The sequence below is a fragment of the Cupressus sempervirens genome, chromosome 8 (assembly GCF_028749045.1).
Source record: "Cupressus sempervirens isolate cs-2001-9-10 chromosome 8, ASM2874904v1, whole genome shotgun sequence".
Lineage (NCBI taxonomy): Eukaryota > Viridiplantae > Streptophyta > Pinopsida > Cupressales > Cupressaceae > Cupressus > Cupressus sempervirens.
The window spans coordinates 516,091,898-516,236,076 of NC_143125.1; the positions used below are offsets into that span (position 1 = coordinate 516,091,898).

The following is a 144,179-nucleotide window of genomic DNA, read 5'->3' on the forward strand; positions in this document are numbered from 1 at the left end:
CTTTCATTGCTGTGAGATCTTCTTCTATTGCCTACACGGTTAGTGTTCCTAAACATTCTACTATTTGCATTATCATTTTCAAATTTAGGTTTTGTACAATCTACTATATGATGTCCATATCCATCACAATTATGACAATAAAAATTTGAAATAAGTTCAAAGGACTTACCTTTGCTCTCATCTCCAGTATGTTCAAGTTCATTACACCCGGCATGAGATTCCTTTCATCTATTATCCTCATCTTGATCAGATTCTTTAGATTTCTCAGAGTGAGTAACATTCTCCTTGTCTTTAGATGTATCATTTATTTTGCTTATGTTTAGATCCTTTTTGACTTTAGGAGTATCAGGTTCTTTTCTCTCAATAGATTTCTTGGCGGATTGTCCAAGGAAGAATCCAAGTCCAGTCTTGTCATAACTAGGTCTTTGTACAGATATTTTTTCTTCAATCTTTTCACTATTGGTATATAATTTCTCAAGTTGTTGTTTGGTTTGCACCAATTCACCTTTCACAATAGTGTTGTATTTCTCTAATTTTGCATGCTCCAACTTGATAAATTCTAATTCAAATGTTAATTTTCTTAACTAGGATCTTAGATATGCATTTTCAACCTTAATTTCAAAGTCATTCTTTCCTCCATTTTTCTTAAGACTTAGCTTGAGTTCAACTATTTTTAACTCATGTTTTAAGATCTCATTTTCTTTCTTTAGATCTTCAATATCATCATCACTGGTTTGCTCACTAGGTCCTTTTTGCTTCAGGTCATCTATCTTGTCCTTTAGTTCACCAATGTAAGCTTTTGCATCTTTATATCTCCCTTTTAGGCCATCTCTTTCATCAATAAGGAGATCAATTTGTTCAAGATCTTCTTCAATATTTTTCTTCAACTGTTCCATAGGGATCTTATTCAAGCTATTAAGCCTCTTCTGAATAAGTAAGCTCTGATACCAATTATTAGAAATAGATAATATTGAGAGGGGGGTGAATTAGCATTTTTAATCTTTTTGCCCACAACTAGATATTATTAATTACTTTAATACATATATAAGGAAGTAAACCAATAATGTTGAACAGTATAAACAACCATACATAAAGAGAGCTCATAACACCATATTTTGTTAGCTAGGGAAACCTGACCAAGGGAAAACCCTAGTGGGGATGAAACCCACAAGATGATTCACTATATATAAGAATCTGGTTAAGGATATTGACCATGTTAGGAGTGTATGCAGAATGTATAGTGTCTCAAGTCCCTGTTAGGAGAATAGGCCTTGTTAGAATCCTCAACCCTATTAGGAGTTGCTTCAACCCTGTTAGGAGTTGGTGGATAATATATAAATTTGTGCAAGAAGAGCCCACTGTCCTAACATGCAACTATACAATAAGTTCTTCAAGAGAATAGATATGCATACAATATTGGATCACTTGTTGTACTTCACAATTCTTTTGATTGTTAGTTCTTCATACAAGGAGTGACTGCGCATATATCATCTTGAATCATATCTCACATTATTTTGTCACATAACATTACTTCACATCAATTATCATAGCATCACATAGCATAATATCACATCCACATCTAACTTTGCAATTGATGTTCTTTACTTATATCAATCATATCAATAAATTCTTCCTTAGTTGGCTCACATATCATCCTTAGAGTTGGCTCATCAAGATTTAGTAATCAAAACAATTATGTAAGTCGTACAACTCAATTTGTTGACATGCTTTGTTATGCACTGTGAAGTAACTATATAGGTATTTCCTTCATAAGTTGACTTTGGTTGCTCATATGGACATGCGCACTGATATGCATCATTAGAGTGATGTCATGCATCTATGTTTAATTGCACAAGAGAATATTCCAAGGGAATATTCTACTATCAATAAATCTCATCATGCTACTGTAACATTGTCTAGTACTTACACAATTTTCCTTCACAAATAATCACAATTAAATTGCAAAACATATGTTGCCATAAATGACAACCACATATCTCACCTAATTTGATTGATTGGTCATATTGCCAACATATGTATTTGTAATGAAACAAACACCTATGTAAACCATTTTGGCTGACTTCTATATGATATTTATGCATTTTGTTAGAGGACATCAATCCCTAGGAAGGCAGAATAACTAGTTAGAGAATAGAAGGACTAAATGAATTCTGGATTGTTGATTTTGATCTAGAACCTTCCACTATTGTCTATTTAAGAATGGATCAAACCCTAAATTAGTGAGTGTGTGAAGGAAGTTCATGAATGCATGAAGAGTCTAAGGATAGAGTGAGGAAGGCTAAGTTTGTTATATTGATTGGATAGAGAAACCTAGGAATGAAGGGCAGAATATAGAAAACTAGATAAGGAGATCCGATTTAGATATTGAAGAGAGAAGACCTATGATGAGCTTTAGGAGAAAATTGAAGGATTAGTTACTGAGAAATATTAACCAATGTATCAAGGTGAATCTCTTAGCATAGTGGTTTTAATAGGCCTAGTCAAATATCATAATAGAGTGCTTACTTCATTATAAGTTTAAATCCTTTAATCAAGGTAGACTTAATAGTCTTGTAATGCTTCTAACCAAGCAGATAGGGTAGATCATTAGAAGTGATCAACATTGTAACCCTAATAGGAGAACTATTACTATAGTAGTGGATATTTGTGGGTGTCATACCCACCCCACTTTTACCTTCATCTTGGAGGGTTTCTGGGTAGCCAAAATCACTTTGTTATATGTTTACATTTTCATGTTGATAGATGTTATGCATAGTTAGATTTATTTCAATTTTATAATGCATGGTTATATGGTAGAGGATATGAGATGGATTAGGAATGAATCTAACTAATCATCTATTTTGTTCAAGTATTGAAAAGTTTTATAGACCCTAATTCACCCCCCCACCCCCCTCAATATCTTGTTTCCCAATAAGACTTCCAACTATTGGTATAAGAGAGAAGTTCTCTTTGAAGGTGTCTAACATCTTGAGAGTTTAGATCTTGGAGATGGAGGCTTACAAATTGGGAAAGATTATTGAGAGCCAGGTGATTGACATCCATATCATACTACTACAACTTGAAACAGCAAGAGAGGAGCTGAGAAAATCCTTAAAGAGAAGGAAAGAAATGGACATCTAGTAGAATGACACACTTTATCAAGAAGTTGACACTAAAGGATTATTTGACAATGGGAATTCCAATGAGAGTGATGCAGAAATAGCATACCTACTAGAGAAAAACAACATTTTGGATGAATAAGTCAAAGGATTAAAGAGAGGGCATGAAATCCAATCAATAAGGCTATGTGAAGTTATTGAACAAAAGAAGAAAGTTGAAGAAGAAAAAGTCATGATTTCAGAGGACAAAAGGAAAATTTTAGCATGATGAAAGGTCATCTGATGTGAAAAAACTTACAAACACTCAATGAGACATGATGAATCAGTTGTTACTAGCAAATGAGGAGCTAAAGAGAAAGGACATGGAGATTGCAAATCTAAGATCGGGAAGTGACCAATTGAGAAATGAGTTAAGATCTAAAAAATAACTATTGGAAAGAATTAATAAACCAAGTGAAGGTATAAGATACTTTGAAGAACTAATGAGATCACCAAGGTCATCTAGTGATACTTCTAGATTAGGACACATCAAGCACTTCTCATCTACTAAAGAAGGTGAATCATCCAAGAATGGAGAACAAGGAAATGCAAAGACTAAACGAAAACCTACATGTCATCATTGTGGTAAGGTGGGACACATAGAAAATATTTGTAGGAGCAAGATTGCTAAGCATAATCCAAACTTTACTCATAATTGTTTTAATTGCAACAAACAAGGACACCAAGCACATGAATATAGGAAAAAGACAAGTGAAGTACATATTGAACCTATATTTGAAGGACACTACTACATATGTTAGAAATGTGGACATAAAGCTCAAGAATGCAGATCCAACTAGACATCTAAGAAGCAAGAACATGCACCTAAGAAAAATAACTCTTATAATTGGGATTACATACATGGTATAATTGTCATTATTGTGGAGAGTATGGCCACATTCCATAAAATTGCATTAGGACACATTTTAGAGCCAATTATAAGAAATAGTTGGATAGAAGCTTAATTTGTTTCAGTTGTCACAAGGTTGGACATGTTAGTAAGAACTGCAAGACCTGAACACCAGCACTAAGCAATGAACACCACAAAAGAAAAAGAAAAATTTCCATAGAACAAACAAAAAAAGAGATGAATCAAACTTGGAAAAAAGAAAGAGGTAGTAGATCAAGCAAAGCTAAGATCACCCAATCCAATGGATCAGGTGATCACACATCATCCAACTAAGAAGAGAAGGTATGTGAGGAATTGTACATTTGAATGAAAAAATTATATATCAATTCCTAACAAGAAATGTGATTAAAAATCCACATTTTCATGAATCAAGATGCACCAAGATAGATCTAAGGGAAGATTTGAGAAAATAATTCATATGCATAATAGATGTCAAGTATCAGTATTATGGTCTATAGTGACTGAGTGTGGAGATATGAGTCGAGCTTTCATGCAATACATTGATAGAGTTAGTAGTAGCAACCAAGTATTTAAAGGAAAGAAGTGCAAACACAATGTTATGTGAAGGCCGAGATAGTTGTAATGCATCTACCATAGTACAAAACATTAATTACAAACCTAATTTGACAGATTGAAGGTATATATCAAATTCTAATGATCATTTTCATTTACCATGCAATTCAAAGGTGGTCAAGGTGATTCAACAATAGAACAAGCAAATCACAATGTGCCATCGACAAGAATTGAGGAGCTAAGCACATGAGGTTTATAGTGTCAAGTTTAGTTGTTTTCAAATTTTTTGAAGTGAAACTTCTTTAAGCCCTAGTTTCGATATGGCAGCCATTGCATTTGTATCTGGGAAAGAGATTTTGAAAGAGAGTAATGCATAATAGTGAGAAATGGCCAATGTCCTCCACCCAAATTCTTGGCGTACCCCAACATTGTGATGCCTGGAGATGCATCTAGTGCCTTGTCATCAATTCCACCATGAGTTTTAATGGTTCATGATGTTCAATCATGTTACATGTGTAAGATTGCAAAGATTGGAGACTATGAACTATGAACTACTTATGACAAGCTATGTGATAATGGAGTGTTGAATGACGAGAACAAGATTATTGTTGAGAAAGGGCCTACTCGTGCCCTAGCATTTCCTAAGGTTTTCAAGGTTAAATGGATAAAGATTGTACTGAGATGAGTACATGACTTGAAATTGTGGTTGGAAGGTACACTAGTAAAGATCAACAAAGCAATCATTCACCATGTTATCAGTTATTCCAAACTCGACAAATTAAAAATGATGAGATGTGCGGAAAAGAATATTGTTGAGGAACAGACAAAGGCCAAGTGGAACGGCCAAGGAATGTCTATAGATGGAATTGAAAATCTAATCATTGAGTTTTTAGTGTGTGTGATTGCACAAAACTATATCAGTCAAGCCAACTAAACAATGTTCCTTGCATTGCAGTTGACCTAGGCTACAAAATTGTAAAGAAAGACCATAGTTATGACCTGGCCGAGTTACAATTACAACAACTATCAAAAAATCTTGGAGCAATTTTTACGGCAAAGAACACTTCATCTAAGTTTGGATATTTACTAGTATGTATATTTTTCTCTATGTAGAATTCATTTCCCACTATAGGGATAGTTGTATAGGATAGGAATAGACCAATTACCAAGAAAATGAATGTTTACATTGAGAAATTAGGTGAAATTTTTGAAACAATAATGGATAACTATTTTTATGAGTTTAAGGGAAAAATGAAGAAACAAATGAGGGTCCCACAATCGGTGGTGGATCACTACTATGAAGACATTTGTTTCATGGTAGATACAGATTACAAGTATGCATAGGCAGTGCTACCCAAGGTTGCATGGTTAAGGATAATACAATATGAAGTTAGCATTGATGAGATCACTACAACAGTTACTATTTTGTTATCTGAAGAGATAGACAAGAATTTTTAGCCCTTTGACAATTATGAGTCAACCAAGATTAAAATGCAAATGCAAACAAAAGTGCCCAAGATGGACAAAAAATGAAAGAAGATGATTGAAGATCTTGAGGGAAAGCTTGGCCAAGGACCTTTGTAGATAATGAAAGGAAAAGGAGAAGATGAAGAATCTTATAATGATGAAGAAAAAGAAGATAAAGAATCAAAGGGTAAAGAGTCAGTGGTTGTTGAGCCCAAGGAAACAAAAGAAAAGAAAATCATTATTGTTGATCGCAAGGTCAAGAAGGACCTAAAGAAGAGTGTAAGGAAGGTAGTTACACCTCCTGAACTTGGGCCAAAGAGAAGGATAATTACAATGTCCAAGGTAGAAAAACCCTCGACTACTAAACCCAAGAAAAGTCTAGTCAAGAGGAATCAATCTAAAGGGACCGAGCAGAACCTACCAAACAAATCGAGAAGAAAATTGGTTATTACACTTGATGATGAGGATGAAGAGGAGAAAACTAAGTCTACTGATTTGAGAAAGTTTCAAATTATACGCAAACTACTTCCCATGTCTATTGATCAAGTGTGTGAGAATATTCGAAACTCAACTAGTATAACAAGTTTTAAGCAAATAAAATATGATTCTTTGAATAAAGAAGATCAAGAAAAGGTAGAGAAGCCTATGCTAGACATGAGGACAAAATTCAAACATACACCCATTGAATTAGGAAAGGGTATTCCTGAGGACTTTATAATAAATTAGATGCTAAGTGGAAGTGGGCATTATCCACTGAAAGGCAAAAAAGGGAGACCACATTGACTCAAACTATGCCTGACTTAGGGAAGACACATATGTCTATTGCCCAAGATATTTTGCAAAGAAATTTGTGCCAAAGGTAAGGGCATATAAAATTTTGAATAATAAAGCAGATGAAGTAGTGAAAGAAAGCATTTAGATGTGGAAGAGATCATTTGGATTGCTCCTTCCATTGACAAAAGAAGAAAAAGAAGAAGAGGGAAGACATGCTATAGAGTTAGAGAGTCAAGATGATGATGAACTTGAGAGATTAGAAGATGAAGTGAGAAAATTAGTGGAGGGAAGTGAACAATAGGATTTTGTCACTATAGAGGATGTTCCTAATTCATCACCACAAAATTAGAACACATTAACTAAGGAAGATCCGAAAGATGTTAAATCTAATACCTCAGACACCTCTCCCCTATGCACCAATAAAATTTTGTTACAGATACAAGATTATCCAAGGATTGATAGTGCAACGACTATTACTACTCGAGTTACATCAGTATCAGTTGTTCCTGAAATGAATATTGAGAGAGAGGGCAAGATATTATTGTGCTACCAAAGTCTACACAGGTCATTGATGGATAAGAAGAAAAAGAAAAATTTGAAAAAGAACAATATGTTCTAGATGCCACTGAAAGAGAAAAGAAGGTAGAACCATCTAAGCAGGAAGAGACCAAGAAATCCAAGGAGAAAGAGATCATTCAAGCTCTTATTCCTCTGTCAAGTGATATTCCCACTAAACAACAAACACCTAAATTGAGTGAAAAGGGGAAACAATTGCAAATATCACTACTTAGTGGCAGCACCCCTCAATCACAGACTATGGAACAAAATTTTGGTACACCAAAGACTCCAATAAGATTAGATGAGGTGATTACTTTACCCAAGTGTGATCTTTGACAACATTACATTGGAGAAAATACAAGAACTACAAACTTTTCTAAGTCACAAGACAAAGAAAGATAGATTAAGGAAGGAGTTCACAAAAAAAATAGGTACTCAGTGATATAACAGACATTTTTGTAGATGATTTTGATATATAGGATGTAAATTAGCAAAAACTAATTTTGGAACAATTAGTGTATATAGTTGAGAAAGTGAATAATCAAGATATAGAGACCAATAACAAGATGATGAGATGGTTTGAGAAAAATTTTGAGAACAAAGTTCTGGAGAAAGTCAAAACTAAACTTGCAATAAGGCAGGTTGAGCTTTCTAACCTTGCAACTAGCTTGGAAGTAATTTTATCAACTATTCATTCATTGTATATAAAGCTTTGTGATGTTGATTTCTTCACTATGGAGAATCAATGCTCACTTGACCAATTACAAGCAAATTTGAAGGCTTGTGCTAATTCTTTAAGAAAGAACACAAGTTCAAGCTCACATTCATTCAATAAATTGATATTTGGTCAAGGAAGGTTACCCAAACTCATGGCTAAAGACAGAAACATAAGGACAAAATTGATTAGTATACAAAATATGTTGCTACCTCATATGGAGGTCATTCAAAGGGAGCTATCCATTGCACAAGAACTAGTAAAGAGAGATCATCATCTCTCCACAACAGATAGTTTGGTTTATCTAGCTTCTCAACAAGACATCCATATTTAAGTCATGGAATCATCCCACTCTAGATGGAATCAAGGATTAGAGGTGATTTTGTCAAATCAAAAAACATTATAAGTTGTCCCCTGTAAACCCCAAACCATAGCATGTCAAAAATAGGGGGGAAATTATTCATGACATCAAAGGGGAAGGGAAATCAGATCAGCATTAGAGATCACAAGTATGCAGAGACATGTGTATATTATTGTATCTAACAGAGTAAAGTTTTGGAGAACAGTCTAAGGGGGACTACTTGTTTTACTATTTTGTCCATTTTGAATGTAGTGCTAAGTCATGACAAAGTATTTTTTCCACTAATGTCAAAGGGGGAGATTGTTCATCTCTAAGCCTTGTTTCCTATTAGTGTCCAACACTTAGTCATTTTCTAGGTAGTGTTGATCAGTCATTGCTATGACTGATCCATCCAATAAAGGCTGAGCTGTGAGGACTTGTTTTATTTTACTACATGTCGAACAAGTCAAAGTTTGTCAAGTCACAGCATATGCCAATTGAAACATATAGAGACCAAGGAATATAAAGTCAATTAATGTCGAGTGAGTCAGAACATGTCGAGTTCATATAAGCTGAGGGACAACATGAATATTAGTTATGACAAAGCGTCGGGATATTCAATTGTCAAGTAAACCAATTTTTGTATGTGTTTTTAATGGCACAAACACCTATGTAAACTATTTTAGCCAACTTCTATATGAAATTTATGGATTGTGGGGACATCTAAGGAGAAAATTACACATTTTGTTAGAGGACATCAATCTCTAAGAAGGCAGAATGACCAATCAAAGAACAAAAGGACTAAATGGAAAAAAGAATGAATTTTGGATTGTTGATTTTGATCTAGAACCTTCCACTGTTGTCTATTCAAGAAGGGATCAAACCCTAAATAAGTGAGTGTGTGAAAGAAGTTCGTGAATGTGCAAAGAGTCTAAGGACAAAGCAAGGAAGGCTAAGCTTGATATATTGATTAGACAGAACACCTTAGTAGTGAAGAGAAAAATAGAGCAAATCAAATGAAGGAGATGAGATTTAGATATTGAAGAGAGAAGATTTGTTATCAGCTTTAAGAGAAAACGAAAGGATCAGGTATTGAGACATTTTAACCAGTGTATCAGGGTGAATCTCTTAACAGAGTGGTTTTAACAAACCTAGTCAAATCTTCTAATAGAGTACTTACTTCATTATAAGTTTAAATCATTTAATCGAGGTAGAATTAATAGTCTTGTCATGCTTTTAACCTAGCAAACCCCTCATAGGGTAGATCACTAGAAGTGATCAACATTGTAGATCTAACAGGCAAACTATTACTACAATAGTGGATATTTGCTAGTGTCATCCCCACCCCAATTTTACCTTCATCTTGGAGGGTTTCTAGGTAACCAAAATCTTTGTGTTATTTGTTTACATTTTCATGTTGATGGATGTATGCATAGTTAGATTAATTTCAGTTTTATAATGCATGGTTGTATGGTAGAGGATATGAGATGGATTAGGAGTGAATCTAGCTAATTAGTTACCTTGTTCAAGTAGTGGAAAGTTTTATAGATCCTGATTCACCCCTACCCCTTGTCTCTTAGTATCTTGTTTCCCAATAAGACTTCCAACAAATTCAATGTGCTTCAGATTAGATGATTATGTCCAATTTTCTAACAAGTATGGAATAACTAGGTCTACCTCCTCTCCATACCACCCTTAGGGTAATGGACTAGCAAAATCCAATAATAAGAGCATCCTGAAGATCATCAAATAGATTTTGGAAGAAAACGAAAAGGATTGGAATTCTAAATTACCATTGGCACTATGGGCAAATAGAGTGACCATTAAGAAACCCATTGGATTAGCTCCTTTTGATTTATTTTATGGGATCCATGTAAGATTGCCCCACAAAAATTTGGTTGGAATGTACAAGTTTATCCAAAAATATGATGATGATATAGTTGATGATATATAAGAGAGGTTGGATGAACTCATTGGATTGGATGAGAATAGAAGTGAAGCATCAACCAGGAATGCTAAATTGAAAATGCAAACAAAGTGTCTTTTTTACAAGAAATCCACAAGCGAGAAGTTTTAGGTAGATGATCTAGTGTTGATGTGGAATGTCAAAATGGAAGATAAGGGAAAATGTGAAAAAATTGATCCTATCTAGTTAGGACCATATATGGTCAACAACAAATGCATGAAGATTCATATCTTATCAAAGAGCTCTCTAGAAATATTCTTGAACTGCCAGTTCATGGACACTTCTTGAAGAAGTACTTCTACTAAGAGGTATTGTTTCTCCATGAATAGTGGTTAGGATTTGTGGATTTCTAAATTTTGAATATAGTTGTTTGTTCCTTTGTAAATATATTTGCCCTACTATATAATTTTTCCTGGTGCTCTCTATTGTTATCAGGGTTGTGGTCTACTTCTCCCAGGGATTCTAAATTCTTGCATGGATGTAGGCTATCCATCATCCCTAGATAGAGCCATTGTTAGCCCTATTTTAGATAGGCTAGAAAAATTTTGATGTGCCTCAGAGTCAGTTTTCTTTTCTTGAATAAGGTTTTTATTTTATTTGAACTTTGTCATGTTTTACCCTAAGTTTAAAACCCTAAGTCTATCTTTTGTCACATATTCATCCATAAACATTTTATTTTTCTGACCCTTGCCTTAACATTATCTTTTCCATAGTCCACGACTTCGCAAGAGTTATAGGATTTTAAATTTTCTAGGTTGCGAGGTAGCAATGTCATATTGATCATAACATCTCCAATCTCCTTTTAAAGTTTGAAACTATTGTTGCGATCTAGTGATATGAAGGATTGCCTAAATTTGCAAGGTGTATTTGGTCTTATAAACTTCAAGTTGCAAAGTGGTAATTAGCAGTTATTCATAACATCTTTGCCTTCTTTTAGATAGTCACATTCAAGGTTGTGAAGCTGCAACTGAAAGAAATTAGACCGAGAGCGCCACATCACAACTATTTTCCTAACAGTGATCTCAAGGTAGCAATGTTGTGATGTATTGTGTTTTTATGATGTCATGACTCCATGGTTAAGTGTGAAATTTACAAGGCATCTGCAAATTGGAAACACGAATGGTAGCAATTAAGTGCAACATCTTCGCAGTCAACCCCACAGTGTGTATTTAAATTGCAAGGTTGTGATGGTCTATGAAATACAAGTGCTACATCTCTACGGTTTATTTAAGCAAAGGAAATTTAATATGGGAAGTGGTGACAAGATGCTATGTGTTACTTTTTAGGGTTAGTTATGAATGGACATATCACCATGGATGAATCAGATCAAGGGAAATGAAAGATTGACTATGGAAAATAATACTTATCGAATCATGTGGGTCATTCTTCTTGGAGACTACGTATGTTCACAATGTTATGTGCATGGTTAGAGTTTCAAGTTGTAAAGTTGTGATGAGTTGTGAAACGCATTGAGTGCAACATTTCTAGTCAAGCCTCATAGTTAAAGCTAAAGGTTGCAATGTCACGATAGATAATGTAAAATGGTAAGCATAACATATCTACTCTAAAATACCTTGGGCTCTTAATCATCACAATGTCATGATGAGGGAATTAAAAGTGTTGAGAACAACTTTGAAAGTATAAATTTTGACCATGAAATTGAGTTGTGATCTAGCGACATAAGGTTGAGTGTAAATTTGCAAGTTAAATTGCATAGTTAGGGCATGAGGTTTCGATGTTACACTATGAAGAGTAAATGTTAAGTGCACCTTCTTGGTTTCCTCACATGGATTGAAAACAATAGTGGCAAAGTGGAGATTAACTAAGCAGCATGACTTCATAGGGTTATGAAGGACAATAATATCCAAGGTTGTGAAGTTATGATTAAGTCAAAATTGGTACAGGAACTATCAAGTGCTGCATCGAAACAATTAAGGGTTATGGTTAAAATTTGGTTTCAAAGTGGAGGGGAACATAAAAGGAGCAGAACACAACTTTATAGAGATCAAAAGGAAGTTTGAGATAGACAATTGCGAGAATGTAACTAGGGTATAGGAAATATTGAGCATAACATTGCAACTCCTAGTTGAAAAGTCGTGCAGTGATTATAATGACAGGTAATCTAGGGTCCAAACAAATGAGCATGCAGAATTTTAATACCATTAATGTCATTTCTAACTCATAAAATTTATTAAATTGTTCAAAAAAAAAGCCATTGAAACATTTTTAGAGCCACAAAATTCACAGAGACTTGTAGAGGTGATTGCCAATTCAAAAAAGGAAGGACAAGAAGGTGCACTGATTACAAAAGTAGAGATTGAAGAAGTTCTAGTAAGTCCAACACAAACCTGAGTTAAAAATCCAAACCCTTTTGTTGAAGAATGGTTAGAACTTCTTCCTAGATCTTCTAATACACAGTATGCAAATATACATGAGATAAGGGACCTATATAGTTTTTGTAGAGATGCTAGAGTCTGTGATGCTAATGGAGGTAAACTCTTTTGGTTCTTCTATGATAACAGGTTGAAGAACCCTCTTGCTTATAACACATGGTACAAGAATTTGGGTAAGTTAATTGTACCAAAAGTATTTGTTGATGTAGATTTGGTAAAGGCCTTGATCAAGGCTTACAATCCTTCCACCCAATCATTTCACCAATCGGACAGGAGCATGTTATGTGCATTAGATAGAGAGTCATTTATCGAAGCATTTAGTCTTGAGGGACCAATGGGTATAGAAATTGATTAGGAGAAGTTTGAGAAAACTTTCCAAACATAGAAGAGTTTCTTCACTGGTAGGGTTATGAAGCATCATATTTCCATGACCAAGAAACAATTGGGAGAGATTCCAAAAAAAGGTTGATAAACTCATGTGACTTGAATACTTTTCTAGTTACTTCAAAAAGACTATCTTTGGCTTGAACAAGGTGTAAGGATTCGATGGGACTATGAATGTGACTAGTACTACATATATAATGGCTATAAATATTCAAGATATGTACACTAATGTGGGATATGATTATGTCAAGCACATAATCATAGTGTTGTACAATGAGATTACAGGTACACAATAAGGAGAAATGATAAATTTCAAATTTCATCATTATCCATTACTTTTGCACCTAATCTATACAAATATATTGGTCATATTAGTCTAGATTTTATTAAGACTGAAGAGATGGGAGAGGCACTTCCCATGCAATGATGGAATAAGGTATGGAAGAGGTTTTATCCTTATTCCAATTCCATTTCTTTTTATAATGATTTTGTATTTCCAATCATGAATATGCTAGGAAGTAATTTGGAGACAATTTTACAAGTAGTGAGAAAAATTCTTAGGCCCACTTTATGTTATGATAATGATGCTAAATTAGAATATAACTGGGGGGATATATTTTATTTGAAGATTGTACTATAATGAGGGTTTATGGATGCCTACAGCCACCCCATGTTCTGCCTAAGTTTGTACCTAAGAGATTAGGAATTATAGAATTATTTTGGCAGTTAATTTTGATGAATAGTGAACACCTAGGGACTACGAGGTGGAAGGGAACTTTTCTGTGTAGAAATTTTAAGGTTGGGGATTTCAACATTGGTAAGGATGCTATAGATGAAATTGATGCATTCCTTAGACATTACAAACTACCAGCTTCAATTACCAAGACATGATCCTGAAGATGTAGTTAGGACTATATTAAGACAAATGAGAGGATATAATTTACATCCGAATAAACCCTTGTGGGAAAGATGTGATCATAAATTATTTATTTGATAATATCTGTATTTACTGAACCCTAAAGTGGAAAGATATCATGAGGGGTGAGGAAGAGATGAAGAGAGATGACCTTATTTTCCCAAGATTTTATAGTGATGCAAATTATTTGGACAAATTTACCAAATGCGTTGAGAACTATCAGGAAATTGTGTTCCACATGCTTGATGAAGTTCAGGAGAAAGAAGAGGAAAGGGTAGACCCTACATCCCCTGAGGCTGATATATTTCTTGAAGTAGAAGAAGAGGAAGAACAAGTTGAAACATCATCATGGGCACAATGGGGGAGGAAGAAAGAAAAACTAATTGAGATTCCTTAGAAAGATAGGGATAAAGCCTTGCAGATCTTTCCCAGGAAAACTAAATACTTTCTTGCATTGAGGAATTTTTTTTTGATAAGTCAAGATAATGAAATTGAAAAGGCTCATGGTGAATTGGAGGTGGCTGCTAAGATGTTGGATGATAGAATCATCCTTGCACTAGAATTCTTACAAGATGATGACTTTGTGAAAAGTGAGGAGTTTAAGAGTTTCTTGTTCAAGTTGAAACATAATGAATTGACTTTAATATTGAAACTTGGCAATTTTGATGAAATATTAATTGGATTGGTGGAGAAATTGCAAGCCCATGACCCTAAAAGTGAAACTCTTACTATTGAATACGCTGGAAATCTAGTAAAGAGAAGTGGGATGTTATTGCTCCTTAGGTGGGATCTGATCTCCTCCTTCACATTGGACCAAATTAGGAAACATGATAGATCAATTTATTTTGAAGCTTTTGACCTACGAGGACTGCAAAGAGGATTCGGTTACAATGTAGATGCATAGACCATGGTTGTATGTAGTATAGATCCTAAATCAAACAAACCCAAGCTAATTGAGGTAAGTGACACACCTCAAGGGAGTGTGATATTTGGAATGTGAAATCTACATTTGGTGGAGAAGTCTCTGGTTTGTTGAGTGCAGTAACAACATTGAATAAGCATAAGATAGAGAAGATTGAAGATCAGTTGGCTCAAACATTCAAAATTTATGTTGCTATCAAAAAATAGTATGAGGAGGAAACATTCAAACATTGAGAAATTAGCCATGATTTATATTTTTGTAGACTAGAAGAAATAGAGGAATTTTATTCAACACTCTATTGGAGAAGAGATCTTGAAAGATATAATAAATATGATATTTCCTCAAAAGAGGTGGCATCTCTATAATGATTAGTCACTCTACTGAGGTAGATGTCTCAAAAAAGGATAATATGTCTTCTTGTTGAAAAGAGTATTTTTTATGTTTTCTAGGATGTATCAACCATCTGAAGAAAACCTTTTATTCCAAATGGCATCAAGCCATTGGATCTCCATATGTTTGATTGTAACCCTAACAGGTCGCTCCTAAAGCTTTCAAAGCTTGTACCCAAGTTTTATGTTGAATATGGTGAATCTACACTTGAGCACTTAGATGCTTTTTATACATTCATAGATGATTAAAAAATATGTGCAGAGAACCATGTAATGAAGTTGTTTGTTAGAACACTATGGGGTTGTGCAAGGGAAGAATATGAAGCATTATCCATAGGAAACATCTCATCATGGACACAATTTGAGAAATGGTTCCTTAATATATTTCATTATGCACGCAATGGAGAAGAAAATATGTGTTATGAACATAAAGAAGATCAAGAAGATAATATGGGAGAAATTCATATATGTCTCCTTTGGATGAGTTTATGAATGTAGAAACATATGAGGAAGAAGCTCCAATAAATTTGTTCATGAGGATGTTCAACACGTATCATGAATTACCTTCAGAGATCAAGCCTCCATTCCATGAAGTGAGAAATAAATTGTATGAGTTAGGGATCTATTACAACCCTCAGGTCTGTCAATTGATTAAGTGTATATATGATGAAGTTGCAGAGGATAATGAATGTGGGGTGAAATCCATAGAAGGAGCACAAAACCTTAATGAAATTCCAGATGAAGAAGGATGTTTGGATCACATTGAGAGGGAATCTACCCATGATATAATTTGTATGGAAATGGACTTCACAAAATCGAAAGATGAAGGATACGATTCTCTTAGTGTGGACAAGATTTCAAACCTACTAGATATTGAATATCATAAAAATATTAAGAGAAATAGCCCCAATTTTTCCTCAATCTTACACTCTAAACAAATCAATACATCAATACATGATTAGATAGTATTGTATGAAGAGAAAAGAAAAATTATGGACTACAATGTTCTATATTACACTAAGGTTTTTTTTACATCACTCGGATAATGATATCTCCCAAAACTATGAGCAAATGTCTTCTAAAGATGAATTATTTTTTCACAGCCAGGATTGTGAAGTCCATTTGGAATGTGAAATTGAAATTGAAAAGAACACCATGCAAAAGAAGTATTCAAAAAGTAGTGTTAATGAAGACAATTGCAGTTTTGATGTGATGGATAATGAGTTTCAACAAGACACATATTAGGAAGTAGGGTATTGTAGTATGTCGGATGGCCTAAAGAATAAGGACTTGTTAGGAGGTGTGTTGATAATTTTAGAAGGTATGATTAGGAATACTCATTCAGAAATAGTGACTAAAAAAAAGGACGTACCAATATGCAATCATGAAAATAATGAGATATTTTTACAGAGTCAAATATGTTTGAACTTGATAGATTTGGTACTAATGGGCACAGATGAATTGAATCATCCTATTTTGCATATTGGGGTTGTCGATGTTCCAAGAACGAACAACTATAAAAAGGTGTTGTGCTATCAGAAAATGGACTATATGGTGAAAGAGATGATCGTGTTCATGTTGTTAGGAATTTTGAAAAATATTGTGAGAATATTTCTCAAATGATGGAATCCAAATATAATGGTCCAAGCATGATTCGAATATTCAAGAGGAAATTAATGAACCAAGAGATGAGATATGGAAAAATAATTGGTGTTGATTTTTTCAAAAGGTTCACATTGTTGCAGGATTAGAACAAATTCTTTAACAGAGGAAAGAAATACTTTGCATTTTTGGGGGGCCTAGGGCCACACAATTACACCATCACATCAAATTGATGCAATTTGGTTTCCTTCTCCAGAGATAACTGAGATCTCGTTATGCTCACGGCGAGCATACATCCCCAGAAAGAGCCACTGATGGAACCCTAATTTTTTCCAAAATTACGACTCCCAAATCTATAACCAAAATTGGATTTCTTAGTACAATCATTTCTAGTATCAATGATCATACAGGTTCATCTATCTCCAACTCTGAGAAAGTTATTATAAGGCATGCATGAGGTGATCAATCTCCACATTCGTGTTGCTTGATTTTGAAAGGGAAAATGATCTATTCCATTCAAAAATTGAGTTCATACAAGTCTGATGGAAATGAAAATGAATGGTCCACATAATGTTTATCCATAGAATGAACTCACAAAGCTACTAGGACTAAGAAATATTATATAAAATATTATGTCTACTTGGAGAAACCATAACTTTCTACACCTAACTCGAAAATGTGAACTATTTACTTCGTTGGAAAGATCTCCAAGATTTCTAGGTCAACAAATGGAAGGCTTAAGTGGATCGATAAAGATTTCACGAGATGGATTTTCCTAGAAATGCCTTAGAGACCTCTGAAAATGCAAATTACTAAGACATAGAAAATACTAAAAAAGTTAATTTTAGCATTTTCTTCCAAAATTGTTTTTTTTAGAGATTCAAAGTGGTATGATTGTATTATTGGTCCAAATAAATGGTGCACTAAGGAGATTAGATCAAGTCAGCTTTCATAACAAGCCATTACAAGCTAATTTTTCTATTTTGCAAGGCACTAGAAAAGAAGGTTGTGAAATGGCAAAAAATTCAAAAACCTCGCAAGGAAGAAATCCACATGTTGTGAAATAGTATTTTTGCTATTTCACAAAGTGAATAAGGATAGTTGTGAAATAGTGCTTTTCCACCATTTCGTAGGTGACCAATATACATGGTTGTGAAATAGCGATTTTTTGCCATTTCGATGAACTTGTAAAGGAAGGTTGTGAAATCAACAAAAAAATTGAATGCCAAGGATTTTTTTGATTAAGGAAAACAGGTATTGAAGGGAGCCTGAAACCCTTTACAAATCATAAAATATTCAATGAAGCCCAAACCAAACAATACTACAGACCAAAGATGAAACAGGTAACCTAGCAAGACACAGTGACCAAGGTGGCATCGCAGATAATACAATACTCATCAGCCACACAAATAGGTTTTGAACAGACACCTGAAGCCCCATGGTTAAAAAGAGGAATAGACAATAAGTCCCTTACCATGTTAGACAACAAAGAAATAATAGACCAAAAGAGCCAGGAAAACCAATGAAAGGGCAAACACAACCCAAAATTTCCCTTTCAGTCCCAACTTTTGAGAATGTAAAGTCATATCAAAAGGAGTGGAGGGCTTGACCTTTTTTCCTTTAACTATGGTCCATCCATCCTCCACCAAACTAGCTACCTTCTGCCAAGCAAAGTCAACAACACCACAACCATCCCCTAAAACCCCTGCTGTTGGGGAACGGATCATAGCAGAAGAATGATCAATAACATCCAGAGATGGGGCAACAATATCTAGAGACGAAGCTATAGGTGGGACAACAATCGAATTGCCAGAGATAGAATCTAGATGAAGGGAAGATGTCACCACCGAAGGAAGAGTCGTGCCATCAGAAACATCAATCAAGTCTGCCACCAAAGTTTCCTGAGAAGAGTCACCATTCCCAATAGAGGAAACTTTATGAGCCGTCTAGTGATCATTTGAAAACCTCTTCCACCAAGAAGGAGACTTCTTTGGTCTAGATTTTTCAGAAGAGTAGCAGGTAGCAAGGTGGTCGATCTTGTGGCATATCCTGCATCAGAAAGGGATACCCTCATAATTGAGAAGCTGGTTCCAAGGGTCATGCGGAGATTTCAACTGAATGCCAAGGATGTTGATCACTTTCAAAACCCATGGTTGGAAAGGCATGTGAAATAGTGGAAAGGTGAATATTTATTGCAAAACCAGTAAAATAGAGATTTGATTTATGGTTGAATCATGCACAGACCGCATAATAGGTGGAAAGATACATGAAGCAACACAATTGGAGATTGGAAATTACGGAGAAGAAGATGCAGCTCATTCTGATAAATGTTTAATGATCTTTTAGAAATTTTAAGTTATTCTTGTTAGCTTTTTTCTATTACCTTTTGTTTTCAATTGAATTAGTTTGGGATAATTACAATTACAGAGAGATCTGAAGCTTTGTCGCATCCCTTCATTTTATAGAAGAAGGGATACCAAGATCTCATTTTAATAAGACATAAGTTATGATGATACAATTTTATCGTATATAATTTCTTTTATGCAATATTACAAGACAAGTTCAACTTTGATGATTGATGTAGTTTCAAGGTTTATGCGCTCAACATTATTTTACTATTGTTCCTTATTCTAGATAGCAATATAAAGATAATTTCCCTTAATTCTCAATTTGGATATTTGGATGTTCAATAACTCATTATCGGTATTGTCATTTTGAATTCATGTTATTGTTGATGGATTGAACTTTATATGCATCTTTGATTATCAAATATTGCATGCTATGTGATGTTTGTCTAGTTGGTCTTTGTCCCAGGGGTTAAATTTTGTTCAAAATAGGGTTCAAATTCCTCAAGTTCTTTGTCCAATAATTGATGGTGTGCATGTTGTCTTCAAAGTTTGATGATACTTTGATTATGTGGGTTAAACTTCGTTTACCCAATGGCAAAGGACTGGTATAGCTAAGACTAAGTTGATTAACTGTTATAATTGGTGTAATTCTTTACCTAATTACCTGCACCATATTAAATCATTGTCATTGTTTCCATTCATTCTTTACATTTTATCATCCTTCCAAAAGTTTGATTTCTCCTTGAGAATAACTTGCAATCTCAAGAGCATCAATTAAAGAAATCTGCATAAGTGAAATTAAACAATTTTTCATAAGGTATACCCACATAGGTTAGCAAAGCCTAAAGAGAAGAGGGTTTGATCATTAAGCATCAATCCTAGTCATTGGCCAAATTGTGTTGAATTACCCAACATTAAGTAAGCAAAGCTCATTGGTCTTTTAACCAACAATTTGAAGAACCAACAAGTCCAACAAGCTTTTGTCGAAAAATGTGTCACAATGTGTTAGAGTGTAAAGACTAAGATGCTTCAATTTCTTCAATCTCAATTTTTTACCACCTCTTCAAACGCAGTGTTTGTATATAGACACCTTCCACTGTGATTTTTCCACTTTCCAACCACCTTTAATCTTGTTTGAAACAACTTTATCCTTTAACATGTTCAAATGCCTTTTTTGGGTTAACAAAATCCTTCTCAATATAAAAAATTATCCATCCTCAAGATCCACTCCATTTTTGTGAAGTAGTACTTTAACTTTCTACTTTTGCAATATTCCTTTCCTTTCTCACTACTCTATTGTAATTAAGGGCATTTAAATTCCCTATGCCTAATTCCTCATTGAAAGCATGTGCCACCAAATCATATTCCTCTACCTCTTCCAAAAGATCCATGACCTTTGGAATAATTACCTCTACCTTGAAAGTAATCCCCTTTTCCCCTACTTTCTTAGGGACTTTCTTGATATTGTCGATTTGGATAGCCATAACCACTTCTAGATTGTTCTCTTCCATATGAGGATCTACCTCAAACTCAAAAATTACTTTGTCTTCCCTCAATCTTGTCCTTTGACTTAAAAGAAAGGTTATGATTTTCCTACATTGGCTATCATAAACATGATTAGTTCATCTTCAATTGAATAATGTGTGCACTAATGTATCTTGATACCTTGGCAAAATCATCTTCTACATGTCCAAAACAAATGTTTTGTTTATAAAAATACTCCATATGTTCTTACACATCATTTTCCTTTAGTTTCATTTATTGCTATTACTTGACCAAATTAATTTCATAGTCCACAGGTAAACATGCCACTATTCTCTCCCAAGATTTAATTTCATGTGTCCATTTTCATGTTAGAATCCAGGATTGTCATTGCACCAAAAATTTGACTTATCAATGCCCAATATAACCACTAGACTTATAGAAGCATAGGAGGTGGTTAAGCCATGTCTTAAACCCCACAAGGGATGTTGGCCCACTACTAACAATCCCCCTCCCAGCATCACTAGTTGTGGCCTCCGTAAATTTGAACATGTCACCAAGATTTGATACCACGTGTTACAAGTTGTGATTAAGCCTTGTCATGAACCACACGAGGGACATTGACCCACTACCAAAAAATTTCACTAACCTTCAATATTTAGATGATCCCACCATAGAGATGCATGTCCTTTCAATTTGGCACAAGCAAACCTCACCCATTTAAGATCCTCAATTGTTTCAAAACCAAAATACTTATCCATTTGAAATATCTAGGCAATGAGTTATTCTATGTTTAGGCTACCATTATAGCTTAGTGAATCAATCAAGTTTACTACTTATATATATAGCTTCCAAAATTCTTTTTGCTTCATCTCCACCTCCAGTTGCATCGTCTTCTCTAGCTTCCATTTATTCTTCATCCTTCTAAGATCTTCAACATGCACTATTCTTTGTGTTACCTTCATTGCACCTAACCTTATCATAATAATTATTAGCATTTCTACAATTGTCATCTCGTTAGTTCGTGGTGGTCCTCATATCATGTGTCCTCTATGAGCCACATCTTCTAAATCCTCTACAATCATAAGTATACATTCTCTTCTTTACCTTGTTGCCATGATTTCAGTTCCCTATTCTTAAACTTCTAAGGTTGATATCAAGTCAAGTGTCAATGTCTTGAGTATGAGTCTAGATTGCCCATAGGATGGCCTCTCTTCTCACCATTCCTTTGAGCTAACCTCATGTGGGAAATCATATGAGCAATGCACCAGTCTAATGGATAGGTGATTATGTTTTGGAGGGTTTGTTATTTCCCTGATGAGAAGAAAGTCTGAATATCTTAATGATCCATCTTTCTTTATTCTTAATCATGGTGGAGACAAAGATTCATGCTATGTTGCAGTTTTCATGAAAGACATTGTAGATGATCAAGATAGGATGCAGGAGAAGCAAATAAATCATCAAAAATGGTGAAAGAACCTGGTCAAAGGTCTCTATCTAAAGGAAGGATACATTTAAAAGAGACCACAGGCATATTCAAAGCAAATGGTATTGGAGAACATCAAAAACCGAGGCTAAAAGATGATATGCAGATTGTGAGAACAAGCCAAAAACAATATCAATTGAATTTGATGCAGAGTGAACACTAAAAGATGCAGAAATGGCAAAGAACTAGGTCAAGGGTAGTATGACTCTTGTTACAATCCAATTGACGGCTTATATTTAATCTACATGTTTATGTAGCTAGGTTGATAGGTCAAACGGCTCAGGGATGAAATCCAGATCGTTGGATGAAGACCAGATTGATAGATGATGTTTTAAAGATGGAATTATAAATATTCGATGATGAATCTCCTCAGCCGTCAGATCTTAAAAAATCCATGATTATCATTATATCACTATGGAGAGTAGCGACATAGTGACGAGTTGACATCTGTTTGTGAGACCCAACTGAGGGTAAGGTCGCTAGAAGAGTCATCACTGTAGATCAAACTTGAGATCAAGGGTTGTTGTTATGTCGCTATGGAAAGTGCTCGATTGTTAATCATAGCGACATAACGGCATAATGATGTGTGTTCCTGTGGGCCATTTCCTTTTGCAGCTAGTATGATGTCAGACAAGGTGACAAGTGATTTTGATTGGTTCTATATGAGACAAAGTCAAGGTTATAAAGAGATTATTCTCACCGTTGATCTTTGGATCAATCAATGTTTGTCACTACATCATTATAAGAATTTACTCGATCATTAATCATGGGGACATAGTGACAGAGCAACACGTCTCAATGGGCCCATCACTTTCTGTAGTTGTCAGATTCTCCAGACAATGAAATAGTGCCACCTGTTTGCCACAATGTACACAGCTGGAAGGTGGACCCGCACTATAAACCAAACAATAGATCTTTTTTGCAACTATTAGATTTTAAAATATCAATGCTTATCATTATGTCACTATAAAAAGATGCAAGGAAAATAATCTTAGCGACATAATGATGATTCGACACATGTACCTAGGTGGACTCGCAAAGAAAATCATAAAGGAAAATGGTTGAGTTTTAATTGTGATTGCTGGTTTAAGATTGACGGCCAAAATTCAAAATCATTGTGACCATTGAGATACAAATTATATGGATTTGGCGCCAACAACAGAATATGAAGGAAAAGAAGAGTTTAACAGGGTTTTCAGAAGCCACATGAAGATGAACGGTTTCCAGGTGTTCTTAGAGGTGCCATGGGATCATGACATCGATGGGAATGATGTCATGCGTCTATACCATGTTAAAGATTAGATATGTTTCATGTATTATTGATATGTTCTTTCTATTTTGTGACTGTTGCTCTACTAGAACTGAGGGATGACAGAAAACTATAAATGTAATTTATTTTGATAATATAGAGGTCAGCAAACTTGATTGTGAATTGGTCTATAGTTCTACAGTCATTCCATTGAGTGTGATAAGTTATTCAAATCCATCTTGCCTAAATTGTTTGTGCCTACAAACAATTTGGTTATCCTTTACTCCTCTCAGGCTAAGAGCTTATAATGTCAAAACTTTTGATCTCATAAAAACAGATTCATTGCATCTCGTTGCAAATCATAGGGAGTTGTACCTAATAATTTAGAGGACAATGATAGAATACATATACTGACCCATTTTTTGGTAAACATCCTTGTCTCTCCAAAACATTGGGTATCAAAGAGTCAGGTTATAAAATCTAATAGAGGACAAACTGTTAACCAACACACCCACAACAAAATATGAGCACCTCTCTTTGATGCAATCACATAACAACCACTAACTTTGATACTAGATAATGCATATCGTTCTAAGAGTTTTGAAACCCACAAATGCTTTACAAAATAAGATTTATTTATTTATTTATTTACAATAAATAGATAAGAACTAGCCTAATTAACTAGATAACATGAATTAGTTAGTTGATTAGTTGTGGAAATAAACAAGAAAATGGTACAAATATGTAATGTTGGATGTGACATTAGAAGATAGTGAAAAATAAGTGTTTGTGGTGGATATTCTTCATCAACAAAACATATGGTTTATATGTATCTTCTCTTGTGTGGTTTATTTTCTTTATACAATTACATTTCAGTTCTTGTTAGGTGTTGCCCAACATTCTAGTATTTTTGTCTATTCTATTGGGCTTGGTGTAGCTTTAACACTTCTCTAATGTTTTCAATAAAATGAGCCCTAAAATGACACCTCTAATAAATGCCTTGACACATTAAGTTCTAGCTCATATTTAAAATTCAAATCATCGCCCATAGTATAGAAATTTAATCTAGATTCTATAAATAATATATGGTATGCATTTCAATATTTATTGTAATGTATTAATACATACAAGCATAAATCTTAACACAAGTTGCTCTATGCATCCCATATAAACTTCTACAAAAAATTACAAAGAAAAGTTGTTTAGCATCAACTAAGTGATCCGACGACATCATATAAAGAAGATACCATAAGGAACCAAATGGGCATAGGCCTATTTTAACCAAAACTTGTCACTAAATTGGGCTTTCACATTGCAATGTTGCAAGTTGGGAGAGTGGAACGTGAATAGAAAATAATTCAAAAGACCAAGAAAATGTACAATGCTCAAACCTATTTAAGAGTTCTTAAAACCCAAATGTGGCTTATTTTATATTGTATTATTGGGATTATATTAAGCAACCTCGCACCTACTATAACTTAAGACCATGCATATCAAACAATAGTTTCATCACTTTGCAAACCCAACATACAAAAAGCCACCTAATGAAACCAAAACATAGACATCTAGAATAGGGAAAATCATAAAATGTAATTAAAAAATAAGAACTTCCATATTTAAAGGTTTACACTAAAAATAGTCACACATAAATAGCATGTGGCGATGAGAACCAAATCACCACAACTACCTAGAGGAGTCATCTTCCAGAGTTGAACATCATGCCCATAGACCCACCAATTGCCTAACACAAGAACCAACTTCAACAAATGCACAAAAGCTCTTATGGTTGGCATTGCATGGTGTACCTTTATACCACTAATCAGAAACATCCCACACGTCGGCCTTATCAACAAACCATTTGCTAACAAGTTCATGGTAAAGCCAATTGTCAATTCCTTTTTTTTAATGAAACAATATGACCATAGGCCTCATTACCACATGTAGGCCTTGATGTGATCCTTCTGATAGCCTATCATCCACCCTTAATCCATGAACTTCTTCCAATAGATACAAATGGATACTTCAAGCTCTATACCCATTGATTGATATCATTTTGTCCAAGACATACCTTGGCTCACTAGAAATAAGTTCCAACTAGAAGAGCTGTGATAGAAGGCCTACATCCACTAATGTTTTTGCCAACCACTTCTTGATCTCTGCCAAATATGTAACATGCTTGAGTGCGAAATTATAGATTTTATACATAACATGCTCCCCCACTAAAACCATTGTTTGAAATGATCTTGGAACATGGTTGGGCCCCTATTATTCCATGATGGAGGCAATAGTTGTCACCTATAGTTCAAACTTGGGTGTGTTAAATATACAAAATGAATTCATTCCTATAGAAGCATTGGGGGGATGGGGTCATTGCATAAAAACAAAAACACTTTGTCTATCAATCATTTCTTACCTAAGACATACTTTACTAATTGTTTATTGGCCCCATCATCACAATGAAAGAATCATTTTCAAGTGATGATCTAAAGCTAAACTCCACCTAAATTGTGCACCACCCCACTTCACCATACAACAAAAACTAACCAATCATTTTCACAACACAAGGCTAACACCTATCATACAAATCATAGAAAGCACCAACTACACAATCTAGAGAAGAGCCACCAAAAATGTCATATGGTCGTATGACACCTTCCACCATCAAAACCAAGTTGTTTACCCAACCTCTCCCTCTCCCTCATACCAAGGAGTAAGATCCTAACATTAATCTGCCTCAAGCATTATAACTTCTCAACTAATTATAAGTGCTACTAGTCATAATATCATCCTAATGTGCTCGATCATGGTCTATTAAGAATGCTAAATCGTTTGCATCCTTCCTCAAGAAAATCTTGAAGTAATGCCATTTGATTAGCTAAGAAGTCGGCCACTTGATTTTAAATTCTATAACAATGAGAGAGTTATAAATTTAAAACAAAACAAAACAAAAGAAGCAAGCTCCAAGCTCTAACTTGTTTGAAAACTAACTTGAAAACCTAATTCAGACAACACCCATTTAATTCTGCACTAGACAAGATTCGCATGTCCCTTTGCAACTTGCTGCATAGCATCGCCAGCAACGCAAGTATAGTGTTAGGACCCATGAAGTAAAGCTGTCAATTTCACGAAATCATCCATTTGCTTTCCTAAAATGGAGCCACCTAAGTAAACCTCGTATGCTATCTTGCAACACTTAACCAACACTTATTTGACTATATTCTTATTGGAGCCCCACTAAAATTCAACTTCTCCCCACTAGAACCCTTCTATTTTACTTCCTTTCTCTTGGCCAAATATGACTTGCTAGTCACTTAATTGTTGGTAAAAATATAAATTTAAGGTTCATACACATTAATAAATATGACTTGCTAGTTACTTAGTAGGAAATAGTCACTTAAGTAGGAGGTAGGGTTTAATTGTTGGTATGTTAGACGACGTAAGAATAGAAATTTAAGGTTCATATGCATTAGGAGGCATCTAGGTGGCATTGGTATTTATACACATTACCAAATATGACTTGCTAGTCACTTGAGTAGGAGGTAGTCACTAATTGTTGGTATGTTAGACGACGTAAGAATAGAAATTTAAGGTTCATATACATTAGGCGGCATATAGGTGCCATTGGTATTTATAGAGTTTAAAATAACAATTATATATAACTCAAGTGCCTCTTAAATATTAGTTCCTTGGTTGCAAGGAACCTGTAACAGCACTCTCTAAACCACTTCAGTCAAAAAAAAACAGCTTGAATGAGCCTCGTGAGTTCACTCGTCTTGTGTCATAATAATTATTATTTTTAGTCATGGATATGTGATATCGTTCACTCATCTTGTGTCATAATAAAAAATATTATTAGCAGGGTTGTAAAAAATAACTGAAATCAATTACTTAAAATAATATTTACTAAAGCATTAGCAGAGATGGGCATGACATATACTAGTTATATATGAATAATTCTCTGCCAAATTGTTTGTTTATAGAGCTTCCAGTGTTCTATGCTGGGATTGGTTGGATTCCCTATTTTCACCACCAAAACTCATCGAGTTTTTTTTTCCTTAGTGAGATGATAGTCCACACCAAAGTGTGACCCGTGCCTACATAAGTACACAATCATACTTTTGGTAAAAAGTTCAGTCAGCATTCCGCAGAAAACATATTAATGAGACTGGGCAGACTGCAAAAAATTATTGATATGTTACGAATTTGCCTCCTTCCAGGTTCTAATCCATCTTTTACTTTTGGCGAAAACTAAATACTGTGGGCCCATCGTCTACTTCTCACAAGGGACTACAATAACAATTCATCCTCCTTTTGCGACATTTATTAACTAGTGAATTTATGCTGAATCAAGATCTTGGCCTTCAATGATATCATGGAGATCCATTCCAGATGCGTAGTGATGATTACAAAAACATCTATTCACTTGGAAATGCAGTTTATCGGCCCTTGGTCCTAATGGGTTTCCATTCCAAATAAGAATATGCTTCTTTAGGCATCCTCAAGCCATTAATTCATCTTTATATTTCCCAAGCTCTTATTAGAACAATACTCTTATCTTATATTATCAAACGTTCTGTTCTTGATACTATTGGATGTGTATAGTATGCTTTGACTGAAATATTGAAAAACAATATTCTCAAGCAGAAAATCCAACATGAACAGGAAATTCATCTCAATAATGCATCCATGATGCTATGTTCTATTCAAACTCATCGTTCAACTCTATAGGATAGGTTAGTAATGAAAGTGTGACAGTACCGTGAACAAGAGACGCTACTTTTATATACTATTAATGTAGGCATCTTTGACAAACTGCTTGATTTTTGGAGGTACTTATTTGCTTACTGATTTGGTTATTGGTGTTTTACTCCATTTAATTATATCGCATCCATATATTCGACTGTTGCAGACATGAATAATGTAACTAATAGTCCCACTAATAATTTTAATTATTTATAGATGTGAATGCATTGTTCAGATTGCAGATTTTGATGGATGTTCACCATTGAAATTACAGGGCAAGCCATCAACATTACAATGTATCTATGGTCATGCACGTAGTTGTTATCTACATGGACCAGTTATCCATACAAAACGTCTCCAAGCTCCAAAAGAGTTATTTATTGTAGCATAACTTGGGCAACTATGGGCTTCCATAGGGTCTTTTTCTGTACATAGACAAGGCCTCCTAGATGTAACATCTCATATGCATGCATGTGTTTATGCCCCTTCAATAATTTTTTGATGTCCATTTCATCAAGGTAAACTACCTTCAATGTCGTTGATCACATGGAGTTCAATGCTCTATTCGTTAAGCTCCAACTAAACAATTGACAGAGACTACCTGCCACATTCTACATGGATGAATCACAGGCTTAACTCAGAAAACAAAGTGAAACTACTCTTTGCACGCATGCCCCATTTTATTCAGTGCAAATAATTTATATTAACACCTCTACCACGATTAGGTGAATAATATTTATCCTCCATCCAATCTTCAGCGTGTGAGGATGCTGACTGCCAAAAATCTATAAATACTCCAAACATGATGAACATAGTACGTCATGCATTATTCCTTCAACCTGGACTACCAATAACTGTGTATCAAGCATTATTCCTTCAACCTGGACTATCAATAACCAGCTGCATCATTTTAAAAATTATATGCAAGACCAAAGCTACTTTGCCAAGTATTTTATCTACTTTCATCTAAAGTAAATAATACATGAATGTTTCAAAAGATATAACATTTTTATACTATCTGAAACCTTTTACTTAAATAGAGTGTGTATTAAAAGGTACATTGATCACCTTTGGTGGTTTGCAGACTACTTTACTATTGATTTCCTGCAATTTTCTTATATTATTCTATTTAGATTTTTCTGTCTCATTATAGTAAGTTTACACATACAGTGTAGATACAAACATCAAAAATCTTTACACATACAGTGTAGATACAAACATCAAAAATCTTCATATCAGAAGGTGCATCGAGATATTCAATGAATCAAGTTTAAAAATTAGGACACCACTATGACAGCTTTTATTGCATATTTAAGTGTTGATGCAGGAAAAATAATGCATTCCATGTGTCCCTAAACCATGTCCAGACAAGATCCATCAATAAGCTGGCAGGTGAAATTTTATATTTCGTACATACATGTCAAACTAGTTATCCTAGGAATTTCTAGTTCTAATTTAGGTTGCTTGAAGCCTACAAATATTCATGCTCATAAAATTTACATACACGTTCACTTTGAGTTAGAAAATAGAGCACCTAAAGCAAATAAACAACTTTGTGTTGCTTTTGGTAAGGCCCAAGACTGCAGATTCAAAGCACGTCTACTTAAACTTATCCAAACTTCAAAATATAATCATACACTACAAATGTATACACTGTTGAGAGAATATCTTATGCTATCTTCTGGCTCCCGATGATTAATCAGCTCGAGGTAATGTTATCTTCAACCTACACAGAAAGAGAGCATCTTGTAGAATTAAAAATAAAGTTCATCTCTGAATATTATATACAATGCAAAATGGCAATTATCACGTGATCTATTTCTAGCATTGAGAAATTGAAGCCCCTCATAGAAGCAGACACTAAGTTTATGATTTACTAGATATCATCTAGTACTGGTCTAGTTTAGGCTCTCGTCAATTGGGATTGCAATCTTATCCTTTCATGTAAGAGTATTACGAAGGCTGTGAAAGTCTGAGAAACTTATCGAAGTAAAGCACACGGTGCTAAAATTAGCTATAGAAACAAATGCCAATTAATTTCCAACTGCAAATCTATGCCAAACTTTTTCTCTAACAATTGTCCTATCATGCATTCACCAATTTTGTCCATTTGTGGGCAACTTTATAATTTCTTCTTTCTCATAGCACAAAGCTACCCATTACATTATTACATGGCAATCACATTTCAGCCCATAGTTCTCAGACACATACCCAGATACAAGTACAACTTCAAACTAAACAATTTGAGCACTATGTGCATCAGCCAGCAGATGTGTAGGCATCTCCTGCAGTTTGCATCTCATCTTCAATAGAGAAGGAAATTATATCTAGACAGATACGACTTCTGGCAACAATTGTCCCAGCTAACAGATAAGACTTACAACCACAATTATACAGGTTCAGTTTTTTCAAACCATAATTAGTGATGCATAATTGTATGAAGAGTTTCTCAGCTGAGGAATTTTTGGTAGATGCATACTCAATATAAACAGATCCATTTCATTGAGCTAAAAGAAAAGACCAAAAGGCAATCCAGAACTAAAAGATGCCTGTTGCAACTATGGTTCTTCAGATGTCATCACAGAATGTTAGAAAAACACAGGCATACAAAGCATACTTATTTTTCTTTGGCATTCATTATAGGTAATCGCTAAACAGTGGTCGCAGACTATATCTGATTACCATATTTGCTTGTTTCCGTAATCCTTCCTCACTGATATATTTGCCCTGATGCTCCAGTGCTCCTTTCCCATGAATACCCATGCAACCTATGGTTGTGCTCTTTGATCTTTTGTTATATTTTATCAATGTTTAGCTTTAAAGTTTTGTGCATGGATATTTTGATTAATGTAGATAATAATATATTTTAATTTACATTACGTTAATATTCATCTCAGATGTATGTAAATAAAACAAATATTATTTTACTAGCATTTGCACCTAAAGCAGGTGCAACAGTCACACCGATAGAAGAATATATAAAGAACTAATTCTGTACATCCTCATCAACATTATTTAATACTTTTGAAGTATCATTTTTTAAAATAATTTTCATTTGATACTTGCTATTATATCTTTTATGTTATCACTTTGTTGTCCTCTTTGAAGTAAGCTTTCATTTTGATGGTGCTGTTGCTGCTTTTTTATTTTTTCTGAAAATAATTCTCATTTACTACTTGCTAATATATCTTTTGTGTCATCATTATGTTGTCCTTTTTGAAGTAAGCTTTCATTTTGATGGTGCTATTGTTGCTTCTTCGTTGTCAGCATTGTTTTAAAGTCTCATGTGTGAAAATAATTCCTATTTAATCATGTGATTATTAAGATTATATTGAAATAATCTTACCATAACTTATTTTATCTATCAATTTAATATTACCATTATCTATTGTTTTGAGTTTGAACCATTTAATATTTAGCATCATAGCTTTAAATTGAAGTTGATTAATACAATAACTAAAGCATATTTGAAAGTGGACTCAATTTTTAATAATGTTTATGTTCTTATATTCTAATAGTTCTGAAATGATGATTGATTTTATTTGTTAATTTCTTTTTATAATATTTATGATTTTATATCGTTATAAAAATTTAATTCATATTGAAGATTAATTTTTGGTTGTTAATTTTAAACTTATTTTTATTTTCAGATTTATCGTTGAAATTTTTTTATAACATTTATATTTTATTCTTAAATATGAAACAAAATTGTTAGATTATTTTGATGTCAAAGTTTTTTAATTTCACCGTTTTAAACATAGCGCGTCGGTTAATGTTCTCCATAGAATCTCAGTCTTCACCTCACAGGCGTCGGTTGTAGGGACCGAGTTACTGGTTTAATCCGGCAGAAGCATGTTGTAGAGACAACTTTTCAATTTGTCAAGAAATGTCAAATTTGTGAAGTGATTAAATGGAGAATATTCTTCGTCACTTATTCCTCCTCTAGTAGCAACCTCTTTTAATGCAATCAGAAGTTTCAAATGGAAAATAAAAAGTTTCAATTTTTCTAGGATCTTGGATGTTGCCTCAATTTGGCGGTGCTTGCAGGAATTATTCTCATTTTACTATAAATCTTCCAATGATCTGGATGTAACTTTGTGATTATCATTACGGCTGTGATTATTTTTCAGGGGGTTTAACAAAGCTTACCACAACCATCAGAAAACATATGAAACCTCAGGAAAGGCAAATAAAAAAAAACTTGGAAATATCCCTGAAAATATGAAAGTGATATCATTTTAGAAAAGCTTAAATCGTAAATCTAATGATTCTTCCAAATTTCTAGGCCTAGCCTGACATTAAAGTCAGGTTCCTCTGCACTGTCATCACACGTCAATCAATCTTTTGGACTTAAGAAAATTTCAAAACAGCAATAAAATCATACTTTTGGACTCAAAATGTAGCATACAAATTACCAAAATGATCTCAAAGATATGTCTCCCAGATTCCTGATAACAGGCTCTCTGGCATTTTCTTTCATTTTTTAATTGAAAAATATAACAAAAATAATAAATTTGGAAAGTACTGAACTCCGAGCAGATACTCCATATTTTGAGTCAGTTAAGCTCCTTGATTTACAAAAGCATAGACAGAACAATATCCGGAAAAATGAAAATTATTTTTCCTGTTGCTATTTCAGACACTTTTTAAGGATTGTGGGAGCGTTTGTAATAATTTACAAATTGAATAAAATGGGAGAATTGTAATCTTTTTTGAAACCTACTTCAGTATGCTTCTCATCAGCAATACTACAGAACGAAGCACTGCAGACTGAGAAATGTGTACACACTCCACCGATTAATTTGGGGCTCCGGTGTTTCTTTATAGCATCAGTGTGGCAGTTGGGTTAAGTTGATTACAAACTCACTGGGAGGACTGCCAGATCTGGTTAGGTTGGCACAGGGCGTAGCTCGCTCTATCCAAATATATATTACCACAACCGATCCAGTTTAGGATTTGTAAACTTCATTTACTCCCTATTTATTGCCAGCTTTATTTAATTCCTATGTTGAAATTGCATCATCTTTTTTTTGTATTAAAATTATTAAAAAATGAAATGCATGCAAGTATCGTGAAAAGCAGCCTTTGTTGAAAGCCTACCTCATCTGAATTCATTTATTCATTACTTGTCGGGCTCACCTAAAATATACTTGGGTAAAGGATTACCAACCATTCATCTTTCTCAAGGGCAACAATTACCGGAATGTTCTGCTTTTTAATAAATTTTAACTTTTTCCCCTGCTGGCAATATATTTTCTGTGTGAGACATCACACTTCCGGTTAAAGTTCAACATATATAGCCTATTGGCTAAATATATATAATGTATAATATATTATAATATATCAAATATAGAGGTATTTATATTATAACTATATATTATTTATTTGTTTAATTTAAATTTTCATATTATTATTTTTTTTATAAGGTAATAATTTTTATTCATATTCTGAAAGATCACATTGATTTCCAACAGTCCTAAAAGCCTTCACTTTCAAGCATCCCCTTACTTTGCAGCCAGAACAATAGGCCTTCTTGCCATGATTTCCCCTCCCATTATAGACCAGAAAAAACTTGATGACAACACCCAATGCCCATCTAAAAAGTTATAAACACCCCTCCCATACACTATCACATAGACACCACAAGGATATATACCAAGCAGACCAAGAAGACATATGCCCAGCTATGAAAAATGGGCAGCCAAAATCAAACCAGGATGCAGCTCACCCATTCCTCTATCGAGCTATCATTTCCTCCCTTAACTCTGCGATCATCACTCCACCCACTGTAGATAGCTCCCCCAACTTCCGACCCAGCACTGGTGGCAGCACTTCTCTTGCCATTTCCCCTATTTCCCTTTTCCGAGCCTTGCTCGGTGTGTGTTTCTTTTTCCGTTGCCTCTCCACTTCCAAATGCCACTGGTCCTCCTCCCATCTGGCAAGAAACTCAAACAGATTCATCCACATCATGAGTGCGACACCTCTCCGCTTCCAAATTGGAGCCGAGGTGCTAAAGATGAGGATAGGCTGGATTCCTTCCTCAGAACCCTCCACACGGCGCCAAACAATTTCTGTTGTTCGAAAGCCGAGACCAACCTCTACCATTTCCAATCATATCCTTTACATCAGTCTGGTTCTACACAGAGCTCTATAATTTTTGCAGCCTCCTCCTTGTTTTGAGCCAAAAGGAAGGCCCATGCACAGATCAGGGACGAAATGTCCAAGTTTCTCTGTGTGCATAAATTTTTCCCCAAAAATTCCTTGCCTAACAACCACTCAATGAGATTGACAAATTCATCTTCATGTATACGAAAAACCTCACCCAAACGATGTGGAGTAATTCTATTACTAAATCCTGGGGTTTGCTTCCTCTTGGGAGTCGACAGGTAGAAGTTTGCCTCCATCTGCCCTTTAATCCTTGTTCCAAATCATTATGGAAGACACAAAATTTGTAAAGGAATGCAATTTAACTATTTCTTTTCTCTAGAAAGTTCTCCAGCTCCCAAAGTCACCATGATCGATGCTTGTACCATGTGTATTCTGCTTGATAGCACCATCTCCTCAACACGTGCCATTCAAGAGGTCAATAGCCGCGAACAGGCTTCCTCACTTCACCATCATTGCGATTTCCCGTCAACATTTAAATCTAAGCTTGTAAGAACTCCTACCATTTCTTGTTGCTCACCAAGGTTAACACCAAAGTTGGCCATTATATTTTCATATTATTATTATTTATTCGTCAATATTATATTTTTTATTTTTATTTTTTTATTTTTTATATTATTATTTATTTAAAACTTATTATTTAGAGATTATTTTATTATTAAAACCTATTTCAAAATGGGGACATCCCAGTCCTCCCCTCCCAAAATTGCTTGTCCTCAAGCAATGAACATCTCATTTGTAGTTCACCTTCCTATTGCTTGGATTTAACTTAACTCATATATTAGTGTAATGTCTCTGATATAATTAGATAATCAAATTACGCTTCTGGATTTGATTGTGTGATTATTTTTCATAGACGTTTCGGATCACACTCTGTGATCCATTGTCAGGATAAGAGAAAGAGAGCATCATGAGAAAGTCAATGCAAAAATAATCACACAATCAAATCCAGAAGCATAATTTGATAGTTTCATATGGATTGTGGAAATCTTCTTGATCTTATAATTAAATAATTTATTTTATAATTAAATTGTTTATATATTCCCAAATTTGATAATTATATCTTTCGGGCCCTTCTATTTTATTAGTTAGTTTTATGTTTTTTCGTGCCGGCCCATGTGTAATCCTTGGGGAAGTTTGTTGGAGCCTATATATATGGTCGAGTTAGTTATTGTTGTAGGCATGGTAATTTTGATATTTTGTTTGTATTTACAAGCTTCACTTGAAAATTCAATGTTGTCTGCCATTTCAGGGTTGGTAGATCTTCCCTACTCTGGCATCCGCAGTTTCAGTGGGAGTAACTTCTCACCTTATTTTACCAATTGTTCAAACCTATTCTAATTTGAAATACATAGAAAGTTATCTACCTATGTATTTGTGATGTTAATCTGCGTTATACCTTGGCAATAACAAAAGATTGTAGCATTGAGATAAAGGCATCAACCTCTGAATGCCATATTAATAGTTTCAACGGGAACCTAGAGTGTATCGATCGAAGATTGGAGTTGTATGAAGTGAGAACTATATGAAGTGAGCTTACCATACGAGAGCATATTGGAGTTTTTGTATGGTCATTTCTAGGATACGGTGAATCCAAAGTCCGCACGCCTAGACTTGTTGCCAAGGTCATACACTAAGTATGCTTGGATTGTGAGCCTAAGGGTATCATATTGGACTGCACTTGAGGACATTACTAAGTGAGGAAGTGTTGCCAAGGAGTCCCATAAGGCTAAGATAACCATCAAATACATTATAGTAGTACTAGAGCTAGTGATCTTACCATCTTGTTGGGTTACATTGGATGGAATCAAAATCCCAATCAATAGACAAAAATGGGGCAATCGAGCACTGAGATGATGACACTACTACAACAACTAACAAGAGGACAACAACTCAGCAAAACATTGGTAAACGAACAACTTGGTGAGACCTTGGTGAAAAGACCACAAAAAATTGGTGAAACCCTTTGACTTTTGGCCGAAGGAAGAACAATGGGCACAGAGATAACTTTGTCAATGAGAGGCCTCATACAAACATTTCCATTCATGCCCTATGATGCCAACATTTCCTTAAAGGATTGAACGACATGATGAACAAGAGCCTACATTCTTGGAGTTGCAAGATAGAATGATCACCAAATTTTAATACCTCAAATATACCACCATGAACATGAACATGTCTTCAACCAAAACCAAGCCTGCTGAACAAGCTTCAACCTTGTCAAATAGATTCAACTTATTTATCAGTATAATGTTCATTGCACACTGGCCTGCAACCAATCTTCCATAAAACTGCCATAACTAACTCAAACCATCAAATTACTTTCCACGAACATAAATACATCATCAATACATATTTAACGACATGCTACTAACCTTGCAGAACACAACTTTGCATCCTCTAACTGCGCTAACCAAAACTCTCTCTGGAACTTTGTCTGATCCAACCAAAAAGCATATATGTTGACATCAATGACAAACCAACTCATGAATGCAACACATAAGCACTCAATCATCTCTCCAACATTGCCCCCAAAAAATACTCTCACTATTCATGCTAACATATCCATCTTACTATATACATGATGTAACTTAATTCAGATTGCTTTCAAGTTTCATATTTTCATAAATATAATTCATTGAATCACTATCAAGATGCACACAATAAAATATCAAAATGCCCAAAGGGTGCAAGTTTCAACAAAAGTATCATATATGTCAAAAGTCTCAAAAGAGTCAAAGTCTCAAAAGTACGACAAAGAAAGTATATTGTTGTGTAATAACCCCAATAGGTTATAATTTTTTCAAACACCAAAAATCTCTATACTTCAGTTGTTTGACATTTCGTCAAACACTTTGCAAGCAAGCTCTGATACCATTGTAGTAACCCTCCTCAAATCTGCTCTCAAAGATGCTGATTGAAGGCTCAAAGAATTTTGTCAAACAATTCACATGCAAGAGACATATGACTGATATAGTATTTCAGCTCGCTTTAAATGACATTTTTTCAATTTGCATCAATGAGAAACTTGTGCTAGAAGACTCAAAATGGACTACACAATGACCTAACATGAGTGTGCTCCTAATTTTGACAATATTCAGTGCATATATTATGATTAAGCATGAGAAAAGAACACCTACAGCCAACTGGCATTTTTGCAAACAATTGGTATGCAAACTATCTAGCTGATAAATAATGAGATTGAATTGCTTAAATGACACCAGCAACTATTATCTTTTTTATTGCAATCAAATTTCTAATACAATGCTCATGAAATATGGCCAAGACTTTGGCATTTACATGGATTACAAAATGACAATGCTGGTATAATGCACACTTATAGCTGAAACTTATAATACCCTAAAAAATACAATACTAACAAAGGAACCTGGTTGTAGATAGCTGTAATAATTTTCCTTCAATGCTGCCACTTCTGCTTTACTTTTTCGAACTGCTTTTTCGGCCTACTTTTACGGTTCCGCTTTTTCCGCTTGCTTTTTCGGTTCCGCTTTTTCCACTTGCTTTTTCGATTCCGCTTTTTCCGCTTGCTTTTTCGATTCCGCTTTTTCCGCCTGCTTTTTCGGTTCCGCTTTTTCCACTTGCTTTTTCGATTGCTACCCTGTTGAATCTCAAGACCATATCTTTCAATGGCGTCAAGATTTTCAGCTTGAAGGGATTTCATCTTTCAAACTATTGAGACATAACCTCCAGAAAATTCTTCAATTTCTTTGATATTTCCAACCATGCTTAAAAGAAGCTCTTGCATTTCTTTTATAGTGTTTTCACAAGAGCTCCATCTTTCGTTTTCTCAATGTGGGATAAAACCTAACTCCCTTTATGTAACTTATGTCTCCAATGTGTTATAAAATAAAGGGGACTCTTTTAATTTAAATATTTCCCACAAACTATAGTCTATGCATTAATAAAGTTAAATATTTAAATTTAACTTTATAAAATAGCTTTATCAATGCAAAACAAATATTATCAATGATAAACAAGTCTTCTTGCCGATTTTAAACAATTACCATTGACATACCGCTGCCACTGGATGTCCACCCATGCCCAAGATGACTTACTATAAATAGTAAGTATGCCCAAAGTTGCCTCAAAACCCCTCAGAAAGACTTGCAACTGAAACTATCTAGGCCAAATGGCCTCTAAGCCCCTTTAATGTCCTGGTTAGCCTACGGGACCATGGGGAAATAGGCTAACGACAACATCATGCTATGAATGCTAAAAAGGGGACATTACAGTGCGCCCTTCCCAAAATTGCTTGTCCCCAAGCAATGGCCGAACAACAACCCAATCAATCCACCTGGATCCCAAATGTAGTCATGAACTATACTGCTGTCAGTCAACATAGGCTCCTGCAACAACATCTGAAAATTAACCAAGAGGAATCCATAATCAAATTGGCGAATACAACTCACCCAAACTCCAAAGTCAGGAACCCATGAGAAACAAGCTCTCGAAATATCAGAACCCAAATAGAGTAGATAACCCAAACTGCAAACACAGTAAATACCATCAACGCATCCCACTGGTCTATATGGAATGTACAATCCAACTCTGCAACAATGGTGACCACTCCCACATGAAACTGCACCAAATACAAAGAATCCACACACTGTACATCTACTGCAATTAACACAACTCTTTAGATTACGGGCCACTGTCTCATAACCATAACTCCTATGCACTGCTGATGGTGAAAAGACATCACAAGATAAACAGCAAGAAATGGAACCCAAACCAAATCTGCCTGCCACCAACTCCTCAACACAAGGATCAAATGCTAATTGATGTACATACCCTGCAGTATAATGCTGATAAAAAGAACCAACCCCAGTCAACAGCTCACCATGAACAAGTGATACAACCCACTGTGACTGATCACCAGCTAAGTCAGGAGATGTCATAGCCAAAGGAGTAGAATCAATAACAACCGCTGAAGCATCACTCCCAAACTCCTGCTCTAAGTCATGTATTATCAAGCTATCAACCGCAGAACCTATTGCCATGTCATGCCCATCACAACTCTCATCCTGTGGCGTCAAACCATCCCATAACTGATGACAAGCACTAGGAATCAAAGTATATCTCCGTATCTATGTCACAAGGTTTGCCGAATTTTTGGCTTGAAGTTCGAAATTCGGCGAACATCTTAAAGCGGTAGAAAATTCATCAAAAATGCGTATCAAATTCGCATGGCAGTCGGGTAGTTTTTTCATCAAATATTTTTCTGAAGCGTTTCCTTAGGTTTTTCAATCTGCTTGTTCAGTCGCTGAAACTAGCAACTAGGGCAAAAAAAAAATTGCAGCGATTGTTCTTTTTTCAACACGTTTTCCCTTCTGCATTGTGAAAGGAGCGAGTTCAAGCATCAAATTCATCAACCCGTTGGTAACATTTCACACAAAATTGACCGTCACTTCATCCCACACAGTAGCATCGATCATGTTCAAGTCTTCTTTAAGAGATTTAATCGAAGTCTATAAAAACTTAGTAATTTTAAGTTTTACGATAGTGAATTAAAAATCAATAAAAAAACTCAGTAATTTTAAGTTTAACGATAGTGAATTAAAAATCAAATATTATTAATTTTTAGTTTTACGATAATGAATTAAGAGTATATAAAATTTTAAAATATAAATATTTTATTAGTTTTGTTTGACTCATAAAATTTATGAATATTTTTAAGTTTATTACAAATCATTTAAATTAAATAAATTATTTATAAAGTTTTAAGAGTTATGAATTGTGGTTCTTTATATAGAATGATTTTTTATGGTTTATGTTTTATAAATGTTAATCTATTTTGATATTTTTATAGATATATTATTTATATTTTTAAAATATTAAATTTATATAGGGCAAATTTAATGTCGAATTTTTTTCGAATTTTTGTCCTTGTCAAACTTCATCCGAATTTTATAGTTGACAAACTCGAACTCAAACTCGAACCTTGTGACTTAGCTCCGTATCATCATCTCATCAACATGGTCATCAAAGGTAAATTGATGAGCATACCTCACAGTGTAATGCCGATAGAATGCGCCAATCTTAGTCAGTGGCTCAGACTGCAACCCAGATGAAACTAATTGCAATCGATCACTAACCAAGCTGGAACTGACTACTACCTCCGAAGACATCGCCAAGGGAGTAGTATCACTAGCAGGAACCATGCCAACTACCGGCTCACCAACATCACACATGATCTTTGATACAACATCTCTAGTCTTCGTGCCATCAGTACTAGAGGCCACCACCATGTCAGGCATACCACAACAATCTGCTATAGCACCCAACTCAACTGAACCTAACTCTAGTAGGAACGGAACCGATATGCCAATGTTAGTATCAAGGGTAGATGCATCCCCATCTCCACTGTCTCTAACAATCTCGACCATGGACATCCTCGGATCACTAGACACCACAGCTTATGACTGTACAGAATCTGGTAAGGACTGCAGTCGCTCTAACTCCATGGTCACCTTAGCCAAATGAAACTGTGACTCCTCGAAAGCCAACTGTGTACTCTCAAGAATCTCAGAAGTCACCTCGAGCTGCTGAGTAAGCTCACTCACCTCATCTTCCTTGGCCAATAATGCATCGTATGTCGTACTCCCCCACTCCATAAGATAATCTCTGTCGGCTACCAACTGCATATAATCCTGTCTCAGAATCCGAATAGCCTCCCATAAAGAGTGGATCTCTGTCAAGGAAAGATAACTACCTCCCTGCTCATCACTAGTAGGACAACCCCATCCATAAACTGCTAATAACTGACGAGCAGCGTCGAAATGCTGGAAAGCGATAGAAATGTCTCACTCACTAACTCTCAACTGACTAGACACATGATGGCACTGGCTAGACTGTCTCCTACAAACCTCCTCTGACACACTGTCTAAAGGAGCATCCTCAAAGTTACTGGTCTCTAGAGTATTACCATCCATATCCTGCGAATCAACTCCAAAGCTCATATCAACATACGTAGTATCAAAAACTGTAGCATCGCTGTCCAACCCCTCTATACCATAAGAAACTACTGAGGAAACTAAGTCCTCAAAACTATCCACAACATCCCCCTGGGTGTCGTCTGTAATAATTAGATCCTGGGACTCTCCTGTAAACTCTGTCATCTTTGAGAAATCATCAACATGTGACCTAACTGTAAAAGAAAACTGAGTCCCTGCTATAAGCGCTAACTCCCGAACTGAGCTCACCTCAAGACAAAGCTTGTCCACATGTCTCTCAGAATCCTGGAGAGCCAACTGAATACACACCAAGGAATTCCGAGTATCCTCTAGCTCATGAGAAAGCTGGTCAACCTCCTCCTCCTTCAATGCATCTAAATAGATCCCTGCAAGATTAAGGAGATGATCGCGATCTAAAAGTCGGTGTATGTAACTTACCTTCATTGCCTCCATGCCTTCCTTGATCTGCTGTAAGTCATCACAAGAAGAACCTATTGTGACTCCTTTCTGTCTCTCCTGCAGTTGAATCATCCAAATGTGATTCTCAATCAATCCATACATCCTGTCATGATGAGATAAAGCCGCGACAATATCCTTGTCCCTTGTCTTCAGCTGGCTTGCCAAACCAAGTGAAGAGCTACTAGCCTCTATCTCATGTGAAGAAGCATCCAACTGTGCTTGATACTCATTCTCTGCAAAATCCTGAATGCTCACTTTCTGATCAACTGTACTATCCTCAAACATGACAGTATCCTCAACTGCTGTAACTTCATCCAGCCCAACTGTACTGGAATCACTATCTGTGTCAATCATGCAATCCGGTGTGCCTATGATATCACCTTCTGATGCAACTGGCTCAACCTGCACAACATCTGAAACCCCTTCTGCCTATGAAGATGATGCAGATAAACCATTACCTGAAGATGTGCTGAAGTCTCCCTGTATCGAATCTGCATGTCTGTTAAACTCCTCATACAAGTTTCTACCTGTCATAGGGAAGGTATGATCCTTAGGCCTATCAAAGCATTCAATCAGTCTCTCCGAAAACTCCACATATGAGGTAATGTGTGCATGACCCATAGTGACCATACCATGATGCCACCACTTGTGTGCTAACCCATCCAGGTGAATTGCTGCATACTTAATAGCTTCTTTCTCAGGCATAGGGTTCATTTGAAAGTATGTGTCAAGCTTTTGAACCCAAGCTCTTGCTGTAGACTTCCCCGAGCCATCATAATATGGTAACTGAAGTTTCCCTACTTTCTTCTGTAGCTCATAGCTCTGGTTCCTGTCATGTCCACGTGGCATATGCTTCATCCGCACATCTATATACTCCCTAAAGGTAATTGCAGCAATAAAATCTGGACCTCCAGCTTCCCAATCTCTCCTCAGCTGGTCCTGTATATCAGTGATCTGGGGCTCTGGTACGGGTTGCTCTGGAGCTCTAGGAGGAAATATGGGAATCATGGGCCGTGAACTCAATGTCCTAGTTTGCTGGGGTGCATGACCGAAATTGTTCTCAACTTGTTCGCCTCCATTATGTGCCCCATCCTGATTATTACCATTCTGATTATTTCCTCCACCCACATTAGCATTCAACCCCATTTGACAAGCCATCATCTGCATCATAAGCTCAAATCTCTGACTCTGTTCCTGTGCTCTTTGCTCTGCTGATCGCTGTCCCTGTGCTAAGGTGTCTAATAATTGTAAGAAGCTTTCCTTTCCCTGATCTGGACTGGCATTCATTTTGTCAAACATTTTTCTCTCTATCTGGCTATTCCAAATTCCCTATAAGACCTCCACAGGATGGCAGGACTTATAGCTCCGATACCACTATAATAACCCCAATAGGTTATAATTTTTTCAAACACCAAAAATCTCTGTACTTCAGTTGTTTGACATTTCATCAAACACTTTGCAAGCAAGCTCTGATACCACTGTAGAAACCCTCCTCAAATCTGCTCTCAAAGATGTTGATTGAAGGCTCAAAGAATTTTGTCAAACAATTCACATGCAAGAGACATATGACTGATATAGTATTTCAGCTCGCTTTAAATGACTTTTTTTCAATTTGCATCAATGAGAAACTTGTGCTAGAAGACTCAAAATGGACTACACAATGACCTAACATGAGTGTGCTCCTAATTTTGACAATATTCAGTGCATATATTATGATCTAAGCATGAAAAAAGAACACCTACAGCCAACTGGCATTTTTGCAAACAATTGGTATGCAAACTATCTAGCTGATAAATAATGAGATTGAATTGCTTAAATGACACCAGCAACTATTATCTTTTTTATTGCAATCAAATTTCTAATACAATGCTCATGAAATATGGCCAAGACTTTGGCATTTACATGGATTACAAAATGACAATGCTGGTATAATGCACACTTACAGCTGAAACTTATAATACCCTAAAAAATACAATACTAACAAAGGAACCTGGTTGTAGATGGTTGTAATAATTTTCCTTCAATGCTGCCACTTCTGCTTTACTTTTTCGAACTGCTTTTTCGGCCTGCTTTTACGGTTCCGCTTTTCCCGCTTGCTTTTTCGGTTCCGCTTTTTCCACTTGCTTTTTCGATTCCGCTTTTTCCACTTGCTTTTTCGATTCCTCTTTTTCCGCCTGCTTTTTCGGTTCCGCTTTTTCCACTTGCTTTTTCGATTCCGTTTTTTCCGCTTTCTTTTTCGATTCTGCTTTTTCCGCCTGCTTTTTCGGTTCCGCTTTTTCCGCTTGCTTTTTCGATTGCTACCCTATTAAATCTCAAGACCATATCTTTCAATGGCGTCAAGATTTTCAGCTTGAAGGGATTTCGTCCTTCAAACTATTGAGACATAACCTCTAGAAAATTCTCCAATTTCTTTGATATTTCCAACCATGCCTAAAAGAAGCTCTTCCATTTCTTTTATAGTGTTCTCACAAGAGCTCCATCCTTCGTTTTCTCAATGTGGGATAAAACATAACTCCCTTTATGTAACTTATGTCTCCAATGTGTTATAAAATAAAGGGGACTCTTTTAATTTAAATATTTCCCACAAACTATAGTCTATGCATTAATAAAGTTAAATATTTAAATTTAACTTTATAAAATAGCTTTATCAATGCAAAACAAATCTTATCAATGATAAACAAGTCTTCTTGCCGATTTTAAACAATTAACATCAACATACCACTGCCACTGGATGTCCACCCATGCCCAAGATGACTTACTATAAATAGTAAGTATGCCCAAAGTTGCCTCAAAACCCCTCAGAAAGACTTGCAACTGAAACTATCTAGGCCAAATGGCCTCTAAGCCCCTTTAATGTCCCGGTTAGCCTACGGGACCGTGGGGAAATAGGCTAACGACAACATCATGCTATGAATGCTAAAAAGGGGACATTACATGCTGCCCCTAATCTTCATCAAAATCGGTGTCCTTTGAGTCACTGCCACTGTCAATCTCAACCTCAAAAACTACCTCATCCAACAGAATCCAAACTAATTCCTCTATATGTCGTCCTCATCAACCTAACTAGCATTTTCATGATTATTATCACATTGTGATGTTGGACTTTATGGATACTCTGGAGTCTAACAACACTAAGTTGCAATACACTATGCATAGCCACTAACTTCTCCACTAGTCTAGAGGTAAGAGTGCTACTAGGATAAAACCATATATTAGACCAATTGCTCTTTAGCAGAGGAGCTAGCATTCTATGAAAGGAGGCAAATGGCAAGCATCCTCAATTTTGATGCATTTTGACACGTGTCATTGCCACCATCCAATAGGGAATTTTTGGGCCATTACTACTTTATCCATCCTCACCTCTAATGTGTGAAGTTTGGACCATAAAACTTGAGGAGGCATTTCATTATTTGTTAAGCATACCAGATTGCTCATGTGAAAACATATTTTGAAGGACCTTCATTACCCCCTGTTTCACCTCATCTTCATCAAAAGGAGGCAACATTCTAGGCTTGGGCTCATACCAATTTAGATTTAGTGCAAAGGCTTCCATATGAAGTGAGGTGTTCATAATTCTCCACCTCCGCATGACAATGGGCTTAATATGCTGCTCATATAAGTTCAAATTATGATGCTTAGCCAAAATTACTTTAGCTTTTGAATCACACTATAAAATGTCTCATATATCACTCCAAGACTAGGAGAGTTCATATCAGCATAACCAATGACATCTAAAATAGGAGAGATAAAAGAGCCAACATATCTACAAAGTGCAAAAATAATCAAATAAGAATAAGATAAAATATTATCAATCTCAACATTAATTGACAACTAGGAAACTTGAATTTGAGAGCTTCTAGGAAAAACATACACAGTTGAATACATAAGCTCTCAAATGCAATCAACATGGGCTATGGAAATCATAGTTCAAAATCTCATGCTCTACCACTTATTGGCGAGGCTAAAAAAAAGTTTTCTCAGCAAATATCGAAGATAAATTGGTGACTTTCCAAGAAAATATCGGGAATTTAAACACTGACTTAAATTTAACTAAAAATGCATTTATTTTGCAAAATTCAGTAATAAAATGTATCTAATGAATCAGTAAATGAGTAAACAAACCAAACAAGCTGTTATATATATATTTATATATGCCATAAATAACAAAATCACATCCTCATATGGAATGTCAATGTAGTCAGAGACTTTAAACTTCGAAGCAAACTACAAATAGTGAATTGTCTTTGTAAAGCCAACTTTTCATTTTTGCAAGTCCAAAGCCAACTTTGATCCCTATCACCAAATTGGTGTGGACCGTGGTAATTGGAAAGAATACAAGCACAAAGTAGTAACTGAAAACTTCTGGGCCAATTCAGCTGAGATGAATATGAGACAAGGAGAATGTGGTAAAGAATATTTGTTAACTTAACAAAACATTTGAACATTTCCTACACCTAACCAACTATAAGATGTCGGAGATTGTACCCATCCATACTACGAAGACAAGAAAGATGAAGATCTTCCTCCAATAAAAAGGTCTACTTCTGAAACTTACAAATTTGACAACATTAATGAAGCTAGTTACCAAGTATACCAATAAATGGGTAGATCAGAAAATTCACAAACTGATGGAAAAGAATATTTCCTTACTATTTGATGGGCAACATAGAAGCACATTCTTCCAATGATGATGAAGCAACCCACAATGCTAAGAAACCTGAAGGCTGAAAGTATAAAAGAAGAGATACAGCAAAAACTTCAACAAGATCAAGAAGAAAGAAGGTTGCATACGAGAAAAAGAAATCAACTTACACTCATTCTTCAGCTTGCACTTCATCCATAAAGGAGATTGATTTCATGAATCAAAACAAAATATCAATTGCTGAAAACAAACCACAAGTGGAGATGGAAATTCCTACTTCAATTCATGAACAAAATGCAGAACTTATTGAGTGGGAAATCGAGGAAGAGAAAACAGTAAGTTCTCAAGAGAAGTTGCGGGTGATATCACCAACTTCTCGGCTATGTATTCTCGTGCAAAAACTATGTGTTTTCTCATGAGCTGTAACTTCTCACGAGAAGCCGATTTATTGCCAGTTTCTTTGCACGATTTTGATCTATGATGGAAATTATATGCCTTTAACTAGAAAACTTAGAACTTTGAAAGATTCAACAATAAAATTAAAATATTAGAATCAGAAAAAAATTTAAAATTTGAACATGAACATGTCTCACCTCATAGTAGACCACCAATCATCATCAAGGATCCTTTGTTTGATGGTTTTGCCTTCGGTAGTGCTTGCATTAGGCCATCTATTCCACTCTAAATTCACCACCATCAATCCTACTACCTCAATCATCCTCTCTAACAAAATGAAGTAATCAGCATATCTTATCTCCGCGTGTTTGAGAAATTCCTTCTTTGAAAAAGTCCTAAAGAGAATTGGTGCAGGAGCACCCAAGGATTGCTTAGGCAATCTAAAAGTTTCTTGTTTTTGTTGTGTGGGTGTGAACCTTTGGGTATTTTCGATGTGTTGGATATAAGGTCATGTTGGCCATAGTGGTAGTACAAGTGGGCTATTGTTCATAGGGTCTAAAACCTTTTGGCTAGGTGCAATTAGGGGCTAGCAAGTTGTAAAGCCCTCTAATTGGCCCAAAGCAGGATGATGACATCATCATGAGGTCAGTAGGGCCTCAAATGGATTGGGATGTTGCTTTTACCTTAGTTGAGGTTCTTGGTGAGTTTGGAAAGCAATGGAGGTCATTTGGCTAAAGTTGGGAAAAGTTGCCGAAAAGATGTAAAACTTGCATTGTGCAACTTTGCGACTTTGAAAAGCTGCTCAAGTAACATTGACAAGAAAGTTGCAATTCGATGGAGAAGAGTCCTAAGGGGAAAATAACCACCCTATATAAGGCATGCCAAGACCTGTGAAAAAGGTTGAATGCTCATTGTACGAATTGAGTTTTTTATGGCAATCAGCATTTTGAAGCAATTTGTATGCAGTTTCTTTGTTATTGATGATAGTAGATAGTTAGAAGTTCAAGATCCATGCTATAACTCGTGTATCCTTTGGATATAGGTTTTATGGATCTAAATAGGCATTAACATAAAATAAAAAAAATTGATTGAGACAAACATTAATGAAATTTTTTTTGTTAAAAAAAAAGAGAGATACTCTATGAGATCAAATCTCAAGTTGTTTTGAAACGAAGCCAAAATCAATCATGGAAGTAAAGAACCTTGCATTTATTGCTATTCTATTATTCATTGCAGTGCCAACTGCTTTTCTAATCGTCATTTACGCACAAACGAAGCCTCAAAGTGAACTAGAGTGATTACTTATAATCTAGAATTAGTCTAGATCCTAACTCAAAAAAAGTAATAACAGTCAGTAGATTTATTTTTTAGTGTGTTGTTAGATAGAGTTTTTGATCATTTTGTTTGCCTCTTGTGAAATTGTTTTGGTTTTAAACTGTCACTAGTTTTGTCTAGGCAGTTGTTGAAGACAGAGCTCTAACTCACTTTCCCAACGTCCATTCTATATGGCCTCTTGGGAATAGTGAGTAGACTCCATGTACATAATGTGTATAGAAGCAAGAACCATCAAATGCAGAAGAAGCATTTTTAAGGTCTTGCCCTAGGCGAGCCTATGGTGAGTCTGACTAGGGAAGACCATATAATGATTAGCATTACTTGCAAAGGAGCAAAAGCTAGAGTCCAAATTCCTTTTTGACATGGAAGAAGGAAGTCTTACCAACATTCCATGAAGTGGAGAGAGGGTCATACCAATCCTGGAGCAAGCCTAAAACAATCTTGATTGTTGGAGCAGCCTGTGAAGCCTAAAAAGCCTAATTTTCACCTAATTTGGGTTAGGGCAATGGATGGAAGGATATGACCTCAAGACCCCAAAAATCTTTAAGGGGATGACTAATGAACCAAGAAACCTAGAAAAGATTGCAGGGTTCCTTTGGAAGGCATAGGAGAAAAAAAACCCTATTTTCTCGGAGTAGGAGACCTAATAGGGCTAATAGACCTAATAGGGGAATATGGTGAGATTGGATAAGAAACTGGACCAAGAGGGATATCTAACACCCCTAGTTGATTGCATTGGAGTCCCCTAGGACACCTCTACAAGATTGGATGAAGCATATGGAGGATTTAGGCCATTGAAGATGGTTTAAGGGCTATGGCAAGTGAACAAGAAGTGGAATGAGTATAAAAAACTTATTGGTGGGTAGCTTGGCTTAAGAAGACCAGGGGATCCTAGTGAACAAAGGGTCCTATAGGTGCTAGGGTAGGAGAGAAAAACACCCTAAAAGTCTTCAAGAAGACCAAGAGCATGAGCCAGTGATTGGTTCATCCAATCTCCCTCTCAAGAACAAGTGATGTGTGGTGGTTGCAAATGAGCATTTGAATATTTCTAGCTCTTGCAAACACTTACTTTCCCCAATCTAATTCCCTTATGCCTTTCAACGTAGGAACACAACATGAAGTCCAAAATGTGCTTGTAAGCACCCTGTACCATCAAGCTAGCCGATTTGCATACTAATGATCAACTAAACAACATTTGAGGCCCAAACTCCACATGGCTTCTCAAAATGTTAAACCAAAAGCCTACATCCTTGTGCTTCCCTAAATAATCAATGGCTCTAAGAAAATAAGAGTCGGCTAAGCATGAGACTATGATGTTAACAAGTGGTCGATATGTAATATTAGTCCACCCATCCATCACAATAGATGAGTTTGGTGATGGATGAAATGAGGTAAACTTAGATGAGATCATGTTGTTCTATTATGATGGATGGGTGGACCAATATTAGACATCAATCATACATCATCACATGCTCAATTGGATCTTATTCTCTTACAACCATTTATTGCTCAAGGAATCACAAAGCCGCAAATTTATAGTTTAGCATTTTGAGAGAGGCCATAGATGAGGTTGGCCTCAAATGTTATTCAAATGATCACAAATTCAGCATATTATGTGTAAATTGTTTGGCTTGATGGTGCAAGATGCTTACAAGAACATCTTTTAGACTCCACGTTGTGTTCATGTATTGAACAATGCATTGAAAGACCAAAAAATCTAGATTTGGTTAAACAACTAGGGGTACAAGAAAGAGTAATTAAAAATGTTCATTTGCAAGCACCACAACTATCTTGCTCTCTTCAGAATTTTATCAAATAAGGAATTTCTTAGACCTGTGGAGACAAGATATACCAGTGACTTCATTTTATTAGTGAGGATGGTTGAGGTGTGTGAGGCTCTAAAATTGATGGGGGTGAAATTAGAGTGGAATAGATAGCCTAATGCAAGCGCTTTTTAAGGAAAAGTTATCCAACAAAAGATACTTGATGACAACTGGTGGCCCATTGTGAGGTGAGTGTAATATCCCCTTTTGGAACCTTGAATTATCTTATGTTTCTTCATTAGGGTTTGGATTGTAATGTTCCCTGATAGAATCAGTTGTTCATCTTATTAGATTTAAGTTATCTTTAACACTCATATCCAGCCATATTGCTAATTCAGCCCAAAGACGAGAGAAATAGATGTTATCCAATTTGCTTAGACATCTTTCACAATCGATCATGATTTAGTTTAATAGTAAGCCTCAAGAGGGTGCTTGTAAACTGCTCAACCCAACTAAGCCCAACAGTGCGTAGCGTCCCATTATGACAACTCACCTCTTGGCCCACAAGAGGCAAGAACGTCACATTCTGACAATTCCATCACTTGGGTGGCATACTATGCTTGGCCTACTTATTGCTTCCATTTATTTTGACTAATTAAAAGGTGAGGCTCTTGTAATCCTGACAACTTATTTATGATCATTATTATCTCAAATGTATACCTAAGTTTAAATTCCTTGTTTCTCTTTTACCATGCAGGATGGCAGAATCATGCTCTGATACCACTTCTAATGTCCCTTTTGGGAACTACCTTAATTTATCTTATATTTCTTGATTAGTGTTTGGATTGTAATGTTCCCTGATAGGATTAGTTGTGCATCTTATTAGATTTAAGTTATCTTTAACACTCATATCAAGCCTTATTGCTAATTCAGCTCAAAGACAGAAGAAGTGGATGTTATCCAAGTTGCCTACACACCAACTTGCAATGGATTCCCTCAAAGTTTACAGATCCAAGCCCTTAAGCCTTTCTTGAGTCAACACCCGCAAGGTGCTCAAGATCGCTAATCCCCTATCTTGGGACAAAGATCCATTGCTTGGAATTTATACAAGCCCCTTCTTGGTAACATCACACACTTCCCTTCCATAAGTCAAACAGTAATAGGACAGAGTATATAAAACAGTAATAGGACTGAGTATATAAAGTATATTTATATATGTACGAACATATATACTAATTATGAGTTTATAATTCTGGTTTATGAACTTATATTATAATTATGAGCTTATCATTAATAATTATATATGTATATATTGTTAACATTCTGGTAGCAGCAGTAAAGATCATTTTTACATATTCGAGCCCTTGCAATTATGATTTTTTCTTGGTTCTTTGAGAGCTGCTTATTATCACAATCGAGACTCCTCTATGTATGCCTTATTACCAATAGTTCTTTATATTCACTTTGTAACTGCTGGCTGTTTAAATGACATGGCACCATTATGAATGACTATGTGTTGTAATTCCACCAGGATGCATCTGCCGATAGTTCAAATCTGGAGTTCACCATTAACACATTAAAGAGTCCTTTCATTTCATATTCTTTGTTTCTCATCAGGTAGAGAGGCTTCATATTTTATCTATAGTGCATCATCAGTCTTCTGTTATTATCTCCATCCAGCTTGAGATACTGTATGACTTGGCATGAGCATCTATGTCAGTTTATGGTTATGAAGGAGGTCATCAGTTTATTTATATCAATGCTAGAGGGATGTGGTTTGTAACTGTCATCTCTTGTTTTTCATGAGTAACTCTTTAGTCCCTGTGTTATATCTATGGATCGTGCGACGGAAAATAAAATAGAGGAATGGCACATTCAGTTTGGTGAGAGAGACTGCAGTATCATAAATTTCTGCAGAGTTTAATCTTCTGCTTGGGATGATGTGTATTTGCTGGAAAAAAATTATTGTTGTAAATGTAATTGTGTGTGTGTCTACATTGCAAGTGTAGGGCAGCTATTCTGGGAAAAGTCTTTGTTGTGGGTGGATTGAATTTTTGATCATCATTAATGTGGTCTTCAGATCTGTGTACATAATCCTTTTGAATACTTCTGTCACTGAAGTATAAGTTTTCTTACTGCAATAAATGCAGAGATTTTCAATTATTCTTGAAGTTAGGGCCCGTTTGGTTGCAGGCATAGAAATGGAGAATAGGAATACATATTGGGAATAGGAATGGATATTCCAATAACAGCTATTTTTTAGAATGTGAATAAGCTCATTTTAGAGGCAAAATGGGAATATGTATTCCTATTCCCTATTCCAATTGACGAACCAAATGGAAAATAGAAAACGTATTCCAAATTTTCTATTCCTATTCCAGCAACCAAATGGGCCCTTAGAGAAGTCTGTGATTTTTGTATTGGGTGTGAAGGTATTCTGCAATCAGGTCCATTCTCGGCATGAGTTTTGTGTAATCTCATGTCATAAACATTTTCTTCTGAAAGTTTGATATATGATTCAGAGGAACTTGTCTTTGTATATTCAATCAGAGTATGATCGATTATTCGTATGGCATACTCATTGTGAAGTTGATATATTCAGCACTCTGTGTAAAAGCTGATTGATTGATTGTTGAGAGATCAATCATAAGCATGAAATCATTGTGTCTCCCTTGAGCATACAATAAAGTATTTCATTTTGTGAGGCTGGGTTTTTCACCCTCTTGTAGAGTGTTTTCCCAGGATAAGTTTTGTGTTCTCTGGTTTTTTGTGTTTTGAACTTCAGTATTTGATAATTCCGTACACTCTGGTTTCTAAAATTAACATATGATGACCTTTCATCCTTAATATAACATATATAAATAAAATTCTATAATTTAATATCTATTCAGATTCTTTACCATCTTATTGCTATCATATTATGCTTACAGCAAAAAGAAAAAGAAAAACATGAAACAGAAACTACTTTTAGCCAAGGTGATTGTGGCTTACATGGGAATGAATGAAAATGAATCAAAGCTCATAATGACAGCTATTTGTCTATTTCCTTTCTCTTCTTCAGCTGCAGATGCAAAATAGCAAAATGATTGTGGCAAGGCAACTATGAGTGGGAACCACAAGGGTACGTGTTAATTCAAGGGTTGATGTGAGAGGGATTGCAGGCCCCACACCCCTTTTAAAATGTTCTTTAAATATCACGATATTTTACATTCTAAGACTGGGAAGCAAGCTCCAAAATACTTGAGGAATGTTTCCACAACAAGAAGCCCCTAGGGTTATCATTTTTGAGATGCACCCAGTTTCCTGGTGGAAAGGGCACAACCAAGGGGCATCCCCAGCAATATTATTGCCATGAGGTCAGCAAGGGGGCAGGAACATGGGTCAAAGATGTGGCATGTCCCCAAGTTACAAAATAACTAAATTCTTATATTCATTTAATTCACCCCAATACCTAACCATAAAGAATATTAAAAATAATAGCTAGTGGTATGTTGGCTTGTTTATGTTTTTGTGCTAGTGCAAGTATTGTGTCTCGAATTCGTATATCATCTAATGTAGATTCATATTTTGTTCCACACTATACTCCAAGTTCTCAGTCATTGATTAAGAGAATGAGTTGGAAGATGGGCAAGCATGAGGCTGTAACTTTAGATTCTAATACAACATTCTATTTCAAGAAGCCGGATAATTATAATTACTTTTAGTTTTGTTTTAAAATACAGAATTTGATTTCAATGTGTATTGAATTTATTTATTTTAAAAGTATGTGGAATTTAAAATATTAGACTCTCAATTTAAAATACTTAAATTGTTTATCTAATTTGTTTTAGGTCTCATTATTAAAAAAATGATAAGTGCCATTACTCTTTGGGGTGTGAGCTTCAAAACCCCTAATGACATGGAGATAAAAGGGCTCTATATGTGCGCGAGTGTATGTATATATCTATACACACACATACATACTTGGGTCCTCAACCTTACAAGGAAATTCACAAGTAAGAAAGAGTTGGGTTGTTGTTCAATAATAAAGTTTGCCGCCAATTTTATTATGGTACAATCCTTGCTACATTCCAAGGCCGCTTTGAGGCACATGCACATGTTTGTGAGGAGGCACATGCACATGTTTGTGAGGAGTGGTCTTCATCATCATATGCAAATATTAGAGCCAACGAAGCCAAAAAAGGTTGATGAAGATGTAATGTAGATAAGATTGGTTAGTATTTCTTTACAGGAGCTTAGCCTTGAGGATTCTAACAATTTGAGTGATGTGGAATTCAACATAATGAATATTTTAAGGCTTTGGACAATTGCCCAAATGTATTCCCATATGTAATCCTCATTTTGAATACATAATCTAATTTATTAATCATTAATCATTCAATGCAATATTAGATTTGTTTGTGTTAATGTTTTGGACCAAAATGGCATAACATGCAATAATAGAAACTCGGTAAAGCATAAGAACATATGACACAAATATTTACCTGGGAAAACTGGTGTAGGAGCACCTAGCCATCATATAATTAAAAGAGATCATAACTGATTCTTTAATGATTTATGTTCATTCATATATGTTTCAATATCATTCTATATAATAGAATCCATTTGAAAAGAAAAGTTGTAACAAAAATGTAATGTTGTCCACATTGTCATAGTTAAGGTCCTAGTTGGTTTAATATGTCAAAAGTTTTGAAATGACCCTTGAAAGGATAATAACAATGAAAAAAGGTTATTAAATGGTCATTTCAATATGTCTTTAATGTTTATGCAAAGTCATAGCATCACATTTGTCAAAAGTCTTAAAAGTTGTCAAGAAGGTGAAGAGTTGCAAAAAAATGCAACAATATAAAATTGCATTAAAGTTGTAAAAGGAAGTCCAAAGGTCATGGGTGGTATTTGTAAGGTCTAAAATGGCCAAGAAACTATAAAATTCATTGTAAGGTCGAACCAAATCAGAATGGAAGGAAATAGTAACATTTGAAGCAAAACTTCGAGTGATTTTAACTTGTTATTTTGATTGGCTTTTAGTTTTCTTCTTGTTTTCGGGCTTTCTACAGCCTGAAAATGATGTATTATTGATATGGAAGAGTAGGAAAATGAATAATCTTTCTATTGCTTTTGGTTTGAGTTCATTTCATGCAGATTTGAGAAAGTTATGAGCATTATATGGATGACAGTTTTTTCAGATTTTCAAATTACAGTCAAATTGAAGCAACATGTACATATATTTAATTGTTGTTTCAAGGGATGAAACTTATATTTCTGAAAAGAGAAATGAATCGTCTTTCTATTGAAATTGATTTGGTACATTTTTGTTAAGTTTGTATAAGTTATGACCGTTTTAGTGAAAACTGATTTTTTTCCATCTTCAACGGAGTCCCAAAAAATGGGTCTCAGTGCAAAGACCATAACTTTGGATTCTACTGTTGGATGTTTTTGAGTTTTGGATATGTTGTTGGAAACCTAATTGCACATAATGTGAACAGTTGGATTGAAGAAATAAGATTTGGGTAAAAGTTATGAATCTCTGTATGCAGGCCTATCTCGAATGGCTGAATTGAAGTCTATGTTTTCAAGATTGATTTGTTATTTGATAATGGATGATTGTATTGGGAAATATGTATTGATGCCTCTATAATATTGAATAAATTGTATTTAAGATGGAAATACATGACTGATTTGAGGGTTTCAAGTAGATGCTCTGCGTCAAAAACCTTCTTACTCGAGGGAAAAATCCAGCCACACCCAAAAAATAAACCCTATTTGAGTTATCAAAACCAGACAAATAATCACTTACTTGTGATTGAATACAACAATTTGTCAAGCAATAAGCTTTATACTCTTGATCACAAATTAATCAAAATAGATATATAAGAATCTAATATATATCCATCATGAAAGGATCTAACACACTAAACAAATAATCAATGTCTCTACAATCAAACATACTAAACAGATAAGTCTTTATCTTACCAATCGAGCACACTAAGCACATACAAAAGACTCTATGTAGTCTCTACATATCTCACCAATATTGAATGGCTTTTCTAAAGCAATGGCACCAACAAATGAGTCTTGGCCAACTTTTTTAATTTCCCATCGCCTAAACAAAGAGATGATATCACTACAAAGAAGGCTCCTGCAGAATGCCAAGGGGGTGACAGTTACAAGCTTTTACGATGCTACGAAGTTAAGATTCTTTAATGATATTAACAAATGAACTCCCTTGAACTGTTAGCACAACAAAATAGTATTGAGTCATTCATCGCGATCAAGTCATCACACGTATGTTGTCTTGTCAAACTAACTCTGTAGAGAAGAGGATAATACAAAAATAAGGGAGACAGAACATAAAGAAAGAATACTTCAACAAAAGTAGGTCACACGATATCTCTTCTTAGTGGTAATTTGAGTCGCATTGAATCGCCTTTGATAGAATACAAGTAGATATAACGGATTTCTCTCGCAACTACCACAACATTAATACTCCCTCTTAGCAAAAGAGAAATCATTCATATGTCATGTAAAGTCTAAATATGACAAACACAAAAGAATGTATTACAAATTTTCTTAACATAATATTGTCATCTTAGCATGACATTCACCATGGTTACTCTCGAAGGGTGAAAGAACAAAAAACTATGTCACTGAGTCTCACACATGACTTCCACTATGGCTGTCCCCAAAGGGGGTGGATCCACTTAGCTACCCCCAGAGGATGGAACAAGGGCTTTCAGCTCAAACTTCTCTCCTAGAGAAGAATGCATTAACAAGGGATTTCATCTCGAACTTCTCTCACAAAGAAGAACTCATTGACAAGGGACTGCACCTTGAATTTCTACAATAGAGAAGAACTCTTAACAAGGGGATTGCACCTCAAACTTCTCCCTCACAAAGAAGAACTCATTAACAAGGGGTTGCACCTCAAACTTCTCCCTCTCAAAGAACTCATTAAAGATCAAAAAAGATCATTTGAATGTAGAGACTCCTCAATTGAGACTCCCTCTCAACAAGGTCAGTATACTCACAACTTATATTATCATAATAAATTAATTGACTTCAATTTTTTACCAATAAGGAGCACTTACACTACTACATGAAATTGTTGATCCTTTGCAAAGGACACTCTCCCTCTGCCGTACAAGCTCCCTCTAAATCTTATTTCTTCCTCTGAATGCAAATACAATTTGTATAGGTTCTCCCTCTTCAATGAAGTTATATGCCATCAACCCAATCCAATGACTGCAAACAGAGTCCTCATGTTTGATCATTTCTTCAACCTGTATGACTTTGCATGAAATCTCTCATCATCCCATTACTTCTCGATCTATCCTGCAACCAAGAAAGATTAATAACAACAATTTATAGAATCAGCCTATCATGAAGAGAAATATCCAAATCACATAAATTAATACTGGCTATATAAAATTCATGATCCATATTCAAAGATGTAATCATAATACACTTATCTCTTTATTGTCTAAATTTCCTCACAATCTGGCAAAGATCTTCTACCATCACAAAATTATAGCGTAGCAAAGAGTGAAAAAAATTGAACACCAACACATCCTTTGGGGCACTTTAGTTGGACGTTCTCATATGAATCCCTCATTTCAAATAGCATATTTGACACCCATTAGACATCACAATTCTTCTAGAATCCAAATGTTTTATTCTAGTTCAGCTCATTTCCTTAAACCTGACTCTAATACCATGTTAATGTTTTGAACCACACTGGCATAACATGCAATAACAGAAACTCAAAAAACCATAAGAATAGATGACAAATATTTATCTTAGGAAAGCCCTCCTACTCAAGGGAAAAACCTAGCCACACCGGAAAAATAGATCCTTTTATTTGGGTTCTCAAAACCAGCATAAGAATCACTTGTAAAGATTGAATACAACATTTCGTCAATCAATAAGCTTTATACTCTTGATCAAAGATTGATCAAGACAGATATATAAGAATCTAACATATATCAATCCTACCTAAATAAATAATTATTGTCTCTACAATTGAACAAACTAAATAAAAAAGTCTCTATCTCAACAGTCGAGCACACTAAGCACGTACAAAAAACTCTATGTAGCATAGTCTCTACAAACCTTACCAATATTAAATGGCTTTTCTAAAGCAACGGCACCAACAATGGGAACCTTGCTTGACTTTTTTATTTTTTATTGCCTAAACAAAGAGATGATGTCGTTATAAAGAAGGCTCCTGCAAAATGCCAAGAGGTAGGAATTACAAGCTTCTACGATGCTACAAAACTAATATTATTTAGAATTCACAAATGAAATCCCTTGAATCGTCGATATGACAAAATGGTGTTGGGTCATCCATCACGATGCCAAAGTCATCACACGTATGTTGGCTTGTCATACTAACTACGCAAAGAAGAGGATAATACCAAAATAAGTATGAGATGTGCAGAACATAAAGAAAGAATACTTCAACAAAAATGGGTCACACGATATCTCTTATCAACAATGAAATGAGTCACGTTGAAGCACCTTTGATAGAATACAAGTAGGAAAAAAGGATTTCTCTTGCAGCTACTACAACATTAATAGGAGTTTCTAAAAGTTTCATTTATTGCTCCTTTATATTTTTTAATAACTATTCTTCAGTGCTATATATTTGTGCCACATCCCGAAATCTAAACCCTTCGTCCTCACCCATATCCATTAGTCGTGTCCCTATAGTTTGTTGAGATTTGAACCCAAAAATCAATTATAAACAGCAATAAGGAAGAACTAAAACAGATAGAAAAAAAAACCACCAGAAATTATCGTGGGAAAACCCTTCTAGAATGAAGGGAAAAACCCAGCCACAAAACAAAAGATCATTTTATTGATAGCAAAATTCAAGTGAACAATGCCTTTCACTTGGTGCAATATACATAACATAGAGACTCTACACATAACAACTGAAGGTCTCTTCAATTTCCCAAAAGATTACTCTTTGTATTTCCATGCCTTCAATTTCCCAAAACATTACTCTTCGTATTTCCATGCCTCAACGCATGTTGTATGACACATCTCAATATTTATTATTTAATATTACAATTTATCATAAATGTCCTTTTCAGCTTAAGGTTACCATAACGATAATAATGTCCATACTTCTAGAGATAAAGATCTCTATCACAGCTACAATCTCCAACACTCCCCCTTAGCTAGAGAGATCTTTAGCTATGCAGTCACACAAGGCTACAACAAAAGATGTCAATGATAAAACATAGATCCAAAACAAAATTATGGAATCACTCAACATGATAAACTTGTAATCAGAATCAACTTTCATCACAGACTTGCTCAACGTGATGTTGTCATGAAATCTCTCAACATGAAAACCCTCCCAAAAAAAAAAAACACAACCAACTTTTATCATGGACTCACTCAACTGAATGTTGTCATGGAATCTCTCAACATGACAAACCTGCAAAAAAATCATAATCAACTATTATTACGAACTAGCTTAACGTGATGTTGTCATGGAATCTCTCAACATGACATGTTAATAAGGTTTACAACCAGCATTTTATCATGGACTCTCTCGATGTGATACAACCATGGACTCTCTTAGCATGATACAGTCATGGACTCTCTCAACATGAGTTCCAACTCTCATCACGAAATCTCTCAACATGATGACATCATGGACTCTCTCTACATGATGCTCACCATGAATCTCTCAAAGTGAAAAAGTTATCAGGTTGACCTTAAAAATTTAATTAATTTCACATGAATAAGAACTCATAATTAGCAAGAAAAATCATAGCTGAGACTTGATTCCAACAAGAGTCTCAAAATCTATAATATCAAACATTGACAACATGCATAAGATTGACAGGGATTCCATAAATACTCCCTCTTAAATATCACAAGAAGATAACGGATGAAGCCTCCCTCTAAAGCTAAAATATTTGCCTCTTAATTAAGGACTATTTTGATCACAACAATAAGCAAGAGAATGCAACCTCCCTTTGAGCTTTAGCATCAACATCTCCCTCTGAATAAGTAACCCTTATCTTGTTCCATCCTACAACGAAGAGAGATATTAATGACTTGTAAAATTGACTCTAATAGCGATCAATATTAAAATCATGCACTATTCCTTGTGAAATGACAAAAATCAATATCACAAAATACTTATCTCTTTCACATAGACATCCATGGAAGCACATCCGAGGTGATGTTAAAAAATAGTCAGAAGAAGATAATATTACGATAATAGATAGTTTCTATTATTATATTTGTATAGATAGAAGGTTATCTATTTGTAATCTATTGTAACTATTGGAATGTATCTAATATTTAGTTAGTTGTTAGTTAACCGGTTGCTAGAATAGAATGTTCCTATTCTTTATGATCATTTTCTAAGCAAACATCATTTATTCATTTGTATATATTTATCTATTGATCACTATTAATAACAAGTAAGTATTTTACCAATTACTTCCCGTAATATGGTATCAAAGCAAATACTTAAAAAAAATTCAAATAATAATTTCGTTTGAAATTATCAGTGTCTTTCTTATTCAAAAATAATTTCAGCCTAGGTTTGTTGGTCATTTTTTGCAATAAGGGAAAAAAAATGATTTACTTGCAGAACCCAACTAGGGTTTCAGGCCATTTCTTGGCACAATTTTCAGCAGCAGTTATCCTATTATGTGGTTGCATTTTTTTGAAACTGCATTTTTGCTATTTAATTGTGGTTTTGAGACCCGTTTTTTTGATGTGTTACCCTGCAATCAGCGTGACCAGCATTCTTTGCAAAAACACTCGCATATTCTGGCGGCTCGTGAGCGTTGTTTTTGCAACAACATGGCTGGTGTTTGGCATTTTGGTCCCATTTTTCTGCACATCTAGGGCTGTGAGCAATGTCAAGAGTTTCTCAAAACCCTCACTAGCAGATCTGCACCCTACAACTACTTCTTTTACTGCAAATTCGCTATAGTTTTGGAGGTTTTTTTTTAGCACAAGTTGTTTTTGTTTGAAGCCCTAATTTTTTGCATCGGATCCAAAGTTTTTTTATAGATTCTTGGTGGGTTTTTCGAGACCTCACCTAGGTTGTCCATTTTTCTAGGTGCCTCAATTTTTGAGCTAGCAGCTCTAGAAACAAACAACATATTCTTTCTGGGTTTTTCGAGCTCTCTTCTAGGTGCTTCTTCACTTTTTCTAGGTCTTCTATAATTTTGCCTCGAAGCACGTGCCTTCACAAATTTTCATACTTTTTCACTAAAAAACATGCTATGGCAGCTTTGACTAATATTTTGCTCGAGCGATATCAGAAACTCAATGGTCCGAATTATGGCACATGGAATTAGCAGATGCTAACAATCTTTGAATATCGAAATACTAATCTAATTGTTTTGGGTGTTACACAATGTCTGACTACAATTGGTGCTAATCAAAATACATGGGATCAAAATAATTGGGAGGCGGTGATGCTTCTCCAATTATCCGTAGCTGATGATCAGCTCCCTTAGATTCCATCCGACAAGACAACTACCGAGATATGGGAGCATGTCAAGAAACTAAATAAGACTTCAGACAAAAGCAGGGCATTCTTTCTCAAGATCTCTTTGTTTTCTATTGTCATGGATAAGCTTAAATCACTCCAAGAACACCTAAATAAGATTCAGGATATTTGTGATCAATTGCTTGCAATTAGATGCAAGATGGAGGATAAGGACATTGTGGTAATAAAACTCAAAAGTTTACCCAAGTCCTAAGAGCATTTTATTGAGACTCTCAACATCACTTCTGCTGGTGTTGATCTGAAGTTCACATATCTTTGCACACTTCTACTTCAGCGAGATTAATGGAAACCTCCACCTCCACCAAGCAAGCCTTTGTTGCTTAATCCTTCCAGATGGATAAAGGCAAGTCTCATTCACAGCAGTCTTCTAAGTAGAAGTCATCTGCTCCAGCATCAAAGGCTCCAAGAAAAAGTACATTCAACATAACTACTGCCACAAGTATGGTCACATGAAGGTTGAATGTCGAAAATGTTTAGCTACCCAAGCTAAGCAATCTGGTTCGCAGCCCAAAGCGAACTGTAAAAAGCACACTGAGCGGACAAAATCTGCCTTTTATGCCTTCATGGCTAAAAGACCTACAGATCATGTAGAGTCGTCTGCCTAGTACATTGATTCAAGTGCCTCTCATCATTTCACCCACCGCAAAGACTAGTTCACTAACTACCAGCGTTTTTCAGATTCAATTATTTTGGGTGGAGGGAAAGAGTAAATTGTTGTCAGCAAAGGCAACATTCATATTCAGTCTGTTGGGAGAAATCTCATTTTCCTTGATATGTACTATGTTCCAAGGATGGAACTCAATCTCCTCTCAGTCAGTCAGATGTTGTCACACTCTCCATGGTTGGATGACACCTTCAATTCACATCAGTGCACCATCACTAATAGGGATGTTGGTATTTTAAAACTACCAAGCAACAAAATACTTAATACTAGGATTCTGAAGATAAAACTTGGTCTAAGGGTTAGCAACCTCCTATAATCAACTAAGAAAACTTCAGATCTGGACCCAACTTCAACAGAATCACAAGGATTCTCTACTTTTTAGGTTCTACAAAACCAAGGCGGGTGCACTTGAGGGATATTTGGATATATAACCGGTTCATGATTCTTGACTTCAACATATGTTTATTAACATCATATTTCTAGTTCACTTCTATCTCTTTTCAGCAAAAAAGAAGGTCACAATTCTTCTAAACTTCACAAATAATCCTTGACGACAGTAGCTAAAAATGACATACAAGGGATTATTGCAAACAAGTGCTGACCAGCAATTTAACTCTTCATACAAAAATGTAAAGATTGATCTGATTTATATTTGTGCTCTATGTGACTTCATGAACTCAATAGCTTGCATCCTAATTGGTGATCAGTGCCTTATCCATTAGTACAAAGAAAATCACCCCAGTAAACTTGATCTATTCAATTGACTTACAATTGAAACTATCAGCAGTTTACTCTAAATTTTCTTCTTATGAACATCCTCCCATACACCTAGAAAACCTATCAATTCAATGAAAGCATTTATTTAATTCCTTGAATTAAGAGCAATCAATGAATGGACATACAACCCATCCAAGTTGCATTAAAATGAAAGAACATTATTCATTCATTCTCAACTCTTCAGATATATGGAATAGGAGACAAAATTCAAAGACACAAATATCTATTGAACCTTCCTTTGTATTTATTTTCTTTGAAAATAACACATTACTGGCATCAAGTTCAAAATAGCTCAAGGTTAAACACCTAATCCTTCCATGTTCTAATATTCTAAGATATGCAAAGAAGAATACATCACAAAATTAACACAAAGACTACTAGACCAACAGCAAAAATATCCTAAGACTCAAAATTATACAGAATCCGGAGCTTTTCTCTAGCCTTGAGATCTCATTTATATAGCATGAGAGGCAACAAGCTTCAGGCTTAGAGAAGAATGGCAGTTGTCCTTAAGACAGAAAGATATTACAAACAAAAAGGTTACTCTCATAAAAAGACAAAAAAATTGTGCAACAGAATGTCTACATCATAAATCTTCTTTTTGTGGGGTCATTTATGATGTAGGCTTTGTTGTTGTTGCTCTTCCAACTGTGGGACAACTTGATTTGCATATGAGGTGTCTGGTTCTAATATTTGGAAACTTAATACAACTCGTGGATCTCCCTCCAAGTCATCATGCACTGACAAGCCAACAGTTACAATTGGTTTTTCTGCTGCCACATCATTAGTTTGACTAACTACCTCAATTTCTGCAACCGGTTGATCTTCTTTTCTTTCCTCTGGTGCATCTATTATTTGTAACTCATCTGGGTCCACACCACTTTCATTGGTTTCCTCAGCTATCAATTGATTTGATTGGGCAAGATCTGCAATCCATTTGTTGAACAGTGAGTCATCTGGCCAATTAAAATTCAATATTTCTCGATGTTTCTTCACAACATCTCCCAATTTCTTGATTTCATCAAACTCCTTTTTGAAAGAATCAAAGAATATTTGAACTTGAACAACTTCTTCAGTTGTTTTGGCAAACCATATGTGGCCCTTTTCATTAATGACTTTATTCAATCTAATACACATTAATTCATCCAGCTCTTTAGCCCATTTTGCTTTTTCTTTTAGCTTATCCACAACCTTAAGTGCATGAGGGAACAGATCAAAACTTTTACGGAGATATTTTGAAAAATAATTAATAATTCTCCTTTGCAACATAACTCTGTCATTATCAAAATTAGATAAGCCACTTGTTATATCAAAAGTTTTTTCTACCTATTCACAAGAGAGACTGATAACTGAACAGCATAAAAATGTAATGTCACTATCTCTACTATTCCAAATTTTTACAATTGGCTTCAAGATGTCCTCATTATTTGTCAACTCACTCCATATATCCATTAGTTTCGACAAATTGTCATAGAAAGCAGGCCAACCTTTATTGTCAAACAAATACATAATGGAGTCTCTTGATTTATTTTCATATTGAACACCCAGCTCCACATGTGATGACCATATTTTATTGCTTTCTTCTTCAAGCTCTTCAGATATACATGCTTGGAGTCCCTATGGGGTGCTTGGTATTTCTATTAAAGGAGTTGTGTTGAAGGGTGCAATTGGAGGACGAGGAGGATAAGTAATCTGGGGTTTGCTAAATTGTCCTTTATACCCCACCATCTTGTTTTCAAGTTCAATCCTCTTCTGTACTTCCTTGTTGTAAGCATCTAGAACCTGTCCACATTTTTCTTGCAATTCCAATTTTTGTCTTTTCTCCTTCTTGGAAGTGGCTAATGTGAGGTTAGTTGTTTCAACATTGAATTATGTGGCCTCATCATTTGGAGTATCTTCTACCCTCTTAATAATCAAATTTCCAACCAATCCAGTATCATCAAATTGAGAAAAAACTAGCTCTTGATCCTCTTCTTAGAGAACAAATTACTAAAGTAGCATGATCTTCACTAAACTTAGCACCTCTAAGTCCCTTTTTCACCTTTTCCTCAGCATTTAGCTTCTTGGTGACAATGTTAAAAGCCATGGCATCTATGATATCCCAATTTGGCAAAAGCAAAACTCCAGATGATTTGATCATTCTTCTTCCCTCTTCAGGAGTCAAACTTCTGAATTCTTGCATCATTTCATCCTTTGTTTCATCTTGTATAATTGCATCCTCCTTTTCTAGATGCTCGGCCTTCCTCTTGTTACATCTTTCTTCAAAATTCTCTATATTAGTTCTCCAAGCAAATTGGTAGAAAGCCCTTGATTTGACAAAATTGTCATCTGACAGAAATTCATGACTAGCTTGTTCTACTACAGGATCTAATTCTTTCCCTCTATAATCAGCAATAGTTAGTTCAAGGTTAGGCATGGAAGGTTCCTGGGGATTTCCTTCCTCCAATTCTGCAGTAGTAATAAACACTCCCCCTTGGGATCCTAATTGTTCAATTTGCTCTCTAGTAAGTTGTTCCTCTCCTATATGCAAAGGAGATTGAGAAGGCGTGTAGTCTTCTGCTTGTGACATCTGCTTCTCCTCTATCTTCTGCCTCTTAGGCCTTGGCTCTTCACACCTTTCTCCCAAAACAGCACTAGTTGATCCAACTATTTGCTTTCCTTTATCAACTGCATGCTCTTTGTTCCTAATTATGTTATAGCCAAACTTATTTTCGATAACCAATTGTCCTGATCCTACTACATGAGTAAATGACTACTTCTCCATTACCTCCCTTGATTTGTCAGGATAAGCATTGATGAGAAGAGTTTTCTTTTCATTCATTGCATCCATGATCTCTGCGAAGGTGATCATCAATTTGCTTACTCTGTCTGCTGATGTCTTTGCATCTTTTAATAGGCTATAATATTTCTCAAAACAATTAATGAATTCTAAAACCCTATAATAGACTCTCCACTTTTCTTTCTTGATTTTTTGTTCTTGGAGAGAAAATTCATTCCTTATTACATCCTCAAGGAAATAGAATTGATGCTTGCGAGCACTAGTCTTGGCCCTCTATCTGAATATCTCAAAAAATCCCTCACTATCATTAAATCTATCATGGGACACTGCCACTCTGTATGGGTCTAAAATTATGTACAAAAATAAACAACCACCCTTTGTGATTATAAATTGATGAGCTACTGTGCAAGATGGGAAAATAGAGCCTCTTGACCTACCACTCAGTTTTGTTTCTTCCAAGCCACCTAGTTGCCATAACATCTCAGCTATTCCTACCTTAAGAGGTGCTTGGTCGGGAAGCACATGTGGAGTTCCTTGGAATCCATATACTCTGAATACTGTTGATACTGGATATTGTATAATGTCTGCCCAATTATGGGAAACTTTCAAATTGCTAGGATTATCCAAAGCCCTGATGAAGTCTAACAATGCCTTGGGTATCCTGGGATTTTCTTTCAATAACAGGCTCCTCAGTTTAGATGCAAAATATCTATCCAATCTTATAAAACTGGCCTCCTCTACATCCCAAGTCATATCTACACTTCATAATTGAACTAGTAGAGATTCTCCATCATCTTCTCTTGTTAACATCATCTCTTTCTCAAAAAATGTGACCCCCTTATACAGACACATGTGCATTAACAAAGAGTAAAAACCAAACGTTTTCTCAATTTTCCCTTTTGCAATTCCAATCAAAGCTACATGAATTTCTTCGGCTAGAAAAGAAGCAAAATCAATAATAATATCAACTCCAAAGGAAGGAATCTGCACCATCATATACATGAACTTTATTGGCATAAATTCTTGTTCATCTTCACTAAAAAACCTTACACAAAGTCATATATTTATCTATAGCTCTAGAATTGAAAAACTGTTTCTTAAAAGGCTCTTTGGTTGAAGTTGTGGCAAAAGTTAGGTTTCCAATTGTGGCCAAGTGTCCTCTCAGTGCTCCCTACCCAATTTGATCCTTGCGGGACAAATACTCCTTTTCCAATCCTTGAAAATCAACAACCTCATGGTAATATGTTGTCGGATCCATTCCAAAGACTCCTTGAATTTCTTTAGCAGTAATCTTCACCAAGCATTCCCCATTTATTCCCCTCACCATCCTAGCTACTAGATCATAATTTCGGGATATAGTAGTGAGGAGGTCTAAATCCATGAAGACTCCAGGAACTACTAACTTGCCTAGGTCAAAATTCTAGATATTTCCATGGGGGGCAAATAACTCTCTCTGAAAACTATTTTTTGAATAATTGTAACCCTGTTTTAGAAGTCACGGCATCTCAAATCCAATTCCCTTTGTCAAATAGACCATCTACAACTCGGAGCCTAGGGTTTACGGGAACTAATTTCTTTATCTGGGCAGCCTCATTGGTAGATTCACTTAATTGTTCTAAACAATCATCGTGAATATTTCTACTGGCATATTCAACCTTCCCAGAAAAACCCTTCTTTGGAGGCATATTGAAACGACAATGAGGAAAATACCAAAATTCTTTAATTATATGCAAATGAAGATACTTACTTGGCCTCTTCGCTTCTTCGCTGAATGCTGCAATGGATTGTTGATCAAGAAAATTTCACGGCTCATCAAGGCGAAATACTAGGTTTTTCAACAAGTCCAGGCTCCAAGAATTCAAAAAATATATTTGCAGGATAAAATTCTCAACCTTCTTCACTACATTCCCTATATTAGCTCACACGAGAAGCTTTTAATTCCCATAAATAGCCACAAAGAAGAAACAGAGTGGCATTCCCTTTTGAGTTTGAAAACGAGCCGCCTATCTGCAAAAATCCAATGATCGGGAAATAAAACATAATCTGACTTGGCTTCAAACTTCCAACCTAACAATCAACCCAATTAAAACTTGACATATGTACCTTTCTTCACCTTGCTAACAACTTGCGTATTACTCATGCATGTAGCCGGACACGTGTTGAGCTCTCGCTATATCGCTATGGATAAAGGTCAAGCAGTTTCCCTTAGTGACATAACGACAGCCTTTGATCTCCTACGCATCGAACGATCAAGGATGATACTTCAGAACTCCTTTGAAAGTGGGCCACCATGCTACATGTCAATCTCTCGCTATGTCGCCAAGGGTAAAAAGCATGCAACTTCCCTTGGCGACAAAGCAACATCCATTGATTAAGTTTTAATCTGACGATAGGAAACACAACAACCATATTATCACTGAGATGGGCCCGCCAGACACATGTCTTCATGTCGCCAAGGGTAAAAACCATGTAACTTTTTATGACGACAAAGTGACCTTCGTCAATCTTGAAAAGATCTGACAGTGTGGACCAAAAATCTTTCCTTCAAAAAGGTTTACCTCCGTGGCAAATGAAAATCTAACAGCTAGAAACTTATTGATGACTGGGACCTGTGGCAGCTTTCTGCAAGGACTGGTCCACCATATTCCCACATGTCGAGCTCTTGCTATGTCGCTAAGGATAAAGACCGAACAATTTTGGATAACGACATAGCGACAACCCTAGATTTAATATGCGATCAACGGTGGACATAAGTACATTGAGAGACTAGCCTGCTATCACAAAGCACAAATGGGACACGAACAACTATCATCTCATTTTGACACACCCATTAGCCGCAAGGAAAAATGGCCCACATAACCACGTGTCAAGTTCTCGCAATGTCACCAAGGATAAAAACCTTGCAACTTCCTAAGGCAACAAAGCGAGGTTCGTTGATCTTAAAATTGTTCGATGGCAATGATCTTGTTTTGAAAACCTTGCCACTAACTAGATCCTACGAACAAATGTTGCTATGTCACCAAGGGTAAAGTCCTTGCAAACTTTTAAGGCGACAAAGCGACAACCCTTGATCTAAAGGAAGATCAAGGGCTATCGTGACTTGGTTGATTTACAGTATAAAAAGATAACCTGTGTAATATTTAAAACAAAAGCTTAGGTTATAATTTCAAACAGAGACTTAGGGTAAGGTTAGACAACGCAAACAAATTTAAAAGGCACCCAGGAAAATAAAAAGGGTTTTCAAATGATTTTTTCCCGCGCATTTCTTTAAAATGCATACCATGTAAACCTAACTCAAGGGTTTTTGGGGGCAAAATTTAACATTTGAACAACATAAAATTAGAAATTACTCTTCAAGGACAAACAAAGAGTCAAAAGCATACAACCCTAATTTTGAATGGGAATTGGATTTTCACTAGAATATTTCAGAAATTTTTAATACGTGAAAAACCAAGCCATCAAGGAATACTCAATATGTTGTTGCAATTAGCCATGAGGATCTTGGTCTTTTCATACATGCTGATTCTGGTGATTCTCAAGACCTAGCTTTGGTTGCTCGGCATTCTTCTGTTAGCTCACTTTGGCATCAGCGATATGGGCACTTAAATGTGCATTATCTCTGTCAGCTCACTTTGGCATCAGAGATATGGGCACTTAAATGTGCATTATCTCTATCAGCTCACTTTGGCATCAGCAATATGGGCACTTAAATGTACATTATCTCTCTCAGCTTGCTCAGGAAGTGCTTGTCCTCAGTTTGCCAAAGATTCGGACTCAGTTTGGAGTTTGTGATGCTTGTCAGCTTGGGAAGCAACATCGCACATATTTTCCTATGCAATTCATGGTGCGCTTCTTTGGTAATTCAGCTTGTTCATGCTGATATCTACGGGCCTATGGCTGCTCCTTATGTTCTTGGGTTCGGGTATTTTCTATTGATTGTTGATGATTTTAGTAGAAAGATGTGGGTATATTTTCTTCTTTTTTAAATCAGATGTGTTTACTATATTTCAGAAGTTTGAACATCTAGTTGAAAAGAGTTTGGGAAATCTATTATTGCTCTTAGGACAGATAATGTGGGGAGTTTTGTTCTACTACATTCTCTAGCTTCTGTGATATTCATGGCATTAAATGCCACTTAACCACACCCCACACACCACAATAGAGCAGTGTAGTTGAGCGTCGAAACTAAACAATCACCAAGATCGCTAGATCCATGCTCGAACACAGACATGTTCTAAAGCAATTTTGGGAAAAAGCAGTTAACACTGCAGTTTACCTTTTGAATCGGTCACCCACTATAGTAGTCAAGGTACTTTGGAAGAGGCATGCTCAGGTCACAACCCCAAAATCAATCACCAAAGGTTTTTGGCTCTTGCCTATGTTTGGATCCCTGATGCATCACACACCAAGTTAGATGTCAAAAGTTAGAAACTCATGCTTGCTGGATAGAGTAGTCTTTACAAAGCCTACCGCTTGATCGACACTGAGACATGTTGTCTCCTGTACAGTCGTGATGTAGTCTTTGATGAACAGCAAGGACCATTCATACCTAGATCTCATGTTCTTGATCAAGTAGATCAACCTATGTAGGCTCATGATTTGGGAGATTGTCTTCCCATTAGGTTCAGCAGATGGGAGGGCTCCTGCAGCTCTAGTTCTACCAGTGATTCTTGTACAACCACCTCTGCCTTCCCCTGCACGATCACCCAGAGTTGTAAATGCTTCACCTGAGTTTGATCCAAATTCTTTTGATGAGGAACCTGATCATAGAGCATCTCCTAATGCTAATGTTGGTCCTCTTCTTCGGCCTAAGTGGTGGGCTAAGACACTTGCTAATCTTTGAGATGGTGAGCTCATTCATGGAGAATTGCTCGAAAAAAGAGCAAGCCTACAGAGTCAGTTGATTTTGCTCTTATGGCCAACATTCATAGTGTGTTTGAACCTCAAACATACTTTGAGGCTAAAGGAATTCCAGAGAGGGAACAGGTCATGAAATCAGAACACCAAAGCTTGCTGAAGAATCACCTAAGTCCTTTTTGAGCTTCCACCTGGGAAGAAACCCATTGGCTACAAATGGGTTTACAAAACAAAATACAAGTTTGATGGTACTTTGGATACGTACAAAGCTCATTTAGTTGCAAAGGGCTTTTCTCAGCATCAAGGTATTGATTATGAGGAGACCTTTGCTCCTACAGCAAAGAGGAGCACTATCAAATTAATCCTAGCCATGGCAGCACAGTTTGGCTGGAAGGTCCCTCAGATGGACGTCAAGAGTGCTTTCCTGAATGGTGACCTACAAGAAGAGGTCTACATGATGCAGCCTCCTAGTTTCAAGGTTGTTGGTAATGTTGGAAATTTGTTCAGCACTTCCCTCGAGATTCGTGACAAGGGTTTAATTGCCTCATGTGTACTATAAGTTGAGTGGCTGTATCCAGCATTGATAGATTGGTCTTTTGGTGCAACGACAACCCCACTCTAACAAGTGGTATCAAAGCTTGATCATAGGTTCGAATCCTCAGACCCTAGGGTAACACTGAGGGGGAGATTGTTGAAAATTTGTTCAACGCTCCCCTCAAAATTCGTGACAAGGGCTTAACCACCTCCTGTGTACTATAAGTTGAGTGGTTGTATCGATAGATTGGCCTTTTGGTGCAACGGCAACCCCACTCTAACAAGTAAAAACATCGAAGTTCTCCAATTAGTGAAAGCTCTCTATGGTTTGAAGCAGGCCCCTAGGGCATGGTACATGAAAATTGATAAGTACCTCAGTGATCAAGGCTTCCAAAGGAATTCTTCAGACTCAATTTTGTACATCAAGACTACTGGCAATGACATCATCCTTCTAGTCATTTATGTGGAAGATTTGATCATCAATGGCATTTCGGCATCTTTGATTCAGGGAATCAAATAGAGTTTATGTCAATCTTTTGATATGACTAATCTTGGGCTCATGCATTATTGTCTAGGTGTTGAGGTTTGGCAGCAATCTTTTGGTATATTCATTTCTCAATCCAAATATACCAAGGCTTTGTTAGACAAACTTCGTATGTAGGATTGCAAACCTGCATCCACACCCATGGAGAAAGGTTTGAAGTTATCGGCCAAGTCTGATTCTCCTCCAATTGATGATACTACATATAGGCAACTAGTAGGCAGCATCATCTACCTCTCTACTAATAGGCCTTATATCAACTTTGCAGTCAACTACATCTCAAATTTTATGAGAGCTCCTAAGGTTGATCATTGGATGGCAGCAAAGCGTGTAATTTGTTATGTGAAGTGCACTACAAATTATGGACTTCTTTACTCTTGAAGTTCTAATCCTAGACTCAGTAGGTTCACAGATTCAGATTGAGCAGGTTTTGTTGACGATAAAAAAGTCAACTTCTAGATATGTGTTCAGTTTGGGATCTGGTGCCGTCACATGGACCACTAAGAAGCAACAGACAATCTCTCTCCTCCACAAAGGTTGAATACATAGGGACGATTAAGGTGGTTGTGAAATTGTTTCGCTTCGTTGGATGCTTGGGAATATGCAGATATCACTAGCAAGACCAACCATTTTGTTTGTTGATAACGAAGGCGTTATCAAATTAGCACAGAATCCAAGCTTCCATGAACGAACCAAGCATGTGGATGTTCATTGTCACTACATACGACAATTGATTGAAGACGGCACAATAGGCTTGCAATATGTTCCTACGGTAGATTAGACTACAAACATTCTCACCAAACCTCTTCGTGCTAATAAGTTTGTCAAATCCAGAGGCAACTTGGTGTTGTGGATAGATTAACCATTAAGGGAATGTATTCTGATAATAGATAGTTTATATTATTATCTATTATTATATTAATAGTTATCTATTTGTAATCTATTGTAAATATTAGAATGTTTCTAATATTCAATTAGTTGTTAGTTAACTGAAAGCTGGAATAGAATGTTTCTATTCTTTATGATTGTTTCCTAAGGAAACATCATTTATTGATTTGTATATATTGATCTATTGGTCACTATTAATAACAAGCAAGTATTTTACCAATTACTTCCTGTAATAGATAATAACTAGGACTGACACAACAAATGTCCTGGCATATAATCCTTCTCTATATAAAGTAAATATGCAAGATTTATAAACAACACTTGACAAGGTAAAGAATTAACCCAATTTATCCATGGCCGAAATGCTTCATAAATATAACATCTGCTTTTGGAACACTAATAAACATATCATTTGTAATGTGTTGTGCACCAGCATAATTGTGAGACTCTAAAATTACTTTAAGGAGATTGTCGCATTTGATATTGATAAAAGAGCAGGATCTAATAGAAAGGATGAATCCATTTCTGCCCCTGGCATTCATCAAAGTTATCAACTCCAACTAGCAATTGCCATAAACTACTAAAATATCTTGTGCTCCTCACCTCAAAAGCTATCTTAGAATATGTGCTCAAAATAGAAAAAAATAGCTTCCGAATAAAAATGCTTTGGTTTTGAAATAGTTCAAGAAACACAGTAGCGGGGATTGAGGGAAAAGAAAATGCCTCGAGACAAAAATGAGCAGGAGAAGAAATGGCAACGATATTGTAACATTCTTAGCAATATTCTCTGGAATTTAGGTAGCCCATGAATGTCGAACAGATCAAAGAGCAGCTATACAGTAAATCTCCAACGCATTCATTATAGCAAGAATCATGGTATACCTCTAGCGAATTCAACATTCAAACGTTAGTTATTAGATGATGAATAAAACGCAAGAAGAATATGATAAGACTATCGTTACAGAAGGAAAAACTTACTGGCAAATGCCAAAATAACGCATGAAGAAAAGAAAATAAGGAAGCGTAAGGAAATTCTCACCAAGATGAATAATGCAAATTTGTTGAGTTAGAAGGAAACTAGTAAGCAGTGTTGAAACGCAATCATATTGTAGAATTTTCCTTACATTTTCTCATTTGAGACCATAATACTGCTACAGACTTTGAAACTTTTCTTCCATGTTCCTCCTTGTCTTGAGGCTCCACAACCTTCAATATTCATCATTAAAAGAAAAGCTTTTGAATACAAATCCATGTGATCAATACATCAATCCTCTTCTGCATAATCAATCGGCATTGATGGAGCAAGGATAACTATATGCACATCAACACTTTCGTTCGATCATGCATGGTGACGAGATGAAGCTTCGGCCAAGTAATCTAATGATTGATATTTTGCAAAAGTAGTTGCTGACTCCATCCGTATGAGAGCCATTACGGACGCCTTCATACAACATGGCCATAAATTTTATGGGTGCTTGTTTCTCTAGGCGCTGCAACATTATCGTGGACTTCAACTATAAGATTGTGTGCATTTCGACCAGCTTCGTGATTATCCCCTTTATCAAACAACAATCCATGCGAATAACAAGCCTCCTAGTAGAACATCTAGGGATTGGGATTTTGACAGAAACATCATTGTTGTTCTAGTATACAAGTGAACGTTAACAGATATAGACATTCATACAACGCTTCATATAGAAAACTTCAAAAAACTGTAGAGCCAATAAATTTTTTTAGATAAACAAAGGCAATGACAAGCATCCTTATATGTTGTAATCGAACTGGGCTCTAATAACATGTTGAGATTTTAACCCAAAAATCAAACATAAACAACAATAAGAAAGAACTAAAACAAATACAAAAAAACACCAAAAACTATCCTAGGAAAACCCTTCTAAAATGAAGGGGAAAAACCCAGCCACACAAAAAAAGATCATTTTATTGATAATAAAATTCAAGTGTACAATGCCTTTCACATGATGCGATATATATAACATAAAGAAAGACTCTTCACATAACAGACAAATGTCTCTTCAATTTCCCAAAACATGGCCCTTCACATTTCCATGCCCCAACGCATGTTGTAAGACACGTCTTAATATTTAATATTACAATTTATCATAAATGTCCTTTTCAGCTGAAGGTTACCATAACAATAATAACGTCCATTTTTCTAGAGATAAAGATCTCTATCACAGCTACAATCTCCAGCATAGTTCCCCCTTTTTGAGGCTCTATGGAACACAAGAAGATTCTTCTTGAGTTTGGTCTTCCTTTTACTATCCCTTCCTCCTATTCAACTCAATGTAGATAGCCTTCTTATTCTTCACCTCTACTCTTCACGCCTTGGAGCTGCAATCACCCTCAAACATGACTATGAGGCCCTTCAAGATATTTTACCATTCCCTCGACATCACCAAATAGCTTGTCCAACAAGATGCCCTTTCTCTAGAACTAGGACATATAGTTTTCCACAATTTTGCATTCTCTTGCTAGTAATTTTGTCGCCTCATGAACCACTCTTACCCATACCCCAAATGGTTGAATTGTTGCTAATCACATCCATGGAAGTCTCATTTAGTCACCTTTGGTTCCTTTCTTAGTCACTAGTAAAGCATCCACATAGCTTTGCCATCATATCAAGGCATGGTATATATCTTCATAGATATCATAAACATTAGTATTTCAAGCCGCTCAATCGTTTGGTTCAATTGATATATGCTCATAAAGACTCCATTCAACTCCAATTTATGAATTATGCCTAAATTGTGGCACTGGTTTGAAAGAGCATCAAAAGTCATATCCGTTTGAACCTAGGCCATCATGGTGGTAAGCCCTTAAGTCACTAATTAACTTAAGTCCGGCAAAATTATCAGCAATCGTCTTGCACTAATCTAGGATCAAGTAAACTCTAAAGCTGAAGATTGGAGACCGTTTTTTACTTCAAAGTTTAAGGACCCATAACCACAAGTATAAAGTCGTAAGTTCCATTCCTCAAAGAGACCAACCTCGTAAACATGTTGAACCGTCAATTTCATCGAAATTCCTTTATGTTATGAATTCTAATCCTTGAGACCTAAACAGTAAACCCTGAGCCCTAAAATCACCACATCAGAGTAATTAAGATCTGCTTTCAGCCTATGAGAAGGCAATGTATTGATATCTAAACTTTTAACAAATAAGGAAGGCAAGGCAGTTTTAACATTTTCGTTAACCCATGTTCAAGAACATGAACCTTGCTCATCTCCATATCCATGTCTATGGGTGGCTACATTTAAGAGTAATATACCCATACGCTCCTTCAGATGCGTACTTATTTCAAAATGGAGTCCCCTTTCCCTTATTCAATGTATCCCAACGACAAAAAAAAATTGTGCACTTGAAAGCTTGTACAGTGCATTATTAAGCTACAAAAAATTTCGGCTTCCCCATATACACGCTGAATTGAGTTGCATAATGTATGCCCTTTAATACAATTATTTTAAGAATAAACACAAAAATACATCAAACTATTTTGCAACAGGAGATCAAAGCCAAGACCCACCTCATATCTTTTTGGGCGGAGTGCCCACCTCCTCTTCGTCACTAGAACTGTCAGAGCCGCCCTCTTTCTGCAGCGAGCGGTTGACTTTGTCATCGTCTGGATCATAATTGGGATCGAGGGCCTTTCCCATAGCGCTTCTCCCTTTATCAAGATGAGGCTTGAAGGCAATTTCCACTGTGAACCAGGCTAATGCAAGCCCTGCAATTGTTAGCAATGCTGTTTTCAGTGCACCCATTTTTGTCATTCCTTTTCCTGGATTCTTCTCCGCCTCACCTTTCTTCACCATAAGAAATGAACATTACTATCCTCTCCAATTCTTGTGAGAAAAGTAAGCACGGTAGGTTAACGTACAATTTGTACGACTGATTCGATTAGGAGAAGATAGGAACATCAGGCGACAAAAACTTCGGGAAATACTATCGGCTTTCGTAAGGGAAAATTAAATTTTCTAATGTACATATTTTTTCAAATTGATTTTAAAAGATACAATTATTTCTATTATTTTATTAAATAATAGTATTTTATTTATTAGTGATTAAATTGGTTATTTTTAGTCCATTCATTTTATTTTATTTTATATTATATCAAATTTTAATATTCTAAAAAGTAAAATGAACAATATTTAATTTTTTTAATTAGTCGATAGGCTTTTACATTGGGGCAACCTGGAAAAGTCTCACACAAACGGCATTTGGGTTTTCTGACCACGTTAATCAGCTACCCTTTTCACCTCCGACAATTGCACGACAATGAGTTGCTTGCAGCAAGGTTAAAGTCTTTCTACATCGGTGCCACATGCAATAGCCAACATTTCGCTCGGACATGTCATGATGCAGGTGTCGGACAACAACGAGTGGATTCAAAGCCACATGCACTAGCCACCATTCCATCAGCCAAACAAGTAAATCATGACCTGCAATTATCGCCACCGACTAAGGAATTTTTGTAGTCCAAACCCACCATCAACAACCACTCTAAATCCCCAATCATCGTTCATGTTGCAAGGGATCACACTTTGTTTGGATTCAACCGAGTATGGCAGTCTTGTTTTGTATTCTATTTGAATGTCGCATGATTTGCAAGGTCATTTTTTACGATGCTTGCTCTGTTCGTTACAGGAACCAAGGAGTTGAGAGTTGAGGACACAGACTATACCAGATAACTTCCCCAATTCTCTTGAGATGCATTAGTGAGCAATATGATCACTCATTCATATCTCTCTACAAAACATGTTACAAAGACTTGGATTTTTTTAATATTCGGCAAGAGAAATACATCGAGATAGCTAGGAATTTGGATCGATCTCATCAAGATTTGGCAAATCGAAGAAACATAAATATAGGAAGTTGCATAGTGATTTTTTTTTAAATAACACTAGATGATAATTCGAGCCCATCTAATAACACTAGCCAGCTTGTTTTGTTTGCCCTAAATGGATTATGCTCTTATATTGACTTGATGAGACAACTCAAAACAAAAAGGAGATTTGGGTGTGTCCGAGCTCATTCTTTTATTTTTACTTTTTATTTCTCGATGCTTGCTTTGTTTGTTACAAGAACCAAAGAGTTGAGAGTTGAGGACACAGACTATACTAGGTAATTTCCCCAATTCTCTTGAGATGCATTAGTGAGCAATATGATCGCTCATTCATATCTCTCTACAAAACATGTTACAAAGACTTGGATTTTTTTAATATTCGGCAAGAGAAATACATTGAGATAGCTAGGAATTTGGATCGATCTCATCAAGATTTGGCAAATCGAAGAAACATAAATATAGGAAGTTGCGCAATGATTTTTTTTAATAACACTAGATGATAATTTGAGCCCATCTAATAACACTAGTCAGCTTATTTTGTTTGCCCTAAATGGATTATGCTCTTATATTGACTTGATGAGACAACTCAAAACAAAAAGGAGATTTGGGTGTGCCCGAGCTCATTCTTTTATTTTTATTAGTCCTTGCCTTATATAAGGTAGGGAACTAATATTCCCAATAGCCCCTCCCAAGCTATCGATATTAATTTTTGCATGTACTAAACCAAAGCCATAATTAAAAATTTCTAAGGTATGATTTAAAAAATCAATAACAATGAACAAATTTTTATTTTTTGATTGGTCGACAGATAATTTCCTGGGGTTATTTCGATTTTTCTAAGTAAAAACTTTTAAAAATTAGAAGGTCGTGGTGTTCTAGAATCTTCCCCAAATGCCTCGTCTTCCTCAAAATACGCCTATGAAATATGCATATGCGGGAAGGACTTTAAACACGTATAGTGAACAAAGCATCTGAATTGGTATGAAAATCTAATGTTTTTATGAGGAGCACTTACCTAAACAAGTCTGAGCATATGCTAAATAACTATACATAACTCCATGTCCATGCAAAAACAAATATTCTTCACTTTTTAATGACGCAAGAGATTGCATTGGAGTAAAAAAATCATTATTCAATGTACAATTTATTTAACAACAATATCGGTAAAATTAGTTCTATTTGTAAATCAATTTTCCCTCTCACACAATGACAACATGGTAACAAGGTAATACATTAAATGGCACAGCTATGTTATAAATGTTTTATTGACTCTATAAATGACTCTATCATTCGTAAAAATATCTGTGTAAAGGTTTTAAGAATGAGATATAGTCGATAGATCACTTGTATATATTTGCTGCATTTTTTTACACATCATTTTACATGTAATAATGTAGATCTTAATTTTGATTCTTTTTTAGAAGGCTTTTAATTAGTAAATTGTATATATTTTTATTATTGTATTATTTTTAAAAAAATTATATGAAATCAAAATCTTCAATCTTATAGCTATTGTATGGCACAAATTTATTATCTTAATTTCTAATATTAAAGTCTCATAGACTAAGCTCTATTTTTCAAAACCAATATCCGTTCTCACTATACTAACATTTGCAACACAAATATGACGAATGCTTTCCTTACAATATGAACTGTAAGCATTAGATCACAATTGTTTTTCCTTTTCCAAAACTTTTGTTTCAAAATTCAAAAACAAATTCCTTTACTACAATATTCATTTTGAGTAATTAAAACATAAATATATATTTTCTAGAATATTGTTACATTTCAAACAAAATAGAATGAGTAACTAAGACATCAAATAAACTATCTTTTAACCATAATCATACCATAAGGCAGGGACTCAAGCTCTTCCAGAGCTCTTGTTTTTTATTTTCTTTTGTGTTTTGACATGGGATGAATTTTGCTTACCATAGCTAAGTTTCTCTGATTTGACTCAATTGTGGTTACTCATGGCTTGAATTGCATTATATTTTAATTTTTCAAATAGAACTAGGCTTTGTGGAGCCTCTTTTTTCTCATAGTTGGAAATACAAAATCCTTCCTATGAATACATCCCCTGCTCGAGAAGTTCACAACACATATGGAGGCACCAAAGATGTCTCCATAATTCCATATAATAATAAAGAGAAAATGATATCTTGCTTCCCCAAAAAGTCAAAATCAAATTTTTCGTTTAATATTGAAACACAGAGTTGGTATGTTAATTTTGTGCCCAATCAAAATGAATGGGTTTTGGTTAATATGGGAGTCACTTTATTAATCACTTGTAGTTGGACAATGAGCATTCAAATATAGTTGAGTCCTTATTAACTATCTTATTTCAATGTTCATTGGCAAACATATTTTTCCCACACTTTTTCTTTTATCATTATCTCACTTGAACATTTCTCAAAAATTTGGTTGCATATGAGCGAGTTGCAGCACAAAATTATCAAGGTATTGTTGTTATGTTAATTGGTGCAATTGAAGGCCTCAAGAAGGTAGTACATGTATACTAAAAGGAGACGTTGGCTAGATAAGTCAACAGTGGGTTTTCAATTTTTCTAGAGTTTCTTCCAATAATGGGCTCTCCAAGGTGATCCCTGGTGTTAAAATTTGTTTACTATAGTTTTTATTCCTTTTTTATTCAACTCGTAGATAAAATTATCAACATCCATCCCAAAATTTACAATACTCATACCCAAAGCAATTATTTATTGATTTATTGAGCAAACATAATGTTGGTAAACAGATTTGTCACTTTGAAAATATACGATTGACCCAATGGAGTATGTGGCAAATCGATGTCTCCAACAGTTGGATAGGCCCTTGATATCCGGCCTTCCTCTGCATTTAGAGGGGCAACTCCCTCGTAAGATAAGATTTTGGATTTTTCAATAAAGATAAACAGAACTTAGAAAATAGAAAGGAAAACCATTAACAGCGAATGCACCACACGCCTTCAACGTTTTCATAAAAATGACGTAAACTATTAATGAAAGCAATCAAGGACTACGCTTCAAAACTTTCACCAACACGATGCTAATATAACCATTCATGAATACTCACACCATACCATAAAAATACTCATAAATGAATCAAGACCTCAACAATTCAGACCTTTGGAGAGAGAACACCAAATGTACTTCCTTTTATTTCTTGCACCAAGAAAGAAAGAAATAATTGATTACAAAAACAACAATTGTACACACTTTCCAAAAATTGTTGTGTTATCAGAGCATAAGTGTTCCCTATATCCAAGTCCCAAAAAGTCCCTTATTACATTGATTTTTAGGAATTTATAGCTATTCTAGAATAACTAACCTTTTGGATTCGTAACTACTCAAAAAGTTAGAGTTTGGATTGTTTCGAAGATGGTTCATAACCAACTCTAACTTTTAAAGCTTAACTATAGTTAGAAAAACCAACCAAACTTAATTCTAAAGTTGACCTTTTTACAAAATACATGATAAAATTCTAAGACAACTTTAGACAAATACACTTCTAACTATTGACTCTGATCATTGATATTCCCTAAACTCATTCTTTGATCTGTAGATGTTGTGAGTAGCTGAGTCAAGTTTTCCTTGTATGCTCTAAATGATTTGATGACCTGAGCTAAAGTCTCGTGTTTAATGATGATTAAACTTTGCATCTTCAACTTGAATAGCTCATGTCTCTTTTTAACTTCATCCAACTGTATGACATAACCAGATAAGTTTTGAGTACAGGAGTCCAATGCGCTAAGAGACTGCTCAATCTTGTCACAATGCTAGCATCTAAACTTTGTGTATTGCCAAGTTCGATGCTGATTTTTGCCTCTACACTAATAGGAATGCCTTCTATGATCATCGGTATATCCCCCAAGGCCTTTTTCTATTCAATAACTTGCAGGAGTTCAGGAATTGCTCCTCTTCACTCACTTGTTGATTCATGCTATCATTTTTCCATCTGATATTTTCCAGCCATATGTCAATTTTCTCTTCTTCTAAACAATGCACACATCTCATATGCAATAGAGGCATTTCGTCAAACAATTCAGCAACTCTGCTAGACGAATGTGGGTACACATAGATTTGGCATTTTTTCAAGTAGTTTCCATGCACTTTGATATTTTCATTGAACTATTGCAGGCTAAGAAGATGTAGATTATTTCACATTCTCCTTTTAAGAGCATTGACTCTCCAATGGTTCTTCTAAATATTTTAGAAGTAATGAGAATTGCCTAAAAGCCACACTCTTCCTGAATCTCTCTGAATTCTTAATACAAAAGAGTTAATTCCTCCTAATAATATTCAACACTAAACCAGCTTCAAAAACATTTTATAAAGTACATCTTCATCAAAAAAATTAGAAAACTTGTTTGAATGTTGCCAAAATGATTATTTGTCTAGCTTTGAAATCGCTGGAGTGGTATTAATAATTTGTGCCATAGCTACCATATCACAAATACGAGCACACATCTAGCTTGAAATTTTGACTTGGTAAATGCTCAAATAATTTCCAATGCATTAACGCCTTGTATCAGGCATTTCAAAAATGGTTTCTACAGATGATATTGCTGATTTTCCTCCAAGCCGCAGGTCACACAAGAGAAATAGTATACGTGCCTTGACTATGTTTCCATTAGAATGTCATGGCTCAAGTCAATTATGTTATGGAAGTAAATTGAAGTCGGGACATTTGAAAAACTTTACCAATCATTTTTTTGTTGGAGCTTAACACAACTTTCTTCATGTAGAACGTCCCACCATTCTATAGATGTAGATGCCACTTCTTGGGATTTCATGTGAAACGATTAAGTTTCAAATCTCAATCTTTAGGATTCTTGTAGGTAAATTGAAGTCCACTTTCCAAATAGTTCTCATGCCTTGTTTGGTTCTCTAGAATGCCATGGTTTGCTAAGAAATGCAATGGAGTTACAAGCTTTTCTTGAGGATTAACGTGCTGGAAATTCTACCTTGTATTTGCCACCTGCAGTTATTTGAAAGTTGGAGTTTGGGTTGGAAATTTTGGGTTAGGATTAGGGCAAGAAGTTTTAGTACAGGGACAGAGAGTATGGCTTGTACATGGAGAGAGAAAAGTATGTGGAGAGAGAAAAAATGGAAGAGAGAGAGAGAGAGAGTGAAAATCCAAACCAAAACCTTAACCCGTACTTCTCTCTAAAGGTTTTAGTACGTGGAGAGAGAAAAGTACGCGAAGAGAGAGGATTGCGAAAAGGAGAGTGAAACTCTAACTCAAACCCCATACTTCTCTCTAAAAGTTTTAGTACGTGGAGAGAGAAAAGTACGGGGAGAGAGCAAGTTTGATTTTTGTTTAGGACTAATCTCTCTCTTTCTGATTAATTAATATAATTAAAACTCTCTGTAAAATGTCTGGGTAGCAGTTGGCTCTATCTGGGGACAAGGACTGTGCAGGACGTTGAAAGAACCCAGAGTTAAGAAATGACAGTGCTTTATCACAAGGGCTATAGAGTCACACCAAAAGGAGATAAATCCAGGAAAAAGAGACTAAGCACAACAAAAACGGGAACACAACCAAACATAAAAGAAAGGAAGGCACAACAAAAACTCCTAACTAAGCTATGTACATGGTAGGAAAACCCCTACCTTCGGTAGCTCTAACTCCAAATGATTCATGTGAACCCATTGACTAGCTGGGAAAAGGAAATACCATGTCGTAACAACATGTGACAATTCTTAAGCTTCCATGGGTTTGAATATGAGTGTGCTCCTTGAATTCTACCTCTAAAATTCCTAGCATGCCCCATATCTCTGGATGACAGAACATATCCAAATAACCAGGCTTCATCAAAAATCTCAGATTTCAAAATCAACCCTGCTTCATGTTGCATCTCATTGATAACTTCATTTTCAAAGAGTTGGAGTATAAGATTCTCAAGTTTTTGAATGCATTTTTTATCTTTTCCTCTACTTAGCAAGCCCTCTAGTTGAATTTCTATCAATTGATCATCATGAAGTCTTGAACTCGTTTCAGACACTAAATACTCTTGCTTTTCCATGGGGATGATCATAGTTGAATCCTCTATAAAATTATTCCAACTAGGACGCACATCCATATTATATTGAATCTTCTCATGATCCATTTCTTCTTTCTTATCTTCCAAAAGATCGTCTTGAATTTTTAGGCACTTTTGAGTTACATGGGTACCATCTTCAACATTACGGGCCATACCTTTAATTTCCATCCCATTAATATCAAAATTTTCCATTTAAGGGTCTTGTGATGGTTAAGATGAGAAGATACCAAACTTCGTATTGGATTGCCTTTATACAATCTGTGATGCGAAACAACCTATGGAGTTATAGCCATTGAACCTTGTTCTTGAACACCTATTTGGAAATCATCAATAGAAATGCCTTTCTCTGTGAATAAAGGATTTAAGTAAACATTTTCTTCATAGAGGAAATTACCACCCAAGAATTTTGAGCACAATCTTGGAGTAAACCCATCATAAGATTCTGCTTTACTGAATTCCTCCATGAGATCCCCTGCTAACTCATTAATTTCTTCATCATGGTTAGTCTTCTCATAGAAGTCCTTTGGCATAGAATTTCCTATGTGATGAAAAGATTCAAAAAGAGGATTTCCTTGAACTTTGAATGTTCCATAGGAATTTAATTTCAATTCTATTGGAATCGAGGAACTTGTCTTCATGTCCATATAGCTTTCATCTTCAATATGTTCGATGATATCTATCCCCTTTTGAATCATCATTTCTTGTACAAGACATCCTTTATGAAATGTAGAAGTTGGTATGTGTGCTAAAGAATGAAGGCTAGATGGTTCATCTTCTTCTCTTTGAAACTGATTTTTAACTTTTTCATCAACATATCTTTTAATCACAAGTTCATCGATGTCATCAAAAGTAAAGATTTCCATTTCTTTGGGGAAAGCAGATATTTGTAGAAGTTGATTGGTGCTCTTATCCCCATCAATGGTAGTAGTTTTAGATTGTTCTACGACATCTAAAGTATTGATATCATCAATAGATTCATCATCATGAATGGTCATCGAAGGATGATTTGGAAGATTTTCTCCACATAGGAAGTCATCATCTAAAGCATCGAGGCACCAAGTAGGAATAAAAGTAGTATGAAATTCACCTTGATCCACATTTTCCTCATCTTCAATCATTTGTTGTGTAGTTTCCTGAGATTTTGATATTTCTTTTTCTTTCCCATTAGGATTGAGATGATTGAATAATTTCTCCTGAATTTTAAAATCTTCATAGTCATGCCTTAATACATCAGCAAACCCTTCTTCTCCTACAGATTCTCTTCCTTGACTATCTCCTTCATTACACATAGGATCCCTGTCTTCTTTTATGCATGAAGATTTAGATGAATCCTTTGTAACATTTGGATCGGGAGATGTTCTACTACCAATAAAATAATTCTTGCATGGGTCGTCTTCCTCAAGTTCTCTCAACATTTGAAGTAAAGAAGGATGTACTTTGTTAGGATCCAGGCGTGCATTACCATAGAAGCTTTTTAAAAATTCAACCTGATTGGGCTCAATGGAAGTATGATTTTGATGAGTAATAGGTGCAAGCACGGGGACACCTTTTTTATCAACATTATCCATCTTCGATTGACATGGATCACTTTTCTTATCAAGCTCTTCTTTATGCTCACATGTAGAACTTCCTTCTGAAAATGATTTGGGTCTGTGAGAGAAAAACTGATTATCTTTACCGTCATCTTCATCTATCTTTTGCAAAGTTCAGAGCAAACATGGATGAATCCCTCCTGGATCTAGTTTCCATCCACCATAGAAACTTTTCAAGAAGCTTGCGTGCTTAGGATCAATCTGATTTTGCTGAGATGCAGGTGCATGAGAGACATTTTTAGTATTCCTCATTGCTGATTTAGATGAAGCACATTTTTCAGCAAAGCCTTCTTTATCTTTATACGCAGAATCTTTTTCCAAAAAGGAATTTTGATCATGAAAAATAAAACCATAATCATTTCCATCCTCTTCTTCAATCTTTTGAAAAACTTGAAATAAGTGGGGATGAACCATTTTAGGATCCAACCTCTTGCCGCCATAGAAATTCTTCAAGAATTCAACATGCAAAGGCTCATCAACAATCTGTTTCTTAGGATATGAAAGGTATTCATCATCACTATCACTATCACTGTCACTTTCAACTTTTCCCTTGTACCAAACCATGATTCTAAATTACCACCTTCAAATAGAGTCGCCGATAATCAATCTTTAAAATAGAGTCGCCAACCTTCATTCCAGGGAAGGTACCTTTCATCAAACATGTTATTGATTATTGTTTACTTGGTTTTGGATGTGACCAAGATTTTGCCTGTTTCTTCTTGGGATAACTACTATTCTTTCAACGACCACAACGTTATGAACAATAGGAGCTCTCAGTAAGATTTCTCCAAACTCTTCTTCTTCTTCAAGAACTTGATTTACTTGATGATATGGTTGACCACTTTGTCTACACCTCTAGGCTAGAGTGTTCAAATCAAAGATGATAAATTCCTAGGTGTCTTGGAAGCCGAGGTTCGGTTGGAGAATAGGAAAAATGTTCTCATGCGAAAGCACCATTGTGCTTCATTAAAGGCGGCTATCAATCTTTCTTGTTCAGTCTCCCCAGCGGAGTCGCCAAAAATCTGTTGGTAAACAGATTTGTCAGTGTAGAAATTGCTCAACAGAGTGTATGTGGCAAACCGTTCACAATAGTTGGATAGGCCCTTGGTATTCGACCTTCCTCTGCGTTTAGAGGGGTAGCTCCCTCGTAAGATAAAATTTGTGCTTTTTCAATAAAGATAAGTAAAACTTAGAAAATAGAAAGGAGAACCATTGACAGCGAATGCACCACATGCCTTCAACGTTTTTATTGAAATGATGTAAACTATTAATGAGAGCAATCAAGGACTACGCTTGAGAACTTTCACCAACACAATGCTAATTTAACCATTCATGAATACTCACACCATACCATGAAAATACTCATAAATGAACCAACACCTCAATAATTCAGACCCTTAGAGAGAGAACACCAAATGTACTTCCTTTTATTTCTTGCACCAAGAAAGAAAGAAATGACTGATTACACGAAAACAACAATTGTACACACTTTCCAAAAATTGCTTTGTTATCAGAGCATCAGTGTTCCCTATATCCAAGTCCCAAAAAGTCCCCTATTACATTGATTTTCAAGAATTTATAATTTATTCAGGCATAACTACCTTCTTGGGTTCGTAACTACTCAAAAAGTTAGGATTTGGACATTGGGAAAGTATTTCACAACCAATTCTAACCTTTTACGACTTTGAAACACTACATCCTAACTTTGGTTACAATAAGTGACACATGACATTTCCACCATTGGATATACATTCTTCAACAATTTGGATTCTTCTGACAATTTGCAATCTTATCGATTCCACTGACCTAGGCCTTCATCACTTCCATATATATATATTCCTCAATCATCTTCGACACATAACCTTCAAAACTTTCTAGCCTTTCCATGAGATGGGCATTGATAACTTGATATTGTTTATGCTCCTGCTGGAGATTTGTCAAGTCTTTAGCAGCTTCTTCTATGTGAGCACAAAAATAAGAGTCCTCAGTTAAAGATGCAAACTCTGTCTGAGGCTTCTTATCTCTGCCTGTGCGAGTTTGGTTTTTATCATTTAGCCATTTTTCAAGAACCATATGACGGACCTGCCTGTTCTGAGCTGAGAGATAGCTTTCATTGTTGCTTTGTCATCTGTAGAAGTCTGCAATGTCCAGAGGTTCTACAAGTCTTTTATATGCAGTGCCTGCATTGATCCACTTGTTTATGAATCAGAAGTTACTTGGCAATTCATGATTCTTCACTTTCTCAATAATGTCATCCCAGAAATTTTGCAGAGATATTCTATGCTTGTTAACATGGAAATCTCTTTTTTCGTCCAGGTCTCTGAAAACATCGTAGGAGCTTCGACAGTTGCCCCCACACACTTTTTTTAATGTAAAATTCCAATTCTACCATTTTGCTTTGGCTCTTGCTCAACTCCTTATTTAGGTTCTCATTGTCCATCTCATGCTGCTTTTTCAAATCTTCAGCTTCTTTCAGAGCGTCAAATGCAGATTGATTCTATTTAACCATAACTCATCAGTCTTGTTGGTAAGATGGTTGTTCTACATTTTCTATCTTCGTCTTCTTCTATTATATAAAGATGATAATCCCAATTTTCTTCCATTTCATTGGATCTTCAAAGTCAGATATTGTCTCACTGTTGACATACTGATGCTATCAACTATGATATATGTTGCTCGATGACCTTTCTTAAGGCGGCTCTATTAATAAAATGATTGTTCTTCCCAAGTATTGTCTTCACCAAGATTCACAACTAAAGAAACATCTAGCTTGAGTTCTCTGAGTTATGTCCCTATTTCTGCAGTCACATTGAGAGGTCTCAATGTCTCTTCAAACATTTACATATCACATCATTGTAACAGTCTGGGTGTCAATTATCATTGGGGTATTTTGACAAACAGATAGTAGGCACCTTTAGAAATATATGCTTCTTCCCTGTAGGTGCAGTTGCCTCTTTTTGTTTGGCTTCTGAATCGTCCTCAAATATTCTGCCCACGTATTGTTCCACGGCTTGTATTGGTGACTTAGGCAAACAGATCACGTGCCTTCAATAATCTGTGTGCTGGTCTAAAGTCTTTGTTAGCAGTTTAGAAACAATTGGTTTAATCAAGCCATCGAATGCCACTGTCCATCTTATTTCACATATCCTGTGCCATCGTGGCAGGAATCTTTGTCCATCAAGCTGCGGGTTTGAGCTTGAATTACTTGGTGGATTTCTCCTCCGTGTTGCTTGTTCCATGAACTTTCATATGTCCATTAAAGAGCCCTTCTGCTTGTGAACCCGACCCGCAAATCTTGCAAAAATGCTTCAAATTTCTCGCTGCTTTAATCTATTCTCTTCCACTTAATTTCCCATTTTGAAGAGGCATTACATAATTCTGTTCACTGCCAGAATCTACCCTATCCAACTAAGAGAGCTGTCATTGCTTCTTCACAAACATTTTGGTGGTCTTGACATTCTGTAAATCCATGAATTAGCATAGGGAAAGCATGGCATCTAAATTTGCTGAGATCTGTAGCGCATTAAAATGGTAATGTAGAAATTTCATTTTTACCCTGCCACCATTGTGCTCTATGCTCATCAACTACCCTCGTTTATATAAAGAAGCTCTCATGTTTGCCTGAATGTACACACTTTGGTTCTTGTTTTGATTTTTGGTATAGGTTAAGATTAGGGCAAAAAGTTGGAGTACAGGGAGAGAGAGTATGGCTAGTACATGGAGAGAGAAAAGTACGTGGAGAGAGAAAAATTGGAAGAGAGAGAGAGAGTGAAAATCCAAACCATAACCTTAACCCATACTTCTCTCTAAAGGTTTTAGTACGTGGAGAGAGAGGATTGTGAAAAGGAGAGTGAAACTCTAACTCAAACCCCGTACTTCTCTCTAAAAGTTTTAGTACATGGAGAGAGAAAAGTATGGGGAGAGAGAAAGTTTGATTTTTCTTGGGGACTAATCTCTCTCTTTCTGATTAATTAATATAATTAAAACTCTCTGTAAAATGTCTGGGTAACACATAGAGAATAGCAAATAAATCAACAAACAAGTCAAAAAATTAATTGAAAGATATGGATTTGTATTGATGATGCTATAGAATATCATAACTAGTTATGGATCAGTAGACAACATAAATGTGGACTAAATTGGAGTTATAAGAATTTAAAAAATAATCAAGAATGCTTGTGAATCTGTACATCACAGAATTATCATGAATGGATTTCTTTAGCATGACTAAGTAAATTTTAAAGAATGGTATTTTTTATTTAAAGACTCCTAAAATATTTATGCTAATTAAGGATGAACATAATATCAAAGTTATATTGCCAAATGAGGACCGCAAGAGAATTCAAGGAGGAAATGTGAGAAGATGACAGTTTTCTTAATTTCTAGCAATATGTGTCTTTAACTCTTAAGAAAGAGGTTTTATAAGCAATTAACCAGTAAGGACATCCATATAAAAGTGAGTTGACTATTCAAAATGAGGAAGTTTCTTCTATGCGTAAAATCTACAGTATGCTGTAAAAGTGTATTATGAGCATTAAAAAGGCTAGCTTTATTACTTCTGGAACAAAAGCAAGGATTTTTATTTTTAAAGCAAGTATCAAAATATCTGAGCTTTGGCCTCTTTCCTCATCACAATTTTCAAATGTTTTGTATCTCCAAATTTCTTTGAAACACGAGGGCTATGTGAAGGGTTAAAAATAGTCTATTTGCCCTTTTTTTCCATTTTTGCAAGTTTATGGTCTTCTCCAAATTATAGTAGTATTTGTAAGACACTGAGAGAAGTGAAATTTGCGAGGAAGAGAAATGCATATGTTTTCTTGTTTGTATGGTGGTTTTAAAAGAGAAGAAAATCAGACAGATTTTATAGACTAGAATGAAAAAATAAATTCTTCTTTAACTTTAAGAGGAGTGTTTTGTGTTGAGAATTGTGTCTAAACCTTGCAAGCTTTTTTTGGAAAACTCTAGAATTTGTTTATGGTAGTTTTACACATGTTTATGAGTTGGAAAAGGTGTATGAGTTGTTGAAATTGTGTCTAGTCTCTAGAATAATGTAGAAGGGCTATTTTTAGAGTGTAAACAACTCATTATATTACTTTTATGGGGGTCTAAACCAGAGGACGAAATTATGGACGAAAATGGTATTCTTGGAGTTACAAATTACAAGTGGGTAACATGTGGCATGGTTGTTTTGCCCATGGTTTTGTAAAACCACAAATGGTTTCCAAGTGGAAAATCACTATAAAAGGAGGGCAGTTTGCAAGACTGGGTGCTATAAGGAGTATCTCTCTGAGTCTGAGTCCAAGTTCGAGTTGTGGTGATGCGCTCCTGTAAGAACTTGCATTGCAAGTGTATTGTAATCTTCTTGATTTGAGAATACATTGTGTGGGTTTTGGATGGTGGGGTTTTTCTCCCATAAGGGTTTCCCCATGGTAATCATTCTATTATGTGTTCATTGTTATTTTGATTAAGTTATTATGCATTTCTTGAGATCTCTACAATAGTTATTTGAATTTGCATAATCTTCCCCTCAAAGATTAGTGTAGGAAGCAATTTCTCATACCTTTGCTTCCTTACAATTTGTATTTTGGCAATCTTCATAAGCTAAAACTACAATATGACGGTATAATTCTTCTCTACCAAATTCCCTTGTCTCTATCTTCTAGTTGGTGGAGAGGAAAAGGATGGTAATTCTTCAGCTTTTTAGTTTTCTTAGAAAGGGAGAGAGCAAAATTTGGGTTGTTGGCTAGCATAATTGTTGGTTCTTAGGCTTGGGCAGTATATTTCAAGTGTGGCTTAAACATATTAAAGCTTCTACAATCTTGAATTGGATTACTTTGAGGTCTTAGTTTGGATACATTTCTTAGTCTGAATGGAGTGCTCTGCACTCCTAATGTGATTTCATTATTTTATTTAGCTTATTGTGATGAATCTAATAACACCGCATTGTTGGCAACTCACCAATTTTGGGAGATCTATGACCTCCATTTATATATAGAGTATATGACAAAGTGAAAAGAAGAAAAAATATGTAATCTTGAGAAAAGAACAAAATTATTTTCAACACAAAGATATCTGAAACAAAAGCAAATGTAAGAAATGATCAACTAGCAGCAAACACTAAAGATATACTAAAAAAGAGAATACAATGTGTTCAGTGCATAACTACACAAAAGAACTGCATGTGTTAAGTTCAAAGCTTGACTGATTATCAAATGCAAGAGCATCCCTAGTTGGCTTCCAATCCTATAGGATGGTGTGGTCTAGCTTTGGAGTTTGGGAACTCAATCAAAGAAGGAAGTGTGACTCGATCAATATTGAGTTGGTATGGTTGTTGTGTTAAATGAGTGACTTAGTTAATGAAAATGTTCAACAAAGCTTTGGGCACTCAGTAGATACTGAGAGCTTAGTTTGCACTAGGAGCTTGTTAGTAGCGCTGTCCAAGTGAGCTCGGTCATTGAAGGGAGCTTGACATTCATTGTGGTGCTCGGCATGCATTGGGAGCTCGACAATGCTTAGAAATTTGTAGGTACTCGACTTGGTCTTTCTTATGCTCGACTTGGTCTTGTTTGTTTTTGGTGCCAAGTTGTTTATGAGCCAACTTTGGGTATTTAATTTGTGTTGTAACTGATTTGTGGCTCAACATATATTTAATTCAAGGGCTTTAATTTAAGTTGTAATGAACTGAACCGACTTGTGGCTTAGTTGGGTATAAGTAGGGGGTTTTATGGAGACTTTAGGTATGATCATCCAACTTGAGAGGATGAAGGCTAGGTGTGAACTTTGAAGAGCTAGTAGTTGTGGCTTGAGAACTAAAGAATTGCTTGGTGGACCTAAGGGTACAAGTGTGGATTCTTCTTGGTGTTCTTATCTAGTTGTGGATCTAGACAAGTTGGGATTGGGATTATAAGTTGGATCTTGTGGGATCTTGTAGAACTAATATTGTAATTGTTTTTTGTATTTGGTCCTAACTCAGAAGGCCTTACAATCGATCATATTGCATTTAATCAGTTATCTTATGAATAAAAAGTTGTGGTTTGGTATCGAATTTGCATTATTGTTGCATTGTTGTTGTGTTTCTATTGTGTGGTTATTTTTTGGGGGTTTGGACATCTCCTTTAGGGATTCTCCTGCCTTGCATTGCATTAGGTGGTATCGGAGTGAGGTTTTCCTAAGTATGTAGACAAATCGCCAAAGCTGAGACAATTTGCACTAGGACTTGAAGAAAAGGTTGATATAGTGGAGTTGATTGATCTTTTGGATTTGTGGATCTATAGTCTAGGGTTTGTTAACTTTTTTTTGGAAGATGCCTCCAAGAAGATTGGACCCTAGGACAATTGATGATATTAGTGATGTTGTGGAAGAAAGGATCTCAGAGAAGATTAGAGCAGAATTCAGATCTGAGATTGCATTGATGAAGAGTGATATGATTGTTGAAATTGTGAGTGCTTTAGGTGGTGTACCGAGGCATGTGGGTACTGATGATGGCTATGAAGAAGTTGGTGAAGACTTTGAAGTTATTAGATCTAGTGGTGAGGACAAAAATGATTGTGTGGAGAGACCTATTAGAATTAGGGTTGGTTAGTTTGCTAGACCTGGATCTCAATTAACGTTGAAGCACAAGATGGAGGTTTCTAATTTCTCAACTACTTTGACTCCTGAAGACCTAATTGATTGGATTGGTGAATTAGAAGACTACTTTGAGCTTGAGGATATTGAGGATCTACTTAGTGTAAGGTTGGCACAAACTAAGTTGAAAGGACATGTTGCTCTTTAGTGGAAGGAACTGCAAAGAGATAGAGAGGAGAAAGGTGAAATGAAGATCACTGAATGGAGATTGATGGTGACTAAGTTGAAGGCTAAGTTCATTCTTCTTGATTATGAACTTGAGTTGTTTAAGAGGTTGAAGAATCTGAAGTAGAAATATATGATTGTGAAAGATTATACCAAGGAGTTCTACAAGTTGACTATTCAGTCTGGGCACAGAGAATTGTCAAAGGAGAATGTAGTGTGGTATATTAATGGTTTGAGATTCAATATTCAGGATGATGTTGGTATGCTGAATATTTCTTCAATTGACGATGCTTATCAGTATGCTCTGAAGGCCAAAGATAAGTTGAAGAGGAAAAGTCAAGGTAATGCTAGAGGGAAGGAGAAGCAGGATAACTCGACAAAGGCTAAACTAAGTGTTGAAGGTAAACCCGAGCCTATTGATCAGAACAAAAGGATAGGTGGAGGTGGATTTAGTGGTAATTATTTCAGATATGGTGAAGAAGCACATAGATCTTTTGAATGGCCTCACGATAGGAAAGTTTCTATTGTGAATGAGGTTGTAATCCAAGATAGTCAACTTGAGCAAGGAGGGAGTTTATTGGCTCATTGAGTACTGGTTGGTCAGGGGACAATAGATTCTTGTTAGAGGACTAGTTTGTTTCGAAATTGTTGTAAGTCTAGTGGTAAAGTTTGCAAGGTGATTGTGAATGGCGGTAGTACTAATAACCTCATTGTTGAAGAGATGGTTCAAAAATGTGGTTTGAAGAGGGTGAGACATCCTTATCCTCATAGCATTGATGGGTTGCAAGGTGAACATTCTTTGGACGTGAGGGAGCAGTGCCTTGATTATTTCCAGATTGGGCAGTATAAGGATCAAGTGTTGTGTGACATTGTGGACATGAACAATTGTCATGTGTTGCTTGGTAGACATTGGCATTATGATTGCAGGGTTGTGCATGATTGTGTCAAGAATGTGTTTACTTTTGAGAAAGGTGGAAGGAAGTATTCCCTAATTCCTTTGTAGAATGAAGAGCTTGGTAGGAAGAACCTAAGTATTGGAGCCAAGTTGAGTTGGCAGATTCTGAGAAGGTTGGAGATCAATATGGAAAGTAGACCTATAACACATTGAGGATGGCTATGAAGAAGAAGAACAACAATAAGGGAAAGAGTGTAGAAGTTGATGACTTGGAGGATATGTATGTGAAGAACCAATTTGGGATTTATGTGTTGAATCCCAGCAGATGTTCTTCCATCTATTAAGAACATCTTTTCATGTTAGAGTAATTATTTGTTTGCACTTATTAGTTAAATCACTTTGATTTAATTAATTAAGTTGCCTATTACTCTAGTTTTCTTAAGCTATCTTGTAGGTGCATATAATTAATATTTTATTAATTATACTGTGCAACCTAGCTTTTTTAGGCTTTAGGTTACCCTTTTCAAGTTTTGATCTCCTTTTATAAGGATTGATCTCTTTGTATTTTTCAATTATGAAGATTCGTTGAATAATATTTTCTTCGTTTGAGTTTTTCAAATAAAACCCTTGCCTCTTCTTGTCTTTTTCTTCTATGTGATAGGTTTTCTACATGTAGGTTTTCTTAGGCTTCGTGGATTTGTTGTGCACTTTTTCTCAAATCCTACATGGTATCAGAGCCAGATCTGCTGTAGCTTGTTCAATGTTTCAAGAAAAAGGGAGAACAAGCGTTTGGTGGATTAGATCTGGTTTTTTTCAAGCTTTTTATAAGAAAATAGGGGGTCACTAATTTTTAGAGCAATTTGAGGCCAAACAGACCTCACAGATGGATTTAGAAGGCGTCAAAACTCCTATTTTGATATAAAATTTGTCTAATTTGGACAACATTGATCTGGGAGGCAAAAAAAATGCCGTACGACCTCTGCATGCAATCCGAGACACAATTTTTTTTTTTTAATTGCAAAAAAAAATCACACTGGTGTTTTTCAGCTCGTGGTAGTTAGTTAACCCCTAGCAGTTAATCGCTACGGTCACCGCTAGTGGAAACTACTAACAGTTATCGCTGGCGGTGCCCACCGCGGCCCCACCGTAGCTCTGCCTTGCGGTGGCCCTTCGCCCTCCCGCCACCCCCGCTACCGCTCCGCCAATGGTGCAAGGGTGGCACCTTTTTTTTTTGTTTTTTATTATTTTTTTATTAAAAAATAATAATTTTTCTTGCATTTCGGAGGCCCTGGAGGTTTTTTCGTCGTAACTCGAGTATACAAATGTATTTTTTTGATCTAAAAAATGTGCCAAAAAGCTGGTTCCAAGACAGAGATGATGGTATAGGTTTTTTTGGGTTTTGATGCAGTTTGGTTGCCTATTTTGGCAGTCAAAGCTGAATGTTTTATTTTGTACTTTGAGAGGCGTATCTTGAGCATCCGGTCTCCGTTTTGGGACTTCTTTATATCGCTAGAAAGCTCTTTCTGTGCTCTTTCCAGTGATGCTAGTTGTTGTTTCAGATTCTATTCTAGGCACATCCTATAGAGTCTTTTTCATTTTAGCATTATAGTGGATATCCTGTTTGTTTCAGATCTAGGGATCAATTTTGTTGCTTCAGATACTTTGTTTTGGAGGATCTTCCTTCTATTGTATTAGCCTTATGCTTTTTCTGATCATTGTTGATATTGATTGTAAGCATCTTTATGCAACACACTGAGATAAAGTGTCACTCTTGCATTTTAGGATTCTTTTCATCATTTTGATTCGTTGTACTCGCACTATTTTATAAAGTGCCATGGGGGGATAGTTGTTTGTTGCTTATAGGCCCTCTTTCTCTTTTGCCTCATGTAGTGTCAATGACACATGCCTTTATTGGTGTCTGTACCTCACTGTCGATGTGTCTGGTTCCTACGTTGTAGGATATTCTTTGGCCCACCTTTTTAGCTTCCTGTCACCTCACTTGCATTAAGGGGGGGTTATATTGTTGTTCTATGCTTCTTTGGTTGATGGTTCATTGGTGTGAGCTATGTATTTAGTACTTGATCCTACATACTAGTACTTGATCCTACATACTAGGCAATTGTAGTGGCTGGCTACCTATGCATTTTGGTGAGATGGATCATCTACCATATAGATGGCTCGGTTCGTGCCTTCTATTTCCATGGAGGTTCTATAGATCAGCATTTTGACAGAATTTTGCGGTTCTTCATGCTCAATGATTCTCTTTTGATCTCTTTGTTCCTTCTTTTGGAACATTCTTTGCTATCTCTTTTTGGAGTAGGATTTTTCCTGTGTGGTTTTCTCTATTTCTCCTCTTTATAGAGATTGTGTTGTGATTGGGTACTTGATTAGGCCTTGTTGCCGGGACCCATCTCTTTGTTTTCATAGCTGTGCTAGGTTAGCTTACTTCCTAAGCTTCACTTAAGGGGGGGTGTTAGAGTAATTATTTGTTTGCACTTATTAATTAAATCACTTTGATTTAATTAATTAAGTTACCTATTACTCTAGTTTTCTTAAGCTATCTTGTAGGTGCATATAATTAATATTTTATTAATTATATTGTGCAACCTAGCTTTTTTCAATTATATGCACCTACAAGATAGCTTAAGAAAACTAGAGTACAAAGCTATCTTGTAGGTGCACCTTCATAATTGAAAAATACAAAGAGATCAATCCTTATGCTATAATCAATCATAGTTGGATCTTGTAGGGTCTTGCAAAATTGATATTGTAATTGTTGTTTGTATTTGGCTCTAACCCAAAAGGCCTTACAACTTGGCATATTGCATGTAATTAGTTACCTTATGAATAAAGAGTTATGGTTTGGTATCAGATCTTGCATTGTTGTTGTGTTTTTGTTGTGTGGTTATTTGCTGGGGGTTTGAAAATCTCCTTTGGGGATTCTCCTGCCTTCTACAGCATCACAACCATTGCATTGCAAAGAATGATAGTAAATGCACCACAAAATAAAGAAAAAAGTACACCATCATTAGATATTGCTATGCTCCTATCTTCTAAATAGAGAGGAAAAGGTACTAGAACCAAGAGGGATCAAACAAAATATAAACATCAATATTTATCAGTTGTGTAGAGCTCCTCTGGTGCACTATTCATTAATTAGATCTAAAAATATCATGTGAAGAGACAATTTTGAAAAGTAGTCAACAATTATATTTCTTCAATAACCAGATAAATCATTCTCATTATAAGCCTCTGCACAATCTATCCTTCGGCATGTGATCTAAAGCAAAGATTCAATTAAATTTCACATGAATCTTTTCATTTTAATTCTTCTTTTATGTGAACCATTCAGATAGATCAGCAAAATAGCATAGGGAACCAAAAAAATATGTACTTTCATTACCGTGATTAGTGTAAAATGTTGGACAAGCTTCCAACAAAATAGTGCCGAAGGAATGCCGAGCTTATGTTTTTCTCTACTTTACCTCACTTCCTTATATTCACATTCTCCTTAGCATAAGAGAAAGAAGTGGGTTCCCTAACTGTATGAGCATGAGAATCACCATTATCAACTTGGGTTGAATCATGTACCTCATACTCAATAGAAGTGGGTGATTTAAAGCCTTTTTCACAATAGAGGCTACAAAATGAGTTTTTTGTATAAAAAATTAATACAAAAGTGATTCTTTATGTTCAACACCTAGGTCGAGTAGACCTCACTCTTGTAAGAGATATTAACTAATAAATCATAGGGAGTGACTTATTTATGTCACCAAAAATAGAGACTAATGCAAGTGTCAGATTCAAAGCAGGTGTTAAATATTACAGATTAACTTAAGCGATGGATACAATATTTATGTCACCAAAAACAAAGACTAAAGCAAGTGTCAGATTCAAAGTGGGTGTTAAAGATTATAGATTAACTTAAACAATGGATACAATTCCAGCGTAGACACCAACAATCTCCACCAAATATAGGCTCTATAAATGTAAGTATTTCTCCACCCATTAAGGAAACAAATATTTCACACCAACTAATAAAAAAAACACATTTTTGATCGCAAACACCACCTCAAAATGCGAACATCTACCGGGAAAATAATATTTACTTAGCAACAATAAAAGGGGCTCACATCTTCACAAGTAATCATCTATTTACATAAGATAAGCATATAAAGAAAACAAATGGGCATGTTTTCACATATGCTCTTTCTAATGACTGATATCCACCTATGCATTAAATTTATGTTGTTGCATTGATTTGACTGTTGATTCAGTTCACAACATTCCTTTTCAAATTAGTAAGTTAACATTGTTATTTTATTTGCCCTTTATTTTATTTATTTTTGGACTGCAAGATACATATTTACTACAGTTCACATCATATTCCTCATCTAGGTTAATATTCATATTGCTAAAGATGTGGACATGAATAATGAGTCTGGACGTTGTAATGATTTTTTAACATATATAAAAAACAATTAACAAATGATTTTTAGTTGCTTTATATAAATAAAATACCCAAATCCTTCAATATGTAAAGTAAGAGTATTTTAGCTCATGGAATAAAGATAACTAGCATTTTAGGGTTCTTTAATTGTTTAAGCTCTATTGCTTGTTTTCAAAAAAATTGTCACGACTTCAGTTTGACTTAAATTGAGAATGGAAACTATTAATTTAGCATTGGAACATATTGTCGTCCCTTTGTGCAAGTAAAACACAAATTGTGGTAGCTCATGGTGGATTGTCCAGACTCTTTCTAGATTACATTCCTACCTATTTCATAACTTGCAGCTAACAAAGTATGCACAAGGCATATGTTGGACAGATATAAGAATGGATAAAAACAAATGCACTAATTCTATTTTTGAAAATCACAATGGTTCTTATATTGATTTTGTAAACTATCATGGTTACACTTTACATATTACTTTGAGTAGGTTGTTTCTGCACAAATATTTACTAGTTGGGCTACTTCTCTATCTTTTGTTTTTAATTCTTTTAAACTTTTTAGCCGCCTATAGAATAAAGACCTTGTATTGTAAAATACATCAATTGACTCCATATATCTTGTCTGTCCTTCAATGCTAATATATTAATCAACTAATTTTGTCTTGCTCACTGAATTCAAAAATCGGTTTCTATGCTTCATTCTTACAAATGATCTCTTGTTGGTTGTAAATGCTCTTCTCAATACTCAATAATGAGAACGTTGTTTTAGTACAACAACAATGATCTAACCCACAGTGAGCTTCAAATCACGAACCTTCAAATAACATGCTCATGCTCAAAAGTGTGGAGTTCCTATCGGCTATACACTTGCACCCTGCCTTGGTGCAAACACTAGTTTATAAAAATATTTTTCTTTGGGTTAAAAGAAATGGGACCATAAGAGTGATTTCAAGGAAAACATAGTAGACAAAGCTAAATAGATTTTTAACAAGTGTCTTCAATTTTGTAAACAATTTAGTTTTAATTATTTATATATATTTAGTTAACTTTTGAGTTATTAAATATATTTTATGCAATGAATAGTAATAATTATTTTATAAAATTATAGTTGTAATTGAAAAAATTTAAATAATTATAAATTATAAATAATTTATATTGTTATGGATAAATGAGGGTTAAGATGAAAATAGATGTATAGTTTAAATTTATAGTTAAGAATTATTTAAATATTTGAATTGTTTAGTTTAAGTATGTAAAATAAAAGACATTATAATTTAATCTTAAAAGCAAAAACTTTGGGAAGAGCGAACAAGTCTAAACTTTAACAAGTGCCACGCACACGTCTTGTCATTGTAATTTTTTAATGCAAGTATATGATATAATCTTGTTAAAGATTGTAAAAATATATTTTAATGTAATTTTTTTAAATTTAAATAAAATTAACAATCTTTTATTGTTTCTTAAGATTGTGGCAACAGAAGGGTCTTATTTTGCTTATAATTTGAAGGAATTATAGAAAATTTTGTGTGATTGTTGTTATATATGCTTTATACATTTTTCTAAATATTTGATTAGAAATGCAAAAAGTGTTGAAGTTGATGAAAGAACAACCCTGTAGTTTCCGAGAATCACCTAAATGCAAACAACTATCACAAAGAAAGAGAGAAGCAAAAAGCTATGGAGGCTTGAATTGCTAGATCCATAGATGAGACATTCTTGATGAGTAAAAAGAGAGATTGCTATTATCATAAGTGAATGAATAGATTACAAAGAGATCCTTATAAAAGAAGATCAAAACCCTAACAGGTAAAACCTAGGTTGCATGATAATAATTAATAAAATAATTAATTATTATATGCCTAGAGTTTAACTTAAGCAAGCTAGAGATAATAAGTGACTTAATAATTAAATCAAAATGATTTAATTAATAAGGCAATATCTTATTACTCTAACACCCCTTTTAAGATAAACTTAGCGAGTATCTAAAAATCTAGAAACTACTATTGAAAGCAAATTTGGGTCCTAACAACAAGGCCTGATGAGGTACCCAAGCATAACCAAATCTTTGTAAAGAGAAGAAATAGAGAAAACCACATGGGAAAAACCCTACTCTAAAAAGAGATGGCAATAAAATGTTCTAAAAGATAGGAACAAAAGGATGATCATGAAGAACACCACTGAAGCATGAAGTTGCAAACATTGCCAAACTGTTGGTTTGAAGAACCTCCACTATATAGAGCATGACCAAGTAGAGAAGATTAAGTCTGAAGAGTTGATCAATCAAAGATGGAAGGTATCTTCATGGCCTCCAAAAATAGGAATGAAAGAATGTTTATATGGTAAATGATCCATCTCACTAAAATGCATAGGTATCGAGCCACTGTAATCACCTAGTACATAGGATCAAATACTAAATACATAGCTGAGTCCATCAAACCAAGAAAAAAATAGAACCAAAGTAATCCCCCTATAAATCTCAAAGGTAAGACATGAACACTTGGGAGTGCAAAAGAAGTACAAACACTTATAATGACATGTGTCATTGATGCATCATGAGGCTAATGTCGTTGAAGGAACACTCACTTGACAAAGGAAGATGGCAAATATTGTCAACATGAAACCTCCCAAGACACTTTATAATGTAGTGTGAGTACAACAAAACACAGATGTAATGCCCTGCCAAGGAACCCAAAAGAAATTAACCTAAAGTTTCACTAAGTTTGCCAAACTATTTTTTTGTTTATAACAACAAACAACTTGCCCTCCCCCTTTTTCATTTAAAATAAAAATAAAAATTGTGAAATTAGATATGATAAGGAAAACCTCAATAACCATTCAAATTTTGCATTTAAAAAAATCAATTTCTCTTCTTAAACCCTACCCAATTAAAAGAATTCTATTAAATTAACAAAATGAGGGTTTCTAAATTCTCAAAACTCATATACAAATAATCTCATAATGAACAACAATTAAAAAATACAATAAGGGTTTCAATTTAATTAATTCATTCACATATGTGATCAAGAACAAAAAAACAATAAATTTCAACACAAGGGTTTCAACCAAATCTAAAATTCTAAAAATAGATTTATCCAAACACGAAGAAGATAGGAATTTAAAGAATGGAAAACCACTGAACAAATAAACCCACAAGATCCTACCTGGACCTGATGCTAAGATGACAAACACATGAAGCACACAAACCATTCCCTTTTTCTGAAACCCTTCTCCGAAATTGCTCCTCCAAAACATGGTTATTGAGAAATGAACTCTAAATTTCTAATAAAGAGTTTTTCCCCAATTTAGGGTTTTGATTGTGCAATCATGCAAAACCCCTTTTTCCTTTATTATTTTATTATTTTAATTTCATGCACAAGCTTTATGCAATTTAATTATAATATACTTTAATAAATTTATGCTTTCTCTCTCTTATTAAATCACGAGACACTTTTAAATATAATATTTATTAATTTAACTTAATAATATTATTTGGAGTTTATCAATTAAAATAAAACTCTTAAATAAATTATTATTAAATTAAATAAATATAAATACACCAAAATTATAACTTTAATTAAATCTTTTAAATTTAATTCTTTTATTTAATTAATTTCTCAATTAAATAATTATAATTAAATATTGAATTTTCTTTATAAAATTTTCAATAAATTAAATCATTAAACTATCTTTTAATTTGATTTAATTATATAAGAAAATCACGCCAGACCCACAAATCAAATACAAAAACTCGTCAAAATCACAAATTCATGTCACTTGATGAACTCAGACGAGTAAATAACCTAGATACTTGTCCTACTTTCTAGGACAATTGGCTAATGTTAGGGTTTGGACTCAAGAATTATCTCCCTTCTTCATTGAGATATTGTGATAGGGCACACTTATCTTGACAATTCAAGGAAGTCAATGCCCAGTACTTGAAATCTGCATAAAATTTGAGCACGTACATGCACATTTAATCTAAACTAAATAGACAATGATGGGAAGTGGTGCATCATGTAGATCTCGACTAGCAGGTGACTACGACTCCCTTCCTTAACCACATCAACATCAAGAATTATCAATCATAAAATAAAATAGACAAGTACACCATACATATGCAAGTATGGGGTAAGTAACCATGGAAGCTGTATATAAAGAATTCCTCTAACATCATGATTTAACTAAAATCATTATATGAACATGCATGTATCATCATCGACATAATCCTAAACACATGAACTAAGTAACTCATCACACAAATCAACTGAGTATGAAATAACATCTATAATTTGGAAGGCAAATGTCATTAATCATCAAACATAATCATAAAGCTGGCCTAAAAGAGTTTGACAATAAAATAGAAAGGTCAACTAGGGGTAAGAATTACAACAGAGATGTGCAAGATTCCAAAATGCAATAGAGTGGCACTTTAGCTCAGTGTGTTTGCAAAATTACTACAAAAGGATGTCAACAAAGATCAAAAGAGCCATAAGGCTGATACAAGAGATAGTACAACCCATGAAAAATTATCTGAAGCAACAAAATCGATCTCTAGACCTGAATCAACTAAGATATCCACCAAAATGCAAAAAAACAAAAAATTGAACAAGATGTGAATGGAACAAAATTTGGAAAATAGAATGTCTCAAAATATGTCTCCCAGAATGCAAAATAGAAATCCTAATTTTGAAAGACAAAACACCCATCACAAGAGAAGTAAAATTGAAAATAACTTGCACCACAAGAACGAGCTTAGAATAAGCTTTTTGGTGATATCTCGTTTACAAACAATGGAGTCTGGATGAGCAAGTTATGGCCAAAAAACCATGTGTAGGTCAAAGAAGTATTGGAAGGGCAAAATATTTTTTATCGCCTCGAGATCTATGCCAAAATGCCTTGAAAAGCCTACCCACTAGTACTAGAAATTACCTCAAGAAGCATGTTAATTCTATACCAAAACTGTTTCAATTTGCATACCAAAAATCTCAATTTGCGTGCCCTAAAAAATCTTGATTTTTTTAACAAAATCACAAAATCACCCTCTCAAGAAACATGCCAAAAAATCTCAATTCATGTGCCAAAAGTAAAAAAATTGCCACCTCACAAATTATGCAAAAAAATTTATTTTCGAACCAAAATCTTGATTTACATACCAAAAGCTAAAATCATTGCCTCAAGAAATGTGCCAAAAATTAGAAAATTATTGCCTTGGGAAACATGCCCAATCCGGAAGCAATATTATTTTGCCTCAGATTCCAATTGCGTCCAAATTAGACAAATTTTATATGAAAATAGGGGTTTTGGGGCACTTTGACCTCAACGATGATGTCTGTTTGGGCTTAAAGTGGCCCAAAAAATAGTGACCACTAGATTCAATACAAAATATTTTTGAAAAAATGAAACCCTCTAAAAGAAAAAGCATCAATTTGAAAGCCAACTCAGACCTCTCACAAATAGAACAGGGGCATGAAGAATTGGAGCTCTAATACAATGTTGAAGTCGATGAAAGATCAACCCCACAACTCTCAAGAATCACCTACATGCAAACACCTATCATAGAGAAAGAGAGAAGCAAAAAGCTATGGAGGTTGGAATTGTCAAATCCATAGATGAGACATTCTTGATGAGCAAAGAGAGAGATTGCTATTATCAAAAGTGAATGAATAAATTATAAAGAGATCAATCCTTTTAAAAAGAGATCAAAATCCTAATAGGTAAAACCTAGGTTGCATGATAATAATTAATAAAATAATTAATTATTATATGCTTAAAGTTTAGCTTAAGTAAACTAGAGATAATAAGTGACTTGATAATTAAATCAAAATGATTTAATTGATAAGGCAATATCTTATTACTTTAACAAAAAGCACAATGGAGCATGGAGATGTCAAGGATTTTTTAGATTGGATAACTATGGTAGTCGACAAGCTTACAATAGACACTGAACAGGTAGAAGGGAGGAAATCTCCCATGGCGTCCCTTGCAATGGGCATGGGAGCCTCTAAAAAATGTTGAGGGGAGTGAAATCTTTTTTGATAGGGATGGAAATACAAAAAGGTCAAATGGCTCTAAATGGGGGCGAAGTGAGGATTTTCTCAAGCAATAGGAAAAAGACAAAGGGAGATGGGAATTAGAAGTGGATCCCAAGATGACAAGTTGTAGCGAAAGAAATCATTCCATTAGCTCCATAGTCTATTGACAAAAAGGTTGTAAATATTAGGATTAATTATGGGGTTTGACAGGACAATGTTAGAACCTTAAGGGAGATGGCTTTCTTCTTCAAGTGGGGAGGCAATTGCCTGACACACCCAAGAATTAGACAATTGGTCACGGAAAACTAGGGTGAACACTTTATTCTCAAATTTTTAACTAATGGTTTTTTCTTAATCAAATCTAGAGAAAAGGTTGTAAATATTAGAATTAATTATGAAGTTCTGCAAGATAATGTTAGAACCTTAAGGGAGATGACTTTCTTCTTCAAGTGGGGAGGCAATTGCCTGACATACCCAAGAATTAGACAATTGGTCACCGAAAACTAAGGTGAAGACTTTATTCTCAAATTTTTAACTAATGGTTTTTTCTTAATCAAATCTAGAGAAAAAGACAAAAAGAAATGGACACCTCAATGGTCCTTTCATGATGGGTGGATATGATTTTACATTGTAGACTAGCCCCCATATTTTAACCCTAAGTAAGGACCTATTGAAGAAATCTTGATTTGGGTCTAGTTGTATAACCTCCCACACAAATGCTAGCATGAGGAGATTTTCAAATAGATTGGAGACAAGTTGGGAAAATACATATGTAAGGATGAAGTGATAGGTCAAAATGACTTTAGCCTCTATGCTCGTATATGCATAGTGTGGAAACCTTACCCACCTTTACCATATACGATTGAGATCTATAACTTAAAAGGTTATTGGTGGCGAGAGATTGAAGTGAAAGAGAAATGGAAAAGTGTGAGAAGTGCAAGAGATAGAGTCACAGAAAGGAAGAGTGTATTGTGCAAGAGAAGGGTAAAGAAAAAGAAGAGTGTTTAGGGGAAACACTATTAGTGTGGGCTTCCCAAGACAAATGACTCAAGGGTGGTAGGGTGATATCTATGGATGAAGTGTTGGAATGTCTTAGTTCAACATAAGGTCATAGAGATATTAATAGGATCCTATCATAGGTGGAAAGTGACCGAGTGGAGATTGGACCTTCTAAGAATTTTCAAGAGTAGGAAGTGATTGAGAAGGAATATAAAAAGTCTCTAGAGGTCGATAGATTGGGGGACAAGACCATCAAATATCATCATTTGGACATGCACATCGAGGTAGAGCCTAATCTCATGGGTAAGAAGGAGGACCATGATAGGGCTTTGGAAGTGGAGGTAGGGAATCCACTCCTAAGAGAGAAAGGGACTATAAGGGATCATGGTGGTATTTCTAATTTAATAGAAGGTAGTTGTAGAAAAGTTTACGACTCTCCAGTACTAGTGAGTAGGAAGATCCCTAAGAGTGATTAAAAGTATAAGAGGGTGATGGAAGGGGAAGACAGGTATGAGGGGATCATTTTTAAAGACATCCAACTTTTGCCACCAAGAGAGGTAATGTATCTAGGCACATTGTCAAAGGAAGCTAGTGTGGAGGAGGATTTTGAAGAAGCAAATATTTTAGCAGAATATTTTATTGACGAAGACTTTGTTCTCACCCCTAGATCACTCCAAAAGGAGATTATGGGAGGTTCCAAGAGTACTAAAAGAAAAAAAAAGTAGAAAAGAGGAAGGAAATTAGTCCAAAATTTGTTGGAGGGCACATGTAGCATGAAAGAACAATGAAGATTGAGATCCAGAAAGGACCTATTCCCTCTTAGAAAGTAATGAGGCTCTTGACATGGAATGCCAGGGGTTGTATTGACCCTAAAAAAGATGTTTGATCAAACAATGTTTTGATCAAACCAAGCTAGATATTGTGTGTTTAAAGGAAACAAAAGTGATTAAAGAAGTAGTTGCTAGATTGTTAGGAATGAGATTCAGATGGTCTGGGTGTTTTGTGAGTTCTATTGGTGCCTCAAAGGGGCTAGGATTTTTATGGAACCCAAAAACTTGTAAAGCAAAATTTATTGATCATGGAAAAAAATGGATGATTATCAAAGCCTAGTTTTTACTTCAGAATGTAAGTTTTTTTATGATTAATTTATATGGCCCAACCAACACTAAGGACAAGAAGGAGATTTGAAACAAGTTGGCAAAGGTTTTTGGTTCAATTTAGTTAGAGAGGTCAATTTTGGCAAGAGACTTCAATGTGACTCTCAAGATGGATGATAAAAGAGGAGGCATTGGTAGACTAGAGAGAGTGCAAAGGGATTTTCAAGATATTGTGGCAAATAATGGACTATGGGAGATTAGACCAAAAAGGGGAAAATTCACTGGAATAATTGAAGAGCAAGCTTCTTAGGAAGTGGAAAGAAATTAGATCATTTTTTTGTGGGAGAGAAATTGGGATTGTATGCATGCGGTGTTTGAAGAAAATATCATACCTCTCTCTGCCTCAAACCACTACCCTATGATGGTAAAGATTGTAAAATATGGAACACCAAGAAGGAACCCTTTCAAGTTTGAACAAATGTGGTTGAGGGAGGAAGGTTTCTATGAGATGGTAAGGGATTGGTGGATTTCTACACTATTGGTTGAAGGCAACAAAACTTTTAATATTTATTATTTTAAATACAACATATCAAGAAGTTTATGAAGATATGGAATAGGGACCATTTTAAAATGATGCAAGAGCATCTTGGGTCAATGAGCAATCTTGCATCAACCAAAAAAATTCCTTTGTTTTTTGTACTAGACTATTGTTCTTGGAGTGTTTTTTTTTCTTTTGGTTTTTAGTTAAGTGTGGTTGACATCATGCTGAGGACCTATTTTTTATCCTTATCCTAAGAGTACATAAGTTCATGTGTCGTGTGCTTTGAGTTATGGGTTGTTTTTCTACGATTGTTATTTCTTGTGATTTCATCTAGTGTGGTGTGTTATTCCTTTTGGCATAATTACCTATGGGGATGTGACATCTTGTGTAGTTGGGAGTCAAATCCTTTCTCATGTTTGGACCTACATTCAAGAGCGTGTGAATAATTGATGCCTATTACTTAAGTTTTGGTTTACACCTCCAAGGCTGGACCTATATTATAATTAAATGCCCAATTGGTCAACTTGTGGTCTAGCTGGCTATATAAGAACTTGGATTTGATGTAGGAAAGTAATACGATGATAACATGATGATGTTAGAAAATAGAAGATAGATCGAAGAAAGTCTAAAATTGTGATCCTCAAGCTCTTACATTATAATTCATTGTTATGGGCACAACCTAGAGGCCTTATAGCCAAGCATGTTGGTTACTAGATAATGGCATATTTTACCATCACTAAATATATGGGTTCTATTGTCTCTTTGCTACAATTATGTGTTTGCTTTTGTGTGTACCCTTGGCAAGCTATTAAGTGATTAGATCTTATCTTAGATTGGATTCCTCTCCCTACCATCCTTGCATTAGGTGGTATTAGAGCCTAGCTTTCTTTCCTTGTGCATTTTGAGATCATGGAGAAGCTTAGTTTGGATTGGTTATTGGGTGGCAGATCTAGAATTTTACCTATAACTTTATGAAGGTTACAATTTCATAGGAATTACTATCAAGATGGTTTGAGGTAGAGGGAATACAAATAATACTATAATGGATATGTTGAGGTATATTGCAGCAAGACTTAAAGCCATTGAGACAATCAAGAGAAGAGGTGTACATCTTAAAGATGTTAGTGATGAAGAAGAAGTAGTACCTAATCCTAATCATGAACCTGAGGTAGAGCAAGATGAGGAAAGACTTCTAAGATTTTGGTCTAGGGCTAACTCTAGACCTGTTGTTGAAGTTTCTTGTTATGATGGAAGACTTTAGACTAATGATGTATTAGACTAGATCTCAGAGATGGATAAGTACTTTGAGTATGAAAGCACTTCTAATAATAAGAAGGTTAAGATAGCATTCACCAAGTTAAAGTGCATGCTTCACTTTGGTGGGATCATTTGCAAATTAAGAGGCAAAAAAGAGGAAAACAAAAAATCAAGATTTTGGCTAAGATGATTGTTAAGATGAAGATGAAGTTCCTTTCTAAAAATTTGTAAGTTAATCTATTGAGGAGAATGGAGAAATTGAGACAAAAGGATATGACTATTAAAGAATACATTGAGGAATTCTACAAATTGGATATCAAATATGGACATGTGGATGATGAAGTTGAGAAGGTGGCTAGATAGCCAAATGGTTTGAGGACATCAATTCAAGATGAGATTAGCTATGTTAAGATGGATAGTGTAGAAGAAGGTTATTAGTATGTCTTGAAGGCTTAAGAAATATTGGTACAGAAACATGATCAAAGACAAAGAGCAAGAGATGGAAGATTTTAAAGATGCAGAGGCAGAACATATGGAGAAAGTAGCATATCTAACAGTGAAATATAGGATAAGGTGATGGTCAAATGGAAAGATGAATCTATTGGTAAGAAAGGTAATTACAATAGAGGTAGCTATAATGTTTACTCTAGGAACAACAGTGGTGGTAAGAAAGAAGAAGGGTCTTAGTTTAAGGGAACTTGTTTCAAGTGTGGAGAAGAAGGACATAGGGCCTTTGAATGTACTGATTTTGGCAAGAAAGTTGGAGCTAGTAGAAGAAATACTTTGGCTTGTGAATAGGTTGTTGAATCACCTAATGAACCCAAGCATGATGAGAACTTGATGCTGAAAAGAATCTTGCAGAAAGAGGAAATTAATGAAGAATCTATTGTAAGAATGGGTATATTCAAGACTAAGTGTAAGGTTACTGGAAAATGTTACAAAGTAATCATTGACAGTTGGAGTTCAGATCACTTGGCATCACAAGAGTTGGTTAACAAGTTGCAATTGTAGAGGTTGAGACATCCTAAGTCTTATCATGTTGCTTAGATCTAGAAGGAGCATAAGTTACTAATAAGTGAGAAATGCATTGTTAAATTCAAAATTGAAAATTATTATAATGAAGTTTTGTGTGATATTATGCCTATGGATTATTGTCACATTCTATGTAGACCCTTGCAATATGATATGTGAGCTCTGCATGATGGTAATTTGAATCAATATACTATTTATGTTGATGGGATTAAACAAAAAATTTTCACCTTTGGTAGAGAAATTGTACCATAGTAAGAGTATGTTTGGTTGAAGGAAATCAATTTGTTAGAGATGTAAAGGAGCAGAATGTTTGTTTTACCTCTATTCTTAGGAAGACTGAGAAACAAGATGAACTAGAGCATGCACCTGAGATTGAATCTTTGTTGGTTGAATTTCAAGATCTTATTTCTAATGATATATCTCATGTTTTGCCTCTTGTAAGAAGTATTATTCATTGTATGGATATAATACCTAGAGCTGGTTTGCCTAATAAAACATCACATAGGCTAACACTTGCTGAGAATGTTTAATTGAATGGATAAGTGCAAGAATTTCTTGAAAATGTATTAATTAGAGAAAGTTTGAGTCCTTGTGTTGTACCTGTTGTATTAGCACATAAGAAGAATATAGAATAGAGAATGTACACTTATTCTAGAGCTATAAACAAAATAATAGTGAAGCATAGGTTTCCTTTGCCTAGGATGGATGACATAAAGGATTATTTGAGTGGAGAAAAGTATTTTACCTAGTTTGATTTGAAAAGTGGCTATCATGATATTAGGATCAGAGAAGGAGATGAATGAAAATTTTCTTTTAAGAATAATGAAGGTGTGTATGAGTGGCTAGTTATGCCATTTGGTTTAACTAATGCACTTAGTACTTTCACAAGGCTGATGAATGAGGTTTTGAAGAAATTTTTGGGTAAGTTTGTGATTTTGTCTTGATGACATCCTGATATTTAGTAAAACTAAGGAAGAACACCTTGAGCATATTAGAAAAGTACTATAGAGATTGAAAGAAGATAAGTTGTTGATTGACTTGAAGAAATGTTCATTCTTGAAGGAGGAAATTGTGTACCTTGGTTTTGTGATTTTAGTTGAGGGTTGTAAAATGGATCTAGGAAGGAAAAAGTTATTCTAGATTGGCCTACACCAAAAAATGTTGGAGAAGTTAGATCATTTCATGGATTGGTGAGTTTCCATAGGAAGTTCATCAAAAACATTAGTTCAATATGTAATGCCATGACTAAGAGTATGAGAGAAGATAAAAATGATTTCAAGTGGACATATGGAGCTCATAAGAGTTATGACACATTGAAATAGAAGATTGTAGAATTAGATGTGCTTGCTTTACGTAATTTCAATAAAGTTTTTCAAGTTGATTGTAATGCTAGTGGATGTTGGAAACATGAATGTTGATGATATTCCTATGGAGAAGTATTGTAGATATGTTACTATGATGATATGTTACATTCATGACTGAGTTTGTCATTGATGTCAACATAACAGTTTTTTGTGTTATCTGATAGAAGAACACCAAAAAGATCAAGTTGGTACGGATGACTAGTTGAGTATTCTCACCATTCAAAGTTATGGGAGATACTTCTGAGTATCTAGTATATGCAGTTAATGTCAGGTAAAGAAATGTAAGTTTGGAAGAAGCTATGTAAGTTTTGGTGATGTTTTTTCTAAGATAGAGTTTACAGAGGCATGTTCTAGTAAACTTGTTATATCTTGTAACATAATTGTTATTTTGAGAATCAAGGTTGAGGATGTGAGGAAGACATGTTGATGATGACATGGTTAAGCTCACTCGTCATAATGTTACTTGTACAAAAAGATATTCAAGTTGCAAGATGGAAGATTAATATTATCGCTAAGTGTAACATGTTCTTAATGTGGTCCTATAATGATTAATTGAGAAGGTCTAATAGTTAACTCAAAGAATTGTTTTATGGACTCGATATAAAGAAGGAACATTTTCCTTTATCATAAGTGTGGATATATGACATGGAGAAGTGATTGTAAGTAGTGGAGAGAGCAAAATGTGAAGCTGAGCAAAGTAGAGTGAAAGTGAAGGAAACTTCATTGTTGAGGTTTTATTGTGTGATCCGAGGTTTGACATTTGGATCTGAGGTTTGTGACCTGGTCTACAAGGTCTGAGAGTGATTTGTTTAGTTGATATAATACAGGAAAGAGGAACTTAATAGTAGATTACTTGTTTGGGTAGTGAGCTCTTCTTGTAATTGAAATTGCATGTTTGGGTAGTGGGCTCTTCTTGCATACATTGTACTACAACTCCTAACAGGGTTGGCACAACTCCTAATAGGGATTCAAAGTCTCTTAACATAGACTTTATGTACTAAACATTGTAATAGACTCCTAACAAAGTCCATCCTCTAACAAAGAATATTTATATTAGTACATCATCTTGTGGGCATCATTCCTACTATGGTTTTCCCTCTAATCAAGTGCTTCCATAGTTAACATATCTGGTGTAATTATCTATGTGCATCTTGTTATGGTTGTTGTTTACTTTGGTTGAATGGATAAGATTGTTTAAGGTTGATAAATGTTTTAATTGTTGGATAACTGATTCATTCCCTCCCCCCTTCCTCTTAGTTATCTTGATGGACTATTATTTCTAGCAATTGGTATCAGAGTGTCAGGTCCTTGAAGATAAAGTTTAACAATTGTGGGAGATCCATGGTGAGCATGTTTAAGAAAGATAGTCCAAAGTTTGATGGAACAAATTATGGCAGCTGGAAGGAAAAGATGAAGACACATCTACTATATATGGGTCCGAGATATTGGGTCTTGATAAAAACATCAAAGATAATCATTTCTAAAAAATATTTAGAATATTGTACTGAGGAAGAAAGAGATCCTTTTAAGTGTGACATGAGAGCTAGAGAAGCACTATTAACTGCACTTCCTAAAATTGAATACAATCAAGTAAAGTCACTTATTACTTTACATTTAATTTGGAAAGCTTTGGAAACTAGTTTTGATGGTGATTAACATTCTAAAAAATTGAGGCTACAAAATTAGATTTGCCCATTTCAAGATGCTAAAATGATGGAAGATTAATCTATAAGATCATATGTAGGTAGATTATTAGAAATTACAAGTATTAAATCTCAAGGAGGAACTAAAGAAAATGATGAGGTCATATGGAAGATGTTAAAGAATTTAACACCATCGTTTAAGTTAGTAGTTCAAATGATATAGTTGTTGATATCTTGTACCAAAGATTTCACAAAGGAGACATTGCTTGGAAGACTTGAAGTAGTTGAGAATGAGCTTAGACAATCTGGAGAATTGACCAGCAGAAATTTTTTTTTCAATGCCTTGAATATTCAACCTAGTTTATCAAGGAGCACAAGTGTTAGAGGAGATTTTTCTAGTAGTGGTAGATCTGATGAGGACATAAAGATTGAAGAAGGAGTTGCCCTTCTGGTAAGGAGATAAAAAGATGGTAAGAAAATCTTTAAATGTTGGACTTGCAATTAATTTGGTCATTGTGCATCTAAGTGTCCTAAAAGAGAGAAAAATTATAAAGGAAATTACAAACCTAGAAGAGATCGAGAGTGCCTATATGCAAATGAAGAAGATGAACTTGATGAACAAGCAGTAAGTGCTAGTGATGATGAAATAGGATTTGTAGCAATCAAAGAAGAAAGCTTAGAGAAAGTAGCTTTGGTATCACAGGTTGAAAAGAAATATGATTGGATAATTGATAATGGTTGTTTACATCATATGATTGGTGATATGAACAAGTTTTTTGACTTCAAAAGTCAGGATGGAGGCATTGTTAGAGTTGGAAATAATGCGGCATGCCAAGTTAAATGTATTGCATCTATAACACTTGATGGTAAAACTAACAATAAGGATGTATATTTTGTTGATGGTTTAAAGAACAACCTTTTGAGTGTTGGACAACTAGTGGATAAAGGTTATTAGTTGCAGTTCACTGGAAAAGACATGCATAATTAGAGACAAAGATAGAAAGGTAATTGGAATAGGAACCAGATCTAGAGGTAATGTATTTCAGTTGAATCTTACTGAAATGACATGTTTGGTTACAAAGGTAGTGTTGACGCAAAAGTCTGCACCCTTCCCTGAAGAACTACTTCTTAGGTGACCTTGTGTAACATGGAAACAACCTCCAAGTGTGGGACTTGGGCTTAAAGGCCGAATCTCCAGAGAAGGTTAGCTTCCTTACTATCAAGATGGACCTAAACTACTTCTTAAGAGGAAAAGGGAGAAGGAATGCAGAAAGGAAAAGGAGGGTGATGTATTGAGATAGAAATAGTGGTTACAACTCTATCTATAGGCACTACACATCAATGAAAGCACCCAAATACACTAGTCTTGACTCTATTCTATCTCCAAGAATCCACTTGCAGGTTTGGAACTGGTTGAAGTGGTGAAAGGAAAGGTACTTCTGTATACAACAACTGCTAATAGACTTAACACAACACATAGATCTAAGAAAATAGAAAGGAAACATTCACTAGAAGGCAAATACATGCACTAGTAAATAAAATGGCAAGAATAGGTAAGAAATTGAGAAGTTTTATTAATGGAAGGCAAAAAATGCATAGCATAATGCTACTACAAAATACAAATGGAGAAGAACCTAGAAAAAGTATCTACAATTATCTTTTAAAGAGTTTAGGTATAACTCAAATCTAACTTGAAGTTCAAACCCAATCAAAGGTGGAGTCAAGTTGTAGAGAGTAGCAATAAATGAATATTAGAACTAAATTTAATCATGAAATACAATCTGCTATAGAAGTAACAGGAATGGAAAAACAAATGCACCCACTCATAAGAAATTAAATCCCATGAGATTTGATCTTTACAATTATTAATGAGGCATGGAGATGCATAGATGTCATACAAACAAGGCCCAAGAATGTCATTCAACATTAAAGAACAATCCTTGTAACATGTCATGGTTGCAACAAATAAATCCTCACCACTGTCAAAATATGCAGGATGGGATAACACACAATGTTAACCTATTGCAAAAATTTTAGATTTGACATGTGTGGAATAAATTTGATTTTTGCCAATAAGATGAGTCATTGATGTAGATCTTCATTTGAATATGGACTACCTAGATGCTGTGAAAATATCCCCAATAGATGAATAAAATACTACCGTAGATCCAAGATCTTCCTTTATAACCACAGACGACTGAGATGGAATCAAAATACCCATAAGATGTTTCTAGATCCAATGACCATCATATCTTTGCAAGAGCAAAGGAAAGCAATGGGAAAATACAAGAACTATCAGATTAAAAGCAACCCAGTACAAGAAGGATTCGTCACGTGGCATGAATCTATTGATCAATAAATTTCTTGAATGTTAGGTTGAAGAGGTACTAACAATTTCACAATTTTGTGAAAGAAGGATAAGTCACTCCTCGAAATAGTGAAAATGGTTAATGCACAACAGTAACCTCGGTAGAAAACATGCATTAACCTGCAACTTAGCATATGAAGTAATTTGAGCCAACTCGACCAATGAACAAACTAAACTAGCTCGACACATAAAGGAACTAAGCCAACTTGGCTTATGAAGAGACTAAGTTAACATGAGATGTTAACCCAACCAAAAAGCATGTTAACCCACATGAAAGAATCCAACCCATTGAAGATCTCTCAGATTGGTTATCAGTGATGGGCTAAATGGGGGGCAAAATGGTCAACATTCTTGGTGACTCAGAGGGCATGCTTTCCTACTAAGAATAGACCAATGGCCTTAAGAAGGCCAATCCATTGGAAATAGAGTCACCAGCAAGAATTGACACATTATCCCACCTACAACTTCACAAAATTCTACAACTAGCAAAAACAAAAACTCTAGGGAGCTCTAGAAGCTCAAAATGACTCCAAAAAAGGGAGCGAGTGTGCTCATGCACTTCTTTGAAAGATGGAAACTCCTACTCTACTATGTATAAGTATTTACAACACAAAAAATCAAACAAAGCCATTGACTGGCTTGTTGAAATAGCTGCCCTTCCTTATAAGTTGGTGTCTTCTCCCATGCACAATGGTAGCTAAAAATAGAAACCAACATGACAAGCATGCTACTGCATGGAATACCTTTCTCCCAATGCTAAAAACAATGAAGCTTTCTAGTATTAAGGCATTACCTTGTGGAGAAAAACATGCTTGCTCTTCCTTGTAGAATTCTTCCTCATGCTCAAGAATAAGCATGAATGGGGGTAACATACTGATTTGTTGCAAAGATAGATGCCTGATGGGGCATCCTCTTGATGATTTCAAGTCCAAGCAATCAACCTTGACCTCATCACTATGCTCTGCAACAATAGCTTTCAACTAATTTGGAAGTGGCTCAGCTTCTTGTGAAGAAATAAACTCCACCTCTTTCCCATAATGTTCATGAGAACCTCTTTGAGAGCTACTAGTACGGTGTCAAGCCTTGAGAAAAAATCTACTATGATGCTGGAAAAAAATCCTCCAGATCATAACTTGCATTTATCTTTTCTTCTTCCTCTGGCTTATGCTTGTCCTCCTACTGCAACCAATGGTCTTGCTCTTCTTCTCCTTGCAGAAGGTCTGATCTTTCTTCCCCATTTGAAGCTTGATCAACTATCTTTGGTTCCTTAAGAGTAGGAACCACCTCATCCTCCTTTATCTCCTAATGTCATTGCACATCAAACTCTTGTTGCCTTCGTATCTCATCAAGATGCCTAGCCCATGCTAGCAACTGCTCAACATTTTCATCCACTTGGCTTTTGAAAGCCTACAACTTCTCACTCCTCTCATGAAACTTTAAATCCATCCACTTGTTTCACTCCATTGTTTGCACTTGGAGTTCCAATAACTTCCCACCCATCTTAGCCATCATAGCTTCAAGCTCTCTATATGGGGATGTTGGGGCTAGTGGAGCAGGGGTAGGAAGGGAGTAATAATTCTAAGCATACTAGCTATAACCAGCTTGGGGCTGAGATTGAAATTGGTAGAAATAGGGATGGGGATTAGCATTTTCATGATACGGGGGGAAATAATATGGATTTCTATGATATGGATCCATGGTTAAAACTTCATTAAAGCTATTAAATCATAGAAAAAGATTGAAAACATAAAAGATTAGAGATTATCTTTACACATACCAACATTGTGCTTGTATGAAACCAATAGATTTGCACTTATAGTCACCATGGTGTTTGATGAAATGCCTCCAAAGCCTAATTTAACTGAGAATAAAACCCAAATTCTCAATTAATGGACTTCAAAATGGCTTCCAACAGACTTGTGTAGCTGAAAATGTTTGTCCCACTAGGTGTGCCAAAAACTTTTGACACAAAAGTTTGCACCCTTATCTGAGGAACTACTTCTCAAGTGACCTTGTATAACATGGAAACAACGTCCAAGTGTGAGAATTGTGCTCTAAGGTTGAATCTCTAGAGAAGATCGGCTTCCTTACTATCAAGATGCACCTAAACTACTTCTTAAGAGGAAAAGGGAGAAGGAATGCATAAATTAAAATGCAGAAAGGGAAAGTGGGGTGATGCACCGAGATAGAAACAGTGGTTACAACTCTACCTATATATGCACTACACATCAATGAAAGCACTCGAATACATTGGTCTTGACTCTATTCTATCTCCCAGAATCCACATGCAGATTTGGAATTGGTTGAAGTGCTAAAAGGAAAGGAACTTCATTATACAACAACCACTAACATACTTAACAAAATACAAATGGAGAAAAACCTAGAAAAAGTATTTACAACTGCCTTTTAAAGAGTTCAGGCATAACTCAAATCGAACTTGAAGTTTAAACCTAGCCAAAGGTGGAGTCAAGTTGTAGAGAGCAACAATAAGTGAATATCAGAACTAAATCTAATCATGAAATACAATCTATTGTAGAAGTGATAAGAAGGGAAAAACAAATGCACCCAACCGTAAGAAATCAAATCCCATGAGATTTGATCATTACAACTATTAATGAGGCATGAAGATGCATAGATATCGTGCAAACAAGGGCCAAGAATGTTGTTTAATGTTAAAGAATAGTCCTTGTAATGTGTCATGGCCATAACAAATAAATATGCACCATTGTCAAAAAATGCGGGATGGGATAACATGCAATGTTAACCCATCATGAAAATTTCAAAGTTGACCTTTATGGAATAAATCTAATCTGCCCCAATAAGATGAGCCATTAATGTAGATCTTCATTTGAATATGGACAACGCAGATGTTACAAAAATATCCCCAATAGATGAATAAAACACAACTGTAGATCCAAGATCTTCCTTTATAACCAAAGACGATTAAGATGGACTCAAAATACCCACAAGATGCTTCCAGATCCAATGACCATCGTATCTTTGCAAGAGAAAAGGGAAGCAATACAAAAATACAAGAACCATCTGATTAAAAACAACCCAACAGAAGAAGGATCTGCCACATGACATGAATCTGTTGGTCGACACATTTCTCAAATATTCAGTTGAAGAGGCAACAACAATTTTGCAATTTCAAAGAAGAATGAAAAGTCACTCCCTAAAATAGAAAAAATGGTTAATGCAAAATGTTAACCCTAGCAAAAAATGTGTAGTAACTTGCAACTTGACACATGAAGGAAATTGAGCCAACTCAGCCAATGAAAAAACTGAACTAGCTCGACACATGAAGTAACTGAGCCAACTCAGCTTATGAAGAGACCAAGTTAACATGAGATGTTAACCCAACCAAAAAGCATGTTAACTCACATTAGAGAATCCAGCCCATTGAAGATTTGTAAGATTGGTTACTAGTGATAGGCTAAATGAGGGGCAAAATGGCCAACAAGTAGATGATAGTTGGTTATGGCATAAGAGATTTTGTCATATAAAATTTGACATGATTGTGGAGACTAGTAGTATGTTTGCAGTTAGAGATTTGCCTAAGATTGTAAAACCTGTTAACACAATTTGCAAGGAGTGTGTTTTGGCCAAGCATAATAGAACTTCTTTTCCTTGCAAGAAGTTTACTACTACAACAAAATTGGAGATTGTACACATAGGTCTCAACGGTCCTACAAAGACTAAAGGATTCTATAGTGAAATGTATTTTATGATTTTAATTGATGACTTTTCTAGAATGACATGGGTTGCATTTCTTAAAGAAAAATTTGAGACATTTGATAAGTTCAAGATATTCAAGAATAGAGTTGAGAATGAATCAAGCATGAAGATTAAATATTTAAGATTAGATAGAGGAGGAGAGTTTACTTCAAATGAGTTTAACATGTTTTGTGAAGAAAATGGAATCAAAAGGAAGTTATCAACTCCAAGAACCCCTAAATAGAATGGTATAGTAGAGAGAAGAAAAAAATCAGTAATAGAAGTTGCAAGAGCTATGTTAGCTGAGAATGAAGTATCCAAGATGTTTTAGAGAGAAGTTGTGAACACATCAATCTACACTTTGAACAGAGTATAGGCCAGGAAAGACACAAACAAGACCCCTTACGAACTGTGATTTGGTCACCCGCCTATAGTTAAGTATTTCAAAATTTTTGGCAATAAGTTTTATATCAAAAGAGATGATGATATTGGTAAGTTTGATGCTAGAAGTGATGAAGGTATTTGTGGTTATTCAATGAAAATCAAGGCTTATAGATGTTATAATAAGAGAACTAAGACTATTATGGATAGTGCAAATATGAGAGTTGATGAGAAATTTAGGATACAGAAAGAATAGTTGATTATAATTCAGATGATGATCTTGTTACTAAACCAAGGAATGATGAAGTATTTCTTGAGACTAACAATGATTTGTAGAATGAAGCATAGCCAAGGCAGGAACAAGCTTAGAACCATCAGTAGAGCCAAGAGTTGAGGTAACAACTCTACTTCAGGAAGAATATGATAAAGAATCATCCATCAAAGTAGATCTTCGAAAGCAAAGATAAAGGTGTGATGACAAGAAGTAGAGTCAATGAAGAACTATGTTTGATATCTCAAGTTGAATCTAAGAATGCAAATGAAGCATGTAAAGATGACTATTGGAAGCAAGCTATGAAAGAGGAATTGGATCAAATAGTAAATATGAGACATGAGAATTGTTCCCTAGACCAATAGAAAAGAGTGTGATAGGAACTAAATGGGTATTTAGGAACAAGATGAATGAACAAAGTGAATTTGTAAGGAACAAAGCAAGATTTGTATGTAAAGGTTATTCACAACAAGATGAAGTAGACTATGATGAGACCTATGCTCCTGTGGATAGAATTGAAGCAGTAAGATTATTCTTAGCATATGTAGCATATAAGAAATTCAAAGTATATCAAATGGATGTCAAGTCAGCATTTTTGAATGGAGAACTTGAAGAGGTATACATAGAAAAGCCTGAAGGTTGTCCTTTGACAGATGACAAGGACATAGTATGCAGATTGAAGCAAGCATTGTATGGCTTGAAGAAAGAACCGAAAACTTGATATGCAAGGTTAGACAAGCATTTGATAAAGCTTGGATATAGAAAAGGTATGGCATATGGTAATCTCTATTGGAAAAAAATTGATGATGGATTAATGATTTTGGTAATATTTGTTGATGATATCATATTTAGAGAAAATGATGAGGAAAGTGACAAGTTTGCAAAAGAAATGAAGAAGGAATTTGAAATGAGTATGATAGGAGAAATGAAATATTTTCTAGGATTACAAATTGTACAGGATAAAGAATGAATCTTTATTTCTCAGACTAAGTATTTGAAGAATTTACTAAAAAGGTTTGGTTTGGAAACATGTAAACATATTGGAACACCTATGGTAAATAGACACAAGTTATCTACAAAGGATGAGACTCGCACTGTTGAGTAGAAGAAGTATAGATCTATGATTGGAGGTTTACAATATCTGACTCACACAAGGTTAGATATAGAAAATGCAGTTGGAATTGTTGCAAGATTTCAAGCTAATCCCAGAGAAGCACATTATGAAATAGTCAAAAGGATATTTAGATGCCTAAAAGGAACACTAGAGTTTGGATTGTGGTATGATAGATCTAATGATTTTACTCTAAGTGCTTATACTGATGCTGATTAGGCAGGCAATATGGATGACAGAAAAAGCAATAGTGGTAGAGCCTTCTTTCTTGGAGGAAGATTGGTTTCTTAGCTAAACAAGAAGCAAGATTGTACATCAAAAAGTATAGTGGAAGAAGAATATGTTGCAGCAATAAACAATTGTAATCAAGTTGCTTGGATGAAGCAGATGTTGAAGGATATAAGGATAGAAATCAGCAAACTTGTTCTCATACATTATGACAACACAAGCACAACAAATATGTCTAAGAATCTAGTGTTACATTCTAAGGCCAAGCACATTTCTATTAAGTATTACATGTTGAGAGAGAAAGTTGCAAAAAAGGAAATTAGATTGGAGTATGTAAGCACTAAAGAGAAGATAGTAGATATATTCACTAAGCCTCTTCCCAAAGAGATTTCTAAGTGTTCGCAAGGTATGCTAGGGGTTATGCCCCTTCCTACATTAGAGTAGAAGATGCAAGAGTGCATCAGTCTAGTTTAATAGAGCACCATTGCATTAGCCTTAGCCTTAGCCTTGTACTATGCATTCATCGTTATGATGTGCTTCCTCACCTCTTCATGGATGTTCCTCAAATGTTCAACAAAATCTTTTACTTTAACACTACTTATCTTGCCTTTATCCAACTACAACAATTCAGAAGCATTTCTAGGACTACTCCCATATACAATCTAGAATGGTGATTTACTAGTACTCCTATTGATAGAATTATTATATGAAAATTTTGCCTATGGAAAAATCATATCCCATCCTTGTGGCTTATCTCCAACTAGATATCTTAGTAAATTTCCCAAACTTCTATTCACTACTTCTATTTATCCAACAGCCGGTGGATGATGTGATGAAGTGAACTTCAAATTTGTCTTCAATTTCTTCCATAATATATGCCAAAAATACCCAACAAATTTGGTATCTCAATATGAAATGATACTCTTTGGTAAACCATGTAGTCTCATCACTTCTTTGAAAACAACTATATCACATGAACACCATCACTAGCCTTCTTACAAGGAATAAAATGTGCCATCTTTGAAAACCTGTCAACCACCACAAAAATAGAATCATGCCCGCGATGTGTCCTCATTAATCCAAGAACAAAATCCATGCTAACATCCTCCCATGACTTCTCTGGTATAGGTAATAGATGATATAACTCTATATTTTGCTTTACTCCTTTCACCATCTAACATATTCTACAACTTTGTACAAACTTCTTCACATCTTGTTGCAATTGTGGCCAATAATAATTCTCATCAACCAAAGCTATGATTTTATCTCTGCCAAAATATCTAGGCAATCCTCTGGTATGCTTCTCCTTGATGAGATTATCTCTCATTGAACTTTTAGGAATGCACAACTAACTTCCTTTGAACAACATATTATCCTAGATCATGAAATCCAACCACTTTGTCCTATCAAGTGTAACAAGTTTTGTACAAGCCTTCCATGGTTCACCAAAATCAAGGTCATCTAGATACAAAGTATCGAGTTCCTTGAACCCAACCACCTCTATCTACATTTATGTCAGCAAAAGTTGTCTTCTACTAAGAGCATCTAAAAATTTGTTAGACTCCCCACTCATGTGTTTCAAAACAAATGTATAACTTTGTAAAAACTCAACCCATTTCAAATGCCTTTAGTTCAATTTTCCTTGACTATTCAAATATTACAAAGCTTGATGATCAATATACAAAAAAAACTCCTTAGGAAGAAGATAATGTCTGCACTTCTTCAATGCTTGAACTATAGCATGAAATTCTTGATCATAAACAAAATATTTTCTTTTTGCATCATTCAATTTCTCATTGAAATAAGCAATAGGTCTACCTTCTTGGCTCAAAACAACTTCTATTGTACTACCAATAACATCACAGTGTACTTGAAAAACCTTGTTAAAATTAAGAAGTACTAAAACAAGCTACTCAGTAACTTTCTATTTCAACAGATTAAAGCTCTTATATGCTCCTACAGTCTACTTAAACTCTTTCCTATCCCCTCTCATTATTTCAGTGAAGGGTCCACAAATACTACTAAAACCTCTTATTAACTTTCTGTAAAAACTAGTCAGTCCATGAAAAGATCTTACCTCTGTAGCATTCCTTGGAGTAGGCCATTCAAGAATAGCCTTTACTTTCTCTAGATCCATTTTTAGACCTTCTACTGAGACTACAAATCCTAGGTACACCAACTCCTTCTTTACGAAACTACACTTCTTCAGGTTTATTAGTAACTCTTCTCTCAACTTATCAAACACCTTTCGAATATGGATCAAATGCTCCTCCAATGTCTTACTAAAGATCAAAATATCATCTAGGTAAACAATGGAAAACTTACCGAAAAATTCTTTAGTATCTTATTCATGAGCCCCATTAAAGTGCTTGGTGCATTCATTAACCCAAAAGGCATGACTGACCACTTGTACAATCCTTCCCTTGTCTTGAAAGTAGTCTTCCACTCATCACCTTCTCTGATATGAATCTGATGAAATACTTAGCCCTACTCAAACAATCCATAATATCATCCATCCTTGGCAATAGAAATTTGTACTTGATTGTGATCTTGTTGATAACGTGAGAATCTGTGCACATCCTCCATTCTCCATTCTTCTTTGGTGCTAATATGTCTTGTACAACACATGGACTCTAACTCTCTCAAATGAACCCCTTCTATAATAGCTCATGAACTTGTCTATTCAACTCTTCATTTTATGTCATTTTGTGCATTGCCTTGTTTGGAAAACTGGCTCATGGAATCAAATCCATTTGATGATTGATCTTCCTCATCGGGGGCAATCCATCAAGTACATTACCTGATACAATATCAGAAAACTCTCCCAACATATCTGTAACTTCTGTAGGTACTTCCTCTACGCCTTCTTTACTATCTTTTGGAATTATAACAAAACACATATGCTCATGCTTCATACCTTTGAGAAACTCTTTTCCATCAACAAAACATATTTAAGATACATTGCATACCTTTTCTTATTTCTCCTTCAATGGCTTCAATTTATGCTTCACTCCATCCTTGGTCAGAGTGTAGTTATTTGCTTGCCCATCGTGTACAACATGCTTGTCAATCTGCCATGACATACCCAACAACATATAACATATGCCCATAGATATGATATCACAAAGTACCTCATCCTGGTAGCTTCCAATCTTGAACTACATTGAGCACTACTTATTGACCATGACCTTGTGGTCATCTTGCACCCAAGAAATATGGTATGGATGTGAGTGTTTCTACCTCTTCAGCTTTAACTCGGTGACCATTTTTTTGACACCAGATTGTTAGTACTTCCACCATCATTGATCACATCAGAACACTTATCTTCACATCTACACCTTGTGAGAAACAATCTCCTTCTTTAATTAGGGTCATTCTTACCACTCAGTAGGTCTCTTCTATTAACTAGGACTTCTCCTCTTTCAACATCTTTAGAATGTGATGATCTGGCATCTTCATCAACATATGCAACTTTGGCCTAGCCTTCTATTCTTCAATTTGTCCTTCCTTGGTGCTGGGAACATTCAAAGGCTCTATGCCCTTCTTCTTTGTAGTGTGAACATTTCCACGGTAGCCTCCTCTTCTAGATCCTTGTTCTCTGCCTCTTCCTCTTTGATCTCTATTGTTCTGATCATTAAAACAATTAGAATTATTTCCCCTTTGGTTCTAATTGCTACTTCCAGCCTCATCCTTGTTCTTCTGATCATCATTATGACCACCATAAGATCATCCACCATATCTTCCACCATGACCTCTTCCACCATTCTTATTGTCAAATGTCTTGCTTAGTTTCTCTTCAACTCTTAGGGCAAACTGGCATGCCTCTTCAATACTATTCATTTGAACCAGACTCAACTCATCCTGAATACTTAGCCTTAACCCATTAAGATAATGGACCTCTTTCTCCTTATCAACTTCTACATAGCTGGTTCTAATGAGAACTCAATAGAACTCTTTGGTAAACTTTTGAACAGATTTTCCCACTTGATTCAACCCTTGCATTTTCTTCAACAGATCAAGCTCATAATCCAATGGAATCAATTGTCACTTCAATTTAGCTATCATCTGATCCCATCTGGTGATTTTGTCCTTTCCCTTTCTATTTCACTCAAACTGAACCTGTTGCCACTAGATCTTTGCATGTCCCTTTAGTCTTGCCTTTGCAAACTTGACCCTATTTGGATCCTCAATATCTTCATACTCAGAGTACTCCTCTAATTCATTAATCCAATCGATCAACTCCTCTAGGTTAAGATTTCACAAAAATGTAGGAACTTCAAACTTAGGTCTTTTTCCAATCTTGGAGATGGCCCTAAAAAATCTCTCTTCCTTTGGGTTAAGAACCGCCTCTGCTTTGGCATTTTCTTCTACTTCATCCTCATCCTTGCTTTCATCTCTTATGGGAAGATTTATTCCTCTACGCATTTGTTCTTCTAATGCTTGCATTTGTTTTTGGAGGGCTCTAAAACCCTTAGGTGTAACACCTACAACTCTTCTGCCATGCTCTCTTTGTGGAGGCATTTTCACACTCTGTTGAAACCCTAGTGCAAACTGCCTCACAATTGGTGATCTGTTTATATGCTCGGCCCAAACCATGGTCCTAGTGCAAATTGCCTCACAGTCAGTGATCTGTCCATACACTCAATAACTCTAGCTTTGATACCACTTGACGAAGGGTGCTCCCCTTAATACCATAAACTCATAACAAAAAAGGAGAAACAATAGCAAATGCAAGAATAAAATATGGACTTCTTATTTGCACAACAAATGCAGCATTGCATAATTCACAAGTATAAATTGCTAACCCAAATGCACACCTTATTTATAATAATCTGCAAGACAAGCTGCAAACTATCACCCAAAGCTGTCCTAGACAATATTCAGGCCTTTCTTAAATAGGCAATTTTATGCTTCACAAGAAGGTTCTAGAAAATGAAACTTAATACCTAGGATTGATAGACCCTAACAATACATATAGAGTCAGCCAAATACATCTTTGAAATTTATTTTAGAAATTTTGGGTTGCCCAACTTTGGAAGGCCATAACTCTCGAACCGTTGCTCCGATTGGCTATTATAACCACTTTTTTAAAATGCCAACTCCTAATCTACATGCTTTAAATGATGCAAGTGCCCTTTTGTTGAGTTTTCCAACCTCATCCAGGCACTTTAAGACCTCCAACGTTGAGCCTGAAGGTTTTCCTACAAATATTTCCACCAAAAATCTACAATAACTTTTCTGATACTTAAGCTAGAGTAATGTGATTTTAATGGTAGGCTTATAACTCTAAAATGAACTTTCATGCAAAAAATGAGAATATTTTGAGCTCATATGAAAAACTTGCTAAAAATAGAAAGTTCTCATAAATAGTAACCACCCTGGCTACGAGTCCTTATTAAAATAGAAAAGACTGAAATGAGATGAAAGATTGCTCTTACACCCAGGATACTCCTACATCAGACATGTTGATGGTGATGTGGTTAAGCTCGCTCATCATAATGTTACATGTATGGAAAGATATTCAAGTTGCAAGATGAAAGATTAATGTTATCACTAAGTGTAATGTGTTCTTAATGTGGTCCTACAATAATTAATTGAGAAGGTCCAATAGCCAACTCAAGGAATTGTTTTATGGACTCGGTATAAAGGAAGGACATTTTCCTTTATCATAAGTATGGATATACGATATGGAGAAGTGATTTTAAGTAACAAAGAGAGTGAAATGCGAAGCTGAGCAAAGTAGCACAAAAGTGAAGGACAATTCATTGCCGAGGTTTTATTGAGTGATCTGAGGTTTGATATTTGGATCTGAGGTTTGTGACTTGGTCTTCAAGGTCTGACAGTTATTGGTTTGGTTGACAGAACAAAGGAAAGAGGAATTTAATAGTAGTTTACTTGTTTGGGCAATGAGCTCTTCTTGTAATTAAAATTGCATGTTTGGGTAGTGGGCTCTTCTTGCATACATTGTACTACAGCTCCTATCAAGGTTAGCACAAATCCTAATAGGGTTGGAATCTTCTAATAGGAAATTTATGTACTAAATTTTGTAATAGACTCCTAATAGGGTCCATCCTCTAACATGGAATATTTCTATTAGTACATCATCTTGTGGGCATCATTCCCACTAGGGTTTTCCCTTTGATCAAAGGTTTCCCTAGTTAACATATCTGGTGTAATTATCTATGTGCATCTTGTTATGGAAGCTATTTAATTTGGTTGAATGGATAATATTGTTTAAGGAAGTGTTATTTTGAGTCAAGAAGGAAAACATGTAGCTTTCTTTAGTGAGAAGTTGAATGATGCTAAGAAAAATTATTCAATTTATGATAAGGAATTTGATGCCTAAAGATTTTGTGTTGTACACTAACCATAAATCTTTATTGTATTTAGGAAGTCATAATAAATTAAATCAAATGAATTTGAAGTGGGTAGAGTATTTACAAAACTTTTCCTTTGTGTTGAAACATAAGAGTGGACAATCAAATAAAGTTGTTGATGCTCTGAGAAAAATAAGGAATTTGTTGACCAAAAGGAGAGTTGAGGTATTTTGTTTTATTATTTTGAAACATTTGTATGAAATTGATTTTGATTTTTCAAAACCTTGGAGGGCTTGTAAGAATCAATTGATCAAGGAGCAAGATAAGTGGACTGACTATTTCATCCAGGAAGACATGTTCAAAGGAATTCAATTATGCATACCTAGAGGATCTATGAGAGATACAATCATAAAAGAGAACCATAGTGGAGGGCTTGCTGGACACTTTGGGATTTTGAAAAAATAGTGAAGTTGATTTCTAATAGGTTTTATTGGCCTCAAATTTATAGGGATGTGTAGAAGATGGTTAGAAGTTGCAGAATTTTTTAAACAACAAAAGGAACTAGTCAGAATTGGGGATTGTATTCACCATAGCCTATACCAAATAAGCCTTGGGAAGATATCAGTATGGACTTTATTTTTTATTTTCCTAGAACTCAGAGCGGTAATGATTCTATTCTTGTAGTGGTTGAATTTTTTTTTAAAATGGTTCATTTCATACCTTGTAAGAAGACATCTAATCTACATGTGGTTAAATTATTCTTTATATAGGTAGTGAGATTGCATGGATTTCTTAAAACTATTATTTCTAATAGAGATACTAACTTTACTGGTTATTTATGGAGAAAAATTTGGATGAAATTGGATACAAAGCTAAAGTTCAGTTCTACATTTCATCTGGAGGTAGATGGACAAATAAAATTTGTGAATAGAAGTTTGGGTAACTTGTTGAGATGTCTAGTTGTAGATAAGCTTGCTGATTGGGATTTGATTTTAGCAAAAGTAGAGTTTGCATGTAATAATTTTGTGAATAAATGTACTAAGATAACACCTTTTGAGATTTTCAATGGATTGAATCCTAAAGGGACTAATGATTTGAGAGATTTTAATATGGAAATAAATAGAAGTGTTAAACAAGAAAAAATTGCAGATTTCATGAAAACTCTACATGAGGAAGTAAAGAAAAATTTGGAGAATAGTAATCTCAAATACAAATGAAGAGTAGATAAAGGAAGGAGACACAAGTATTTTGAGGTTGGTGATGAAGTTATGGTTCATTTGAAGAAGAATAAATAGTAAGATAAAGATGAAGTTTGGTCCTTGTAAAATTTGACAATTGAAATGCTTTTGAAGTTGAATTACTAGAAGATATGGATATTTTACTAGTATTTAACATTACAGACATCTTTTAGTACTTTGAATCAGATACTAAAGACTAACATAATCGAGAAGGTTTTGGATAACATAGTAAGAGTACTAGAGGAAAGGACTATATGGAGTATCTAGTTTAGTGGAAGGATAAACCAATTGAAAAAATTCATGGAAAACACAAGTCGAGTTGAATCTTTACAATTCTAGTCAAAATATCAAGGTTTCCTCACATGGAAATTAGTTCTTTACTTACCCTAGGTGTATGATGTAGGAGCATCTTGGGTCAATGACCAATCTTGCATCATCTAAAAATATTTCTTTATTTTTTGTACTGGTATTCTATTTGTGGAGTAGTCATTGCTACTTTTGGTTTCAAGTTGAGCATGGTTAACATCATTTTGAGGATCTATTGTAGATCCTTATCCTAAGAGTGTATAAGTCCATATGTTGTGTGCTTTGAATTATGGACTATTTTTCTTTGGTTGTTATTTCTTGTGATTTTATCCAGTATGGCATGTTATTCCTTTTGGCACAATTTTCTATGGTGACATGGCATCTTGCACAATTGGGAGATGACTCCTTGCTCATGTTTGGACCTACCCTAAAGAGTGCATAAAAAATTGATTCCAATTGCTTAAGTTTTAGTTTACACCTCCAAGGCAGGACCAATATTGTAATTAAATGTCTGACTAACTGACTTTTGGTCTAGTTGGCTAAATAAGAACTTTAATTTGACATAGGAAAGTATCATGATGATACCATGATGATTTTATAAGATACAATATATATTGAAGAAAGTCTAAAATTATGATCCTAAAGTTCTAATATTATAATGCATTATTATGGTTGCAACCTGGAAGGCCTTATAGTTAGGCATGTTGATTGCTAGTTGATGACATATTTTATCATTAGTAAAACTATGAGCTCTATTATCTCTTTGCTACAATTATGTGTTTTCTTCTGTGTGTACTCTTGGCAAGTTGTTAGGTGATTTGATTTGATCTCAAATTAGCTTCCTCTCCCTATGAGCCTTGCGTCACAAAAAAATATTTTCAAGGAGAAAGTAATTATTAAAGGTTAGCTAACAATGTTGAATAATAAGGTCATTGAATATGGAATGGATGAGGTTAATTTTATATCTAAAAAGGATCTTAAGTGGAAGTTTTAGAAATAGATAATACTAGGGGGGGGGTTGGTGGTGAATTAATATTCTACAAGCATTTTTCCATACCTGATTATTGCTAATTACTTTATAACTTGCATATGAAAGTAAACCAACAATGCTAACTAGTAAATATAATCATACACATAGAGAACTCATAACACCATTATTTTTTAACTAGGGAAATTCTATCCAAGGGAAAACCCCGATGGTGATGATACCTGCTAGATGATCCACTAAACAAAAGAATCTTGTTAAGGATATTGACCATGTTAGGAGTCTATGAAGAACATATAGTGCCTCGAGTCCTTGTTAGAAGCCTCAACCCTGATAGGAGTTGGTAGAAGAAATACAATATATGCAAGAAGGGCCCACTACCCTAACATGAAATTATACAATAAAGTTCTTCACAAGAATAGATATACATACAATACTTTCTCACTATTGTAATTCACACTTTCTCTAATTATATGTCTGATCTTGCATCACATAAGGCTCATTTATCTTTTGAGCTATCACTATAATAGTTCACATATGATATGTCATCACATGAACTTTTTCATTCTTTGTGCAAGATAAGATCTTTTCTTATAGCTCACAAATTCATAATGCTCTGCTCAATTGGCCTTCATGTCTTCACACTCTTGACATAACATAAAATATTTTATGGATCAATATCCAAAAAGTTAGCTCATCATGACTTAGTAATTATTTTCTTAGCAAAATAATTCCTTAAGTCATACAACTCAATTCTCCGAGATGCTCTATTAAATACCCATACTTGTATTTTGACTATAACTTATGTCGTACTAATACACATCCCCACACTCAACCATGCCATTATGACATTTGCATAAAGATATCCTCAACTGCACATAAGCTAACTCAAAGTGTGTTGTTTGTACACATCATATTTGTCTTTGTACTATTGCAAACTGTCTAACACTTTAAATAATTTTCTATCTGTAAATGCATAGATGAAATGCCGAGTACATGTTGTCATGAATGACAACTCGCTAGACATATAACTAACCATATTTCCAAAAATTTCCCCCTCAGGAATTGATGGCAACATTTGGGAAAATTGGCTAAGTCCCAAAATGATGTCATACAGAACAAAACAAATAAAAGTAATTATACAATAGCTGCCTTCAAAACATAACCATTTTATTCATGTTTTGATGGATCATTACATTCATTATCACTCCTTATATTAATACATAAGTATACTCACCCTTACATGTACAATTCCTTACATTACATACAATTTTCTTTACATATATTTACCCCCCTTGACATCAACGAAAAAGGTGTCAAAAATTGGATACAAAAACTGGGTAACCTCCTGCTGATAAACTTGATATCCTGGAAAAAAAATTTGCATACAAAAGTCTCAATCTTTCCATTTTATTCTTCTAGTTCTCCTTTACTATATCAAAGATGTTGATTAGTGTGCACAGTGCATAGGATGCCACTTGTACTATGCTCAAATTAATATTGGCAAACTTATCATAAGAAGTCCTTACTACAAGACATTCCTCCAGTTGCCTCTGCAAAACACTGATCTTAGGTGACAAGATTTCTCTAAGAGTAGAGAACCTCTTTACAAACTTTTCCTTATTAGACAACAAATCTTTGATTTTATTATGGATGTCCTCCACTTCTATTCCACATTATTCAATGCTGGTCTTAGGGATCTATAACTTTGCAGTGAGTGAATGGAGTAAACTCATCTAATCCTTAACTTGATTCTCAAAATCTATTAGGTACTTATATGAAAACACACACTATCCATACAACTTATTTCCCTCATCAATATTCTTCTTTAATTCTTTGATGCATACATCAAGTCCCTTCAAATAATTTCTTACATCAATGCACACTATGTCAAAAAGTGTTGCATCATGCTTGGCTTGTGCTTGCGCTGAAGCCACTTCATATAAAGTTGTGAAGTCTTCATCAAAAGACTTCACTAGTTCTTTGGCCTTCATCTGTAAGTCTAGATTAGCTATAATTGTAGCATCCATCTTTTGCATCCTATCTAAGACTTCTAATAACGTCTTCTCTAAAGCCTTAACATATTTGTTCTTTTTAAATAATTTTCTCAATGAGCTCATTAACCCTTTCTGGTCATTATCATCATTAGATGGTATTGCTATTATTGCTACTACTACTGGAGTTATTGTTGGAGTGAATGTATCTACTTTCAATTCTACAATCTTCTCCTCCTCCTTAGCTTTCTTCGTCTCTTCTTGTACTCTCTCTACTTCTTTCTTCCTTTCCTCTTCCTATTGCTGCTTTTTCTTTCTTCTTCTTCTTCTTCTTGTTTCTTCTTATTTTCCTCTTCTAACCTTTATGCCTTGTCTTTCCTCTTCTCCTCTACCTGTTTCTTTGTTGCTTGTTCTTCTTCATCATTTAAGCTTGAATAGGAAGTGATATTTCCAACAATGGTTGTTCCAAAAGCTATAAATGGATTTTCCTTTGTATCAATAGTTATGTGTATACTATCAAATTGCGTTGATTTAGTACCCATAACTATGTGAGGTGATGATAGTTCTTGATGTGTCTCCTCAACTTCTTCCTCATCACTAAAAGGTGTACTTTCTTGTACATTGTTACACTTGTATTTTTCTTCATCCTTAAAGTCAATTGTTTAAGTCTTGGGAGTGCCTAGGTCAAAGTTGAAGTTGAACCTTCTAGTTAGTTCAAGTTCAAGTTCAAGTTCTGTTACTAGCATGAAATGTTAAAAGTAGGTCAGTCATTCTCCTAGTCTTTAGCCTTCCTATTCACATATGGGAAAGTTGAAATTGAAGTTGAACCTTCAAGTTAGTTCAAGTTCAACTTCAAGTTCAAAGTTCAAAATCGGGCCAACAAGTTCAAAGTTAAAGTTCTAGGTTTTGGCATGCAAGATGAAATTCAGATCTTTGAGGTTTAAGCTCTGTCACAAGAAAGAAATGTTAAAAATGTGTGGTCAACCTCTAGTCATTTGATCTATCTATTCACATATGTCAGAGTTTAACTTGAACCTTGAACCACAAATTTCAAGTTCGAGTTTAGAGTTTGAAAGGTCACTTTGTTATGCATAAAATACAAAGCAGATATAATGTTATAAGTTGCTCAAGAGTACAAGATCTGAGGCCAAAAGGTGGTGTTGAATAATGGGTCATGCTCTTTAATGAAAAAATTTCAAAGCAAGAAGTAAAATTCATTACAAGATGGGTTAAGATGATGCCAGTCATACCAAAGCTAGAAAAACTCTTTCATATAGTAATCATTATACTAAGCCCATATTTGCACCAACTTTAGAATATCCATTTGTTGTCATCAAATGAAAAAATAGGTACAATAGTGAAGCATTCAAAAAATTAAATTGTTCATTTTATTGTGGAAGGCAGACAATGTTGGAAGGAACTATTGAACTTGAACCTAAACCATATAGTTCAAGTTAAAGTTCAAAAGCACAAGCTCATTAGTTCAAAAGCACAACTGTTTCAATTGAATCTTCAGGATTTCAGACCTTAATGATCCCAAATATCATGATTATGGATCAGTTGATCATGCTTGATAATACATTCACCATCTATTGGTTTATAAAGATGGAGCAACAAAAACCAATTTTGCTGACTAAAAGTTAATCACAGACTTTCTATAGTCAGAAAAACAGTCACAATGTAGATGGTGTAACTCTCAGCTCCACTGTGGAATCTTATTGAATTTTCGATATGTTGTCCAAAATCAAGTTTTCTAAATCTTTACTAGAGAAATGTTCAAAATTTGGCCAAGGTAAAAAGTTATAATGGATTGTATGTAGGTCTATCAACATACCAACAAATACAAATGTGCTGCAGTCAGAAAAACAATCATGTTTCGGGGGCCACAACTTTTAATTCAGCTATTGGATTGAGCTAAATTTTGGATATGTTTGAGGAAACCTAATTATATAAATTCTCTCCAAGCTATTTTGTAAAATTTTTTATGGATCAAAAGTTATGACTATTTAAGTGCATCAGTATATAAACTACCAATGATAGTCACAGGATCATGACAGTAATTTGTTACCAGTATATGCCACCTGTCCAAGAATGCACATGGGATTCATTTTAAATTTGGTAAATATATTTGTTATAATCTATGAAAATTTAAAATGGCTCAACTATTAAATATTCTAAAGTGATAAGAAGAAGATTATTCACGAGAATGATTAAAATGATTTTCAAGAAACAGTTACCAGAACTGAAATGCAAGTGAAAGCTACTATTTATTGTGAAGATTTCTACGCAATGGGGGTTCTTCTCTTCACTAGTAGTTTTTAAGCTAGAGGGAGTGAGAGAATACATTTTTATGGGTGGTGAGTGTAACAGGGAGGAGGAATATAAATTTTATTTTTATTTTTCTGCAACTTGATTGTAATGATAGAGATAAAATGATATTGTTATTATTTTGTTATGCATATGAAATAAAAGCGAGTTTCATATGTCAGATTCTAAAGTCTAAATATGATTTTCTTAGATTGAAAATGGTTATACAATTATTTATTTCATGTTTTAGTTTTAGTTTTGTATTGTTATTCATAGTCAGCAGAATAAAATAATGTTTCTTTGCCCTTCCCCTGTGATATAAAAGACTAGATAGATGGTCATGTGGCTGTTTGTTCATTTTTCTTTCCTCATTGTCCTATTTATAAATCTTATAATCATATTTCTCCCATAGTGATGGGTAAATACTAGAAAGCCTTTGTGTCTTTTGGTAAAAGACATAACCAACTATTTAAATTCTTTGAATATCTTTCTAAGAGGGAGTTGTACCTCTCAATTCAGAGGGAAGCTATCAATCTCATGATACTATTTCCAACTGTTAGTGGCAATTGTTCTTCTATTCTGGCATTTTGAGTCATTCTTTTTATTTAATTTTGGAAAGAAAAATCTGTTTACTAATAGATTTTTGGTGACTTTGCTAGGGAAAGAAAATGAGGTTCTAGTGTTTTCTTTCCTTAGAAATATGAAGGTACCTCCCCGAGGACGGAGGTTGGCGACTCTGGTGTGATTTAGTAAAAGAAGTTTGGTGTTATGGCTTTGGTCATAGCCTAGCCATGGGGGGCTTAGATTGGGCCATTTTCTTTATCTCAATACCCAACTTTACCTAAAAGTTCAATAGAATATCTCGAAGTTTTTTGGCAACACAAATCAAGACCTTGATGATCACATTAAAGCAACTACAGTTGCTTGTGGGATTCTTGGAGTGTAGGAAGAGAACATATTTGTTAGATTTTTTGTAGGTAGTCTCATTGGAAGCGCTGCTGATTGGTTTCAGAATTTGCATAATGGTCGTATCACTTGATGGAGTCACCCCGAGGTAAAATTTCTCCAAAGATTTAGGCCCACAATTGATGTTGCTAAGATATTATTAAATTTCTTTCGAATTCAAAAGAAGGAGATCAAACGTATGAGGGATTTTGTAGATAGGTTCAATAGGCATGCTGGTAAAATTCCCCAACACAACCAACCAAATGAAAGTAATCAACTGTGTGTTTTTATTGCTACTTTACAAATTGAAATCAAGTTTTTGTTAAAGCGCCAGAGAGTGCAAACATTGCAAGATGCATAAAGGAGGGCTATCAATTTAGATGATGATATGATTCTAAGTGGGGTGAAATGTGCTAAACCCTCATAGGTTGAAATATGCCTCCAATAACAATGATATTATCCAAAGATAAAACCCACACAGAAAAGGCTTGTTCTTAAAATAGTAAAACCAACACCCCTTGCCCCTATTTGTCAAATCTGACAATTTTTAATGAAGAGGATTTGCTAATGCCTCCTGTGATTGAAATAAATCTTCATGACGTGACTAAAACCTATTATTTACATGTTGAGTATGATGATGCATACACCTCACAATCACTTGGTTCAGCAGTTGGTCTTGATATTTCTCCTTTTAAAAAGGGACTTGATGGTGGAAAATTAGATAAAGATGCTTCAGGAAAAAAATCAGTTTCAAAATTTGAATATTTAATATGTGTGCCTTCTAATGGAGCTTTAGCCACTGATATTGTTCAAGAAAGTATGACATATCATCATGAGCAAGAAGAGACGCACAAAAAAGAATGAAAAGGCATTTTTCAATTTGATGAGCAAGTGGAATGTGAATCTTTCTCATTTGATTGCATGCAATATCTTGGAGAATGATCGCAACCTGGAGTATTGGAAGAGCACAAACATTCTTTAAAGGGCATAGCTAATCATATAATGCAATCTTCATTGACATTCTTAGATACATCATATTTTGAGCATGAATTTGTTGTTGAGAAATCCAATGAAAGTATGTTAGTAGAAGTTTCTTATTTTGAATTGGAGTCTTTTAAATTTAATACTTCTAACATATTTTCAGCTAGTGGTTTTAATCAAAGAAGTATGACAAATCAACATGACGAAGAAATGCATGGTGGTAATAAGGCTAAAATTATAGAAAATTCCTTGCTTGCTGATTATGAACATTTTTAGTTTGATCTCTTGAAAACTAACAAAGCATTGCTACAACCTAAAGCACCAAAGGGTCTTGAGGAAGCTAAGGCACAAGTTATAGGGAATTCTTTCTCTCCTATGATGATTAAATGTACAAAGCATGAGCTTGAGTCTTTCTGGGTTGGTCATGAAAGCGAGCTACCTCATAATTCCCTCATGATTGAAGTATTTTATTTCAAAGATAAATTTGATAATTCATTTGTTGGAAATTTTCAGCAAGTCTATCCCTAGATCTTGGCAAGGATATTTCTATAAAACACTCTTCCAATGTTTCTTCTATCAAAGGTTTAACTCATCTTTTAAAGGTGGATGATGTCAATTTTTGTCATACAAGCTAGTTTATTTAAAATAATGGGAGGATATTGCAGCCATAATTCTATGGGATAGAATGGTTGTTTGGGTCTAACATGTCATTCCAAAGGTTTGCCTGGCGCATAGTGATCATACCCTTTCTTGCATCTGCTACTCGATGGTTGCTCGGAGAGACACATCTAATTTTCCAACCTCTTTTTCACATTGGAACATACTTTTCTCAACCGATTAATGGCTTCCCTTGAGTAATCAAATGCATTTGTCAAGGTATGGGTTGCTCACCCTATCCTTTATGCATAAAGTTTTGGTTGTGCCTAGTTTTAGTTTGTTGATTTTTGGATTGCTATTAGCTTAGTGTTTTGGTGTTCTCCCTATCCTTCACTCCTTTCTGCAAGAAGTTCCTCTATCCTCTATGCTTTAATGACTCTATTCCCAATGACTAGATACTGGTCTCAGCTAGAGATTACTGGATTCTTCATGCACTTTGTAGTCCACGTCCTAGTTAGAGCTAGTTGTTACACTTGTATTTTTCTTCATCCTTAAATTCAATTGTTTAAGTCTTGGGAGTGCCTAGGTCGAAGTTGAAGTTGAACCTTCAAGTCAGTTCAAGTTCAAGTTCAAGTTCTATCAAAAAATGTTAAAAGTAGGCTAGTCATTCTCCTAGTCATCAGCCTTCCTATTTTCATATGGGAAAGTTGAAGTTGAAGTTGAACCTTTGGGTTAGTTCAAAGTTCAAAATCAAGCCAACAAGTTCAAAGTCAAAGTTTTAGGTTTTGGCATGTAAGATGAAATTCAGATCTTTGAGGTTCAAGCTCTTTCACAAGCAAGAAATGTTAAAAGTGGATGGTCGGCCTTTAGTCATTTGATCTATCTATTCACATATGCCAGAGTTGAACTTGAAACTTGAACCACAAAGTTCAAGTTTGAGTTTAGAGTTTGAAAGGTCACTTTGTTATGCATAAAATACAAAACAGATGTGATGTTATAAGTTACTCAAGAGTCCAAGATTTGAGGCTAGAAGGTGGTGTTGAATTATGGGTCATGTTCTTTAATGCAAAAAATTGAAAGCAAGAAGTAAAATAACTTCATTACAAGATGGGTTAATATGATGCCAAACATACCAAAGTTGGAAAAACTCTTTCATATAGTAATCATTATACTAAGCTCATATTTGTACCAACTTCAGAATATCCTTTTGTGGTCATCAAATGCAAAAATAGGTACAATAGTGAAGCATTCAAAAAATTAAATTGTTCATTCTATTGTGGCAGGCATTTACAATGTTGCAAGGAACTGTCAAACTTGAACCTAAACCATATAGTTCAAGTTAAAGTTCAATAGCACAAGCTTGTTAGTTTAAAAGCACAACTATTTCAGTTAAATCTTAAGGATTTCAAACCTTAATGAATTCAAATATCAGGATTATGGATCAGCTAATCATGCTTGATAATATGTTCACCATCTATTGGAGATGGAGCAATAGAAACCAATTTTGCTAACTAAAAGTTAATCACAAACTTTCTACAATTAGAAAAAAAGTCACAATGCAGAGGGCATAACTCTAAGATCCACTATTAGATCTTATGGAATTTTGGATATGTTGTCCAAAATCAAGTTTTCTAAATCTTCACCAGAGAAATCTTCAACATTTGGCCAAAGTCAAAAGTTATAATGGACTGTATGTATGTTTGTCAACATACCAACAAATACAAATGTGTTGTAGTCAGAAAAATAGTCATGTTTCAAGGGCTACAACTTTTAATTGGACCATTGGATTGAGTTGAATTTAGGATATGTCTGAGGAAACCTAATTATCTAAATTCTCTCCAAGCCATTTTGTAAAATTCATTATAGATCAAAAGTTATGACTATTTAAGTGTAATAGTATATAAACTACCAATGACAGTCACATGATCATGACAGTAATTTGTTACCAGTATATGCCACTTGTCCAATAATGCACATTGGATTCATTTTAAATTTGGTAAATATATTTTTTATAATCTATGAAACTTTAAAATGGCTCAACTATTAAATATTCTAAAGTGATATGAAGAAGATTATTCACGAGAATGATTAAAATGATTTTCAAGAAACAGTTACCAGAACTAAAATGCAAGTGAAAGATGTTATTTATTGTAAAGATTTCTACACAATGGGGGTTCTTCTCTTCACCGACAGTTTTTCAGCTAGAAGGAGTGAGAGATAACATTTTTATGGGTAGTGATTGTAATAGGGAGGAGGAATATAAGTTTTTTTTTTTATTTATTTTTTTTCTGCAACTTGATTGTAATGACAGAGATAAAATGATATTGTTACTATTTTGTTATGCATTTGAAATAAAAGAGAATTTCATATATCAAATTCTAAAGTTTGAATATGATTTTCTTGGATTGAAAATGGTTATATAGTCATTTCTTTCATGTTTTAGGTGCAGTTCTGCATTATGATTCATAGTTAGTAAAATAAAATAATGTTTCTTTGCACTTCCCCTATGATATGAAAGATTGGATAGATGGTCATGTGGCTGTTTGTTCATTTTTCTTTCCTCATTGTCTAGTTTATAAATCTTATAATCATATTTCTCCCATAGTGATGGTAAATGCTAGAAAGCCTTTATGTCTTCTAGTAAAAAAACATAACCAACTATTTAAATTCTTTGAATATCTTTCTAAGAGGGAGTTGTACCTCTCAATTTAGAGGAAAGCTATCAATCTCATGATAGTATTCCCAACTGTTAGTGGAAGTTGTTCTTCTATTTAGGCATTTTGAGTCATTCTTTGTATTTAATTTTTGAAGGACAAATCTATTTACTAACACACATACACTGGGCTTAGAGGTTTACATTATTCACTCACCTTTATTACTGGAGGTATTGAGGTCATATGCTTAACTATGGCCTCCTCTGTCTCCTTTCTCACATCCTCATAATTGCCTCCCATAAGAAGAATTGCTCTTCTTTTGTTCCTCAGTAAGGGCTCAATACTCTTCAAAATTCTATCCATGTCCTCCTTAGAGTTGACCTCACACAAATTAATGATCATAGTTTCTCTCAACTTAGTGTCCTCTTTTGTTACTCTTTTCTTTTTGTTCGATAACCTATTATATAGGTCTTCTGGGATCTTATTATGGATACTATCGAACCTTTTGTTCCTTAGGATCATGTTCCTCACTATGGAATTCTCTAGCTACCTTCTATCCATATTACTATACAGATTGTAATACTTATTTAACTATACAAAATTATCATCATTTATTATTTGCATGTTAGGGTTTTCTACCTTAGGTTTCTATGCCTTCTTTCCTGTTGGAGTTCTTCCTTCTTGTGTTGCTTGCTTTACTGGCTTGTCCTTATTTTCATCTTTAGATTCCTTTGAATCACTAAGTTTTAGAGTCTTTCTCCTTTTTCCAAGTCCACTAGAGGTTTTCTTGTTTCTTTTCCTGGTGGATGGTGCAGGTTCTTTCTTTACCTTAACTAATCTTCCTAACTTCCTCTGTGTAATAGGTACTTTGACCTTTGGTTTCCTTTTAGGGGCCTGAACTATTATTGGTTTCACTTGTGCAACTATTGGATATGGTGCCTACGCACTTGGTTCAATAATAGTTACACCTACAAAAGGTGTTGTAACAATAATAGGTGTTGCTGGCATCACCTCAAATTTCCCACTTGCCTTCATTTCAAGTGTAATTCCCTTCACTTCATTGAATTCCTCTCGAGTCATTCCCAACTCCTTAAGGATAGAATCTATCACTTTCTTTACTTTCTTCTTTCTTTCCTCGCTGTGAAGTTCAGAATGAAATTCTCTCACTTTCTCTTCACAAGCACCCCATCTAAGGCACTCAGTGTCCCTTTCTAATTGGAGTATGATCTCTGCATACCCTTCTATGAGTTTTCTTCTCATCTTATATCCCATGGGCTCAATAAACTTTACCCTTGGCTATTGCCTACATGCTTGTGTTATCAGTCTCCATCATGAAGCATAAATCATCTTTGTACTTCTCTATCATGAAAGGAGGTATTAGGTACCTCTATTTCATCTTAGTCTAAAAATTCTTCATTATTCTATCTATGCCACTATCTTTGACATTTTCCATCCTTTCTCTATAACACTAAGTCATTAACTTTATTTCACGCTTATTACTTTCCCAATTAGTCATCCCTAGGAATTTCTTTGTTGCATAGAAAAACAAATGCATTAATAAGGATTCAAATTTGAAGACTGCATTCTTGGTCTTCTTCAGTTTAGCAATGTTATCTAATAATTGTATTATGATTATCTCATATAGTTTTACTTTTCTCCTCTCAACTACCATTACATAGGCTACATGTAAAAATCTAGCTGGTACTGAGTTAACCCTTGAACCATGGTTAAACTTGTATCCTAGAATCTTACTCAATACCTTGACTCCTTTATCTTGAATTGTGCCCACCTTCATATTGCTTCCATCAAATCTAGTAAATAGGTTTTTCTCAACTATCTTCCTTACATTTCTTTCATTTATAGGATTGTATCCCTCATTACTTAGATCTGTGACCTTGAGAATTAGGTCATTATTAATTGTGACATTCACATCATCTAGCCAAAATATTTCATCATGGACCCTACTTAGAATGATTATGGTCTAGTCATGATTATCAAACTCAATATAGAACATATACTTCACTAGGTTTAACTCATTTAGGTGCGCATACTCAGATTTCAAAGTTAGGTCATTAATACACATGAATCCTAAGTCCTTGTGTATATCCCCATCTCTTATACTTTCTTTTGTAGTGGATATAACTCCTTACATCTTCTATGTGAAGCACATTCTGCAGGATTTGCAAAAAATACACCTAATGGATCATCCATAAGAGAAACAAATGGATGTTTCTTGAATATATACCTCAACCTTTCATTAAGATCATATACAACCTGACTAGCCATTGAATTTCTAACTATATGTTTGCACTCAAAACTTAATTTGAGCTCTGTAAAATACCTTAAAAATTATGTTTATAGCTTCTGCAACTTCACACTTCAAGAACTTCTTTTCGCACTTTAATTCATTGTCAAATCACTCTTCAATTTTCTCTAGACACTTCATATGATCAAATGGTACTCACAATCTTGCTTGCAATCTTTAAATCACTTCAAATTAGACTCTGCATTAAATGCTTATCTACCATAAGAAAAAATTGTCTCTGTTTGCTAGTAACCTTGTTTTCTTCCTCATAGCATCTTGAGATCATATCTTTTCTTGCACACTCAACCATAGCTTTCTTTCTATGTCTTCTACCTTATGTTCACTGCACAACTTCTCATTTTCTCTCTAACATTAAATATGATCAACTGATACTCCACGTCTACTACTAATGCTTTAATTCAAATATGATGAGTTGCAAACAATTGTTGACTTCAATTTCTCATCAGGTGCATCAAAATATTATTCCTCCAAAATTGTATAAGAACTTTATGGATCCTTGGCTTTCACAAATGTTTCTTTTAATTCATCACCATGTTCCTTGATTGATTCCTTTTGACTGTTGTCATTGTTGTTATCATTCTTTTTGTCATTTCTATTGTTGTTTCTTTTGCGATTGGGATTCCCATTGAAGTTCCTTCTATCCATTCTAAAATATCTCACTACGTGTCCAAATTTATTACATAACTAACATATAGGTGCATTTATCCTTTGATTGGTTCCATTTTGACTATCAGGTGCTCTGCAATTCCTTGGATGTGTTTAGGATTGTTACACTTATAACATACAAACTGTTACTTTTCTCCATAAGATCTTCCTCCATCATTAAATTGGATTTTTGATAATCCTCTTTCATTACCTATAGGTTTATTAAACCTAAACATTCTAATATTTACATTATTATCATCAAACTTAGGTTTCTTACAATCTACTACTTTATGTCCATAACCATGACAATTATAACAATAGAAATTAGTAATAGGTTTAAAAGAATTATCGATACAATCTCTTTTCATATGACCAAATTCATTACATATAAAACATCTACCTCTGAACTCATGTTTGAATTCCTTGGGTGGTTCATCTTGCTAAGGTTTATCAACTTGCTCTATTTTCTTAGGCTTATCATGTTTCATAGACAAATCAACTAACTCAATCTCCTTTGATACTTCAGTAGTTGTGTGATGCAGAGCATCATAGAAACCAACCAATAAATGGGATACATGTTGATCCCTTCAATATCCATTAAATAAATTCATTATATAGAGACATATTATGAGGTAAAACACAACATGCTTTAATATAAAAAAATCAACCCTTCTCCATTTGTATTTTCTAATTTATATGTCTGATTCCATTATTCATAACTTCTGTTCTAAACATTTTCTTGCACAAACCTCTAGTGAAATTGTTTTAAATTAGACGTATTAAAACATATCCAAATCTCAATAGAATCCAATAGATCAATTATAAATTATGATGTCTGTACCGAGACCCATTTTCTCTGTCCTAAACTAGAAGTGAAACATGTAATCTTGCATAGGGCATCCAATATCTTTCAAAAAACAAATTAAAACGAAACAAAAAAAGTTCCAAATCATCCACTTGTAACTCTATTTTCCAAATATGTAAGACATTAATTTTTTCAATGCACAAAACATTATATAAGCACAAATCTTTGCATGCAACACCATTAAAGGCATTTAAAAGCTAGTTTTCACTCAAATCTTCATAATTTTCACAAATCTACATAAAAATGTTTCAAAAAAATATTAAATGAAATTTAATTCACATATATTTTCAATTAATCTATTCACATTTCTTTAACCATCCATATGTGTCCATGCCAAATGTTGCAACATGACTACTAGCAAGAGTTCTCAAATCTGAAAATAGTAACTTTTACCAAAATTATCATAACTTCCTCAAACTGAATGAAATTACTCCAAACCAAATAGAGAAGTATAATAATACATAAAAATATCAAAATATATAGATTATATAGGTTTCCCAGGCCGTATAAGGCCTAGAACAAACACAAATCCAAAAAACCAATCAAAATAGCAATAGTAGAAAACACCAAAATTGCTCCAAAATGATTCCTTCTTCTCCTTATTCTCATAAATTGATTTGGAAAGACCATTAAAATTATTTTATAGGATTTTTTTATAGTTGATAACTTCCCAACCAACTTTTGAACCAACTTGTTGCATTCTTTAACCCTTTTTTGCACTTTTTTGCAAAGTTTTAAAGTTGCAACATTTAAGCAACTTTTACATTTTAGAAATTTTGACCTCACAACTTTTTTCCAACCTTAAAAATATGCCATAATGGAATATTAATCACCATTTACAATAATTTTACCCTTCCTTGGGTTTACAAACACATTTTGACCTCTTGACCAATTCATGACCTTACTAGGACAACTATGACAAATTGACAACTTTTACAATTTATGATAAAATAGTTTCATAGCCTTTACATCTTGACCCAAATACAACATAAATGACTCAAATGGATTTAAATATCTCATATATAGAATCTTAACCTTCTCATGTTCTTGTACTTTAGGTACTCTTGCACCATACTCCCAACCTTGAAAAGTTTCTAAGTCTCTTGGAAACATGGAACCAATAACCTGTAAAAATAAATTAGGCCAAAAATCTTCACCTTTTTCTTCACTCAACTTATTTTCCTCTTCATGCCTCTATCACCATCATATCTTCCCTTAAAGACATAAGATTGCCCTCAAAGTCACCTTCTCAAATACTCTTATTAGTGGAACATTAATGACTACAATTTCCATGGTACCACATAAGTCATAGATCCACTTTTACCATGTTACTTCAAACTCACCAAAAATAACTCTCCGTGTGCCTCACCTAGGAACTCTTTGCTTGTCACCCTATTCTCTTGGCAATAAATAGGACCAATATTTGTCCTTAGACCATCTCCTATGGTCTCTTAATAGACCTTCATGTCTACCTACTTCAAAATTAGTGGATAGGCACTTGCAACCAAAAACTCATCAACAAAAAAAATACCAAATCTCTAAGGTCCTGGTGTGGATTGCCTCCCTTGGCGCTCTACCCACACACTCAACATCTTCAAGCTTTGATACCAATTTGATGTAGAGAATCATAGAAACCAACCAATAAATGGGATACACGTTGATCCCTTTAATATCCATTAAATGAATTCATTATATAGAGGCATC

The 144,179-nt window shown here is 35.0% G+C and overlaps 1 pseudogene across 1 annotated transcript; it reads right to left on the reverse strand.

Annotated features, from left to right (window-relative positions):
- Positions 1–29,584: 29,584 nt before the first annotated feature.
- On the reverse strand, positions 29,585–76,564 carry LOC149543464 (outer envelope membrane protein 7 pseudogene; annotated as a pseudogene). Its single transcript, XR_016355641.1, has 2 exons — positions 76,185–76,564; positions 29,585–30,041 (listed from the first exon to the last, which is right to left on the reverse strand). The product of XR_016355641.1 is annotated as an outer envelope membrane protein 7 pseudogene (transcript).
- Between the last annotated feature and the right edge of the window lie 67,615 nt (positions 76,565–144,179).